At 48.3% G+C, this 137,804-nt stretch overlaps 11 protein-coding genes and 2 long non-coding RNA genes across 13 annotated transcripts in view; 9 read left to right on the plus strand and 4 right to left on the minus strand.

The window, feature by feature from the left end:
• LOC115383764 (ATP-binding cassette sub-family B member 6, mitochondrial-like) overlaps positions 1-3,937 on the plus strand; it is a 6,387-nt gene extending 2,450 nt beyond the window's left edge. The window contains exons 6-20 of the mRNA XM_030085938.1: positions 1-42; positions 130-251; positions 333-442; positions 530-595; positions 672-797; positions 893-969; positions 1,053-1,116; positions 1,222-1,307; positions 1,399-1,456; positions 1,630-1,734; positions 1,818-1,992; positions 2,095-2,207; positions 2,292-2,386; positions 2,466-2,534; positions 2,621-3,937. The exon at positions 1-42 is cut by the window's left edge and continues 151 nt beyond it. Coding sequence (XP_029941798.1) covers positions 1-42; positions 130-251; positions 333-442; positions 530-595; positions 672-797; positions 893-969; positions 1,053-1,116; positions 1,222-1,307; positions 1,399-1,456; positions 1,630-1,734; positions 1,818-1,992; positions 2,095-2,207; positions 2,292-2,386; positions 2,466-2,534; positions 2,621-2,771 — 1,459 coding nt within the window. The 3' untranslated portion in view covers positions 2,772-3,937. The remainder of the gene's footprint in view (positions 43-129; positions 252-332; positions 443-529; positions 596-671; positions 798-892; positions 970-1,052; positions 1,117-1,221; positions 1,308-1,398; positions 1,457-1,629; positions 1,735-1,817; positions 1,993-2,094; positions 2,208-2,291; positions 2,387-2,465; positions 2,535-2,620) is intronic.
• A 379-nt stretch (positions 3,938-4,316) lies between these two features.
• On the plus strand, positions 4,317-7,497 carry LOC115383771 (protein CNPPD1-like). The gene is made up of 8 exons (XM_030085949.1): positions 4,317-4,494; positions 4,816-4,918; positions 5,194-5,275; positions 5,352-5,472; positions 5,562-5,690; positions 5,761-5,822; positions 5,911-6,028; positions 6,111-7,497. Exons 1-8 carry the CDS (start codon positions 4,432-4,434, stop codon positions 6,681-6,683), a joined length of 1,251 nt encoding a protein of 416 aa, XP_029941809.1. The 5' UTR covers positions 4,317-4,431; the 3' UTR covers positions 6,684-7,497.
• Positions 7,498-11,657: 4,160 nt separating this feature from the next.
• Positions 11,658-16,236, plus strand: LOC115383768 (reticulophagy regulator 2-like). Its single transcript, XM_030085946.1, is given in 10 exon segments — positions 11,658-11,975; positions 12,374-12,398; positions 12,400-12,478; positions 13,082-13,112; positions 13,204-13,336; positions 13,422-13,506; positions 13,590-13,727; positions 13,806-13,894; positions 13,986-14,121; positions 14,222-16,236. Coding segments are annotated over 10 exon segments (1,752 nt in total). The 5' UTR covers positions 11,658-11,721; the 3' UTR covers positions 15,004-16,236.
• A 175-nt stretch (positions 16,237-16,411) lies between these two features.
• On the minus strand, positions 16,412-18,633 carry LOC115383650 (putative malate dehydrogenase 1B). Its single transcript, XM_030085781.1, has 10 exons — positions 18,612-18,633; positions 18,425-18,537; positions 18,206-18,340; positions 17,995-18,137; positions 17,755-17,923; positions 17,348-17,690; positions 17,119-17,260; positions 16,772-16,947; positions 16,557-16,696; positions 16,412-16,459 (listed from the first exon to the last, which is right to left on the minus strand). Exons 1-10 carry the CDS (start codon positions 18,631-18,633, stop codon positions 16,430-16,432), a joined length of 1,413 nt encoding a protein of 470 aa, XP_029941641.1. The 3' UTR covers positions 16,412-16,429.
• A 246-nt stretch (positions 18,634-18,879) lies between these two features.
• Positions 18,880-23,715, plus strand: LOC115383767 (FAST kinase domain-containing protein 2, mitochondrial-like). Its single transcript, XM_030085945.1, has 12 exons — positions 18,880-19,089; positions 19,258-19,903; positions 19,980-20,083; positions 20,162-20,270; positions 20,444-20,567; positions 20,675-20,814; positions 20,900-21,072; positions 21,325-21,485; positions 21,578-21,814; positions 21,898-21,982; positions 23,252-23,366; positions 23,475-23,715. Exons 2-12 carry the CDS (start codon positions 19,286-19,288, stop codon positions 23,592-23,594), a joined length of 1,986 nt encoding a protein of 661 aa, XP_029941805.1. The 5' UTR covers positions 18,880-19,089; positions 19,258-19,285; the 3' UTR covers positions 23,595-23,715.
• Positions 23,716-24,246: 531 nt separating this feature from the next.
• On the minus strand, positions 24,247-25,822 carry LOC115383772 (uncharacterized). The gene is made up of 4 exons (XM_030085950.1): positions 25,615-25,822; positions 24,751-25,077; positions 24,528-24,673; positions 24,247-24,448 (listed from the first exon to the last, which is right to left on the minus strand). Exons 1-4 carry the CDS (start codon positions 25,736-25,738, stop codon positions 24,335-24,337), a joined length of 711 nt encoding a protein of 236 aa, XP_029941810.1. The 5' UTR covers positions 25,739-25,822; the 3' UTR covers positions 24,247-24,334.
• Positions 25,823-28,340: 2,518 nt separating this feature from the next.
• On the plus strand, positions 28,341-55,421 carry LOC115383762 (ras-associated and pleckstrin homology domains-containing protein 1-like). The gene is given in 19 exon segments (XM_030085934.1): positions 28,341-28,569; positions 37,568-37,652; positions 45,332-45,451; positions 45,532-45,637; positions 45,730-45,921; positions 46,009-46,442; positions 46,914-47,000; positions 47,319-47,393; positions 48,971-49,048; positions 50,020-50,179; positions 50,346-50,467; positions 50,701-50,766; positions 50,842-50,985; positions 51,321-51,431; positions 51,519-51,617; positions 51,696-51,816; positions 51,904-52,040; positions 52,116-52,438; positions 52,440-55,421. Coding segments are annotated over 17 exon segments (4,524 nt in total). The 5' UTR covers positions 28,341-28,569; positions 37,568-37,652; the 3' UTR covers positions 54,589-55,421.
• A 1,173-nt stretch (positions 55,422-56,594) lies between these two features.
• On the minus strand, positions 56,595-57,409 carry LOC115383651 (secreted phosphoprotein 24-like). The gene is made up of 4 exons (XM_030085783.1): positions 57,340-57,409; positions 57,136-57,263; positions 56,929-57,051; positions 56,595-56,720 (listed from the first exon to the last, which is right to left on the minus strand). The coding sequence occupies exons 1-4, from the start codon at positions 57,407-57,409 to the stop codon at positions 56,595-56,597; spliced, it is 447 nt and encodes a 148-aa protein (XP_029941643.1).
• Positions 57,410-57,757: 348 nt separating this feature from the next.
• On the minus strand, positions 57,758-62,173 carry LOC115384221 (GDP-Man:Man(3)GlcNAc(2)-PP-Dol alpha-1,2-mannosyltransferase-like). Its single transcript, XM_030086538.1, has 5 exons — positions 62,110-62,173; positions 59,570-59,791; positions 59,132-59,503; positions 58,493-59,058; positions 57,758-58,425 (listed from the first exon to the last, which is right to left on the minus strand). The coding sequence occupies exons 1-5, from the start codon at positions 62,154-62,156 to the stop codon at positions 58,142-58,144; spliced, it is 1,491 nt and encodes a 496-aa protein (XP_029942398.1). The 5' UTR covers positions 62,157-62,173; the 3' UTR covers positions 57,758-58,141.
• Positions 62,174-62,381: 208 nt separating this feature from the next.
• LOC115384089 (carboxypeptidase B2-like) lies at positions 62,382-64,540 on the plus strand. The gene is made up of 11 exons (XM_030086386.1): positions 62,382-62,458; positions 62,601-62,676; positions 62,750-62,874; positions 62,957-63,065; positions 63,140-63,241; positions 63,324-63,428; positions 63,512-63,622; positions 63,700-63,790; positions 63,862-64,064; positions 64,150-64,234; positions 64,311-64,540. Exons 1-11 carry the CDS (start codon positions 62,382-62,384, stop codon positions 64,523-64,525), a joined length of 1,299 nt encoding a protein of 432 aa, XP_029942246.1. The 3' UTR covers positions 64,526-64,540.
• A 6,676-nt stretch (positions 64,541-71,216) lies between these two features.
• On the plus strand, positions 71,217-71,943 carry LOC115384213 (uncharacterized). The gene is made up of 3 exons (XR_003930861.1): positions 71,217-71,320; positions 71,448-71,519; positions 71,919-71,943. It is a non-coding gene; the product is annotated as an uncharacterized LOC115384213 (long non-coding RNA).
• An 8,098-nt stretch (positions 71,944-80,041) lies between these two features.
• Positions 80,042-80,769, plus strand: LOC115384212 (uncharacterized). The gene is made up of 3 exons (XR_003930860.1): positions 80,042-80,145; positions 80,273-80,344; positions 80,745-80,769. It is a non-coding gene; the product is annotated as an uncharacterized LOC115384212 (long non-coding RNA).
• Positions 80,770-93,523: 12,754 nt separating this feature from the next.
• Positions 93,524-102,531, plus strand: LOC115383652 (scavenger receptor cysteine-rich type 1 protein M130-like). The gene is made up of 5 exons (XM_030085784.1): positions 93,524-93,553; positions 94,477-94,582; positions 96,635-96,952; positions 97,037-97,321; positions 102,255-102,531. The coding sequence occupies exons 1-5, from the start codon at positions 93,524-93,526 to the stop codon at positions 102,362-102,364; spliced, it is 849 nt and encodes a 282-aa protein (XP_029941644.1). The 3' UTR covers positions 102,365-102,531.
• Positions 102,532-137,804: the final 35,273 nt, after the last annotated feature.

A 137,804-nucleotide genomic window follows, 5' to 3' on the forward strand; every position in this document is an offset into this window, starting at 1 on the left:
GAGCATCGACCGCGGCACCTCGTCCATCAACAGCCTGCTCAGGTCAGACCGGCCGGCCGGCCGGCGCCGCGGCTCCGGGACGTTGTGGGCCGACCGGGACTCATGCCTCTCCGTCTCCGTGTTCCACAGCTACATCGTGTTCAGCATCTTTCCCACCATCGCCGACATCGTCATTTCCATCATCTACTTCATCACCTACTTCAACGCCTGGTTCGGCCTGATCGTCTTCGTCTGCATGACGCTCTACCTCAGTAAGACGAGCCTCGGACGCCGCCGCCGGGATGTAGCTTCAGCCTCATCGGAGCGTCCAACGTCTCCTTTTTCCTCCTCAGCTCTGACGATCATCATCACCGAGTGGAGGACGAAGTACCGGCGAGACATGAACCTGCAGGACAACAACGCCAAGTCCAAGGCCGTGGACTCTCTGCTGAACTTCGAGACGGTGCCAGAAAGACTCCTCTGCTTCACTGAGTGTCAGAGCTAATCCGAAACGCTGAGGTTCTCCTCTAAACGTGACGTCTTTCGACAGGTCAAATACTACAACGCGGAGAGCTACGAGGTGGGCCGATTCGAGGGCGCCATCCTGAAGTACCAGGTGAGGCAGTCGGCGGCTCGCTGTAAACACGGCCGCTTCTGAAACCGGCTCACGCTTCGCTTGTCTGGTTTTCCAGGCCTCGGAGTGGAAGACCCAGGCGTCGCTGGCGTTCCTCAACCAAACGCAGAACCTCATCATCGGCTCGGGGCTGCTGGCCGGCTCCCTGCTCTGCGCCTACTTCGTCACTGAGGGAAAGTTTCAGGTGATCACACACACACTTCACCTCTGTTTGTTCTTTGAGACGTATCATTCGAATCCACCTCAGTCTTAACAGAGATGTCAACATTTGGCTCCCAGGTTGGAGATTTTGTCCTTTTCGGGACCTACATCATTCAGCTGTACACTCCGCTCAACTGGTTTGGAACCTACTACAGGTGAGGATGGAGGGAAGCGCCGCGGTGTTGGGCGGAGGCCTGAACTCGAGGCTGACGCTCGCGTTGATTTGTTTCCCCGGCAGAATGATCCAGAACTCCTTCATTGACATGGAGAGCATGTTCCAGCTCTTTGAAGAGGAGGAGGAGGTGAATCTCAGGCTGATGTGTGTTTGGAGCCTTAATAGCTCCACCGCACTGTTATTTTTTTATTTTTTTTTTTTTTATTAATTCGTGTGCCTTCTCTGGACGCAGGTGAAAGACGCAGTGAACGCCGGAAACCTCCTCTATCAGCTGGGAAAGATCGAGTTCGAGAACGTCTACTTCAGCTACGTCGACGGGTCGGTTCACCGTTCGCTTTCTCCTCCAGAAACACGAGCCGAGCTAAAGATTCACGCCGCGGCCTGAAATAACTTCCTTCCTGTCTCGCAGCAAAGAGATCCTGAAGGACGTGTCCTTCACCGTCCTCCCCGGACAGACTGTCGCCCTGGTGAGACTCGCTTCCACTTTATAGCTGTGTTTTCTTTTTGTTTTGTTTTTTTGTTTTTTTTTTAACTTTTAGTCTTCATTTTGAGCTAAAACAGCAGGAAGGTGCAGCACAAGAAGATGAAAACAGAAACTTCTATCATCGTTCATCGTCCGCCGCTTGCTCGTTCTCCGCAGGTCGGCCAGTCGGGGTCCGGTAAAAGCACCATCATCCGCCTGCTCTTCCGCTTCTACGACGTCCAGGGCGGATGCATCCGCATCGACGGCCAGGACATATCCAAGGTCCGCGCTTCGCCTCGGATGACGCTGTGTGAGACGGCGGCAGTTCGTCTGGACTGAGTGTGTGTGTGTGTGTGTGTCCCCAGGTGAAGCAGGTGTCGCTGCGGGCGCACATCGGCGTGGTGCCGCAGGACACCGTGCTCTTCAACGACACCATCCGGGACAACATCCGCTACGGGCGCATCTCCGCCAGCGACCGGGAGGTGGAGGAGGCGGCCGTCGCCGCCGACATCCACGACAAGATCACGACCTTCCCCGAAGGTGAAGCGGGCCGTTTTCTGTCAGCTGGCCTTCAGTTTGAACAGTTGGTTTGAATTGGTGTGTGTGTGTGTGTGTGTGTGTGTGCGTGTGTGTGTGTGGCAGGCTACGACACGCAGGTGGGGGAACGGGGCCTGAAGCTGAGCGGCGGAGAGAAGCAGCGGGTGGCCATCGCCAGGACCATCCTCAAAGCGCCGCAGATCATCCTGCTGGACGAGGTGAGGCGAGCGCCGCGCCGCGCTGCGCTGCAGGGAGGCTGCCTTGGTTTTTTTTTTTTTTTTCCTAACGCGGTTCGTGTTCAGGCCACCTCGGCGCTGGACACCCAGACGGAGAGGAACATCCAGGCGTCGCTGGCCAAAGTCTGCACCAATCGCACCACCGTGGTCGTCGCCCACAGGTAAGGTTTCCCTCTTTCTTTTTCTCTGTTTTTTCGCCCCTCGTCTGTATGAAGAAGTGGCGTCTCTCCTCTCTGGAAGGTTGTCCACCATCATCGGAGCCGACCAGATTCTGGTGGTGAGCGACGGGCGCATCGCCGAGCGAGGACGGTAAATACCGGCGACTGACGTGTTCGTCCGATTTCCCGAGTCCTGAAGTAACGAGGCGTTTTATCTCTCTCCCCCCCCCTCGGAAGGCACGAGGAGCTGCTGCTCAAAGGAGGCCTCTACGCTGACATGTGGCTGAAGCAGCAGCAGGTGCAGGACTCGGACTCGTCCTCGGACACCGAAACCAAAGATCGCAAATCGGAGAAGCTGCAGCCGCCGGCCACCTCAGCGGGGCACTGAACTCTGAACTTGTAAAAAGTTTGTAGATTTAATGTGCAATAACAGACGGAGGAGCCTTACTGAAGCCGAGGAGGTGTCAACACTATAATCACAGATCTATGAACATCCTGGAGGCAAAAACATCCGATTTGATGATGGAAACGGATTCATTTAAAGCACTGTTGCCTCAAATTTGATGTTATTTATGTCCATTTTTCTCATATTTATGGTTTGTGTCTTTTTTTTTTTTTTTTCAACCTTGAGAAACGAGCCAATGGAGTTTGTGGGGTTTTTTTTTTGTTTTGTTTTTTTTAGCTGAATTTTGCATCATGTTTTTAGTACAATGTGAGTTTTTAATAAAGCGATGTGCGCTCTGGCGTTAAAGGGACGATTCACACCGTTTAATGAAACCGGTCTAAATAATCCTGCATCATTCAACAAAACCTGGAAACGAAGCCAAACCGTCCAGTCTGAATGTATTTCAGTGGGAGTACGCCATCAGACGTGCTTCAGCCCCACTGACTTGGAAATATGTCATTATTTGGTGTTTTCTACCTATCTACTGACCGACCTACATATCAGCCTGTAAATACTCCGTTTAGTCACAATAAAGGTTTATGAGTGAAATCATTAATTTTCCTCAGTTTTATTTTAATGTTTTTATCAATAGATTGAGAAAATCCCCAAAATTCTTTCTGGTCTTCTGTGTGTTTTATTGAGCTTCTTTATGTGTCATACAAACATTTGAGACTGTTCAGCTACTATCAAGCCGTTGAGGGATATTTCTACACTTAAAGGCTTTACATGAATACAAACTGACATATTTTAGAAAGATCTCTAGATTTTGGGTCATACACTGTTACATTATTTTAGTATTTATTTCAGTGGACTTTCATCGGTGTAGTGGAAAACCTTAGCAGTCTTTGTGGTAAACGCCGCAACAGGGAGTCAAAAATAGCTTTTTGACGTATCTGTAAAATATATTTTGCTGAAACTTCTTTAAGAAAGACGATGTGAAATGAAGCTCTATATATGTTTTATTGATATTGAATTTTTTTTTTTGACCTTTTGTCAGGAGGATGTGTTGTTTGAAATAATAAATATATAGAAAAAGTAATTCTGAATCCTTTATTACTGATGTCCGACTAAAGAATATTCAGTGGGGGGAAAAAAGCCATGTTAAATTCCTTTTCACGACAAATTCAAACATTTTCTGTATTGAAACAGAATAAATCTGTTCTTTGCTGAGTGTATTTAGGTCAAATAAAAGCCGTAAAACATGAGATTTCTCTTTGTTTATTTGATAATTTTTTTTTTACCTTATTTCTTTCTTGTACTGGTGTTGTGTGCACTGTCCTCACTGCGCCCCCTGCTGGCCGGCTGTATTACTGTCCTCACTGCGCCCCCTGCTGGCCGGATGTATTACTGTCCTCACTGCGCCCCCTGCTGGCTGGCTGTATTACTGTCCTCACTGCGCCCCCTGCTGGCCGGCTGTATTACTGTCCTCACTGCGCCCCCTGCTGGCCGGCTGCAGCTCGACTCGGAGGGAACTCGGTGTCCCCGCACACAGGCAGCGGCAGACAGGGCGTCAACGCGCACACACACAGGCGGGCAGTCTGGGCCAAACAGTCGTCTTATTCCACCATTAACCACCAGACCTGATGTTCGATCTATAGTCGGAATGGATTTCAAGGCTTTATTTGACGAGAAGACGCTTCAGTTTTCCGACTTCCAGGAGTTCACGGTATGTTTCCGAGATAACAACAAACTAGAGGCTAGGCTAGTTAGCTTAGCTTCACGTACCTAAGGTCAACTGCGTAACCTCGAAACTAGATGTTTTGTATAAAGGGTTGTTTTGAATGTAAAATTGTGAAAAAAATGGTATGTTATATGATTGATTTTGTGAGATACTTTTGTTTTAAAACTGAAGGCCTCGAGCTAGCTTACTTAGCATCACAGCTATGAGGTTTAACTCGTAACGTAACAGCCGGAAAGCTTTAAAAATGAAAGAAAACCCACACATTTTATCATATGTGTACTAATTTAACCCGGCTTGTTTCCACAGTTTCTTCCTGGACACCAGAAGCTGACAGAACGAGTGAGAAAGAGACTGTATTATGGCCTGGATAAAGACGTGTCTCTGGACGCCCTCTCCTGCCCTGTAACAGGTGAGAGCAGCGTGACAAACAGCAAGGATTGGAAAGTTATTCATCATTCTGGAAACGCAGCTTTTCATTTGAAGAGTGAGAAATAAAGAAGCTCAGTGTGGTCCAGTGTTTTTGGTCTTTAGAGCAGGATTGTTCACTGTTTTGAAAGTCGAGAGAAGGACGATCTGCCTCAGATATGGGTCCTTCTTTTAGGACAAATTTATCACTGTGTCTACAGAACATTTCCAAAATAATCACATAAAATGACAATTGCAATCGCTTCTATTGAATTCCAGATATAGCGGTCGAGATCTTCCAGAAGTCTGCGCCCAGCCCCATAAGAAAGCTCCAGAAGAAATATGCCGCTCATGTTGCCAGGTCTGTGCCGAGACGGAGACGCACATGCTGAACTTTGTACTGCGGAGTCGTGACATGTGAATGTCTTCTGCCTCAGGGAGTCCTGCATCTCTCCGTGCGCCATGATGCTGGCTCTCGTTTACATCGAAAGGCTCCGACACAGAAACCCTGAATACCTCCAGAAGATCTCCTCCTCCGACCTCTTCCTGATCTCCATGGTTTGTGTTCGGTCTTAAGTGACTCAAATGAGTCTGTGGGATCAGCAGCAGGAGTCCTTTAATTCCAAACTTGCTGCTTTTCTCTTCAGATGGTTGCCAGCAAGTACTTGTACGACGAAGGAGAAGAGGAAGAGGTGTTCAACGACGAGTGGGGAACAGCTGGCAAGCTGGATGTCCATACTGTCAACACCCTGGAGATGAACTTCCTGAATGCCATTGTGAGTAGCGGTGCTGTGTGTGTGTGTGATCCACGCTGTGCGTTTGCTTGAAGTTGGCTTCACGTTGCAGGAGTGGAGCCTCTTCACGGAGCCAAGCGACTTCTTCGACATACTGAAGCAGCTGGAATCCAGGTGTGTGAGTCCGGACGGCCTCCGTTGCGTTGCGCTCACGCCGAGCCGTGTTTTGCCCGCCGTGACTGAACGCTCTTGTGTTCCGCAGCATCGCGGAGCGACAGGGAATGAAGCGCGGCTGGTTCACCTACACGGACCTGTGCGTGCTCCTGGAGCAGTCTGCATGGACTCAAGCCCTCACGGCCATCTATCAGCACTTTACCAAGGTGTCGTTTCAGCCTGTTTTCTTTCTTTTTCATCGTGCCGCCCTGTGATGAGGTGCGATCCTGACTCCTCCCCCTCCTCCAGGTATCCTGCATGCTCGGCCTGGTCTACCTCACCAGTGTCGCTGGCCTGATCGCCTCCAGCGCCGTGGTGCACCAGCTCAGCCTCTCCAGGAGCGGACACTCCCTGCTCACCCGCGACCCCCCCCTGGCCCCCCTGCACACCCCCGCCGTGCACGAGGACGCCGCGGCCCACCGCCTCCCCTGTTGCGTCCTGGCCAACAAGAGCGTGAACCGTCAGACTGAATCCGGCCGGCGGCGCGGGCCGAGCCCCCCGCCGGCCCCCGCCCACTCGTCGGTGCTGTGTCTGTGGGGGTCCCTGCTGGCCTCCGTGGGCCACATCCACCCCGAAACGCAACCCTGGTCCGCCGCCTCCTTCATCTGCCCCGGCTGCCTCGCCGCGCTGCCGTCGCTGCAGTGCCAGCTTCGAAACGCCTCGGCGCTCCCCGTCCACGGCCCGCCGGATCACCCCCCGCCGTCCGGGTGGTCCGCTCAGCTCCTCCCGGCGGCGGAGCCCGGTCTGAAGCGGGCGCTGCCCTGCCAGCTGGAGTCCCTGCTGCCCGTGGACAAACTCCAGGCTCTGCTCGTGCCCGGCTAGCGGCGGCCGGGCACCCCGCAAATGGAACCAGCATCATTTCTTCTACGTTTGTGTCCCAGACCTAAAGATTCGGGAGGAGGGCGCCCGGGAGAGACGCCGTCGTGTGCTATTATTCCCCCGCAGCGATAATCGCCAGCGGTTCGCAGATCATCTAGTGTATTGTTTGCTTTGCAGCAGCCTCCGTTCGGGGCTGCTGGGTGTGGAGAGTGGAGGTGAACAGTGGTTTGTCGACGCCGTCGTCTTGTTGGCAGGTTAATGAAGGTGTTTTTAAGGTCACTTCAAGCTTTATGGAAGCTTCACACAGTGTTTTTTTTTTTTTTTTTGCTCCGAAGGGATTGAATCTCACGCATATTTGCTTTTTTCAGCTTTCGTCTGTCTCGCTTAAAAGGTTTACATCAGACGTTGTTCACAAGCACGTTACAAGCACTGAATCTGAACGAAGTCTGCATCAACAAGGACAGCAAAGCAGGTAGCTTGATAGGAAGCAGTGTCGTCATATCCGAACTCCTCATCAGATCATCTGAAAGCCACTTTACTTCAACAGGGTGTTCGCCAAAAAAAGGTTAGTTTTTAATGTTGTGAAGGACAGTTCTGGGGTTTCATGCATTTCTGATCGGTTTTGTATTTAGCGTTAACAGCGAACTTGAGGGAAAAACTCAAAGAAGTTATTTTTCTGTACACCGTTACACGTGGATAGTTACTTTCTAATTGACGGATTGCTACGAGCGTTTGGATTTGATACACTTTTCAGCCCCGCGTCCGTTCATTTGGGACATGATGTACAATGCAAATATTGTAAAAAAAAAAAAAAAAACTATATGGGGGGAAAACCTGGGATTAATAAACACCTTTCTTTGAGAGGTCTGAGTGTTTTCATTCATCCTGAGAGTTCCAGTCATTCTTAATGCCAAGCAGCCTTGCAGCCTGATGATACCGCCGCCGTGCTTTACAGTGGGTTGGCGGCAGCTCTCGTTTGTTCCACCGTGTACGGACACATTGTTCCAGCTCGCCGTGAGGCCCTTCAAGGTCCTGCTTGCTGTCTGCAGCCCTCACACACTTCCTCTGTCTGCGTTTGGTGACGATGAAGCCGGATGGAAACGTCACAAACTACTGAAACTGCCTTTGAGATGCGTTTCACGCGAACAGGTTTAGACGATAAGCGTCTGACAGAAGAACAAAGACGTCTGCTTCTGGCAGAGCTGCGAGCGGCGTCCCTCCCGTTGGACCTCCGCCAGCTCCTTTGACCCCTCCCCTCCTTGGCCTGACACATACCGCTCCAGAGCTCCTAATATAGACCCGACCGCTTTGTGGAAAAGGGTAACAAACCCCGGCCGCCGTCACCAGCAGCAGTTTGCTGCTTTGAAAAACAACTTTTTCATGGAACACACACCAGGATCATGGAGCCTCCTTCACAGGTGAGAGACGGCATGGAGCGAGGCGGGGAAGGGCTGGAGGACTTCAAACTGTCACGTGGAGAATGTTGTGTTTCAGGTGTCATTCCGAAGAAAGAAGTCAGAACTGCAGGAACAAGGTGCAGTTATTCAGATGTGGATATGTGTTTGTGTGTGTGTGTGTGTGTGTGTGTGTGTGTGGGTTTGAGATCCAACCTGCCTTGCTTGTCGCTGTGCTGTGCACGCATGCATATAATGTCCGTGTCTAAATCTAACCCCCTGCTGTAACCAGCTGCTGCCATTCCTCCCGCAGAGGCTGATGCCACCGTCTACATGAATTTCATGAAAAGCCACCGCTGCTACGACGCCATTCCAACCAGCTGTAAGCTGGTCATCTTCGACACCACGCTGCAGGTGATCCCGCGGGGCACGCCCTTTGTTTCTCTGTGTTAAAGCTTCAGTTACAGTGGATTTATCTGACGCCCCACAGGTGAAAAAGGCCTTTTTTGCACTGGTGGCAAACGGCTTGAGGGCCGCGCCTCTGTGGGACAGCAAGCTGCAGAGATTTGTGGGTAAGTTGAGGAATCGGTTGCACCATCTGTAAAGGTTTTGAACGTTGTTGAGCTGAAACAATCCCTCCTGTTCTGTCACAGGGATGCTGACGATTACAGATTTCATTAACATCCTCCACTGCTACTACAAGTCTCCCATGGTGAGTGTGAGCGCGCACCGAAAGCAGTTTGGTGGGTGGTTTTGTGTTGATTGCCTGACGTTGCTTTGGAAGGTGCAGATGTACGAGCTGGAGAGTCACAAGATCGAGACATGGAGAGGTGAATCAGTTCAAAGTAAATAACCAGCGGCACCATCTCTGTGCGCACGTCCGGGCGAATTTCCATTCGAGCTCCCGTCTCTCCTTCTGTCCAGATATCTACTTGCAGTATTCCAGTCACTTCCTCATCAGCATCTCTCCGGAGGCCAGGTGAGCACATGTCCTGTTCCTCCCTGCTTTCAGCCCCGTTGTGTGTTCTGATCAGCTCCCTTCTCCCGCCAGCCTCTTCGATGCCATCTATTCCTTACTCAGACACAAAATCCACCGGCTGCCCGTCATCGATCCGGAGTCGGGGAACGTCCTGCACATCCTGACACACAAAAGAATCCTCAAGTTCCTCCACATATTTGTGAGCGCGCTGCCCTCCGGTGTCGCCCATGTCTTCGTCCAGTGAGGTTCGTGATCTGCTGCTTGCGTCTTCTCAGGGGAAGAAGATCCGCCAGCCTGCGTTCGTCCGGAGGCAGATCCAGGAGCTGGGGATCGGCACCTTCAGGGACATCGCCACCGTGCAGCAGACGGCGTCAGTCTATGACGCTCTCTCCATATTTGTGGAGCGGCGGGTGTCTGCGCTGCCGGTGGTGGACCAACAAGGTAGACTTCTTTAAGAAAAATATATAAAACACTAGTATTGGTTTACTTCCATCGCTGCATCCAGTGGTTTGTTTTCCAGGCAAAGTGGTGGCTCTTTATTCAAGATTTGACGTCATTGTAAGTAGAAAAAAAATCCGATCTGGCGTCCTATTCCGTTGCCAGCGAAGGTAAGACATTGAAATACACACCCAGGGCTGTTTGTTTTCGTCTTCAGAATCTGGCGGCCCAGAAGACTTACAACAACCTGGACATGACGATGCAGGAGGCGCTCCGCAGGCGCTCCTGCTACGTGGAGGGAGTGATCAAGTGTTATCCCGATGAAACTCTGGAGACTATTATCGACCGCATAGTGCAAGCTGAGGTACGCCACCGTTTCCCTTCACGTCATGGAACCACAGAACAATACTGTCCGGGCTCATCCCGTGTTCCTCCTGGTTGCAGGTCCACCGGCTGGTCCTGGTGGACCGAGCAGACGTGGTGAAGGGAATCATCTCTCTGTCTGACCTGCTGCAGGCCATGGTGTTAACCCCAGCAGGTATTGACGCCCTTTTGTCCTAGTGCCAGGGGACAGAGGCTCCCCCACCTCTCCTTTCCCAGGCCTGTAGGTCTGAGTCCCGGCAGTGGACCCAGGCAGGTAGGCCCTGGAGCCTCTCGCTTCCTCCTGATCACCCTCCACCCTCCCTCTCGTCTGGCTCCTCTGCCTCCCACATGCTTTGTGTTTCTCAGCACTGAACGAGAGCTTTCATTCACTCAAATCCAGCTGTCTGAATCCCACAGAGGTTTTTATTTGTGTCTTTCAGAAATTGACTCTGGACCGAAATGAGGAAGAGTGCTTTCCTGACAGTGCTGCTGTTTACATTAAAATACCTTCTGTGATCTAACCAGTGACTTTATCTGACTTGATTCTGCAGTGTTTTCTATCTGATCAAATTGATCAACGTGTGTTTACTCATTCTATTTCTGTATTACCCACATGGGTTTTGTTGTATTGGTTTATTTATTGGAGTTTGTGTACTTTTTTCAGCTTTTTTTTTATGTTTTAATCACTTTGGGTTTGGCAGCATCCCACTTGCATTCTTTAATTTTTGTGTGAATGTGTGTGGTTACTTGTGCACAAACACAATTGTTTGGATTATGGCAGGAAACACATGGAATGCAAACATGTAAACGATACAACTTAAGTCACGAAAGTGTTGAATACAGACATAGGAAACCGTGTCTTTTTCACAGCAATGTGTCTTTTTTTTTTTGTAAATATTTAGTGACATGAAAAAGTAGTCTTGACATGGTGATGTTTATTGATATAATCAGACAAGACACACTGTATTTTGTATGATGTATGAAATGAATAAAGTTACATATTTGTGTTCTTAGTAAGATTTATACACGCCAGTGTTAGCAATAAAATGCACTTAGTGTCTCGCCACCATATTGGATGGGTCTCAGCCAGGACTTTTCCTGTTACTATGTAAGGCACTGCATTGTAAATATTATACTCTTCTTTTCTTTTTTTATCCACTCCAATTTCAAGAAAGTCAAAAATTCCTCTCCAAAGAACTATTGTGGTTTATGCAGTCATTACAGGATGAAAATCAACATTTGTATGCACCCTGTATCAGAAACACATATCTGAAGTTTGTAATAAATATAAACGGTGTGAAAATTGTTCGAAAATTGAGTGTGCTGTGATCATTTCAAATGTGTAAACAACTGTTTGAACGCACGAGAACCGAAGCGGAGACCCATTCAAGATGGCGACCGGGCTGGTCCGTCAGATCCGCTCATACAGTAGCGTGTACGTCTCTGTGCGTCTATGATTCTATTGATATACGTCTATGGTCCAGTCCCCGGTAAACAAGGAAACACGTGACTACATTTTTCTCCTGTGACGTCATCCGATTCCTCCGCCCATCTGCGCGTCCATTTACCGGAAGTTGTCCAGAATAAAGGCAGGATCTGATGCAATTTATCAAAATAATATATTTTATTAACTACGCGAATTTGGACTTATGGGTATGTTTAAATAGTTTTCAAATCAAAATGTAATCTTGTGCAATTTCATCCTCGAAATAGATAAATAAGCGCCGTGTCGATATCTTGAAGAGGTGGTGGGTTTTATTTTGAAGGCACTAAGCGGAAGTAGCTTTCCTTCATGTGAGCGGAACCTGACGGTGGTCTCTCCATAAGCCCCGTGATCTCCGAAACAACATAACAAAGTGGAGGAAACATGGCGAGCGGAGAGGAGGCCAGAAGACGCCCCTCGGTGAGCTCGTCCTCGGTCGGCGTGGAGGACCTGTTCCCCGCGGGGGCTTCGGAGCAGAGCTGCGGGGACGGGAACCCGGAGCTGGTCCGCCTGCGGGAGCGGCTCCAGGCTTGGCTGTCGCAGTATGAGAGCCCGCTGCTGTGGCTGCAGAGGCTGCTGGTGTGGGAGAGGCCGCTGCACAGCATCTCCGTGGCCCTCACGCTCAACACTCTGTTCTGGTGAGCGGCTTGCTCTGATCCTGCTGCCCCGGGAGCGTTAGCTCGCGAGCTAATGTCAGCCGGGACTTCCACCAGTGGATGTCGGGATAAGTTAGCTAATCCCACGTCGGGTAGCCTCGTGCTAACGTAGCTTGCAGATCACTGTCAGTGATTTCCTGCGCGGCGGTCGTGGCTCCATCGGATCTGTTGGGAAATGTATTGTTGCGTGAGTGAAGTGATTTAGCGTTGTTGCACCTGTTTGGGGAGGTGAACTGACAAACAGTAACACCATGCTGCTGGCTCAGGCCTTGTCTGGCAGCTGTCAGTGACGGAGTGCTGCTCTCTCTCTCTCTCTCTCTCTCGCGCGCGCCTCGTCTGTAGTAAAATGAGCCAGTCTGATGTTGTGTTTCCGTCCTCAGGCTCCTGTCCTCCACCTCCCTCAGGACCTCTGTTCCTGCTGAGCGTGTCCCTGCTGGGGCTCATGCTGCTGGAGAGGTGGAAGCCCACCCTGCCCATTATTACTGGTGAGCTCAGGCCTGTAAACACTCATGCAGTTTTTACACTTCCAGTGTGCTCCAGGAATAAATGCTGCTTTTGCTTTCGGAGGACCTTTCTGTGTCAGGATTTGCATGTTCTCCCTGTGCGCATATGGCATCTCTGTCCCGTGTACCCTGCCTTCGCCGAGAGTCAGCTGGGATCGGCTCGAGCATCATACACCCTGACGGGTGCCCTGAGGCCCACGTGGACTCAAAACATACATGAGAGGCAATAGCAGCTCAAACATGCCATTCACGCTTTGTTTTTCCTGTGGCCTGCAGGCTATTTGCTTTTACTTACTGAAACCTCAGTAGCATTCAGCTGTCATGTCACCTTGCTGTTTCAACAAAAACATCATAATGCATGAGGGGTTGTTCAAGAAAAACCAGCTGGTTAGTTTCCCCCAGTGAGTTTCACTCTGCTCAGGATCAACACAGTCTAACGTTAAGATCTGCCTGCGTCCTAAAATCCCTTTTCTGAGATGTTTGTGATCTTTTTTTTTTTTGTCAGTTCAGAAAATTTAAAAGAAATCCTGACATCTTCAGTGTTTCCTGATCTGTGCTTAATTCTGTCATTTTTCGTTCCCGCAGTTCAACACGCGGAAGCTCGTCCTGCTCAGAGGTGTGTGAGGCGTCCGAAAACCTTCTCTGCCGGGATCTCATTTAAAATAAGAAGCGCTGCTAAAATCAGCTCGTGTCTTTTTCACCCGCAGCGAAGCGATGAGCGCCGAGCAGCAGCGGCTGCTGAGCGTCCCCGAGCTCAGCCACCACCTGGCCGAGAGCTACCTGACCTGCTGCCTGTACCTGCAGGAGATGCTGCAGTACAAGCGGCAGAACCACGGGAAGGTGCGTCGCCGCAACACCCGCAGGGCGGCGCCGCTCTCTCAACAGCCGCCGTGCGCTCACGCTCCTCTGTTTTTTTTCCCCCCAGTTCTGTGCGATGATGTGCAGCGGCTGCTTGGTGCTGGCTGTGGTCGGACATTACGTACCGGGGATTATGATCTCCTACATTATAGGCGAGTCTCCCGCCCTCCGCTGTCACTCGCGTCCCTGCATTGTGGCCCTGCTGACAGCCTGTGCTCTGCCCAAACCCGTTCAGTGCTGAGCGTGCTGCTGTGGCCGCTGGTGGTGTACCACGAGCTGATCCAGAGGATGTACACCGGCCTGGAGCCCATCCTGATGAAGCTGGACTACAGCATGAAGGGCGAGACCGAGCACCGCAAGCACGACAAGAGGAGTGAGTCTCCCCAGCACGCTGAAGAGCTCATTGTCAGACTACTATGAGGCTAGACATTCAGAGTGTGTGTTTTGACAGAGGTGAAGAAGGAGGTGGAGGAAGGGGACGAGCCGCGGGCTGAAACGGAGAGCGAGAGCGAGGAGGAGCTGTCCTGCTTTGCTCCCACGGTACGGACACACACACACTCACACACACACACACACATACAACATGCGGGGGTCTGAGGTGTTGACTCGAAGCGCTCCCCCTTCTGGCCAGGTGGACGTGAAGACGACGGCGCTGGCGATGGCCATCACGGACTCGGAGCTGTCGGACGAGGAGGCGTCCATCCTGGAGAGCGGCGGGTTCTCGGTGTCCAGAGCGACCACGCCCCAGCTCACCGACGTCTCCGAAGGTCAGCCGCTCTACTCACGTTCGCTCTTTGATTGTCATTGTAGATTCTGTGGAGCAGAAGTGTGGCATTGAGGGTGTTTTGTGGACTGTATTGAATCCAGGTGTGGTTTGTGCTCCAGACTTGGACCAGCAGAGTCTGCACAGCGAGCCGGAGGACGCCTTCCTGCGGGACCTCCCGGAGTTCCCCTCCGTGGAGGAGTTTCCGTCCATCGAGCAGAGTCTGCTTCACTTCCCTCTGCGCGGCCCGAGCCAGGCGGACGGCGGTCAGGCGGCGGCGGCGGCGGCGGCGGCGGAGCCTCCGAGCCCCGTCACCCTCCTCATCCAGCACCTGGCCTCCCCGCTCCACTTCGTCAACACGCACTTTAACGGACACGGACGGCCGCCCGGGGGCGAGCAGGGCGCGCCGCCGCCCGCCCCGGGCCTCGCGGCGGAGCCGGAGGGGCGGGAGACGGAAGCGGCGGTTACCCAGGGTGCACAGCGGTCTCTGGAGGCTCTGAGCGAGGAGATCGTGAGCACCGCCATCTCCACCGTGGTGCAGAACACTCTGTCGGCCCTGCTGCGCTCCAGCGAGGCCAGCGAGGAGCCGTCCCTGGCCGAGTTCCTCCCCACCGACATCCCGCCCGGCGCCCTGGACGCCACTTCCTCCGCCGCCGCCGACACCACAGCCACCAGGATAGACCCGCTCGGTCCCGACGACGACGGCGCCGGCGAGGACTGCCCCGACGACACGCTAGTCCCCACCGAGGATGAGGACTTCGAGCTTTTGGACCAAAGTGAACTGGAGCAGGCGGACGAGGGGCTGGACCTCGGCTCTGACGGACAGGCGGTGGGCGGAGCCTCCGGCACGCCGCCGCCGCCTCATCTGCATCAACCTCAGTCATAGCTGCCCCCCCCCCCACTCCCCCCTTTAACCCCGCCCACCCCCGCCCCCGACATGCAAGCGTTTTGATTTGTGAGTCAGAGTGGCGTAACAAATACCCATACATCCTGCAACGCACCGCACATCTACCAGAGGTCAGAGGTCACTGCTGCTGGTCACGGGCTGTGCAGCAGATCGTTCGTACACACCGTACACACGTCCAAATGTTTTTTTTTTTTTTTTCCCTCATCCGTTCGTCGGTAAACCCGTCGATTCCCCTCTGAGGTTTGATATTCAGCCGCTCGTTGCCCGAAGGCAGAATCACCGGCGTGACTGGGAATCGTACTTCACACCATCCGTACGGAAGAGAAGCTCCTGCACCGTCTGCGACACACACACACACACACTCGTTCGGTTTGTACACCGCCGCCTCGGGGCGTGTATGTGTGTTTCCCCATGACGAGTCCATGCATGCCGTGCGTCACGCATGTATTCCCCATGATCGGCGTGTGTGTGTGTGTGTGTGTGTGTGTGTGTGTGTGTGACAGGCCAGTTTTAGAGTGTAACAGGGACTGGAGCAGCTCTGTCCTTCTGAATCATCCGTCCTGATGGAGGATTTGGTTTTCAAGTTTCAAAAAAAAGCAAACAGACAAACCGTTGGTCAGCTGGACCGCTCGGCATCCAGATCTCAGGTTCGGGTGGCACAAAGTGAACCTGCCGTGGCAGAACTCGCCCGTTCTCTGACCCTGTCGTAGTGCACTGTATTTGTACTAACCTCTTTATTTTCTTTCAGTCAGCGCCTCCTTGTGTATAGTGTAGAAAAGCTTCAAAAAAAGAAGAAAGTGTATATTCTGCATGTATAAAAAGCACTCTGTTCAAGTTCTCCTTGTCAGCCGACAACGTTCTGCACAATGTGTGAGGGGGGAAAGAAATCCTTTGAATGTTTCAGGTTAAATGAGCCCATTGATATTTATATTGCATTACCTGTGAGGAGAGTCAAACTTTTGATGCGTCCTTATTTTTACGGAAATGGGCGACGAGTTCTGACATCGGATCTGAAGAAGGAAATTAACAGACTAGTTTGTCTATGGTTAGTTGTGTGTTTCTGCTTCTTAAACTATAAATATATATATAAATACGAAAAAAGGCCCTTACTGAACTGTACAATTTAAAAAAAAAAAAAAAGGAATATATTTTCTAATTTCTCCTTTTTCCATAAAGTGCTCAGTTTGATCTTTTACGTCTTTAAAAAAAAATAAATAAATAAAAAAAGTAACCAAGTTTCCCGAAGCAGACGAGTGTCGTGAAACTGGTCCGATAGACGTGCAACGACTCCACATGTGAGCGCAAGAGAATAAAAGAACAAACTGAAACGAACTTTGGTCGTGCAGATTGGTCAGGATTATTCCCCAACATGTTAACTGTAAAGTCCTTTATTTATTTGCAGATGTCAGTCGTTTCCCTCTGCGAGCTTCTTTTCCTGGAAAGAGAACAAAAAACGCTCACGTCCTCGTTTGCTGTAAATACAGAATTATTTCGCGGCTCTTTTCGCGTCGTGGCGTCTGCGTCTGCGTCACCTGCAGCAGTTCGTCGAGGGAAAGCTGGATTCTCTCCTTCAGCTTGTCTCCGACGCTCGGCTCGGACAGCAGGGAGCATTTCCCCTCCCTGAAGGCGGCGGGCACCGAGAGGACGACGCCCTCCGGGACGCCGTAGTGACCTGCAGGCAGACGCGTTTCCTCACTGCGGCGTGGGAGCGCTCCCGCGCCGCAGGAGTCTGCGGTCACGTCCCGACCTGTGCACGGCACGCCCACGGACAGGACTTCCTGCGTGTCCCCGGCGCCGCTCCAGGCCCTCAGGACGGCGAGGAGGCCGTTGGCCGCCGCCATGCCGGCCGCCCGGCCCGTCTTCAAAGTCACGGCTCCTCGCCGGCGTCCTGCCAAGGACTGGAGATCAGTTTCCAACCACTTCCTGGAAAGCAGAAAGGGGCTCATTCCCGTCAGACGCATTGTGAAATGAACATTTGCACAGTCGAGTGTTGTAATCTGACGGTCGGCTGGCGTCGGATCTTATCGTGTTTGTTTACCGTTCCTACCAAACAACCAGCTGCAAGTCTGAGCAAGAGGTGTGAGTGAAGCTCGCCTGTCATGGAGGACCTTCAGGACTGGCTGCCAGAAGAACGGCGGCCCTTTCACTGCCCCGTCGTAGTTGAAAACCTTCGCCATCTGCACGTCGATGTAGAAGATGCCGCTGATGTTTCCCCACACGATCACATCTGTAACATCTGGAGACGAAGAGGACAGAAGCGGTGACGGCTCCAGTGGTGCTGAGCTACAGTTTCAGTACAGGTCTGAGGATTCCCGGCAGATACCTGACGCCCTCACGTTCAGCTGCTTCGCAATGATGGCCTTCGCTTCGTTCTCCAGCTGCGTCGCCATGGCGATAAATTGCCGGCTCTCAATTGAACAGGCAGAGTCCACCAGCAGCGAGCATCTCAGGTTCACGAAGGAATCGCCAGACACCATCACCTTCACCTCCCTCCTCGCTCTGGAGTCGATCAGTCGTCCGTACTCTCTGTACCGCTCGGAGATCTTCTTCACGCTGGTCCTTCTGTCCTCCTCAGGGTCGCTCTCCCCATCCGCCGGCCCGTCGTCCAGCAGGAGGACGACGTCTGCGTGCCTGAATGCTTGCTCCACGTTTGTGTGAACGGTCACCTGTGGAGAAACTTTTGTTCACTTCCTTTTTTCTTCAGCTTCAACAACATAAAGTTCAGGATACCTGATGGAGAATACTGAGGGCCAGGTCCTGGGTCTCCATCCTCAGGTCTTGCAAACCCTCCTCAGTCCCGTCGAGGTCCAGCAGATGGAGGCTGATCAGAGAAACTCCGGGGAACACCTCGGCAGAGAGCAGCTTGGGGATCAGAACGTGGCAGACTGGGCTGAGAGCACTGGGAAGATGACAGATTACTGAGCAGGTTGTTTAATTTGAGGCGATTAAAGGTCTGAGAGATGGACGCACCCGCTGATCCATATGTGAAAGGGTTGAATGAGACTGACGCGCCGCTGCTCTTCTGCGGTCTGCTTCAGTTTGGCCTGCAGGTTTTCTGCAGCAACGCTCAGCATCAGGTCTGTGGGCATGTCTGACGTGATCCCGTAGTATTCCTGCGCATCAGGCGATGACACTTTCAATCTGGATGGGTCTTTGATCTCATGAATATGAGTTTGTTTACCTGGCAGTGCTCCAGGAAGTCACTGAAGCCCCCCAGGAGCATCCCTTTGCCACCTTGGACCACCAGTTCCCTCCAAACCAGAGGGGAGTGCTCGTGTTTCCAGCCATTTCTTTGACACGTGACCTCCAGCCATTCCTAACAGAAGCATGGAGGCGGTCAGACGAAGGTAACAAAGTAGTCATTGTTAATAAATAACTAACTAAATAAATAAAGCGTTACCTTCCAGTCCTCTGGCAGGACTGAGATCTTGTGGACTCTGAAGTCTGGTAGACATCTCTGCAGAGCGTCTGCTAAAAGTTCCGCTTTGGCAAAGTAGGGACAGTCCGATTTACCTGCAGAGGCGACACGAATCAGAATCATTCTGAAAAATACATTTTAGAAATTAATAAATAACGATGAATTTTACCAGCGAGCACAAACTTTGCCATTTTAGAGAGAAAGCGTCGGTTGCCAGGAGACCAGAGGAGCAACGTCTAAATGAGTCCGTGTACTGCAGATACCTGGAAGCGCAATAGAATGTGGTATCTTGGCTGAATATACGACCCTAAATATAACTTATTAAACTTTATTACTGTTATAACACTTACAGTTCAAATGTAATATTTTCAGGATTAAACATAATCTCTAGATTTGTGACAATTCCTGGTTTCCGTGTTGACAGTCGGACACATTACAGCAGCGCACACGGAACGCACGGCGTGTGGGGAAGCGAACATTTTTTATTTTATTTGTCCTTTTTTGAGACTTATCTTTGCTGTTAATGAATCGTAGACTCTGCTTTTACCCGGACAATGTGTCAGTTAGCGTTATGCGACCGCAATGAATCTTTAAAATGTTTAGTAACCCCGAGCTAACGACAACTCTCCTGTGTTTTTAGCTTGAAGGTTAGTTGACCTTGTTAAATTTAACTGACCAGACGTATTTACGTTTTATCTAAGAATAGGTCCAAGCGTTAAAACGAGTTGGGATATGTGGCTATTACCTGCAGGTGGAATATTACATAAGTAACGTAGACGTTTTCTTGTCTTGCTGTTTGCTTTCTGTTGGGATAGTCTTCTTTACACCGCCTGTCAAAGGAGCATGTCTGTGTGGACAGTGGAGGAGCTGATCAGAAGGAGTCTGCGCCTCTGCAGGCCTGTATACCAGCAGCACGGCTTTCTGGTGGCCTCATCAGCTTCATCCTCACCAGGTCAGAAGCTCACACGCATCCAGAGGCAGAGCCAGAGCCAGAGGCAGCCACCCTGGTGTCCTGTCGGTTCAGTGAGGTTCTACTCGCAGGAGAGGGACATCAGTGATGAGGCGGAAGAGAAGGACCTGTCCCTGCCTCATGAGATGCAGGTGGAGAATGCTGCCGCAGAGCAGAGACAGTGGAGCTCTCCCTTCCTGAAGCACCTGGAGCGCTGCGGCTCCCCGTCGGACGTCCTGGACCTCACCCGTCTGTACGCGCCGACGATCAGACAGGTCAGCAGCAGCCTGGTCCGCATGTGGGCCGTCACCAAAAAGATGTCCGAGGACCAGCGGCGGTACGAGCTCCAGCTCATGTTTGAGCACCCTGCTCTGGACGAGCTTCTGCAGAAGGCCATGAGGACCATCAGTCTGATGCGCCACGAGGACATGGTGTACACCCTCCTCAGTATGGTGAACCTGGGCGTGCCTCAGAGGAGCCGGGTGATCCAGACGTCTCTGCGAACCCTGCAGGTCAGCTCACACATTCCCACACATTCTTGTTCTTTTTGTTTTGTTGACACTGACTCGTTTTCTTGTTCTCTCACAGGAGAAATTGAACGATCTCGATGAGAAGTGTCTGTCCATCTTGGCCAGCTGCCTGGAGCATATGGACGACTGTCCCAACGTTGTCGCACTGAAAGCTGGCCTGAGGTGAGGCTCGTCAGATGGTAGGGTTACATTTTTGGAATTATGGGGATGACCGTGGCGTTTGCTGTCGCTGCGTTCCAGTCTCGTGGTGGAGGAGCGTCTGTCGGGGATCAAGAACGTGGTCACTCTGCAGACCATGATGCGCCTGCTGGGAAAAGACGCCCCAAAGGAGCTGAAATGGAAACTCGAGGTTTGATCACAACTCTTGGTTTTGACTATATCTTGCTTCCACTGATTCAGAGCCACTCTTGTTTATGCCAGTGCTCTCTCCAGTGTGTGATCACTTGAAATTAGTCTGAGCAATGGTTAAAAAAAGCTTTTTAAATTTTCATTCTATACTGTCTCCATGCGCTCCGTTTCCAGAAAAAGGCCTTGTCGATGGCAGACCAGTTCAGCGTTCCCAATGCTCAGTGGATGATCTCCACTATGGTCACTATGGGCTTCTATTCCAAGCCTTTGTTGGAAGTGTGCAGCAGGAAGATCACAGGTGAAATACGTTTGAAGAAGCTGAAGTGTGAACCTGCTCCGTGTTCAGCGTCCTTTTCTCTTCATGACAAGAAGAAAGTACCTTTCATATCGTCTGTGCTCTGATAGAAAACCTGCACGGCATCCCCTTCAACCGGTTGTTGAAGCTGCTGCACTCCTGCAAGGAGCTGCTCTACAGAGACTTCTATCTGCTCACCGCCATCTCGGACTACATCGCCTCCACGGTGGACATCTGGACCAACAAACAGGTACTGAGACGCATGACTGCGCGCTCCGCCCTCGATACCCTGAACGATGATTTCCTATTTGACCTTTTTCCTCCTTTCCGTGCAGCTGCTGCTCCTCCTGTCTGTGTTTGAGAGCCTGGCCTTCTGTCCCGCCGCCGTCATGGAGGCTTACGCAGAGAAAGTGATCGCCGACCCCGACATGCTGACGCTGAAGGACCTCCTGTGCGTCCTGAAGGTGTACTCCTCTCTGAACTACGACCTGCAGCACCAGCGACGGCCGTGAGTGTCTGACGCGTCTTATTTCTGTTTTACATCTGGTCGTATTACTTCAAAGAGGCTCAGTCTTTACGCACACGCAGACACACAGTCGGTGCAGTTCTAACAGAACGTGGAAATTTAAAGAATGCAGAAAATGGATTTCCCAGACCGGGCGCGTAGCGCCAAACATCTTTTCTCCACGCTCGGCCCGTCAGAAAGGATTCCATTGTAGCAGAGCTCCATGGCTGTTTGGGTGTGATGTTCCTGCTGCAGGTTTCTGGACAGCCTGGGCCGCGCTCTGGACTCCTACCTGCCCAAGATGACGGCGTTTGCGCTGCTGAAGGCGGTGTACTGCCTCTGCCTGCTGGGCCACTTCCCCCCCGCGGCGCTGGAGAGGCTCCAGCAGAGCGGCACGCCGCCGCAGCAGCTGGCAGGTGACGCCCCGACCCCGCCCCCGCCCCCGCCCCCGCCCCCGCCTCGCTCCTCCGTTCTCACCCCGGTCTGACCTCCTCTGACCTCTCCCCAGACTCCAAGTCGCTGAAGAACAGGGAGAGAATGTTTCACACGGTGGAGCTGTGTCTCCGCCTCGACCGCCCTCCTCTCCCTCCCTCTCTCACTTTCCCCACGTCGGTCACGGAGGGCCCCGCGCCTTCCCAGTCGTCCATGAACCCGTGGCTCCTGGAGGGCCTGCGGAGCCTGCTGGAGGACCAGGAGCACGTGACGCTGCAGGAAATGGTGACGGAGGAGGACTTTTACCTCATCGGTAAAGACGAAGCTGGGGTGTGTGAATCGCCGCGCGGTCTGGATTATTCATAAATTCCTGTTTTGTGAATTTGGACTCTTAAGACGCCGTCATCACCAAGCGCGAGTCGAGCCGGCGGCCCGAGAGCGACGCGGGAGAGCGCGGCCCGCCAGCAGAGCGCAGTCGAAGGTAAGAGCTGAGCGTGGCGCCGTGGTTAACCTCACCAGCTGTCTTCTGGGAGGATGCTCTGCTGCTCGCCTCCTCCGGCGCTGCCGGGCAGTGACGCCGCTGATCCGCTCTGCACCGTCGGCATCTCGAGAGTTTATGCCGGGTAATGACGTCGAACCGCAACGCGGCGAGTCACGTTTTTGTTTTGATTTCGCTCTGTGACATTTTCTGCGAGTTTGCAAAAATAATATTGATGATTTCAGTGGAAAAAAAAATGTGTCCAGCTTCAATGAAACTGCTATAAAAACTCCACAATTTCATGTTTTTCCTTTTTTTTTTCTGCAAAAACCTAAAAAAACCCCCCAAATATTCACTAATTATTCAGAGAAGGGCCCTTTAAACAGCTGTTTTCCAACATTTAATTGATTACAAATGTTCGTTGGCAAAGACTTTATTGGTTTTTTTTTTGCAGCATCAGTTTTAAAATTTCTTTTAAGAGATTAAGGAGAAAAAATATCCTTAAAAAAACACTGCTATAAAACAGGACAAAATAAATAAATGAAAAGAAGATCTGAGATTATTGTTATTTCTTTTCGCATTAATTCCTGTCAAAGCCATGAAATATTTAATTATGGTCAAGATTTAACCCTTTCGATTGCCAATTTGATTCATTCTTCTTTTACAAATAAACATAAAACACAGACTGAGAGGATAGGAGATCCTTTTTTTAAATTCTTTATGTGCGCTCACAGCCAAAATTATGAAAAGTTTGCCAAAATAAATGATGACGTCCACATTAAATAAAGTTTTAAGTCAGTTTGAGCACTGTTTTTTTTTAATTTTAAGTCTATTTTTGCTGTGCTGTTTATTTTGATGACGCATTTAATAGAAAAAAACGGACAAAATAACATCAAAATCACACAAATCCTAAATTCAAGGTGATTTGTGTAATGTTGGTTTGCTTGGGTCGTTTAAATGTTATTTAATGGATGTTTGAAATGATTATCAAATCAAAAATCAGACTTTCTTTCATGCCGTTGCAAATCCAACCCAGCGTCTGTGATGTTTTGATGTGAGCTGCGAGAAGATCTGCAGCTACCTGTGAGTCAGAGGAAGTTGGAAACATTTCTTCGTTTCTTGTGAAAATAAGCCCACATCTTCTCATTTTTCAGGTTGTAGATGATTGCCGACTTGCAGCTTGCTCACCGAGCGGAACATCCACCCTCGGACTGCGTCTCACTTCACGTCTTCTTCGTTTTCTCAGAATTATTTTGTGTTTTTGTGTCTTAGAATCGCCGTGGTTCACGCTGCCCCGTCCAAGTTTTGCTTCGGCACGCTGAACCCGCGCGGCCCCCTGGCCCTGAAGGCCCGGCACCTGAGGATCCTGGGATACGAGCCCGTGCTGGTGGGAGTCAGACTCCGTCGGCCTTTTAATCGTTGAAACATTTTTAGCTTCTCGCGCTGATTGGAACGGAGAGAAAAGTGAAATAAAAGCCACGTTCTGTCTGTCCAGGTGTCGGAGCTGGAGCTGCAGTCGGTTTCGGAGGAGCAGAGGACCGAGTTCCTCAGGACGCGGATTTTCCCGGAACTCGTGTCAGAAAGCCGAGCTGAGGCCGGGCTGAGGGCGTCCTGAAGGCCGTGAACCAACGCCATGCAAAATGAAGAGATGAAGAGACACCGAGCAACGCAGCGACTTCAAATCTCAGATGAAATGGATTCAGAGACTTTATTCAACATCCGAAACATTAAAGCGATTTCCGACTGAGTAGCACTGTTTTAGTTCTGTTTTCCTTCTATGTTCATCTCTGCAAATCATCTTGTGTAGAAGAGCGAGCCGCTGAGCGAGCGGCGCCGAGAGCTGCAGCTTTTGCAGAAACTGCAAGGTGTGCAAGGAAAAGGTGGAGGCTGTTTGAAGCCGCTTCGTCTGCAGAAGGGATGAGAAAACCGGGAGGCAGACAGGAAACGGCGCGCACTGTTCTGGTTTGAAGTGGTTGGTGGTTAATGTCAGCGCAGGCGCCGAGACATCGCACTCTTCTGCGCAGTGAGTGGCGGCATCAGCCGCTGGGACAGTGCTCAGAGTGTGGCCACTGTAAACGACAGAATATCCCACTGATTCACCAGCAGCGCGACGCCTCGAGGTGCGGTTGAGTCCCCTCGCGGAGACACCCCCGACTGTTTCAACCACAAGATCAGGGGTTCCCGTGTGTGTGTGTGTTTGTGTGTGTGTGTAGCAGGCAGAAACGTGTGAGATGTCATTGAGAGCGGAAACAAGCAAAACCACCAAGTGACTGTAGATTTTTATTTTTTTTACATCCATTTGGTTTACACAAAAACAGGCCTGTGGAGGAAAAACTGCTACTGTGGCTGCTGCGCTCAGAAGTATCTGGGGATGGGGTTCTGGATTCCTCTCTTCTTCTTGGGGGCTCGCTGGACTCGCGGTTTGGCGTTCATGTAGTCGTTCTGTAACTCCGTCCTCCTCAGCTTGGTCTGGGAGAAACGGATGGACGTTAGCGGACGGATTTGAGGACCGAGGGAGCTCGAGCTCAGGCTTTCAGGAGCTTCTTACCCAGCAGACGGACGCCAGCACGGTGACCGCCAGGCCGTAGACGCTCAGGGACACCACCACCAGGATCCAGATCCACAGCCACGTCCCGCTTCTCCTCTCTTGTCCGTCTCCTGTAGATCCGTCCTGGTTGCTTCCGCATTGATGTCCTGGAAGAGGCCGCGACAGGAAGGTGAACACACACACACACATCTTAGATGTGCTGTAACCAGATGTGATGGTTTACCTTCCACCAGCAGCGGCACCACGGCGTCGCTCAGGCTCTTCTTGAGGGGAGGGGGTGAAATGACGGCGGCCTCGCAGCTGTACCTCACCGGGGTTTTGGACACGGTGACGTTGAAGCCGGCGAACCGGCCCTCCCTGCTCTTGTGCGGCTTGACGTCGGGGCTGCACTGGGCCGAGCAGTCCTGCTCGCCGGGCTGAACCTGGCAGGTGCAGTTACAGATCCTCTCGTCGCCCCGGAGCAGGTTGAACCTCAGGGTCTTCCCGGTCACGCTGGGACACAGGATGAGCGCCGTGCCGCTGCAGCCCGCCTGCGAGGCCGTCTGCACATCTGCAGGAAACCATCATCCTCCTCCTTGAAAATGTACACTTTTTATACTTTAAATGTGTCTTGCAAGCACTAAGATGAAGAAAAGCGTTTGGTGCGCAGCAGCTCAGTTCATTTGCATTGAGTTATCACTCCACAGCAGCTCCACCCACACAAGGAATCTATCTGATATCAAGGCCGTCTGAGCGCTTTTCAACCGCCCTTTCATTTCACAGGAAAAACAGAAATGTGCCATGTGAGCGGCACACGTGAGTCCGCCGCCGGCCTTCAGGCCACGCTGCTCAGGAGCTTCTGAATCTTTGTGTTTCTGCTGTGGAGCGGTTGCACTTCATCGTTTTCTATACTCCCCTCAGATCAACACACACAGAAGTTATCTGGCAACAGCCCGCCAAACCCAGGAGGTCCTGCTGTGCAGCACAGTTCATGATGGCACCGATCTGAAGAGAACTCCAGGATGTGGACTTAAGTCTGACGACTGAAAGAGGCGCTCTCCTCTGGAGAGCTGCTGGCAGTGTGGTGAAGATGAGGTCTGCAGCTTACCTTGGAGGGCCCCGATGCTGGGAGACGGAGCGGCGCGAGACGGCCTGCAGCCCAGGACGACCAGCAGCAGCCAGCAGAGCCTCATGACCCCGAGTGTGAACCCAAGCCAAAGCTCGCTCTGCATGTCACCTCCACTCGCCGAGCCTCACGCTTATTAAGAAAGAAAACATCCTGTGGCAGGGAGACGCCTCCCCTGCTCGGGTTTCCACCCACCGCTGCTGTTTGGCACGTCTCTGCCACTGCCTGTCTCTGTCTCTGTCTCTGCCTCTGTCTCTGCCTCTGCGTCACGTTGTTTAAATTTGTTACATCATTTCTCTTCAACATTTTCCAGTGTGCATAAATGTGAGTGTGTGCTGAGGTGAGTCACGCCGGCCAGGGAGTTTCCTCTCCTCGGTGACTTTCACACCATGTTCTCTGAAGAAGTTGTTTTTATCTGCTTGCGTGAGGAATTGGAGCAGCTGTGACAGCTGGAGTGTAGAATCACTGCGCCGTCCAGCATTTCTTCCTCTGCACAGCAACTGTCATCAAGCATGCATCGCATTCTTCCCACGGTCTCCTTTGTTGCAGGTGCAGCTTTAAATTGTAGGACAGTGGGACGATCTGTTACAGAAATGAATCACACATTTTGACGAAAAATTGTGAAATACAGAGGAGTTTGGTCAATTTTTTCCCCCAAATTTAATGAAGATATATGTTAATACATTCCCCTGCAAGAGGAAAGGTTGGGAAAGACAAGGCTTAAGATCAAAAGATGAGTGTGAGGCAAGCGTTAAAGATTTCAGCTTTTATTTTCTGGTATTTACATCTAGATGTGTTAAGCAACTCATATTCATATTCTTACTCATATTTTAAATTGTATTTTTCAATTTTTTGTGACAGAAACTGCACCTTGTAGCGTCGCTGTGCAGTGCAGTGCTGCCACGGTGACAGTACAAGTTTAACTAACTCGCAAATGACGAATGCAACACTTCGGTGATGACCACAGGTTGCAGGCTTGAGGCAGTTGTTGCAGACACGATGCAAATACCAGGAAATGAAATCTGACATTCGTCTCCATCTTGAACCAAAATGTGTTTAGTGATGAACAAAAACTAAGAAATTGGCCTTGTTCCAGCAGTTCTGGAGGAGACCGTCTATGTTACAAATTAAAACCAGTCTCTGCGTTATAATTCTCAGGCAGTTCAGTGGCTGTCCTGTAAAGGGTTAACAGAAAAAGCGAAACCTGGTTTGGAAAAACTGTTGAAAATCTGTGCATCATGCATTTTCTGTTCTGTTGCACTCTGTCAATCATTAAACACCGCGCATTCAGACAGTGTTTCTTTAAAGGTGCATTATTACCCATATTTCTAGTTTTTTATCTGCTTTTTTTAAAATGATTTGAGTGATTTCTGATTCTGATTTCTGGTGCAGAGGCCAGCCGGTCGTTCACCTTGTGTCCTGAGGACAGACTCACTGAGGCAGCAGCTTTCATTCATGGCAGCTTTTCATCCACTAGATGGCAGCAAAGCATTAAACCTTTGACCAGCCTGTCTCCACAATGTTGAGCCTGAAAGGCCATAAAAGAGGTGAAAATGTTGCGTTTGTGCGACAACACATGGTGATAAATTCATGGGATTTGGAAGCAGGGATTATGCTTTTTGTTGAAAAAGGCTGTCTGTAAATCTAACAGGGAAATGAATGGAGGAGGGGCTGATGGGTGAGTGATGCCTTGTGTCCATATGGATGACAATAATCTCCTAATCTGGAACGTGCCCCATTTGTCTGCAGGCCGTTTTAGGTGAGCAGCGACAAGAGTCAAACATAACACCTCTATTTTTTTTTAATTGTTATAGTTACTATTATCATTATCATCATCATTTTATTTTATACATATACAAGTTTAACTGTAGCTCAAGTTGAAAAACTTCCTCAAAAAATGTGATCATATTTAACCTCCAGTGCGTAAAAGAAATTAAGAAGGATTAGGCAAGGATTAAAATACATGAGTTATTATTGTTATTGGTAAGAGTAGTAGTAATAAAGATAGAAGTAGTGGTAGTGACAAAGCGATGCAATATGAGTGTGATATTCAGGACAATTTGGCAAAGCAATTGTGAAACAAAATAATAACAATCCAAAATTGTTGTCTGGATAAAATATTAGTCAGGAATAAATATTTTCACAAAGAAAAAGAGTTTAGAGTGGGGGAGATATGATTAAAAGGGCAGTATTAACTGGAAAGTGTTTGATGCTTTTGGTTCACGTGCTTCTCGTTACAGTGGAAATAATAGATCCTTAATTAGCGGATATATTGGGTTCAGGTTACTGTTAATTTACACGAAAATAACATCGAATTAAACTTAAAATGGCTCTTGATATACTGTTGAAGCATAAACCTGCGTGACTGACAGCACTGCGTGCTAATTTGGCGAAATGCGCAGCGCGATTAACGGATCTTTCATTTGCGCACTTGACGGTGGATGTTGATGCTGCTTTCACGGCCCGTCGGACACTTTCTCGACGTGTTTGTCTGTCGCTTTCAGACGAGCCGCTGTGTGTCTCTACGTGTTTGACAGTGACTTTACATCCCGTCCAGGCCGCGCAGAGCCGGTCAAAGTGCGCAGCTCGTCTCTTTCTGTCGTCACTTGGGGGCTCGGTCCCCGGCGCACGGCGCCGTTTCCGGGGGTCCGTGAAGGCGGCGCTGGATCCTGGGCTGGACAGGAAGCGGCGGAGCCTCGCAGCGTGTCTCCCCGCAGCTCCGGCCAGAAGAATGGGACAGGGATCCGGACTATGGACGCTATGAGCACGGCGAGCAGCGCGTGGGGACATGAGGACACGGAACCGCTAGATTCCTCTTTATAAAACACAATCATCACTATTATCACGAGTTTTCCTTCTTTCTTCATCCCCCCTCCGGGCGCAGGGGTATTTATTGGAGAGCAGAGGAGAGGAGCCTCTTTGTCATCCCATTTTCCTGTAAGTGGATTTTCATACGCCGATCTTCTGTGTTTAAATCTTTTGTCATCTCCTTTTTCTCTCCTATTCATAAAAAAAGAAAAAAAAATCCTGTTCCTAGAGGGAGATGCGAGCCTGAAACCGCCTCTCTTGTTTGTGTTGTCAGTCCTCTCGTGCGCCCTTTGCGCTGCGTCCTCGGGAAAGGCTCATCCAAAAAAACAAAAAACAAAAACGGGATTTATGTGTGACCGTGGGCTTGTGCGGGCTGTTCAGCGTTACGTTTGTTTCCCGTGGGGTGTGTGTGTGGAGTGTGTTGCCCCCCTCTCGCCCCCCTGTGCGGCCATTGAGCAGTCCCTTTTCTTGGGGGGGAGAAAGGGTGTGCGCGTTACGGGGCCGGCTGGGAAAAGAGCCGCAGCTCTCCACCGTGCGGACTAATTGACTGTAAGTCTATTGTTTGTGGATTTTCATTTATTTTTTTAATTCATCCCTTTATTTTCCTCGCCCTGTGGATCTGTCGTGTTTGTAATTTTCTGCATCCAGCGGAACAGAGATGTGGAGCCAGTCTCCACCCTGTTCAGCAGGGGGAGGCGATCCGCTCCCGGTAATGGCCGATGATGGTATTGTCGCACTTCTGTTTATACCCTGCTCTTTAAATCCCGTGTTTTATGTGATTAACGAGCTGTGAGGGGGTGTCGGATCACACGCGTCCTCTCTGCACCTCCTGATCGGCGTTTTCATTCCCTCTTTGTCGGCTGCGGATTGGACCTCGTCCATCCTCCCTGACCACCGGCTGTCCCCTCAATGCAAAGACTGACGGTGCAGGATGTGACACCTTACTTCAGTGTGACTCACGTGATAAGCAGAATTCGTGTTTTATCTCCAGAAGTGTTCAAGTTTGTTCTTGCAGATGAAGTTGACGCCACAGGACGGTGTGTTGAGTCACTCCAGTGAGCAACAGGATACAGGCCCCGTTCACACCGCGTTTCCAAGTGGAAAAGGGAAAACCTTTGTTTCGTTTCTGAAAACAAATTGTTGGAGATGTCCTAAAACGCAGCTTTTCTGGAATGCTGCCATTGTGCAGGTGCACCACGGAGGGAGAATGGAGATGTTAAATTGAAGAGGCCCGAGGGCCGAGCCTTGAGGAACCCCGCACAGGAGGTTTCATCCTCCCCCGCTTTGAAAGCCAGACGTATTCGAACTTGAGCTGGTGGACATCCAACCTGACACCGTCCTTTCTAGAGAGTTAATTTTTCCCTCCAGCAAAGCCACCCTAAAACATGATGCCTCCTCCGCCGTGCTTCACCATGTCACCGATGTTTGTTTCTGGCAAACTCTGTTTACGTATGAACTGTTTGTTCCTCAGCCTTAGCTTCATCCGGCTCCAGAGGAGCTTTCAGAATGTGTTTTGGAGTTTGTTTTGGGTTAATTTCAGGCATGCAGTGATGTTTTGAAGAGACGTTAACTCTTTTGTTGCTCATTTAGCGTCCTCTTCAAGTCAGTTCCAAATGATCTCCAAGTCTGAACGGTTTGGAACGGCTTTTGGAAATTACTTTTTTGGTTAATATGGTTTTATCGTTCATATCTCATGATTTGAACTTATATTCCATGGGACTAAGTCGACTTTTATGAATTTTTGGTCGCATTCTGAACATTTAATAGGTCTTTTCTGTGGAGATCGTCTTGTGTTGAGCAAGTTGTGCTTCAGATCTTATGACCTGAAAATGAGGAAGCTTCAAAAGGTTGGGGTGTTTTCTTTTTGCCTGCCTTTAGAAGTTAACACTGGAAAGATAATGGCTCTGCTTTGACCGTGGGGTTCAAAGGTCATTCCCAGGCGAGCTGCTCGCCATGCCTCCGTCTGCTCGGCCGCCATATGGGCTCAAGTTCTCACCCATTGAGCATTTTCAGCGGTGTTTGCCCTCCTGAGGCCAGGTGAGGACATTTCTTGCCGGATCTGTTGAATTCAGGGGCAGACGCAAAAAAACAAACATTTTCTCCGCCTCCCAAAGGGAAAAAAAAAAAAAAAAAAAAACGCCACAAAACAGCCACTTGGCCCTGCCTTTATTCCCTCTCAGTGGCTTTATAATAGACCGTCTGTGTCCTTAAGGCACGCTTGATTTGCATCAACAAAGCACTAGTCCAACAAAGCACATGGCTCCGTGCAGCTACAATACCAGCCGTTGGTTTACAGTGGAGAGTAAACACCAGCCTTCTGCTCGCTCCTCGTCACACAGATGTCCCAGAAAACTTGCAGCTGGATTCATATTTCACTCGCTTTCTGAAGGATTGGAAAACATCTGGAAGAGGGAAAACAAAAGTGTCTGTGAAGAAATTAATGAGTTTCAGGACATCAGTGGGATTGCTGTCATTGCAGCGACATTGTGCAAGAAGTCCATGTTTGAATGGTATTTGCATCAGATTTACAGCCACTGAGAAGAGGAATTTTGATGAAAAACACATCGGGAGACGAGAGGGAGCTCCGTGTTATCGTATTATACAAGACATTTCCTCGGCAGATTTAACAGTCCCAAAGTTACAGGCAGCATTCAGCCATAAAACGCTCAGTCATGGCTTGGATTTCTAGCCGAGGAGGTAAAACATGTGTTTGAGAGTAGCGTGTCATCTCTCCGCTCCTGTTTTAAGAGCATATGTAAGAGATTTTTTTTTTTTTTTCACCGTCAGTTTTCTTTTCTTTGGGGCCATTGAAAAGCGAGCCCAGGGCGAGAGGGAAGGCGATACGTTTTTGGAAGAAACATCAGCTCCTCTCCGTATGGAACCAGAAACATGGTTTTCTCATCGGTCCATGCTGAGGAAGAAAAGTAAAAAAACATGTTTTGCCTCCCACCGTCCGTCCCTCTGCTGCCTTTCATCCTTTTCTCTGCCTGATTTCCCTGAGATGCAGCTGATTAGATGGAAAAAAAAGCAGTTGTCAAAGAAATTTGAGGCTTGAGGAGTGATCCCCGGAGACGGTGTGTTTTGAAGATGATGGATTCCGGAGCTATTCTTAGTTTGCGTACCGGTCCGTCCGTCCGTCAGCTCTTTATTGGCGCTCTCGTGCGAGTTGTGAGGGCCTCGTCTCCGACTCCCACCCGAGGCTTCCCTTCCACAAAAGCAGCGAAGACGAGCCCGTGGTCGGGCGGGCGGGTGTAGGTTTACCCAGGTTGTGTTACAGCCGGGGGGGTGGGTGGGTGGGTGGGTTTGAGGACGGCGCTTCAAACGCACCCTGATGGAGACCCGGAGGGGAGAGGCTAACCTGATCTTTCCGTCGCGATCAGAGGAAAGTTCACCGGCTCCTCGATGCCGAGCAAGACGTCCCGTGACCCGGCGAGCCGGTGAAAACGTGGGAGTTGTTGCGCGGGCGTGTCCCCCTCCTCGTCGGGGGGACACGTGATCCCGGCCTCTATGGGGCCTTGTTCTGGTAACATTTTGCTGACCTTTGATGGCAGCTGCTTCTGCCATTTGCAAACAAAGACAAATGGCTAACCAGGCAGCCTGTAGCCTGGAAAACCCTCGCTCTTTCACCGCTCTTCCGTTTGGCCTTTTCATATATACTTATAGAGCCTTATGTCACTGCTCTCAATAGCTGGAAGTCGGCTCTTCTACCCTTTTTTTGTTCAAGATTGATTCCTGAGTTTGATTGTCCGCTCTCGCTGCGCCGCGGCGAGTCCAGGCTGTTTTCCTCGGTAGCTTCCCTGCTATGTGCTGACGGTGCAACTCCCCTGCAGCCTCGCCGCTCTGCTACGTACCGACGCCGCCGTCTCCACGGCTGCCCCTCCGCTCTGCCGTGCATTGACCTGTCGCCAGAAAGCTGAAAGCAGCAGCAGCAAGCTTCCAGCATCCATCGTTATTCTCTGTCTTCATCTCTGTTCGCCTCTTCCCTGGCCTGTTTTCTAACATTCCATCTAATCTGCCATGATACACGTTCAGCCTCTCGTACGTTTCTGCCGTTAATTGTCCTTTTCTGTCGTCACCTACCCGACTGTACGGTTTGTTTAAGCAGCTTAACCCGGCTGTTAATCACCGAGGCTCCGACAATGGCAGGTGGCTGATTGTCCCTGTCGGCCCGGACGCCCCCTTCCTCCTCCTGTGCGCTGCTGCAGATGGCCCGTTTTCATTCGGCACGTGACAGGAAATAGAGGGGGGCTCTTTTGATCGTCACTCTCCACATAGTTAATCACGCGTCGACACCTGAGACGGCCCCGGCCCGCGGGCCCGGCTTTGTATCTGCGTTTTCACAAAGTTGGATGGTCGCCTCGTACGCGATCCGGGCGAAAAGGGAACCTCATCCCAGTGGGAATCATTCCCTGAGATTCCAGCGGGTGCGTCAGGTATCGGAGAGGTGATTTATGGTGTCCCGTTGCTTTTTGTTGGAGTCCAGGGGGGAAGTCACGGGACGGCCGATGGATGGGGACGGCTCGTCTGTGTCGCTCTTTGACTCGGGACGACTCAGAATGCTCCCGGCAGAAAGGAGTGTTTCAGAGAGAGGAGCAAGAAGAGCACAAAGTGCCCACTCAGGAGAAACACACACACACACACACACACACACACACACACTCATGCACTCTGGCTGCTGGATAGAAAATATATTATTGACTGGAGGTGATGTACGATCCGTCTGTGGTAAGAATTACGCGTGGACGGGGGGAAAGTGGATTTATTCCTTTTCCCCGGGTCGCTTTCACGCGCAATGTTTTACTTTAAATGAAATGGCCGGCCGGTCGGCTGATGTTTGCTTTGCAGCTTTACCCGCTCCGGTCTGACCGGAGTTCACTCTGTTCCCATGAAACCATAGCAGGCGTGTGCGTGCGCTCCACATGTGTTTGTTTGCCTTCCGCGGGCCTACGATAACGCGCCGCGACGAGTTTTCTTTATGGAGAAATGAGAGCGTCCCCCCCCTCGCCCTGCTGTGACAGGCCTCCGTTTGGAGCAGCTTGTACAGTTGGCCTCTCACCTTTGACCTCCGGGCTACACATTCCACTGAAATCCACCAAGGGTCCGGCCTTATTCGCCGCTTGGAGAGCAGCGTTACGACACAATCTGAGCAAATACAGCGTCTCCTCCGGGAGGGGGGGGGGCCGGGATCAGATTGTGTTCGGGGTGTATTGTTGGAAACACGGTGAAAATGAACCGGCCTTAAAATGTTGACTTTAGGCAACCGGAGGAACTTCAGGCGTTCACGTGGCGCTCTCAGAATAGTCTGATCAACTTATTTTTTCACGTTCTTTGAGTGTGCATATCTATAAAATGATCTGTGTGTTGAAAAATGCAGCAAAACCAGTTCGTTTTATAGTTTCTAAGTTAAACCGCGTGACATAAAACTGAAGAAATGAGTGAAACTGTTGTTCTATTGGATGTCAGTTGTATTTAGAGTTTCTCTGACACACACACACACACACACACACACACACACACACACACGCACTCTGGAGGTGAAACAGGTGTGCCGGTGCATTATTGAAGTGTTTCCACTATTTCAAGCGGTTCTGCATGGAGCTGAAGCCACACTACACTACACCCAGTTTTCCCATTAAATATGCACTGCAGCCTACTTCCACCCCCCCCCCCCCCCCCCCCCCCCCCCCATCAAATCTCTCATCATGGAAGTTACTGTGAGAAAGCAGTCGATGCCGCGGCGTGCGGGGAGCATGGACTGATTAGGTGGAGGCTCATGGGGGAGCGGAGAGGTTTTCGTATCGCGTCATCTGGAAACACTGAGGTCATTCTCGGTGTTCCCCCCCCCCCCCCCCCCCCCCGCCGCCAGAGTCTGGAAGCTCCTCTTTTTCACAACACTTGGCTGCGGCCGCTGCGTTTACTGTACAGTACAGAGCCGCGCTGGCAGGCTGCTCCACTTTTCCCCTTTTTGTACGCCGGGGTCCATGTAGGACGGCGGCGCTGCAGTGACCTACAACTGGAAGAGGATCCAGGGAAAACAGCCCAGCTCAAACTGGATTGACACATTTTTTTTTTCTCTTTTTTTTTGCCGGCGAATCCCTTGACAGTTACTCAAACCTGCAAGCTTAATCTCACAGAATAGCGCACTGCGTGTGTGTGTGTGTGTGTGTGTGTGTGCGCGCGGGCGCTTGTGTATCACTGCCTCTTTCCAAATCTCATTGACTAATACCCTGGCGGCGGCGCGCAGGCCTCGGTTCAGCCAGTCCCGGGGTGAAGTTAGTGGCTGAGTAGCTTGCTAATCTGCCTCTGCTCCGCTGATCTTCACTCTCTAGTGGTTTCTGATTATTTTTCACCCACGTGCCACGCTGGCCGCCCTCCGCTCGGGGAGCGAATGGCGATCTGCCCCTCGGTTCTGGCGCTGCGGCGGCCGTTTGGGTTCCCGTCATGTTTGGTTTGTCAGCCTGACCTCTGTGACCCCGCGCTGCTGCTGGCGATCCCTCGGAGAGATTATCAGGACGGATCCGTGTAAATGAGAAGCGAGATTTCTGTCTTTAATCTGCGATCAAGCCTTGCTAATGACGGGCTCTGACGGTCGCTGGCGAATGATTATTTTTTACACAGAGACCAAAACCTCATCATGTCGCTCTGCGTGTGTGTGTGTGTGTGTTGCATTACCAATAAACCCCAGCAGCAGGACCTCCATCGGACCCCGCCGGCCATCGTGGGAACATTCCTGACGCAGCGTTATTCCGTAATTCCCACCATGTGTGGCTTTCGCAGCGTGGGGGGGGGGGGGGCTCAGCTCCTGGTAATTGCAGCCAGGCCTCGCCGTGCGAAGGGGAGGAGCTGGAGGAGTTTGTGAAAGTCGAGGCTGGACGATGAGAACAACGTTTTCCTCCAGATCGGTGTAAAACACACACATTTTTAGATATGCCAATCAATCATTATCGCTGACTCAGCAGTTTTTCTGATATTTGCTCGTCTCTGAACGGATGACTTGCATTTCTTGTTCAAACCGAGACTGAGTGGATCGTGGATGTGAAAATGGCGCTGCCGGTGCCTCTGAGTGTTTTTATTGACCTGCTGCAGAGGTCAGGCGGCCCGCCGTGCCGCGGTAAATGCCGCCACATCCCGGAGTTGCGCTGGATTTGATACCAAAGCGATACTCCGATCGATAGCGGCGCCACTTCCCTTTTGCTGCGAGCCATCAATCAGGCGACTAATGGTTTTACCTCCGTGCCCTTACAAGAATGCTGGGGGTCACCGCCGGGTCTTATCTTGTTCTGCGAGCAGATTAAAGTGGCGCCGGGCGATGCTGATCGATGGGTCTCTCTGGATTGTGTGCTTCTCTGGGTTCTTCCTGTTGTTGTCGTCGTCGTCGTCGTCACTGTCGGCGTTCAATCATCCCATCGCATTTCAACAAGATAATTCATTTTGCAGCGGAACATTTGAACTCCAGTACGACTCACATGACCTGCAGAGAGCAAACGTGCACAGGGAGAACATGTGCGACGGGTCCCGCCTTCTTGTTTTAACTGTGGGGACGTCCCGGTGCGTCTGATTGGTGCTTTATTGAGCTGAAATTGCTCATTGTGAAACTCTTACTGTACACACACACACACACACACACACACACACACACACATATATATATATATATATATATATATATATATATATATATATATATATATATATATATATATACGCACACACACAGTGGCAGTGTGTGCTTCCCCTTCCAACAGTCCTGCCTTTATTTCCTTTCCTGACATCATCCTCGCTCGGTGCCCTGCCCTCCTTCCCGCTTCCTGCCCCGACGGGAAAACGGCCTCCCCATGGGGGGGGGGGTGAGGGAGGGGTGGAGGGGAGGGGGGGGGGGGCTGTTAATGGGGGGAAGTGTGGGTGGACAAGGACACACCTGTGTCCACCCACACTGGACCGTGTGTCTGGAAGTGGGGCACTGATTAAAATAAGCTGTCAACACACACACACACACACACGGGGGTGATGTGTGTGTGTGTGTGTGTGTGTGTGTGTGTGTTTTATAGTGTGCAGGGAGAAGGCAGAGCTTGGAGAGGAGGTATTGTTTCCCGAGTGTGTTGTTGTGCAACAAGCTGATGCTGCAAGGAAGGCAGTTCAGAGTGTGAGTATCTATTGGAATAAAGTGAGAAATACCTCAAACACCCCCCCCCCCCCCCCATCCTGGCTCCTGGGAGTGTGTGAGTGTGTGCATGTGTCGCAGGCCCGGCTCTGTGTTTTTTTGTTTTTTTTTTTGTCGGGCAGCAGCTGCCCCGCTGAGGCAACTGTGCTGCAGCCACACCTGTTCACTGGCCTTGTGCTGACGGACTGATCCCTCTCGGTAACCGTGTGCAACACACACACACACGCAAGCATGACGTGCATAAACACACACACACACTTTTACACTCTCTCCTTGTTACATGAAGCCTGTTTGCTGTGAAAACACCCCCCCCCCTTTTTTTTTTTTTTTAAAGAGCGCGGCCACATGCTGAGCAGCAGTCGGCGTGTCGAAGCAGGAACAGCTGAGACCGGCGCCATCAGCTGCTCACATCTCGCAGAAAGTCCGTCCAGTCGCGCCTGAATCACGCTTTCCTCCTCAGACTGTGATTCAGCTCGTAACAAAAAAAACAAAAAAAAAAAAAAAAAAAAAAAAAAAAATCATGAGTCAGCGGAGTTGTAAGCAAACGAGCTGGTGACTCGCCGAGATGTTTGCAGCAGGTCAGCGTTACTGAGACCTGGCGAGGAGCGGTGAGTCACGGCGGCTTTTCCCCGGGTTTAGGCTTCTGCCGTGACTCACGTGAAACGACCGGCCTGCGGCGGCCGACCCGCTCATTAAGCCGCGAGCGAGCGCAGCCCGAGCGCTCTGAATGGCGGCGGGAGCCGCGCCTGATTGCTTTCGGAGCTTTGCGATAAGTGTCTTCCTGACTGTCTGTGCTTGGTGAAGTCTTCCCGCTCCAGCGCCCTCCAGTTAATCCTCCGCCTGCGCTCCACCAGCCGCCCGGCTTCACACTGACAGCTCAGCCATTAATGCTTCATCAGGTGACCGAATTACGGATTATAATTAAACGCTGATGGGTTTTTTTTTTCCTCCTCTCTCTTTGTTCAGGGGATCAAGGCCCGGTGACGGGAGTCAAGTGCCGCTTTCGTCCGACCTTTAACCTCAGTGGGAAGAAGGGAAAACCACTTCAGAGGTGAGAGTGAGTAAACGGTGCCGTTGCTGCTTTCCGTGGGTAATAAACCGCCAAGCAGACCGAAAATTGGGGAAAAAAAAAGTGCCTCGACGCTGCTGCCCGAGCCTCGCAGGACAAGATCTATTTCAGGTGGTCTGGAGCGCTAGTTTTACGGCCGCTGACATGCGTGTCTGAGGCAGCATGTGTTCGAACCATCACGTCCGTCATCTCGCCGCCTCACGAGTGGAATCCGCACCGTTTGTGTGTTTTGTTGTCTGGGAAAAAATAGAAGAAAAGAGGTAAAAATCCAGTGGAAGGAGTGCAGCGAGGGAGGCTGTGAATCGAAGCCAGGCAGGCCTCTGCGGAGCCCGTCGGAGCAGAGTCTTCCTCGCCGAAGGAGATAATTCCCGACTTAAGTGGAGCCATGTGAGGGCGAACCGTGGTCTGTCGCCGGAGATGCTCCTCACACTGAGCCTTTCTTCTCTCGCCGTCACAGCGGCCTCAGAAGTCTCCGCTCTTTATTGATAAGAAGAACGGCGTCTTTTTACCCCCCAGACGGACGAAACCCGCCGACATAACGACGAGTGCAGAACTTGTTTCGACGCAGTCGACAACAAGACCGAGTCTTGTGCGGATCAGACGATCGATCGCCTGCAGTCCGTTCCCAGGAAGTTATGAAGCGGCTCTCTTGCCGGTTCAGAAACACAAACCTAATAGGAGCTTTTTAAAAATGAAAAACTGAGAGAGAAATGTGAATAAAATCAAGTCCGGACTCACTGGAGTTATTTCCTCTCTGACGAAATGGCTTGTGGTTGATTAAAAACAAAAAAACGTGTTTTGATACTTGTGTGTGTCAGCTGTGTTTATGGGGGTTGTAATGTGTGTGTGTGTGTGTGTGTGTGTGTGTGTGGGGAGGAGTGACGCCACCCAGTAGTGCTCACTCTCAGCTGTCGGCATCATTCAACATGTCCAGCACACACACAAACACACGCACACACACACACGGCCGCTGTTAACCGACCGTTCGGTTGTCATGGCAACAGCGTCATCCATGCATTGGGCCGTCTTATAACAGTCTGTCCTTCAGATGATGTCCTCTGGAGGTCGGAATGATCTCTTGGGAGTGTGTGTGTGTGTGTGTGTGTGTGTGTGTGTGTGTGTGTGCTGTTGGCACACAGCAGGAATGCTGGAGGTGGCGTGGCAGGAAACAGGCTGGCACATTTTTTCGGGGCCTGTCTGATGAAGCACACAAACACGCCGCAGCTGCGGGGATGACGGCGGAGGAGGAGGAGGAGGAGGAGGAGGAGGAGGAGATGGGGAGCGCAGTGAGCAAACAGAGTTCGGCTTCCTCAGCTGCCGGTGGCGTGCGCTCGTGTACGTGTGTGTGTGTGTCGCCGCCGCTTATTGCCGCGCCGGCCCAGCCGCCCTCCGTCCACAGGTGGCGGACGTAAACCTCCCGCTCTGCTCCAAGCATGACTTCATCTGCAAAGTGGGTCTTTTGATTTGCTGAAATGTGCACAAGCAGGAGTGATTTGCAGCTCTTAAAAAGTTCACTCCCCTCGGACACATGAAAAAAGCCACGAGTGTGCACTCTGGAGGGGCTGTAAAGACGTTTGCACGGTGGATTTTATGCGAAGGAGCGATTCCTCGGCATGTGCAGACCTACTGCTGCTCTCTAACTCATGGGCATGTGTCCGTCTGATCAGAAGGGAGATAAACTAAATGATTATCCCTGCATTGTTTAATCCATCAATCCTTTTAGTGCCACTTATGCAAGCCCTGCCACATCGATTTAATGAATCTCATCCCCGGGAGTTACTGTTATTCCAGCAGGGGAAACGCAGCAACTGTTTTACGTCCTCGTTTCTCGGACGTGAGCCCTGCGGGAGCCCACCGTTTGTTGGGATGTTGATGAATTTGCCACCCATTTGTCTGAATGCATCACACCGTTTTCACATTCCTATCTGCTGAGGCAAAAAAAAAAAAAAAAAAAAAAAAAACCCAAGAAATCCAGGCCGCATTGCTATGCAGCAAACTTCATTTCCTCCCAAAGCAAACACTGGAGGGGTGGATCGGCGGCGGTCTCGCTCGGCGGCGTTGCAGCTCTTTCTGTTCTTTAGATTTTGGCAGATCAGTGGGCCTCTCATCTTTTTTTATAGCGGCTTTTAATGTGTGGCTGCTTCTTCCCGGCGCTGGCTTTCAGCCGCTGCAGCGCTGCATCATGCTTGGAAGTGTGTGTGTGTGTGTGTGTGTGAGCGAGCCCCCTGCGGCAGACGACCTGATCCCCTGCATGCAGGTGTGTGTAACGTGAGCTCTTGAGGTTTTGGACAAGGCGATCGATTTCACAGGGGGCAGCAGTCGCACGTGAGGCCGCCGCCGCCGCCGTCGCGCGTTTCGGAGTTCTCGCCGAAGCCTCGCTGGCTGGCGGACGCACGCCGGAAACGCGTCGAGGCGGAGAGATGTCCGTGAGCACGCGGGTTGCCATGGTAACAGCCGTTCTGCGAGATGCGGGGCGGCTGAAGTTTCGGCTCCCTCTCTGACGCCGGCGAGCGGCCGAGTCCTCGCAGCCTCGCCGCCCACCGCCGTGACCGAGCGTTTTCACACTCGCTCTCTCGTCCTGCTGACTCCCTCTCCATCTGTCCGCCGCCTCCACCCCCCCCCCCCCTCTCTGCCCCTCCCTCCTAATTGGCTGTATCAGCTGGAGCGTCTCACTGTGTCACGCTGCGCTCGACTGATCCCGAGTGTGTGTGTGTGTGTGTGTGTGTCCTCTGCTCGCAGGCTGTTGCTTGTGCCTGACTAATGATACTGGAGCTGTTGTTTTGGCCATCACACCCCCCCCCTCCCCTCCCCCCCCCTCCTCCCCCCCTTTCTTTCTTTATTTGCAGCCTAATAGCTGGCTCCAGTCCTTCATTATTCCACCCATCCATCACCCACTTCCTCTCTCCCTCCTCACTGTAAAGTCCCGCCCACAACTCCCACCTTTCCTCACACACACTCACACATCCTAGAGATAAATGACGTGTTGATTGTACCTATTTGTTAACCGTTTCGACTAAATGAAGTTAAAATTGTCTCATAAAAACGGTTTATTTCTGGGTGTGCTTCACGTGCTTGATTGCGTCCTCATGACACGCCGGCTTCTCTTTCCCGTTTGAAAGCTACTTAAATTACAGTGTGACAAATCTGTAATCTGACCGCGATTTGTTTTTTTTTTGTTTTTTGTTTGTTTCTTCGTTTTTTTCCTGGAGCTTCACAGAAAATGTGAGCAACAATGCATCAAGTGTGTGATCTAGTCGGTGTGTGATCGCTGTGAAGGGCCGGGAAGTAATAAAATAAAGAGCAGTAACGCGAGACGGCGGCGGAAATGAGCAAACAGCCACCGTCTAGCGCCTAGAAATTATTACTTGTGCACGTTTTAAACAAAGATTGTGTGTGTTTGATGTGAGAGGCAGTGAAATTAAGAATTTGAGAAGCTTTGTTCGCAAGATTACAAGAACCGGAGTACAATGCAGGATGTCGTGATGACAGGCTGGGCTTATTGGAGTGTGTTTTATGGCTGGAGTGTGACAGTCAGACACGTGTGTGTGTGTGTGTGTGTGTGTGTGTGTGTAAGAGGTGAATCACAGTCTTGAAGGAGCACAGTGTGCAGCAGAGAGGAGGACAGATTAATGCATTCAAGGATGAAAACCTTCCCGACTTGAAGGGCGAAATAAAGATATGCAGGAAAAAAAAAATCATTTATTACAACTCGTATTTATGCAGGTGCTGTTCGAGGTTGATTTGTCGTGAGTTATCGCCGCTGTGAACGAGGAAGTGGGTCACGAGGGGCCTGCCGTGGCGGCTTTTGCGTGTTTCTATATTTGCATCGCTCCCGTCCGGCGGCGCTGCACGTTTTCAAAGATGTTTCTGCAGCGACCAGATCTGATTGAAGCTCATCATCATCGTCATCGTCATCCTCGTGTGAAGCTAAACGCCGTCTCTCTGTTGGGGCTTTGTCTGCGTCTTCCCCCGGAGACTCCCGTCAGTTTGGCGAGTCCCGCTAAACTTCCAAGAATTCCCCCTCGCTGTCGTTTACAGCACAATGGCGGTGTGTTCGTGCCTCTCAAGAGTTCACCGAGTTTCTCTTTCCCCCTGTTTTCTGAAGGGAGGATGGTTTTCCTAACCTTTGCGGTATTTTTTTCGAGTGCTCACCAGCCCGACGCGCTCAGTGGTTACATTTATAAACGGTTTAAAAATAGTGTGTGTGTGTGTGCGCGGCAGAAGTGGATGGAAACATCCGCTCAGGAGTTGTGTTTTTGGCAGCGCGGGTCGCGGCCCACGTCCCGGTCCCTCCTGCTTCCTGGCTGGCAGGACGGTGAAAGGCTTTACTTTGTGTCTCAAGCGTCACGAGACGTTCGTCATCCGAATGTCGGATGGCGACGTTGGGAGGTGGAGCCGTGGAGCGCTTCAGCGAGTCACCTTCCACGTTATCTGCTCAGGGCTTGTAAAAAGCTGTTTTTCCTTCTCCCTGATGGAGTTTAATTCAAACCAAATGAGCCGCAGCCGATCTCGTAATCTGACCACGAAGACCGGATCTAACCCCTGATGCCTTATCCGTCACTCCCACATACTCTCGGAAATGTTTTTTGTTCCTTGTTTCTTTATTTTTGCGTAGTTAAATTGTTGATTCGGCCTATCAGACACACTCCACGCGTGCGGAGCGAGGATCGGAGCGTCGAAAACGCGACTCCTCGGAGCGGCCGTGTTTTCGTGTCACGTCTGGTGTGAAAATAGCCCCCCGGCCGCATCCGTCGCTCAAAGTCACCAGAGCTAAAATGCGACGAGAAGTCGGCAAGTTCACGTTCCTGGCCCGCAGTGTCGGGGTCCTGCTCATTAACCTACTTTCTGTGGCTTTGCGGCGGGGATGGCAGTCGGCCTCGCGCGCCTCTCCTCCTCCTCCGCCCCGCTGGCCGACCGAGGACGCTGTTCGCCCAGATGTGGAGACGACCACGACCCGGCAGCTTATCTTCATCCTGCTCCTGTTTTTCCCAATCCTCTTGACGCTCTCTGATCTGGATGAATTTGTCTAAAGATAGTCACACCCTCCTCCTCCTCCTCCTCCTCCTCATCTTCCTCCTCCTACCTCTTCATCCTCCTCAGTACCGGATATGCTTCCTCTAAGAATCACAGATCTGCTTTCCCAGAACACTCTCCACACCCGCGTGCTTTTTTGCATGAGCTGCGGCATCATAAAACGACGACTCGAGACACCACCGAGCCGACCTTTGACCTTTCATCTTTCACCCCGGGCCCTCCGAGCCGTCACTGGAGACAGATGAATGCCGGTCATGCTCAGACAAGAGCGCTGGCCGCGCCGCATGGGGAAGAGGGAAAGGCGGCACGGCTCCACACACACACACACACACACACCCCGGGTCATGCTCCATGAGCTTAAAAGCCGGGCCTCAGGTGGTAATTCACTTAAACCTGCAGCGGCGCTCACGCTGATTCCATTAGGACGACGACTCTCATCCTGCTCGTCGTGTTTTGGGGGCATTTTGCTCCATTTCTCTGTTTTCTGCTTAGTGAATCTACCTGCGAGTGTGTGTTAGTGTTAGTGTGTGTGTGTGTGTGTGTGTGTGTGTGTGTCGAAGCACCCAGGCTGACTCATTTCCTTCCGTTTGCGTATTTACATATGGAAACAGCTCAGCGAGGGACGGCAAACAGTAGTTTTTCTTCTTCTCTCTGCTGTGAACTGATGTTTTTCTGGCTAAGTCGGCTATTTCTGTACGTTTGAACCCACAGATGCGTGTGTGTGCGTGTGTGTGTGTGTGTGTGTGTGTGTGTGTGTGTGTGTGACCCCAAGCGGAGCCACATCGGAGGGCAGATAAAAGGCTTTTTTTCCAGCAGTGGGATCAAACCTTGTAATTTCTCCTGAAGCAATCTGTCGTCCTCCTGTCATTTTTCATTTTGACCGCACGGCGACCCGAAAGACGGTAAAGCGTGGGGATCCGTTCGGACTCCTCCTGCGACCCCCTCCCACCCCTCTTTTAAGACAGCTGGAGTTTCCTGCCAAGAAACAGGCCCATGGGGGAAATCAGGAATCCTGCGCATCCCGGCTATTTCCTGTTCCGACTCCCACACGTGTTCTCCGATGCAGCTTCAACACTCACGCGTATTTGTATTTATTTGGTGGATTTGTTTTTGTGCTTTGACTCCATCGAGTCGGTCTGCTACGACGAGGTTTTCAGAGCAGCGAGCGTGTCCCCCCGTCTTGATTTCGCCGTTTCTGTTTCGTGGCCCGCTTCTGTCACATTCCTCCAGCCGGACGTGTGACGCTCGGGCGTTCGCGTCGCCCCTCCGGTCCTCCGCTCAGCTCGTGCGCGTCGAGTCCCACATGGACATTTTTTTGCAGATGAAAAGAACGGGGGGTGGGGGGGGGGGGTCACTGGAGGGGTTAATCCCGGTGCCGGTACCGTCCCCGCCGGCGACTGACACCACAGAGCGTGGATAACAGGAAGGAGTGACACCCTCTGAAAACATCAATGGGATTACTCAGGAGCATTCCATGTGGCTGGACCCTGTTGTGGGGGGGGGGGGGGGGGGGGGCGCTGGACTGTACCAACGTCAAAATGAGTGTACTGATTAGAACACAGCAGGAGGTTTGATGTTTCTCTGAATGTGTGGGTAACGTGGTAAAATCCAGTCCTCACAGGCGTGCCTCCTGCAGCCGCTCTCTCGTCCTTCCACTTGACAAATGCATCAGCAGATTAGATAACATTGTTGCCGGCCGCACACTGACATGTGTGAGGATCCACCCTCCTCCTCCTCCTCCTCCTCTCAGGTTTGTGAAGATCAGATGGTCTGAACTGCACCAGTGTGTCAGGAATGATAAGGGACGGACGTCAGCACGCGTCAAGGCTGCAAAACATCCAAAAGAGGCTTTTTTTTTGTGTATCCTGCTTGAAGGTTTATCTGCTGTGTTTTGTCTCTGGTTTTTCTGCATTGTAGCGACTGGAAAGTGTCCTTGTGTAGGAAAGTCTCTGCTTCCTGCTCAGGAGGAATACGAATATTTAAAAAAAAAAAATCACGATTCTACATTAAGATATTTTTCTGCAACTTGATCATGCCAAAGTTTTAGATTTTAGCAGCATCGAGGGTGAAAGAAGCCGTATCTGAACACGTCAGGCACCCAGGCTGAAGTATCTCTCTGTGTCCACTAGAGGGAGCTGTTTTACTACGATACCAGCTGAGCATCAGGCATGGTGGGAAATATGACCATGAGGTCCCCACGCCGCTGGTTTAATGACCTCCCCCCACGTCCTGACGCCAGAGGACGGAGGGTTTCGCGCTGATATGTTTGTGTACTTGAGGAAGACGCTCCGCTCTTCCTCCTCCTCCTCCTCCTCCTCCTCCTCCTCCGTCAGCGCCCCCCCCCTTTTCGGGGGTCTCGGGCTGGGAGTGAAGCTGCTGGGCGTGTCGGTGCCAAACAGCGGCACACTCCAGACACTACAGGGCATTTCAGCGATCGCACGGCGCAGGGGCGCCCGCTAGGGGTCCGGGGAGCGGTTGTCATGGTAACAGGCAGTGAGGTTGGCGTGAGCTGAGCTCGAGGTTTTTTTTTTTTTTTTTTTCTTTTTACTGCTATGTGGGTGTGACCTGATATACTGTGTGTATTTACGTACATCGCTGTGTGCGGGGGGGGGTTCCTCTCCCGGCAGATGGAGCAGGTGTCCGACGACGAGCTGGACCACGGCGCCGAGGAGGACAGCGACAAGGAGGACCAGGACCTGGACAAGATGTTCGGAGCCTGGCTGGGAGAGCTGGATAAGCTCACTCAGGTCAGGGCGGTTGGGTTATGCGCGTGCTGGCGTGTGCGTCCGGCCGGTGGTGAGACGCTCCGGCTCTGTGTGTGTTTCAGAGTCTGGACGACGGCCGGCCGCAGAAGGTGCTGCAGAAGCCGCCTCTCAGGCAGGAGACCAACATGGCCAACTTCTCCTACCGCTTCTCCATGTATAACATCAACGGTGAGAGCTGGCTCATCTCCCCCCCCCCCCCCACCTCCTCGCCCCTCCCCCTCTGGTCTCATCACACCCCGTGTTGGTTGCTCCCCCCGCAGAGGCGCTGAACCAGGGCGACACGGTGGACCTGGACGCCCTGATGGCCGACCTGTGCTCCATCGAGCAGGAGCTCAGCACCATCTCCAGACCCAACTCCGCCGCCCGCGGCCAGAGCAAGGGCCAGCAGAGGGGGGGCCCCGGGGGGCGCAGCGCCAGCGCCAAGCACTCGGGCGGCGGCGGGAGCAGCGGAGGTAGCCCTCCTCCACAGCAGCAGCGTCCGTTTCGTGCTTTAGTTTGGTGTTTTAATGTGACCCGTTTGCCCCCCCCCCCCCCCACAGGGAGCACCAGCAGCAGCACCCGGGCCTCGCCGGCCAACACGGTCCGGGGCGGCAGCCTCAACGCCCGCCCCGCGGCGTCCAACATCTCCCTGGACGACATCACGTCGCAGCTGGAGAAGGCGTCCCTCAGCATGGACGAGGCGGCGCGCCAGACCTCCTCCTCCTCCTCCTCCTCCTCTTCATCCTCTGTCTCCTCCGCCACGCTCCGCCGGCCCTCGTCCGGGTCGTCGGGCGGCGGCGGCGGGCAGCACCGCAGGACGGGCTCCGTGGGCGCCGTCGGCGAGCAGGAGGCGGCGTCGCAGCGCTCCAGCGTGAACTCGGCGTGCGCCTCCGCCTCCAGCATGGACTCCCTGGACACCGACAAAGTGACGGCAGGAGACGTGGAGGGGCGGAGCAGTCCCGGCTCTCAGGGCCAGAACCAGACCAGCACAGAGGTACGAGTAACTCTGACACACACCCGCCGCTAACCTCCAGCAGTCCTGAGTGAGTGTGTGTGTGTGTGTGTGTTAAATCAACCTTGAGGTCAAGGTCACCTGCTGAATGTGAAGAATCCAGAAAGTCTGAAGCTGACCCCAATCCAGCCTCTGCACGCTTAATGCACACAGCATGTTATTCTCCTGGATGCAGAGCACGTGCACGTGCACGCCGCAGCTTGATCAGTGTGTTGAGTGGTGTCCTTGAGTACGCTGTAATCTGGAGTGTGACTTGGATTACAACGTAAGCGCCTCGGAGTCAAATATCCGCCGGGATATTTTGCTGGAAAACGTCTTGCATGTCTTCACTGCATGTTTTCATGTTGTGTTTGCGTTTTGTCCCCCCCCCCCCCCCCCCCACCCCCCTCCTGATTTATCTGTGCCTGCTATCCGCACACAAACACGGCCTGCCCGCTTCCACGTTTTTCCCAGCATGTCACGCTGCGGCGGCCCCACGGTAAGGCGGCCCGGCGGCAGCTTGACTTCGCCTCGCCGGACGGCGAAGTGGACCGAGCCACCGTAAGTGCACGAGCGCGAGCCTGCATGTCCGACTTGCACAGAGTCCGACCCAGAGTCACTGAAAACACTGTTTGAAGCTGCAGAAAGTGGTGCTGTTCGTGTGTGTGTGTGAGCGTGAGCGAGGTGTGTGAGACGAGAGTCATGTTTCCTCTGTTCATACTTCTCACTGCTTCGCCCACAGCTGGAGCTAACAGCCTCTCTCGCTTCCACGCCAGCAAAGCGATCGAATCAGTAAAACCCTCCCAGAGTCACTGACCTCTCTCGGTTTTTGTCTTTCTGTGCTCCCCTGTTGTTTCTCCTCTCCTCCTCACCCCAAAGCACTCCTATCTGGACCGAGAAACCTCGCTCATTCTGAAAAGCATAGCTGGAAAGCCTTCTCACCTCCTGACCAAGGTGATTTCTCCAAACACTTGCTTTTCTGTTCTTCCTTTCTTCTCTTCTGCTCTGCATGTTTGTTTGTTTTTTGTTTTGTTTTTGAAAAATCCATGTTGAACATGCAAGGCCTGACTGCCACTCGTGCACACTTTAGCTGAATTAAAAAAAAAAAAAAAAAAAAAAAAAGCGGCATGGATTTTTCATTATCGATTAACTTGCACACATATTGACTCCACGAGCTTTTTTTTTTTTTTTTATGAGTCTGTTTTTTTCCTCTTTTTCATTTTCTCTGCTGTTTCCTGTCTCCATTAAGAAAAGAAGGAGTTGTTCATGAAATGCTTCTATCAGGATGGAATCAGTCACACACTCAACACCTACAAGCAATTAAAAGTTCCCCAAAAGCCTTAAAGCCCCCCCCCCCCCCGTCCTCGCTCTGGGCTGACTAAAAGCCTGCTGGCCGGCGGAGACGTGGGGTTTGCTGCGTTAATGCGAATGCCCACTTGAGTCGGTCATGTGGAAGAAGTAGTCTGGGTCAAGGAGGGGGGGCGGGTCGGGGGGGGGGGGGGCGTGAAGCTCTTGAGATAAGAGGCTCGGGGTGCGTTTGTAAATACCCCATTCACCCTTTTTTCCTTCCTCAGATATTCACCACTTCAGCCTCTCTCACCCAGATTCCTCTCTCTGTCCTTGTCAGTGCAGTTTAGCTTCCAGCGCTCGAGTCAGTCATGGTCTCCCTCCTGGTCCTGATTGGCCAAAAAGTCGGGGGGGGGGGGGGGCCTCGCTGGTTGGCCGACACCCCCCATTCTACTATGTTTGAGGGGGATTATGCTCCATCGATTGGGCACGCTCCCAAACCTCTGCATGTGGTTTCTGAAGAGAGGAGGTGATGGAGGAGGAGAGGGGGGAGGGGCGTCGTCCTCCCCCTCCGTCTCGCTCGGAGTTGTAGTCGAGCGGCGCTCGTCTCGGGTGCACATGTGTGCAGCGTCCCTGCGAGCCGGACCGGCGGGCCCAGCGGCGGCAGGAGTCCAGGCTGAGGGACCGAGGAGGAGCTGCTCCGGACCGTGACGGTTCCTGACGTGGTTTCGCGTCATCGGGACGGTTTCCGCTCTGAATCGGATCCTTCCGTCTGGAGGTGGAAGCGTTTGGAGCCGCAGCTCCTCGCCCTTTGGGGATCTTCTACTATTGTCTCCCCGCCGCTCTGTAGCAACATCAAAGAGACCTGCTGCAGCTCCGGCGTGAAGCCGTAAACCCGGCGCCATGTTCCAGGCACCGCAGTCCGATCATCTGCGATTCGTTCCGGCTTTCGATTGATTCCGTATTTGCACACGGGCGATCGATCCGATCGCTTCCTGCAACCTGTAGCATGGAGGTGATGGCGTCCTGTTGGAGGGGCCAGGTGAGCCGCCCGGAGCGCGACGCCCGGACGCCTCGGTGCCGTGACCGGTTTGGACAGCGGCTCGTGATTTAATGAAGTTGTGTGTGTGTGTGTGTGTGTGTGAGATGTCTCCTTCCTGCCGGGGCGGAGAGGGGAAGGCGACGAGGCAAGGCTGTGCAATGGGAAGGCGAGAGTGTGAACTGTGCTTTCTGTGTCCGTCCAGGAGGAGCAGGCGGCCAAGCTGAAGGCCGAGAAGATCCGAGTCGCCCTGGAGAAAATCAAAGAGGCGCAGGTGAAAAAGGTAGCGTCACCTTTTGTCTCCTTCTTTTAGCAGAAACGTTTTACTCACTGACTCAGTTTCTCTGTTTAAAAAAAAAAAAAAGAAAAAATCCTTCTGACCTGAATGGTAATTGCTGTCTTGTCACATTCGCTGCGTGCTGCATTTCTTTGTGAACTTCATTCACAGCGAGGCGGCGAAGCGCACGGAAAATAGGTCATTGCGGTGTTTGATTATGTGTATCTGCCGGGGAGGGAGCGGGGAATCAGGCGGGCCGCGCGAGCCCCGAGACAATGCAGACGTGTTATTTAACCCCGAGCCGCTGAAGAAATGCTGATTTTTAAGCCGTGACGCGTGTTCATCCTTCGGGGAGAGTGTGTGTGTGTGTGTGTGTGTGTGCGTGTGTGTGTGAGGCCGTTTTTTAACTCCACCAGTGAATGAAGTGTGTCCGGATGGGTGCAGAATGGTGTCCTTTTTTTTTAACGTGTAATGAATAGTGGAAGCCCGGCAGTGTCTCGGCAAACGGCGGCAGGAGTCGACTCTGCCGGGGAGACGGAAAAATGACGGGATAATGGGCGCTTGGTACGGCGGGGGCTCGGGGAACGCCGGGGGGGGTCGGCACAGGAGACTGCTGGGATGAGGCTCGTCTGCATTTCACAACCAGCCACTCACATGTCACAAAGCTGGGATTTCTTCATATCCGTATATTTTCGGGGGGTCTTTCCTGTGAGAATGTAGGTCAGATCCCCCCCACCTCCCCCACCCCACTGCTCCCCCCGGGTTGTCATTGGTTTACATTTGGGTTCAGTCATCTGCAGCTTTCACACCGGTTGGATGTGAGGAGGAAACAAACAGGGGTCAAGAAAATGAGGGCAGGTCTTCCCGCGGCGGGTTCGTTTATGATGAACACGTGTTTCATGAATGAACGCGGTGAATCTCAGTAAATAAAACACAGTAAAAAAAGCAGTTGTAATGAAGGGACAACTCTTCCCCAGCTGGTCATCAGGGTCCACATGTCGGACGAGAGCTCCAAGACGATGATGGTGGACGAGCGGCAGACGGTCAGGCAGGTGCTGGACAGCCTGCTGGACAAATCGCACTGCGGCTACAGCCCCGACTGGTCCCTGGTGGAAACCATCACCGAGCTGCAGATGGGTGAGAGTCCGCGCTATCTGTAGGTGCACGGTTAAAAAGATCCTGCTCCACCCAAATAACGGAAATCCCCAGAGGGCAGATGTGAAGCAAACACTGAAACACAGCCAAAAAAAAAAGAAAAAAAGGAAAAGTGCCTCTCTTGCATCTTCATCTTCTCTCTTCTCAGAGCGAATCTTTGAGGATCACGAGAACCTGGTGGAGAACCTTCTGAACTGGACGCGGGACAGCCACAACAAGCTCATGTTCATCGAGCGCATCGAGAAATACGCTCTCTTCAAAAACCCTCAGGTGACCGCCCGTCCCGCTGAAACGCACACTCCGGCGCTCGGTGTGTGAACGCTGGATGCACAGACGTCATTGTTTATGCGCGCTGAGAGCCGGAGTGTGTTTGTGTAGGAGACCTAGAAGTAGGTCAGACCTCCACAGCGAGTAAAAAGTGAATAATTTATTTAACATAAGACGAGGTGAGCTGTGGAGTTTACCCCCCCCCCCCCTTTTCTGCTCTCCTCGATCACTTCCAGAACTATTTGTTGGGGCGGAAGGAGACGTCTGAGATGGCCGACAGGAATAAAGAGGCTTTATTGGAGGTAGGAGTCGGTCTTTCCTGTCGTTTTTACTCGTTGGCAGAAGTTATTTATGAATGGATTTCTGTGTTTTCGCAGGAGTGCTTCTGCGGCGGCTCGGTGTCCGTTCCTGAGATCGAGGGCGTCCTGTGGCTCAAAGAGGACGGGAAGAAGTCCTGGAAGAAGCGCTACTTTCTCCTCAGGGCCTCGGGGATCTACTACGTCCCCAAAGGCAAAGCCAAGGTCAGTCCGGCTCGAGGTGGGAGTCGAGCAGATCCACAGCGAGGAGGGAGAAAAAAGAGGCCGAGATCATGAGAAACGCATCCAAACGGTCTGAGCCGTGGTATTTCCTGTTATGAGGCCCGACGGCTTTGAACAACAGAAACACATGCTGTCATATTTATCTACTTATTTATTTCTCAAGCTCGATTTCCTGTGCTCATGCTCTATTTTTAGTTCCGTCAGGAGAGAATCTGATTGTTTGCAGTCTCCGCAACACTTTTTGTCACCTGATTCAAATTTTGCAGCCTTGTTGGAGTCGGTGGTCAAGGTCAGCGTTTTCCTCTGCGTCTCCGCAGGCGTCCAGAGATCTGGTGTGCTTCCTGCAGCTGGACCACGTCAACGTGTACTACGGCCAGGACTACCGCAGCAAGTACAAGGCTCCCACCGACTACTGCCTGGCGCTCAAGGTGAAGTCCCGTCGCCGGGAGTCAACTCGCACGGGTCCACGGTGTTTTTTCTGAACGGGACGCCTGTCTCTGCACAATTCCTTGCAGCACCCACAAATCCAGAAGAAGTCTCAGTACATTAAGTACCTGTGCTGCGACGACGTGAGGACGCTGCACCAGTGGGTGAACGGCATCCGGATCGCCAAGGTGGGCTTCAGCCCAGACAGGTTCCAGTTGTTGTTGTTGTGATGAAGTTGTGTTGAAAGTTGTGCTTTTCGTGCGCAGTACGGGAAGCAGCTGTACATGAACTACCAGGAGGCCATGAAGAGGACGGAGGCGGCCTACGACTGGTCGTCGCTCTCCACCTCCAGCATCCGCTCCGGCTCCAGCTCCGCCAGCATCCCCGGTGAGTCGCCTCACCGGCGCCGAGAGCTTCTCGAGGGAGCGTGACTCGTTGTGTTTGAGGCCGGAGTTTCCTTCTGTTTCCCCTCAGAGTCTCAGTCGAACCACTCGGGCCAGTCGGACAGCGGCGTGGACAGCGGCTCCTCTCACGGCCGCTCCCAGAGCGTGGTCAGCTCCATTTTCTCCGAGGCCTGGAAGAGAGGCACGCAGATCGAGGAGAACACCAAGGTACGGGTCAAAGGTCAATCTGTTTATCTCACTTGATCATCCTCTCGAGCTGAACCCGGTCTGTTTGCCCGGCAGATGAGGATGGAGGCTTCTCGAGGCGCCACGCTGCCACACCCCTCCCACAGCCACCGCCACCACAGCCAGCACTCCCTGGACCACCCGGCCCTGACCCCGCCCCCGCTGGCGCCGCCGGCGCAGCCGCAGCACCAGCAGCAACCCCCACCGCCCCAGTCTCCCCAGCAGCCTCCGTCGCCCCCCCAGGCGCCCCCGGGACCGCCGCCGCCCCCGCAGTCTCCACAGAAGCAGCCGCCGCCGCCGCCCATCAGCAGTTACAACCACGCCCCGCCGCAGCCCCAGCAGCAGCCGCCGGCGCCGCCGTCCCCCCCTCCGCCGCCGCCGCCCCCCGCCTCCCCCTCCGCCGCCGCCGCCCCCGCCCTCGGTCCAGACGGTGTCGTACCACTCCCCGGCCCCCACCATGTACAAGTACAGCACCATCACGCGGCTGCAGGGCGCCAACCACCACAAGCTGCCCGGCCACGTCAAGGCCTTCGGCCAGCCGGTGCTCCCCGTGACCCCGGCCCCGCCCCCCGCGCAGGTCGCCAAGCCCAACGTCAATCACATTGCGGCAAGGACTAACGTCCCGCCCCCGCCTCCGCCGCCCCCGCCGCCCTGCATGCCCGCCCCCGGGTCCGCCATGGCGGTGCTCCGGCTGGGCCCGCCGAGCCCCGCCGCCCCGCCCGCCTTCATCCCCCCGCCGCCGGCTCCTCCGCCCGCCCCGCTGACCAACGGAGTTACGTATCCCCCTCCTCCTCCTCCGCCGCCGCCCCCTCCACCCCCCTGCGCCCCGGCCGCCGTCACTCAGCCGGTCTTCCAGAACGGGCTGAAGCGGGCGTTGAAGGAGCGCTTCCCCAGCCCGCCGCGGGACCTCCTGTCTCCCAACGGGGGGCTCGAGGATTCCCCGCCGCCCGCCCCGGCTCCGACGCCCCCCCCGCCTCCTCCTCCGCCCCCGCCGCCGCCGCCTCCCCCCCCCCAGCAGTTCCCCATCCCCTCCCAGTTCCCGCCGCCTCCCGCGCCCCCGCCGGCCCCGCCGAAGACCTTCACCCCGGGCTTCCTCCCTCACGCCGCGCCCAAGCCCATGTCGCCGGTCTCGCCGTTCCCCCCCGCCCCGCCGCCTGCCGCCATGTGTGGGCCCACGCCGCCTCCCCCGCCGCCTCCCCCTCCGCCCGCGCCGCTGAAGAAGCAGTTCAGCCTCCAGGCGGGCCACGCCTCCGGTCACCCCCCTCCCACGCTGCCCAAGCAGCACAGCCTGTCCAAACCCGCCGGAGCCCCGCCCACCATGTCTCTGGTGAAGCAGCTCGCCAGCCAGTTTCCGGGGGCGGCGCCGTGCCAAATACCCAATCACGCGGAGAGCCCCAAAGCCCCCCTCTCGCCTCCGGCGGTTAAAACCAAACCAAAATGGCAGCCCGGCGGGGGCCAGCAGCTGCAGTCCCCGGAGTTCCCTCCTCCTCCGCCGGACAGCAGCAGCAGCGGCTTCCCAGCACCCCCCCCTCCTCCGCCGCCTCCCCCGGCACCCGTCACAGGCCCCACGCCCCCCCCTCCCCCCCTGCCTCCTGGAAACCTGGGCTCCCCCATGAGGAGGTCGCCGCCCTTCGCCGGCGGCGCCGCCGGGCTGAAGCGAGCGCCTCCGGCGCCGCAGAGGAACTCCAGCGTGAAGGGCGACTCGTCCGCCTTCTACGAGGAGTCCCGGAGGAACCTGCTCAGTAAGTTCGCCCCCCAGAGCCACGGCCCCTCGTCCTCGCCGTGTCCCGCCTCCTCCTCGTCCGGATCTCCTTCCAAGGACCCCTCCGGCGGCCCCCGCGCCCCCCCTAAACCAGGAAAGCTGAACCTGTCCCACCTGCCGCCGGCGCTCCAGGCCAAAGTGAGCCAGGCCAAGCAGTCCGGCGGGGACTTCCCCTCCCCGCCCCCCGACTGCGCCTACTTCCCCCCCCCTCCGCCGGCCTCCGAGCTCTTCCCTCCTCCGCCTCCTCCGGGTAACGACGCCCACAGCGCCGGGCCCCCCCGGGTGGCGGTGGTGAACCCCCAGCCCCAGGCCCCGCCCCCCCCGCCGCCCGTCTCCCTGGTCAGCAACGCCACGTGGGGGAAGAGCTCTCTGAAAAAGACTCCCCCGCCCACGCTGGGGCGGCGCAGCAACGCCGCCCCCGAGCCGCCTCCGCTCTCCCCCCCGCCGCCCACCTCCCCCAAGGGAAGCTCGGGCCAGCCCAACTTCCTGGAGGACCTGAACCGGACACTGAAGCGAAAGTCGGTGGGTCGCCAGGGTTCGGTGAACTCGGCCGGCCTGCCGGGGCGGTGCGACCCCGCCGGGACCATGGACGACATGGCGCTGCCCCCGCCGCCCCCCGAGCTGCTCCTGGACCAGGGGAAGCAGAGCAACGGCGGGAACGGCGGCTACATGTCCGGGAACATCTCAGGCTATGCAACGCTGCGGCGAGGGCCCCCGCCCGCCCCGCCCAAGAGGGGCGACACCACCAAGCTCACTGGAGAGTGTTGAACGGACTCGGCGACTTCCCGGACTCCTGTTTGACAGCGAGAGCGAGACGACTGTATATAACCAACAAGCCAAACCAGACCCGGGTCAGGTATTGCTTTTTTTTTTTTTTTTTTTTTTTAACGTTCGTGTTTCCGGATGTGCGGCGGCGGCGGCGGTGCAAGTTCACGCCGGAGCGGGTCAGTTTGAGGTCACGGGAAGTGAGTCCGAATCATCTGTGACTGTCTAAACTCTCCGGCGCGCTCCGCACCGGCCGCCCGAAGCGAACTGGACCCGGGTCTGAGCCGGATTATGTACCCGCCTTTCTTCTTTTTTTTTTTTTTTTTTTTTCTTTTGTGCCACGTTACTGGAGATGAGAACGAAAGGGAAGCCCCCCCCGCTCCGGTACCGCGCGGACGGCACGTGGCGGCGGCGAGCTGTTAAATCACGAAGCTGCTCTGGTTGCGTGTGCATGTGTGAGAGAGCGAGCGAGCGAGCGAGCGAGAAGCGCATGCGTGCATCGTGTGCGTGCATGCTGTGTATGGTCACATGGTGGTGAGGTAGTTTAGGGGAAGCCCTTTTATAAGAAATGTATTTAATGACTGACAAATGGAAGGATTTTTTTTTATAAGTGTCTTCAACGGCTGGTCGACGACGACGACGACTCGGAGAGGAGCGGAACAACGCGAGAGGGACGCGATGGAATGTATAGCGAAACAGAACTGAAGTCAACGAATCCAAATACTCAAACCTGTCTATTTCAAGCATTTCTTGACACTTTCAGCTTTGTGGCAAATGCAAATCAGAAGGAAGCCTTATTCCCAAAGTCTTGCGCAGAGGTCAAAACAGAGGAGACATCTTCCCGAGGCTCAGCAGAGTCTGGACTGTGCAACTGGAAAAAAAAAAAAAAAAAAAAAGATCCCCTTGTTATTTTTTTTGTTTTTAATGTTAATTTAATGCAAATCATGTAACGGACTTAAGTATAAAATGGAGCGGAAGCCTCTGGTTTTGTGTCCTCGTGGACGGTGTGAGTTCCCCTGTGTGTCGGCTTGGTTTTGGACCTGATCCTTCAGTTTGTGTCTGTACAGCCGCCCGTCTGATCGGAGAGGAGAGAGTCTCGAGACGTGTGGAGTCCACACCTTCCCCATCCCGCCACCCGTTAAAAAAAAAAAAAGAAAGACGCATCGGTGCGGTCAGTGTACAGCGTGTGAAACATGTGGCTGAATGTTGACCTTTCTGTTCTCCTTGGTGCCATTGCTGCCTCCGCTCACAGGGGCCAAAGTTGCGTCTACGCTCTGTCGAGAAGGGTTTTCCGGCGGTGGCGCCTTCAAGGAAGTCATTCTCAACATTTCACCGGACTGGCCTCCGAGTCGACTGTTACATCCCCCCCCCCCCCCCCCCCCCCCCCCCCCCCCCCTTTCTCATTCCTGAATGTCATCATCCAGATCGGGGCCACGTTCGCTGCGGTTACAGTTTGTAAGTTATTGATGTGCTGATGTAAACCCGTGGGGCCAAATGAAGTGCGGAACAGTGGTTTGCGGATAGAGTCGATGTGTCCTCTTGCATTTAAACTGAAAAAAATCACAATATAAATGTTCAAACCGGATGAGAAGCTGTGTCAGACTCCTCATTTGTCTCCCTCTAGTGGCCATGCGGTGTAAACTCTTCAATCTGTTCACGGTCAGTAACGACAGACAGAAAAAATGAGGCGTGGAAAGTTTTAATTGAAGAGAAGTTAGGGCAGGTGGTTGCTGAACGTGTCTCCTCGGGGCTGGACGTCCTCCAGGGGGGGCTGGGGGGCGCTGGGGAGGGTTTGGGGTGGGGGAGCTGTTGCTGTGAACAGAGTGAAGAGGGTTTTTATGGTATGAACGCCTGAACCTCGTCTCATTCCATGTGGAAATGTGTTTACCTCTGTTTATCAATGGGACGACGAAGTGGCTCCGCCCCCTGGAGAACACCTGTAAAGGTCGGTTTGTTCCAGACAGATATCAGGAACGATGCAGACGTCAATAATAATGTCTGGTCTGTGTTCAAACAGTCCCCACCTCCTCGCTGGACTCCGAGCTGCTGGAGCTGCTGTCTCGGCCACACCTGAGGGAGACCACCTGGGCCGAGGGCGCCGTCACCCGGACCCGGGCGGAGCAGGAGAAGGAGGGCTGAGGGTCAGGGGGAGGGACGGGATTCGGTTTGGTCATTTTTTACCGCCGCTATTCATTTGAGGATTGTTTTTCATTTTTTTCAAGTTAGATATAGAAACTGGAGTCAGGGTTTCATCCTCAGCTTTTAGTGGTTGCTTTTGTTGATTCAGAAATGCCATGAAGATATTCTGATTTCCATTTTTTTCCCTCTTTAAAAACATCTCACCACGAAGAAGCCGGGCCTGAAAGCACACGCCTGAGGGTCGTTTCCCGAGCCTGTCGCGCACTCCGTCTCCTTGATGGTGAATTTCATCAGCAGGTCGACGGTGTTCAGGCCCACGGGAATCACCTGCACACACACACACACACGTGCACACGTCTAACGTCGGGGACACCAAGCAGCTGCTGTGTCATCGCGTGCGAGCAGACTGACCTTTGACACGGACGCCCGGGTCGCCCTGTAGAGGCGGCTGGCGGCGTACACGGAGTTGACCTCCGCCAGAGCCGCCCCCAGGCCGCGGCTCGCCGCCGACTGCAGCTCGGCGTTGTGCACGGGGATCCCTGCAGGGTCACACGGAGGTCGGAGTTCAGCGGCAGGCGCTTCCCGTCGGAGCTGTGAGGGTGGAGGAGCACTCACCTGTGCACCCCGGAAGGTGCAGCGCGGCCAGAAGGAGGAAGACGCAGGACTTCATCATCTCCACCTGCATCGGGCTGAAATGCCCGGGCCTCCATCGCCCCCCGCCTACATATAATCTGCATGTGTCCTGATAAAAGGCCGCGCCCCGCCTCCTGCCCTCCGTCACCCCGCCAATCAGCTGTTTGTCCACTTTCCCTCATGTAACCTTTGTCCGGCACTATTGATCGCACATTTAACGGGCGGAACATATCGTAACCCCGTCTGCTGATAAAGTCTGACGGCTTCACACAAATCCACGTAATCCAAAAACATCTTATTGTGGGATGTACGGTATGCCTTTTTTTTTTTTTTTTTTTTAATTCAATCAAATTTCAAGCTTGTAGCTGAAGGTTTTCTGCGTTTTAACAGGTTGAAAGGTCGACAAACGCACAGATCACATCAGGAATGTTTTATTCGGTTTCACAAGATTGTCTGATAAACCACAACAGGAATGGAAAAAAACATCACATACAATCATCCTGCGAAATGAAAATAGCTCACAGTCTGGACCTTTGAAACATTCGACATCGTGTAAACAGTGCACTGAACTCATTCACAGTATTTCTTTGCACATCAACGGAATCTCTTCTGCTTCAGGGAAAATCAGTTAGATGAAGAAACGTCCTAAAACTGTGACGCTAAAATAGTTTTTAAGGTTCTTTCAAATGTCTGTGGGAAAGACTGAAGTCCCTGAAAACATGACTGTCTGTTCCTGTGCATCAGCAGAGTTCCCAGCATCCCCCGGACTCAGTCCCGCCTCGTCTCACCGCCGCAGCGTTCCCATCAGCGGCTCCATGGCAGCCAGGAAGCAGGCTTCGAACTCCTGGTCGGAGAAGCGAGCCACCGACTGCCGGGCGTTGCGTCTGATGTTCAGCCGGCCGGCGGGCGGCAGGGCGAGGATCCTCTCGATGGCGTCCGCGTAGCCGTCCTCGTCGTCCGCCAGGAAGCCGGTCTGGCCGCCCTCGAACGGGACGACGATGTCCAGCTGGGGGCCGCCGGACTTGTGGGCCAGGATGACCTTCCCGGCCGCCATGCACTCCACCACTCCTACAAAAACGAGCGCAAGGTTGAAGTCCCAGCATCCTCCAGGTCGAACGAGAGTCGGACGTCTCACCGATTCCGAAGTGCTCGTTCCGCATGGTGTGCAGCCCGATGGTCGCCTCCTCCATCTCTCTCTTCAGCTCCTCGAACGGCACGTTCAGCTTGAACTCCACCCTGTCGGCGACGCCCAGCTCCTGGCAGAGGCCCCTCAGCAGGCGCACCCGGTCCTCGTCCTCCTGGTTCCTGCAGCCGCCCACCAGGACCAGCTTCACCGCCTCCCTGCCGCTCAGTCCCTCCCTCCTGCGGTCCAGGACCTTCTTGAAGACCCGGATCTGCAGCCGGTGGTCCTTCTCGGGCCGGAACTGCCCGACGGAGACGACGGAGTGGCACTTCCTGTCGCCGTCCTCCTCCAGCGGGACGTCCAGGAAGGCGCGGACGTCGCAGGGCGGGTAGACCACGCTGGTGCGGCCGGGGCAGCGCCACAGGGACAGGATGTGGTCCAGGGTCCAGGACGAGTTGACCATGACGAGGTGGCTGCAGGAGCCGGCCATGCCGTACAGCAGGGCGAACAGGCAGTAGTACAGCAGCTTGACGGCGCTCAGGAACAGACTGTTGGAGACGAAGTCCGGGTTGTTGAACCTGGAACGGGAGCACGGCGGCGGTGAGCGGTTACACGCCGATCGCGGCGGGAGGTTCCTCGCGGGGGCGTTACCTGGGGTTCCGCTCCCTCACGACGGCCAGCATGTCAGTGCTGATGGTGGGGTAGTGGACGTAGCTCGCCACGCTGCACCCCCCCAGGTAGCGGAACAGAGGCAGGGTGAAGGCGTAGCCCATGGAGTCGACGTAAACGTCCGGCACGAACGACGTCAGCGCCTCCCACCCCAGGAAGATGGAGCCCACGCTCTGCCCCAGCAGGGTGAAGTGGGGGAACAGGCTGGGCTCCACCAGCAGGCGGTGCTTCAGGAACACGAACTGCACCGGGCGCGGGAGGACGATGTTGAAGCGCTGCTGCGCCCCCGCCAGGATCTGCTGACCCGTGACCCCCTGGTCGCCCGTGTACACCACGAAGTTCACGTCGGGGTACCTGCGGGGCGAGAATTCCCTTCAGCGGAGGCCGGCGGAGCCTCGCGGCTCTCACCGGGCCATTTACCTGTTCTGCAGCGCCCTGACGGCGCACCACAGCACCCTCTCCCCGCCGCCGCCGGCGTGGCAGTACGGGTGGAAGAAGGCCACGGCGGGCCGGCCGTCTCGCGCCCGCAGGGCCTTCCGGAAGCTCTGCAGCACGAGGCGCACCGCCAGCAGCAGCAGCAGCAGCAGGGCGACCAGCAGCGAGCAGAGCAGCAGCAGCGGCAGCAGCAGCCTCCACAGCAGCCTGCAGGGCGGAGAGAGGGTTATTCTGATCAGCTGATCCATCATGTGACCCTTCACACTGAAGCTCCTGCTTCTTCATGTTTGATTACTGCATTTGGATCAATATAATCCATCATGGTCACTTTATCACACACTAAAACAGACTGTACAGATTTGTGTGTATGTATATATATCAATGGGGGAAATAAGTATTGAACGCATTAACTGTTTTGTCATTACATTTATTTCCAAAGATGCAATTCATGTGACATTTCTTCCAGACACTGGTATTAACTCAAATAATCCACACATGAAAAGAAATCACAACATTCAAATCCATAAATAGTGATTATGTGGAATTAAGTGCAATAACACAGGAAAAAAGTATTGAACACACCATGGGAAAGCTGTATAGTTTGTCAAGGAAAGGCACCATACCATCTCACACCTGAAAGTAATTAGTCTTTGTACTTCCTATAAGTGCAAACCAACATCAGCTGGGTTAGTGCTAATTGATGGCCCTATAAACAGGTTGTTTTTTCACCAAGTAGTCAAACAAGACACATCTCATGATGGGTAAAAGCAAGGAGCTCTCTCAAGACCTTCGCAGCCTGATTGTTGCTCAGCATCAGAATGGAACTGGTTACAGACTTATCTCAAAGAATCTGAGTATTCCAGTAAGCACCGTTGGGGCCATTATCCGCAAGTGGAAGAAGCATCACCTTATCATCAACAGGCCGCGCACAGGAGCTCCTCGCAAGATTTCTGACCAGGGAGTCAGAAAGATGGTCAGAAGAGTTCTCAAAGAGCCAAGGACCACCCGGAAAGCACTCCAGCAAGACATGGAGGCAGCAGGTACAAGTGTTACAGAGAAAACGATAGGCAATGCACTCCACCGCCATGGCCTCTATGGACGCTCAGCCCGCAAGACTCCGTTCCTCAAAAAAAGGCATGTTGAAGCTCGTCTAAAGTTTGCTAAACAGCATCTGGATAAGCCTGTGGAATACTGGGAGAATGTTGTCTGGTCAGATGAGACCAAAATTGAACTTTTTGGCTGTCATACTACACACCATGTTTGGAGGAGAAATGGCACTGCACATCACCCAAATAACACTATACCAACAGTGAAGTTTGGTGGTGGAAACATCATGGCATGGGGTTGTTTCTCATCTCATGGTACTGGCAGACTTCATATAATTGAAGGAGCAATGAATGGAAACATCTATCGGCAAATTCTTGAGGTGAACCTCCTGCCATCCACCAGGATGATGAAGATGAGACGGGGCTGGACCTTTCAACAGGACAACGATCCGAAGCACACGGCAAAGTTGACTCTCGAATGGTTTAAAAAAAAGAAAATCAATGTGTTAGAATGGCCCAGTCAATCACCTGACTTAAATCCGATCGAACATTTGTGGAAAGAACTAAAGATAAGGGTTCACCAGAGGGCACCAAAGAATATTCAGGATTTGAAGACAATCTGTGCGGAGGAATGGGCAAAAATCACACCTGAGCAGTGTGGGCGATTAGTTCATACATACAACAAGCGTCTGGAAGCAGTCATTGCAAACAAAGGCTTCTCCACAAAGTATTAAAGGAGTCTCAGATAGTGTGTTCAATACTTTTTTCCTGTGTTATTGCACTTAATTCCACATAATCACTATTTATGGATTTGAATGTTGTGATTTCTTTTCATGTGTGGATTATTTGAGTTGATACCAGTGTCTGGAAGAAATGTCACATGAATTGCATCTTTGGAAATAAATGTAATGACAAAACAGTTAATGCATTCAATACTTATTTCCCCCATTGTTTGTATGTATGTATATATATATATATATATATATATATATATAATGTTAGGTTTTAGATTTATGTTATATTTAAGTTAGGTCTCTATTATTCTATTATCCTATTATTGTTCTTATTAAAATTTGCACTATTTCTTATTCTTTATTTGCATTCCTTTTCTCCATGGTGAGATAAATAAATGTTCTGTATTCTATCCTAATAAAAATGGAACTGAAACATGCACTTGTTTTATTTTTTAATCAGCTATTGGTGATTTTTATAACGTGTGTTTGAGACGTTTGCTGCGGTTTTGCCGGTGGCTGAAGGGAACACACACAGCCTGATCGATCCGGGACAGTTTACACAGAAATCTACCTGCAAACAGCTACAGCTGATAAAAACTGGTCTTTATTGGTCTGAATCGATCATTTCTCTTCATCTATTTGTGGATTAAAGTCATCTGTTCGGCTGCAGGAGCGGGCCTGCTCCTCTTCATCAACAGGACGAAATGATTTAAATGATTATAAAGTCCAGAAAGACGAGTCTTACCTCGTTATTTCACAGAGACACATCACCAGCGGATCATGCCCCGACATCTTGGAAAACAAACATGACCTTTGACCCCCTCTCTCTCTCCCTGGTTCCACCCACGTCTCGCCCCCTGCAGGCCAGGAGGCTTCACTACAACCAAGCTTTTTTTTTTTTTTTTTTTTTTTTTTTTTTTACCCTGAAGTAAAGTTCAACCTGTGGATAAACACAGTTTGGATCAATAATCCTCCCTTCAGCCGCAGTTTGAGCAAAACTCCGTCGTTCCCGAAATCATGACGACTCTTTTTGTTTTATCACTTCTAATTCATCTGGATTTGCTCCTGCAGACGGGACGCTGCACTGAAACGCAGTGAGTATCTGTGAGAAAGTGAGGGTTGACCCCGGATTCTGTGTGAAAAGCTGCAGTTCGCTGATTCCCGCCGAGGAACGGAGAAAGGGCCCGCTGTCAGAAATGTCTTTCTGGAAATAAACAGGTTTTTCTCTTCACGCAGAGATCAGATTCTCTCCATCACCCCGAAAACACAAGAACAGGTGTACATCGTGAGGAACATATCCACCCAGTTTGAGGTAGATCCTGCCCAGCCTTCGTGGTCGTTGTGTTTTCGTCTCCTGAGTCATCGTGTGGGATATTTCCCCCCAGACAGGGTTGTGGCAGCCCGTTTCACCCCACTACATCCAGGAGGACAGCCAAGTCCACCTGTTTGTGCCTGCGAACAGCTCCGGAACGGTGAAAACTCTGCTGCAGAGGAGCGGCGTCACGCACGAGTAGGCCGCCGCCGCCGCCACCGATGGTCTAACCTCTCAGGCCTCAGCTGCAGGGACGTCGATTACCCTGTGTTTGTTTCAGGATTTTACTGGAAAACGCCAACGAGCTGATCGAGATGCAGACGAGGAACGACAGCACCGACCCGCGGAGCAGCGCCACGTTCTACGAGCGGTATCACACTCTGGAGGACGTGCGTGCTTCTGACCGTCGGTTCAGCTCTGACTGGACGCGGGGCTTCATGTGTGTCGCGTGTCTTCGATGCAGATCTACTCCTGGATAAACCGGACGGCGAACGACAACCCGAACACCGTCAAAGTCATTCTGATTGGCTCTTCGTACGAGAAGCGACCCCTCTATGCCCTGAAGGTGAATCCAGCCCACTTCTTTCTGCAGACTTCACCCAGTTTTTGGTTGAATCAGATTAACTTCTGACTTTTTTTCCCCTCAGTTGTCCATGAATAATATTCCGGGGAAGAAAGCCATGTGGCTGGACTGCGGGATCCACGCCAGAGAGTGGATCTCTCCGGCGTTCTGCTTATGGTTTGTGCACTACGTAAGTAAATGTGGACTTTGGAAAGAGCTTGTTTTGAATCGCCGGTTGAAACTGAAGTGACTTCCTCGCCCCTTCTCTGCCAGTCTTTATCATTTTACCGGATAAATGCAGACATCACTCACATCCTGGACAGCATGGACGTCTACGTCCTGCCTGTCCTCAACCCTGATGGATACCGGTACACCTGGACGACAGTAAGAGCTCAGGAAGCCAGACGTCCACTGAGTGAAGGGGGGTGGGCGTCGTCTGGACTTGACTGTTTCTGTCCCAGAACAGGATGTGGAGGAAGAACCGCTCCGTCAGTCCGGCCAGCAGCTGCATCGGAGTCGACCTCAACAGGAACTTTGACGCCAACTGGTGCAGTAAGTCTTCCTCTTCAGAAACTCGAAGCACGAAATGGCGTCGACGGACGGGCTGCTCCTGTCTGTTCCAGCTGAGGGGGCTTCGCCTGACCCCTGCACCGAGATCTACTGCGGCGCCTTCCCCGAGTCGGAGCCGGAGGCGCAGGCCGTGGCGGACTTCCTGCGCAGCCACAAGGACTCGGTGCAGCTCTACCTCACCATCCACTCCTACTCCCAGTTGCTGCTCTTCCCTTTTTCCTACAAGCTGGAGGAAACGGAAAATCACAGAGACCTGGTTGGTTGTTCGATGTCACCGCCGGTGATCCCACCAATGTTGAATTTCTCCTGAAACGTCTGTTGAATTCTCTCTCATCGTGAAGCTTGAGATGACCCAAGAAGCCGCCCAGAAAATCAGAAGGTATTACAGGAACGTCTACAGATACGGCGCCGGAGCAAAGACGATCTGTGAGTGTGGTGTTTTAAATAAAGAAAGCCTCAATTTGTCTTCATTCAAGCGCTCATGATGAGATGTGCTCCTCAGATCTGGCCCCCGGGGGGTCTGACGACTGGGCCTACAACCTCGGCATCAAGTACTCCTTCACGTTTGAGCTGCAGGATCGAGGGCGGTACGGGTTCCTGCTGCCTCCGTCTCACATATCCGGCGCCTGCAACGAAGCTCTGCTGGCCACAAAGATCATCGCCTTGAAGGTTTTAGAGAAAACTCAGGCTCCAGCAAAGTCCTTTCAGACTGTTTAGGGCTTCACCAGATGTGCGCCTGAAGCTTTTTACAATCAGTTTTTAGTCTCAGCTCATAATAATGTCTAATTCTATAACGTCTTCTCTGTATTTAAACTACCTTTTGGCCTCTCAACCCCAACAGCCCCAAATGCAAAGGGTTGAATTTAGGTGGAAGATGAAAATAAGCATTTTTCTAAAGGGGCATTCTGTGAAATTCAAGTGTGAGTGGCATGTTTGAGTAACTCCAGACAACACTTTATGTTGCAAACTTGTACTTTTGCAGCATGAATCAGAAGATGGTGTGATGGGTGATCTGAAAACGAACATGGTGGATTACAGTTCAGGGATCAGTCTGTCTGTCCACAACACCAAAGCACAAGCATGATGACTGTCTTAAATTTTTTAACTTTAAAGATATGTATTCTGTGTATTTTTAAATGTCATGATGAATTAAGGGAAATCAAGAAACAAATCGATTGAAAATCAGACGTCCTGCAGTAATGTTTTAGTTTGCTTTGTGTAGACGGTCCACCAAAGATAAAAAAACAAAAACAAAAACAAAAAAACCTTTTTGACCATTTATCAAAGATTGATGAAACTTTCCACCATTTACTGTCCTTTAACTGCTGCGGTGTGTCATAAAATATTGATAATTACAATTCAAAGTCAGGAGTGCAGAGTATAATCACCATTTGAGTTTCTGTTTGTCGCTGAAGACAGAATAGATAATATCTAACGGTAAGAAACGTGAAGAGTACAAAAATATGCCTAGTACTGAAGTCCCAGCAATTTTAAAAAGTCATGTAATTTTTACAATGTATTTCATCAGAGGATGACATTAGATTTATTCAACACGAGGAAAAACTTTTGACCGAAAATGACAAAAATTAAACAAAACAGAACTCAACTGATTTGATCCAGATTCACAACAGGCGTTTTGCTTCCCTCTTGTGGTCAAACCTGGTCATTACATATTTACTTCAATGTTTTTATGTGATTTCAATAAAATAACTCTCTTATATTCTAATATAGGGCATTAAAACGTCATTCTATTGACTGAAATAAAAAAGGTGTTGTTTAATGTGATTGTGAAGTGATTGTTGTTACTGTTCTTCAAGTGAGTGGCAAGCTAGTCATAGATATTAAATTTTTACAGTATAGCAGTCTGAGTGTGAGGCTGAGTCACAGATGTTCTGTAAATGAAATGTGCAAGAGCCATTTTTGGGTTATGTGTTTTATGTTTTATTTCTTTTTATCTGTTGTACTGTGAGCTTCCCACCACTGGGGGCGCCCTTCAAGTCTTCAACTTCATCTGCAAGGCGTCGAGGCATTCTCTGGAGGAACAAGCAGAGCAAATATGGAGGATGCAGGAACGACTGGATATGGAAACACGACTATCAGCATCTGCTGCAACGCTGGCAGTGTTTCAGCACACTGCAGCTCGGCAAGCAAACACAGGAAATGTTCAGATGGAATGGCGTCCTGTCTGAAGCCCCATCCTCATTCAACGCTTCCCGTCCCGCAGTCAAAGCTAGAAGCCGGTCTCAAGCAGCAAGCTTCTGTCAACGCACACATATGAGTCTCAGTGCTGGAGCAACACCTCCTCAAGGCAATGAAGCTCATTTCATGAATCAAGCGAACACATTGGGATCTTCATTTCCTGCTGCCTCTCTTGCTCTGGTAAAAAAAACCGTCGGACCACCCAGGTGCATGCTGGTCCTATGCCTGCAACTTTCCCAAATAAACTCCAGGTGCCCGTGGCAAAAATTAAATCTACAAAAATAAGCCCAACAGCAAATAATGTTATTTAACCAAACAAACATGCAAAATAAATAATAAATCAGACTAAATAAACTTTATATGCAATAATACTAATGAAAACAAATTAAGAAATATTGAGAAAATATGCAAAGACGAATAAATAGCTCCAACACACAGCTGCAGTATTTCGATGAACTCAATCTGCCTGCCAACATGAAAACAATCACACAAAAGCTCCGAGAAAAATGGAGGGCGAGAGCATGTGACATTTTTGAAATCCATGGTCGCCGGGCTGGCTTCAAGGAAATTGTCAACCTCACTGAGAACCAGGTCAAGATCGTTCCAACTTTTGATGGTATTCAAGACACTCCTGTCGGTGCAAAAGGAGGCAACAAGGCACAGTTACAGCAAAGACCACAACGGAAAAGGAACGGTTTTGCAACAGCTGACTTCTTGTCAAATGAGCCGGCTGTGAGTGTAAATAAAAGAAGCATCCAGACGCAGACACGAAGCCAATATGTGCCTCCTACAACCCCAAACATCTCCTGAATGTACTGTTCATGTGGACACACACTGGGTCAGTGTTCATGGTTGACAAAGATGTCTCATCATGAAAAGTTGGACTTTCTTAAGGACTGTAGTCAACCAATATCTTGCAAAGTATGCAACCAAGCCCACCCCAGCATCCTTCATATTGAGAAAAGGGAAACAAGTAAAGAGGAGCAGTCAGAGAGTGGCGCAGCTGTCTCCACATCTGGTCATACTGGGGTCGGGGGCAGCAACGGCATCCATTCAATCCTGGCAGTCAGTGTGAAGCGTGCAAAGGGAAACAAGGTGATTCAAACGTACGTATTTCTGGATCCAGGAAGCACGGATACGTTTTGCTCAGAGTCTATATGAGCAACTCAACATTAAAGGAAAAAGAATGATGTAACCCATGTCGCCTGACTGCCCATGAACGCACCACGCACTGATTGGCCCAGGCCACTAGAGGGCACTAAACAAATATGGCCGAGCCGAGCCCACTTCCGGTTTCTCCGGCTGTGACTGTGTTCTTGCGGCGAACCCTCTCTGCCGTGAGAAATTGCCCTCGCTGCGGCAAAACAGAACTAAATGCGCTGAAATCAGAAATCATACCTGCAAATGAGACACGATCCACTCCTGCCTCAAATCCACTTCATTCTGTGCCTTACAAACTACAACATCCGACGGTCAGGTTTTTTTCCCCTCCTACCAAAAGAACACTGAAAAAGATTCCTCCTTTGGGAGGTGGCGAGCTGCCCGAGCCTGGTGGGACTTTTTTTTTTTTCCCCATTCGCCTGGATTATAAAAACTGAACTGAACCTTGCGAACAAACTCAGGATCGTATGAACTGAACTAAACTTTCCAAACCAACCAAAGATTCTATGGACACCTGAACTGTGCCTAAGGTTGAAGGGTTTTTTTTTCCCTCCCTTTGGGGTTTTTTTTCCCCCATCTGTGAATTTTCTGTTGTGTTGGGCCCTTTGTTGTTTATTATTGTTTATGTCTGTCATTGTCAATACATTTTCCAAACTCAATTCCTGTTTCCACTGGTTTTCATTCACATACCGAGCTCCCATAGCGAACCTGGTTTCTTTTGTTAAGTCAGATACACCCCTCCATCGCAATAACTCAGCCCTAACGTTTATTTGCTTTAATTCCCTTGTTACACCCCCTGATAAGCGTTACAATGATCATTCATCTTCGTACTGTGGGCCATAATGCCAAGAAGACTAATTTCTGCCCATGTTTCTGCCTTGTTTGTCTACATAGTGAGTGATGACTTTGTTCCGTCTGTCATTCTTCTGTAGTTTCAATCGCTGTTGAGCTTTTTCTTGAAAAGTTTGAGTGGATGTTGAATTCAGCCTCACAACACACAGACCGGGTCCGGGCTCCTCTTGTGCCTCCATGACAGTTTCCTGTTGTGGTGGACAGCCGGACGGCGCTCTGGTCGTCATGGTGAATATGTGATCGATCGTGAGGGTCTATTTAAGAAAACGTTTCATGAATGACATGCAGATGTATTGTAAATCTAAAGTTTTTTTTCCGTCAGGATGTCAGGATATCACATTAGTCCTCGGGTCCCGGGCGTCGTGGTGAATCGCGAGAGCAGAACAGGAAGGATTTACTTCCTTGATGACGTGGCGTCAAACTGCGAGGGCTCACAGGTGAGCTGTCCGTCACAGGAAGTGGCGCTATCGGTCAAAATCTACACATTAATGGCTCGAATGCAGCTTTGAGAAGCAGGACAATGTTCTATTTTGAACAGCCCTTCACACACAGGATGTGACATCAGTCAGATCAACTCCTGCATCAGTCCCTGAGACTTTCTGAGACTGGAATGGAACCTGATGTTGATCTCCACACCATTCAGAAACAGGCCCACAGCTCACATTGATATGGTAAGCCTGCTGGTTGTCTGACCTCTATGTTGTTCATGAGTGGGGGAAGGAAGGAGCGTGAGGTTCACAGGCAGATCGGTGCAGCGTCTGCAGTGATGCAGGCGCTGTATCCAGTTTGTCTTGGTGAAGACGGAGCTGAGTTCCGGACATGTCCCACTGGGAGGAAGCTTTGAGCCCGAGACTCTGGATCGCGGGGCCAGGTATCAGGTCAGTAGGTCACTGAGCTCATGTGGCCGTTCACTTTTTGAGGAGCAGATCCTTCACCCTCAGAATGAAAGTGGCAGAGGACCTTTGAGTCCAGGTTGTACTGTTTACAGAAAGTGAATGACTATTATTCGGGGTGGCACTAACTTCTCTTTTGTCCTTGAATAAACAGGGGGTCAATCTGTACATCCATAACCTGGATGCTGACATGGATGAGGAACGTCTATGCAGAGCTTTCAGCCCCTTTGGACGAATCATCAGTGTCAAGGTGAGCAGTCAAGTAGCAGTGAATTACAAAGTTTAATGGATTTGTAAGTCCTGATGGTAATTCCTGTCATATGTCAATAAGTCTTGTGTAAACTAAGGTGACAGGCATTTTGAATAAGTCGGAACTCTGAGAAAGATGATGTTTAAATGAATTTTTTCAGACCTGAACTGAATGAGTTTAAACTGTGTCTCTTCCACAGGTGATGAGGGAAGGGGAACGCTGCAAAGGGTTTGGATTTGTGTGCTTTTCGTCCCCCGAGGAGGCCACCAAGGCCACGAAGGAGATGAACGGCCGCGTGTTGGGCACCCAGCCGCTCTACGTGGTGCTGGCCTGGGCTCGTCCTGGTGTCCGTCTTCAGCAGGGGCCCTGCATGCGACCCCGACCTGAGGCCTACATGCGACCCTGGCGGGAGCCACAGGTACACCCCCAGCAGCAGCCTCGCCCACTCCCCCAGTGTGAGGTCCACCCATACCCCCAGATTGAAGACCACCCACACCCCCAGAATGAGGACCACCCACACCCCCAGTGTGAGGTCCTCCCACACCCCCAGAATGAGGACCACCGACACCCGCATTGTGAGGTCCTCCCACACCCCCAGTGTGAGGACCACCCACACCCCCAGAATGAGGACCACCCACACCCCCAGTGTGAGGTCCTCCCACACCCCCAGAATGAGGACCACCCACACCCCCAGCAGCAGCCTCACCCACACCAACAACGGGGCCCCCATGCACGTGCCCTACATGAATCCCACCTGCATCCGCAACATGAGCCCTACGTGCGCCCTCGGCGGGAGCGTAATGCACGTTTCCGACGTGGGCCCCCAGCAGGAGGCACACTTACACCCCCAGTGGGAGCCGCGGGCACGCCCCCATTGTGGGCACCACATCGGGCCCCATTATGAGCCCTGTGGGCAGCCCCAGCATGATCCTCAGGTGCGCCCCCGGTAAGGGCCCTTCATACGGCCCCGGAAAGGACCCTATATGTGAAGGGTGTGTGAATAGTTTTATGATAAGATGTAGACAGGGAAAAAAAGACAACAAAAAGAAAAAGAGAAGCATTGAAAAAGCAAAACTGCCGACAAAAATAACTGTCATTATGAACATAGGGACGGAAGGAAAGAAAGAAAAAAGAAATTCAGCACTGAAGAAGCAAAACCTCTGGTAACATTGATAAAATCATTGATATCTTAATTACAAACACAGAGCGAAGGAAAGAAACAAGAAAAATGATTATCACTGTGAACCCAGAGGGAAGGAAGAAAAGCAAGAAAAAAGAAATTAAGCACTGAAAACTCAAAACCTCTGAAAACATTGGTGAAATGAATGATATCTTCATTACAAACAGAGGGAAGGAAAAAAAGAAGCATTGAAAAGGAAAATGGAAAAAAATGACTATCTCTCTTAAAAACTTTAAAGAAAATAAAAACATTTAAAGCATCAAACAAATGTTGAAGAATCTGTCTTTGATAGATGTAGTTTACATGATGGAATAGGAGGAAAACAAACTTTAGTCTGACTACTTCAGTACTTTTGCATCATTCCTGATTGGAACTTTAATATTTGGCTCATTTAAAATCAACCTACATCTGACACATGAAGCAGTGATTGAATTATGGACATGTAACCCAGGTTACCAGGCCTCATGAACAGTCCAGCTCACCAATTGATTTATTAGATCAATAAATTAATAAATTCATATTTTTCTTCATGTGACAAATAAGTTACAGTCCTGAATAAATAGTGAATAAATAGGATTTATGGTTAAAAATCATAAATATGTTAAAAGATTAAAAAGATCAACACAGAGAAGTTTATTTGTTTAAAAAAGAGTATTTTATTTCATTTCAAGTGTGGCAAAAGATGTGTGTAAAAGATTCGGGTGACATGAGGAGATGATGTAATGGTGTAACCAATCAGACGACAGCAGGGCGTACGTGCCTGAGAGCTTCCGGTTTTTCTTTCTCTCTGTCTGCCGCATCGTGTTAGAGGCAGCGCTTGTTAGCTTCTGCTGCAGACTACGCCGGTTTTTTTTTGTCTAAAAGAGCCAGATTTTCCAAGTCTAAGCCACTTTTATGGTTGGAGCAAAGAGTGGAGCCCTTCTCTTTTCATGGTAGATGAGCGGACCGTGTGTTTAACAACGGAAACGGAGGAGAACGTGAGTAGCATTTGGCGTTAGCATTCGGCGCTAGCATGCGGCGCTAGCTCCAGTCATTAGCCACATCCCAGGCTAAGCTGTAAAGGTTACACATTACTGAATCCTCATGTCACTTGTTTCTTAAAAGCGTGGATCCTGGACTGATGAGAGCCCTGTATTGTGCCTTGTGCCTGGAGTGTGTGTGAACTGTGAGCCTCTGGTGAGTAAATTTTGTTGAAGTTAGTCTTATGAATGGAGTGAAATGTGCTGTTTCTGTAAATGTTAATATGGATCAATGAGTTACTTCAATGAATGTGGTGGTTAAAATGTTTTATATGACAGTGTTTGTTTACAGTTGCCCTCATTCTGTGTTGTTTTTTTTGAGTGGCAGTAGGAAAAGATAAAAGAGGGAAATGAAATGTTCAACTATTTTGCTTCATGTTTAAACTCAGAAATGTATTCAGTTCATTGAATTTACAGTAAAAGGAGTGGTTAAATTAATTATAAGAAGCTGTGTTAAAAGTATTTGCATAAGAATGTGTGTTTGTATCTGTTTAAAATTTGAAAGTATATTTTGTTTATGAGAACAACACATTGACCCTGTTCTTGGCCTTTACAGGCCGGGTCTTTTTCTTTTCCTCGTCTTTTTTTTTTATTTTATCCCCTTTCTTTGTTATGGACTCCTGTGCTGACCTTGAAGAAATCTTCTACTGGGGACTCATCTTGTGTCTGTAAGGTAACACGGGACCTCAGTGGTTGTGGCGGGCCAACCCAAGGAAAGAACCAGAGACTCTGATTTTGATAGAAACTGATTTATTTGCGGATCGTGGGTCATATTTCATGTTTGAAGAGCTGAAAAGCAGAAAGAATTGTTTTGTTATAATTTATTTTTCTCAACCATTCTTGTTCAATACAATTCATTTAAATACTTATCTTTGATGTGCGTGAAGTTCTTTATTCCGTCACTCATTGCAGTTTGTCAAGCCTCCCTTTCTCCTGTAGCGACCTAGAACCTTCTGATACTGGTCCAAGAGGGAATTGATACACTGATGAAAAATATCTGTATCTCCCAGTTTCTCCACTAACAGTTAGAGCTGAGGCAGGTTACAGAAACTTGGCGAGCCAGCCAGGAGAAAGTGGAGTGTTATTGAGTGACACGAATAAAGAGTAAAATGGATATTGTGAAAAATGAAAAGATAAATGTTCCTAACTCAGTTATTGTTTCTGGATTAACTCAAACTGAAATTGATGAGGAGCTTGAGAGTCACGTAAAACGTTACGGCTCCATTAACAGAGTACTAGTTATTGATGATCCAGAATCAGAGTATCATCTCTGCTCCATTGTGGAATTTGCAAATACCTCTGCAATGCAAACATTTAGACCTCTACTACCAAAAGATTATCCCAGCTCGGCAAATGCAAATGTTACCTTTAAAGTGCGCGCCTTAGATAGTGTTTACACTAGCACTGCTAGCAGCAGCGCCACCAAGGGGTATCTTGAGGAACTGCAAGCCATTGCAAACAAGTGTGGAAAGTCATTTGAAAGTGTACTCCAAGCAGAACTGATGAAGATAAGTGCAGGAAAAGGCGTGATTCTCCCTGCTGACACTGCTTCAACCGATGACTCTGAAATGAACACCTCTGATGCACCTGGTGAAGAGATTGTGAGTGTTAAAGTGTCACCACAGGTCGTACAGCAGCCTTCTCTCCTACTTGGCTCTGTCTCACCTGAGATTGTCAGGAGCTTACCAACTGTGTTCCCGCCGTCTCCTCCACCCAGGCGTGGTCAGTGTGGTTTGAAAGGTGATGTTCAAGCAGCATCAACACCAGCTTTCCAAAGACTCGAGGCCGCTGCTCAGAGCCCACAGGTAACATCCTTACCTACCAGTGTGAATGGTCAGTCGCATCCTGCTGTGTTGACAGCCGCTCCATCACCAAGCATGGTTGCTCAACATCCAGCGTCTCTGTCAATCGAAACCAATAGTAATGATGACAATGCTACAGTCACGTGTTCACTACTTACCATGAATGATGTCAATCCTCCTGCTGTACAACGGGTCGTTGTTGAACATGTCATGCGAGCTAATGAAGCTGTGTCTCCCATGCACTCTTCAGTCCGCCTCAGACCTTTCTCTGGGAAGTCTCCCCGTCCAAGCAGTGAACTTGATTATGATACCTGGAGGGCAAATGTTGACTTGTTCTTAACAGATCCTTCTATGTCTGACCTGCACAGAACCCGCAAGATCTTAGACAGTCTGTTGCCTCCAGCTACTGACGTCATCAAGCATGTCAGCCCTCAAGCCTCGCCATCGATGTATCTTCAGCTGCTCGATTCAGTCTATGGCTCTGTGGAGGATGGAGATGAGCTGTTAGCAAAGTTCATGGGGACACTGCAGAACAATGAGGAGAAGCCATCTGACTACTTGAACCGCTTGCAAGTTGCTCTGAGTGCCGCAGTCAGACGTGGTGGCATTGCAGAGTGTGAACAAAACCGCTACCTCCTGAAGCAGTTCTGTCGAGGCTGCTGGAATGATGGATTGATCGCTGATCTCCAGCTGGAGCGGAAAACAAATGCACCACCTTCCTTCGCTGAACTAGTGCTCCTCGTCAGGACAGAAGAAGACAAACAGGCAGGTAAACGCGATCGCATGAAGAAACACCTTGGGCTGCACAAACCAGGTCCTGCTGTCCCAAAGTTCAGAGCTGCGGCACAGCAGTTAGCAGTATGCAGTTGTGCCACACCTGAGAGAGACGCGACTGATGCTGAAGTCTTAAAGAAACAGCTTAACGAGATACAAGCGCAGGTCGCTGCCATGCAGACTACAACTCCACGAAAAACCAAAGTCAACTGTCCTGAGACAACTGAAATCAACACATTGAAAAGGCAGATCGCTGACATTCAAGCCCAAGTAGCTGATATGAAGAAAGCACCTCATGGAACTAAAAATGAGCACCAAGAAGCAACAGAGATTAAAGCATTGAAACATCAGCTTTCTCTTCTTCAAGCACAGGCGACTCCAGCTCAAGTCCAGAGCCAGCAGATACTGTCGCCTGCATTCTCAAGAGACTCCATCACAGTTCGACACCAGTCACCTAACAAGAGAGTGAACACACAGCCCAGTTCAGGGTTGACGGCAAACAGTAGACCTCGTCCATGGTACTGCTTCCGCTGCGGTGAAGACGCTCACCTGGCTATCAATTGTGAGAGTGAACCAAATCCTCTTCTGGTTGAGGAAAAGAGACACCTGCTGAAAGAGAGACAAAGACAATGGGATCAGCAAAATTTCAGCACTGGCATGCAGCAGTTAAACTACTAGAAGCCCCTGTTGCAGGGCAAACAGGGACTGAAAGGTCAACTAAACGCCCTAGAAAAACAAGGCGAGTGGCTAGCAAGTGTGGTAATACTAACACCTCCTCCACCATACTACCGCCTAAACTGGTTGGAACAAAATGCACTGCTGAAGTGATCATTGAAGGCCATAAAACCAACTGTCTGCTAGATACGGGGTCTCAGGTGACCACCATCCCATTGTCATTTTTCCAGACCCACCTGTCCCATCATTCCTTGAAATCCTTAGATGATCTTCTGGATGTGGAGCTGCAAGTAGAGGGAGCCAATGGGGAGGCTGTGCCTTACCTTGGGTACGTCGAACTCAACCTGATGTTTCCAGAGGAGTTTTTGGGCAAGGAGACTGAAGTCCCTACATTGGTGTTGGTTGTCCCTGACGTGAGCGGTGTGCCTCAAATCCTCATTGGCACCAACTCATTAGACGTCCTCTACTCCAACTATGTTGAAGAACACGATCGTCGCCCTCAGTCATCCATTTCTGGCTACAAAGTGGTTTTGAAAATCCTTGAAGTACGGAAAAAGCAGGCAAGTATTGGAGCTCTGGGGCTGATCAAAGCACGAAACAACACCCAAGTGGTACCAGCAGGCAGCACGGTCGCTGTGGAAGGGCAGGTTCACATGAGTGAAGCTCACAAGGATAAATGGGTTGTTGTGGAGCCCGCGTCTGTGTCATCTCTTGCTGGCGGACTGCTGGTGGCTAGCTCCCTGTGCACTTTACCTGCCAAGCGCCCGTGCTCAATGTCAATCCTGCTGAAGAATGAGACCCAACACGACATCACCATCCCTCCAAGGATCGTGTTGGCTGAGATTCATGCTGTTCAACAGGTGATCGGGAAGGAGCCATCCGCCGATTCAACCGCTCCTGAAACCAAGAAGATGGAGTTCGATTTTGGAGAGTCCCCTTTGCCACCAGAGTGGAAAGAGCGAATCACCAGGCTGCTCAATAGCATGCCTGAAGTCTTCTCTCAGCACGACATGGACTTTGGTCATACCAGCAAGGTGAAGCATCACATCAACTTGAGTGACAACACCCCCTTCAAACACCGACCCAGACCTATCCATCCACATGATGTCGATGCAGTCAAGAAACATCTTCAAGAGTTGCTAGATTCTGGCGTCATACGTGAGTCTGAGTCCCCTTTTGCATCTCCCATAGTTGTTGTGCGAAAGAAAGATGGTTCTGTGAGGTTGTGCATCGACTTCCGGAAACTCAACTCCCAGACCATAAGAGACGCATACGCTCTACCAAACCTGGAGGAAGTATTCTCTCTTTTGACTGGCTCAAAATGGTTCTCAGTCCTTGATTTAAAATCGGGCTATTACCAAGTCGAAATGGAAGAAGCTGATAAACAGAAGACTGCATTCGTGTGCCCATTGGGCTTCTGGGAATTTAATAGAATGCCCCAGGGGGTTACTAATGCGCCAAGTACTTTTCAGAGATTGATGGAGAGATGTGTGGGCGATCTCAACCGCAAGGAGGCGCTGGTTTTCATCGACGATGTCATAGTCTTCTCTGATACCCTGGAGCAACATGAGTCAAGATTACTGCAGGTCCTCACCCGACTTAAAGAGTACGGGCTGAAGTTGTCATCTGAAAAATGTAAGTTTTTCCAAACCTCAGTTAAGTATCTTGGCCATATTGTGTCCGAGCATGGAGTCAAGACAGACCCACAGAAGATTGAGGCCTTAAAGACCTGGCCAGTACCAGAGAATCTCAAACAGCTGCGTTCCTTCCTGGGTTTCTCGGGGTATTACCGACGGTTTGTGAGGGACTACTCAAAGATCATCAAACCCCTAAATGACCTCACAGCTGGGTATCCACCTCTCAGGAAACAGAGTCAAGAAAAAGGGAAAACTCACCTGTACTTCCATCCAAAAGAGTCCTTTGGGAAGAGGTGGACTCCAGAATGCCAGAAAGCATTCGAAGAGATCATTGACAAGCTCACCACCGCACCTGTCTTGGGATTTGCAAACCCCAGCCTTCCGTACCTCCTTCACACTGACGCAAGCACGACAGGGCTCGGTGCGGCCTTGTACCAAGAACAAGATGGACAGATGAGGGCTATAGCTTTCGCGAGCAGAGGACTGACCAAGAGTGAAGCAAAATACCCTGCTCATAAATTAGAATTCCTCGCGCTAAAGTGGGCTGTCACAGCTAAGTTCAGTGATTACTTGTATGGTACCGACTTCACTGTTGTTACTGACAGTAACCCTTTAACTTACATCCTAACTTCCGCGAAGTTGGATGCCACGAGCTACAGGTGGTTGTCAGCACTATCGACATACAACTTCAAGCTCCAGTACAGAGCAGGAACCCAGAATCAGGACGCAGACGGACTCTCTCGTCGACCACATGGAGAGCTACTGGATGATGCTGTGTCGAGGAAAGAGCGTGAGAGGATTAAGCAGTTCACCCTGTGTTACCTGAAGGAGCAGGAGACTTCAGATGTAGTCCTTCCAGATGCGGTGAAAGCCATATGTGAGAAGCATGATGTTGAGTGGTCTCACAAAAACTCCACATGCCCATCAGTCACACTTGTTGAATCCCTCGCCATCCATTCCGATGCTCTGCCCAGTGGTTTCCAGGAAGAAGAGGATCATGGACTCCCCGTCATTGGCCATTGGACTGAAGAGGAGATAGGAGCAAAGCAGCGAGCAGATCCTGATCTCAGAGTGATCATTGAGGCCAAAGAGTCGGGAGACATGCCTTCACCTACCTTGAGACACGAACTTCCCGATCTTGTTTTGTGGCTTCGAGAATGGAAGCGTCTAGAGCTGAAAGGTGGAGTATTGTACAGAGCACGGCAAGAACATGGACGAGTCACACACCAGCTGGTTCTACCAACCGAACTCAGGGCCACAGCACTGAAAGGCCTACATGATGACCTAGGTCATCTAGGCATAGAGCGGACCCTCGACCTCGTGAGGTCACGCTTCTATTGGCCTAGAATGTCTGCCTGTGTAGAGCAGAAGATCAAGATGTGTGAGCGCTGCGTGCGCCGGAAGACTCCAGCTGAAAGGGCAGCTCCTCTGTGTAACATCAAGGCCAGCAGGCCCTTGGAGCTGGTCTGCATGGACTTCCTGTCGGTGGAGCCTGACCGGAGCAACACTAAGGATATATTGGTTCTGACGGACCATTTCACCAAATATGCAGTAGCGATACCAACACGCAACCAGAAAGCCTCAACGGTGGCTAAATGCTTGTGGGAAAATTTCCTTGTGCATTACGGGTTTCCAGAAAAGCTTCTGAGCGACCAGGGTCCAGATTTCGAATCTCGTACCATCAAAGAACTGTGTTCCATTGCTGGCATCCAAAAGGTTAGGACTACTCCTTACCACCCCAGAGGGAATCCAGTGGAGCGATTCAATAGGACCCTCCTTCAGATGTTGGGCACTCTCGAAAACAAGGACAAGTCTCACTGGAAAGAATTTGTCAAGCCTCTGGTTCACGCGTATAACTGCACACGGAATGACGTGACCGGATTCAGCCCATATGAACTAATGTTCGGCAGACAACCACGGCTTCCAGTTGATTTGGCATTCGGTCTACCCTCCAGCTGTGAACCTAAGTCACACTCCCAGTATGTGCATGATTTAAAGGGCCGCCTAGAGGAGAGCTATCGAGTTGCCACGGAAAACGCCTCAAAGACAGCTGAGCGCAACAAACAACGGTTTGACAGGAGAGTCGTTGAGTCCACTCTGGAGACAGGAGATCGTGTCCTTGTGAGGAGTGTTCGGCTTAGAGGTAAGCACAAGTTGGCCGACAAATGGGAACCAGACGTGCACGTGGTGGTCAAGCGTGCTGGCAGCCTTCCGGTGTATATTGTCAAGCCCGAGGGAAAGGATGGACCGCTTCGCACCTTACACCGTGACCTTTTGCTGCCGTGTGGATTCTTATCTGTTGCTGAGCCTGAGCAAACTCCGAAACAGACCATCAGCAGACCCAGAACAAGGAGACAGTCAAGAATGGAAGTCACAGCTGAATCTGAGGTGGAAGATGACAATTCAGAGTCAGAAGACATTGACTATCACTACTACTTACCTGGAGAGACACTGGATACTGACTTAATTGAAACACGAGTTTTGACCCGGCCAGAGACGATACCTGCAAGAGGAAGACACCTTGGAGAGACAAAACAACCAATCCAGACTCCAGTTGGCAGACTTCCTGCTGCTGTCAACCTGGAAGGAGAAAAAGAGACATTGAGCTTGGAGAAACAGGACAGAGGGACGAGATGTGCACCTGAAAGAGAAACTGTACAGTGGATACCTGGGGAGATCATTTCATCTAAATCAGAGGAGCCTCCAGCTCCCGGGGATGCAGATGGGCTGAGCTCTGCCAGACCAAACGGTTCTGGGTGGAAAAGAAGCTCAGCAGTTGTGGATCCGGAAGCTGAGGTCATCTCAGGGCACAGAGAAGTTAATGACCCCAAAGTGAGAAGATCTCTGTTTGGGAAAGCTCAGGATACCCACCCTGATGTTTCAAGGGAAGAGGATGAGACCTTACCTGTCCAACCGAGCATGTTGGAGTCTACTTCAGAACCAAACATCATGGATGAAAGTCTTCCTGTTTTCTCAGACCTGTCATTCAGTGACAGCAGCGAGGTGGAAGGATGTTCTGTCCACAAACCTTGTGAAGACGTGTCACTGGACAGAACCAACGAAGGAACATCAGTTGGGATGCCTGGGAGGAGAGCTTCTCCAGTCATCATCGGAGAGAGTGAGAGTGACGGTATTCCCAGACGATCCCAAAGGCACAGAGAACCGCCTGAACGACTGCAGTATGCTCAGTTGGGAAATCCCTTGCTGTCTATAGTCCAATCACTCTTCCAAGGCCTCAACCTTGCCTTTGCCGATGCCCTCCAGAACCCTGGCTATGCAGATACTCCCCAAAGAACCCCAAGGCAACTTCATAGTCATATGGGTGTAATGGGACATACACACCTTTAGGAGGGGAGGGTGTAACCCAGGTTACCAGGCCTCATGAACAGTCCAGCTCACCAATTGATTTATTAGATCAATAAATTAATAAATTCATATTTTTCTTCATGTGACAAATAAGTTACAGTCCTGAATAAATAGTGAATAAATAGGATTTATGGTTAAAAATCATAAATATGTTAAAAGATTAAAAAGATCAACACAGAGAAGTTTATTTGTTTAAAAAAGAGTATTTTATTTCATTTCAAGTGTGGCAAAAGATGTGTGTAAAAGATTCGGGTGACATGAGGAGATGATGTAATGGTGTAACCAATCAGACGACAGCAGGGCGTACGTGCCTGAGAGCTTCCGGTTTTTCTTTCTCTCTGTCTGCCGCATCGTGTTAGAGGCAGCGCTTGTTAGCTTCTGCTGCAGACTACGCCGGTTTTTTTTTTGTCTAAAAGAGCCAGATTTTCCAAGTCTAAGCCACTTTTATGGTTGGAGCAAAGAGTGGAGCCCTTCTCTTTTCATGGTAGATGAGCGGACCGTGTGTTTAACAACGGAAACGGAGGAGAACGTGAGTAGCATTTGGCGTTAGCATTCGGCGCTAGCATGCGGCGCTAGCTCCAGTCATTAGCCACATCCCAGGCTAAGCTGTAAAGGTTACACATTACTGAATCCTCATGTCACTTGTTTCTTAAAAGCGTGGATCCTGGACTGATGAGAGCCCTGTATTGTGCCTTGTGCCTGGAGTGTGTGTGAACTGTGAGCCTCTGGTGAGTAAATTTTGTTGAAGTTAGTCTTATGAATGGAGTGAAATGTGCTGTTTCTGTAAATGTTAATATGGATCAATGAGTTACTTCAATGAATGTGGTGGTTAAAATGTTTTATATGACAGTGTTTGTTTACAGTTGCCCTCATTCTGTGTTGTTTTTTTTGAGTGGCAGTAGGAAAAGATAAAAGAGGGAAATGAAATGTTCAACTATTTTGCTTCATGTTTAAACTCAGAAATGTATTCAGTTCATTGAATTTACAGTAAAAGGAGTGGTTAAATTAATTATAAGAAGCTGTGTTAAAAAGTATTTGCATAAGAATGTGTGTTTGTATCTGTTTAAAATTTGAAAGTATATTTTGTTTATGAGAACAACACATTGACCCTGTTCTTGGCCTTTACAGGCCGGGTCTTTTTCTTTTCCTCGTCTTTTTTTTTTATTTTATCCCCTTTCTTTGTTATGGACTCCTGTGCTGACCTTGAAGAAATCTTCTACTGGGGACTCATCTTGTGTCTGTAAGGTAACACGGGACCTCAGTGGTTGTGGCGGGCCAACCCAAGGAAAGAACCAGAGACTCTGATTTTGATAGAAACTGATTTATTTGCGGATCGTGGGTCATATTTCATGTTTGAAGAGCTGAAAAGCAGAAAGAATTGTTTTGTTATAATTTATTTTTCTCAACCATTCTTGTTCAATACAATTCATTTAAATACTTATCTTTGATGTGCGTGAAGTTCTTTATTCCGTCACTCATTGCAGTTTGTCAAGCCTCCCTTTCTCCTGTAGCGACCTAGAACCTTCTGATACTGGTCCAAGAGGGAATTGATACACTGATGAAAAATATCTGTATCTCCCAGTTTCTCCACTAACAGTTAGAGCTGAGGCAGGTTACAGACAACAGTGTTTTCATGTGTCAGAACATTCATGCAGACATCAATTGTTCTACCATCTTCTACACTCGTTACCAATTCACCATTATCCACAAAAGAAACAAAACTCATAGTCATTATTAAACACAATAATCGTAATGATCCATTCCTGATGTCTGTTTTTAAACTGAATTATGTTTGATATTTGTTTGATCTCCACACATAATTTATTCTGTTCTGACTCATCTGTAGTGATGTCCATGGTCTATCTTAATGTTTCTGTCGTTGCAAATATTAAAAACTGAGAGGCATCAGATATCAATTCCTAACAGTCCACTCACTGTGATATTGTCAGTGACATTCGCTCAGACTGAAGTTAAACATGGAGTTCAACAGCAACCTTTTTTTGTTACCTCCAGAGTAAACTGTTGTAATTCCCTGTGATCAGGGTGTCCAAACAACTGCCTGAAAAGTCTTCAGTCAATTCAGATTGTGCACGTTTACATGGCCCATAAAATCCCCTATCATCAAATTGTCAGGTGAAGCGGATTGTAAATGTGTCGTATAAACACCTGAGTGAGTCCGGTGAAGCGGACTGGCGATGGTGGCAAAGTCTTTCACGAAGCGTCAGTAATGCGACGCCAGCCGCAGGAAGCTTCATAGTTCGCTGACATTCGTCGGCCTCCGCCAGCGCCGGGCGGCATCCACCTTGTCGGGGTTGGCAGCCATGCCCTGAGCGCTGACAACGTGCCCCAGGATCTCTGTCTCTCGGCTCAGCAGATGGCACTTCCCCGGGTGCAGTCTCAGCCCCGCCCGGCAGATGTGCTTGAAGGCCTCTTTTAGGTTGGCGAGGGCCCCGTTGAAGCTGTCAGCGTGCACCAGCAGGTTTTCGAGGTACATCACGCAGCACTGCCGGTGAACGGCGGCCAGCACTCTATCTATGAGCCGCTCAAACGGCGCTGGTGCGTTGCAGAGCCCGAATGGCATGACCCGGAACTGCCACAGCCCGTGGTCGAACGTGAATGCAGTCTTGGGCCTTGCTTCCGGGGCTAGCTCCACTTGCCAGTAGCCACTGCGCAGATCGAGGGAACTGAACCAGCTGGAGCCGGAGATGTAGTCAAAGGCGTCATCGATGTGGGGCAGCGGGTACGAGTCTTTGTCACGCTGTTCAGACACCGGTAGTCCACACAGAACCGCCATCCACCGCCTTTTTTCTTTACCAACATGACTGGCGCGGCCCAGGGGCTGTCGGAGGGCTTGATTATTCCAGCATCCAGCATCTCGCTTGTCATTTGGCATGGATTTGGTGGGATGCTGCCTCTGGTCTGCAGACGTTATTGAGGACAGCTTCTGCTCTTTAGAGTGGGCGGAGCTCTACTCTCGCTCTGTAAAGGTAATTGGTGCCTGCTCTTTAGAATGGGCGAAGTTGTCGTCTCGCCCAGCGGCAGCAGCTAAGGATTGTGTCTGCTTTTTAGTAGCGGAATGCCGGTCTCCCTCCACGGCAGCGGAGTTATCTCTCTGCCCTCTCATGCTGTGCTTTTCTTGGCCTGGCTGAAGCTGGAAGATGTGGGACCCCAGGATGAGGTTACCTCTCTCGACGTTGATCCACACTCTCCAGCGGCTCAGCAGGTCCAAGCCGATGATGCAGGGGGCCTGGATATTAGCGAGCTAGAATTCGTGTTTCACCTCACGGTCACCGGCGTGGACGGTCAGCTGCTTCTTCCCATCCATACCGATCTTTTCGCCGGAGACAGTCATCAGCTTAATGTCGGTGGCGGCCCAGTCTGCGGAGGGCCGGCCTGTCGTGCCGGGGAGGAGGCCGGGGCACGCCAACGAGATGGTAGACCCAGTGTCTACCAGGGCGTAGCAGTGTTGGTTATCGATGTGGCAGGACAGGTACAGCTCCATGGCATGGCTGCACTGTCCCACCAGCGTGCACTGTCCTTGGCGAGGGAGTCGAGTTTGGAGCGACGGTTCCCTCACAGCGCCGCCCCTTTCTCGTTTCCCGGAGCTTGGTCTCTCAGAGCAAGCGCCGGGCAGTTTTGTGCGACGTGGCCAGGCTCATGGCACCTGTAGCATCGGTCGAGGGAGCGGCTTGAGCGGCGGCGCGGCGGACTGAGCGGCTTGGTCTGCCGCTCCTCTTCTCAATCGGGCCTGCACTCAGCCATCCTGACGTGCGGCTTGAGAGCAGGGGTCTTGGGGGAGCTCGCTGGCCAGAACGTGAGCGTGCGTTTCGCTCTCTCGGCTTCTCGCAGTGCTTCGCTGAGTGTCTGTGGCGAAGCGAGGCAGACATGTTGCCGGAGTCTCTCTGGCGTAAGACCCCACATAAAGGCGTGGAGGGCCAGCTCTGCTTGAATAGCTGCTTCGAAGTGGGGGTAACCCTGCTGTGTGTGTAGCTGCACATCAGCGGCGAAGGTCCCCAGCCTTCTTCCTTCTCAGTGGCGGTGACCCATCAGCTGCTCTTGGTTTTCATCAGCGGATAGTTTCTCGCCGAATCTTCTTCCCAGGGCAACGGTTAGGGCCCGTAGATCTTGCCGCTGTGCCGGGTTGAGATCCAGCAGCACCCGAGCCGCCTTCTAAGGCAAGGACGAAGTTCGTCGCTGTTTCTGTCGTGTTCCAGTCGTTCTGTTGTGCCGCTGGGTCTGTCTGAGCTAAGTTCGGGGCGAGCTCCCTCTCTCCATCATACTTCGGCAGCTTGACAGGTGTTCCTTGCTTGGCGGCTGCTTCAGGATTGATTTTAAAGGTCTCTTATTGGTTTTAGAATGTCTTAACGGACCGCAGAGACTGTTGGTATATATTAAGGGAGGTTAAAAACACACCTTTTTAATCAGGCTTTTAATTGACCCTGTATAGTCCTCTTATTTCCATCATAATCGATGTAATTTTATTCTATTTTATTGTGTACTTCTAACTGACTTTTTTACTTTATAATCTTATCTTTTTATCTTATCCTCTTAAGCTTTTAGTTATTTTACTCCAGTGTTTCCTGAGGGGGGCCTTCACACTGGCAGTTGGTTCCGGTCCTCTGCGGGGGTTACTGTGCTCGGGTCCTCTGGTCCCGTCTGGCATTGGGGTCTCCACACCTCGGTGTGCAGGTTCCCTTGGTCTGGCGGGGTTGGGGGTTGGGCGCTGGAGCCCCTTTGACTTCTCTTGGTGTGGGTGACTCCACTGATGGTGTTTCCCATGACGCTCGGTGCCATGTCTCCTCTGCTGTGTGAACATCAAGAATGAAGAAATACAAATGTGTTGAGGTGTTGTGAATATCAGTTTTCAGCCTGCAGAAGATACATTGAGTCAAATCAGACTGCTTTAATCTGAGAATATATCTCCAATTCTGTCATGGAAACACAACCACATCCTGACACATGACAGCTTCCTCCTATCAGATCTAATCAAACAAGTCCGTGTCTCACGAAATCACTTCTTGCTCAACATGGTTACAAAAGATTTGCAACCTGGACAAATATCCAGAGACAGAGCCGATCAGACACTCAGAGAGACGTGGTCGACCTGAACATGGAGCTGAAGCTGCTGCTGCTGCTGCTGCTGTGGAGCTCAGGTAGGACTCTGCTGCTCACTGCTGCTTCTCTCTCTGCTGGGAATTCTCCTCCATCTGGGAGTTTCAGTGCTCCACCAACTAGAAGGAAGACATTAGTGTGGTCCTGAAAGCTGCTTCATGGATCCTCCTGATGACTGCTTTCTGGAGTGAGGACAACGATCACAGTGAGGATTTGGAGCTGTTGCTCCAAACTTCCAGGCAGTCATTCCAGTACCACAGTATCAGGGAACAAGATCTCATCTGGAGAGTTTTGCTGTTTAGGAAGGATTCTGCTTTGCTGAGGACTGAAAGACTTTTGGATGTTTTGGATTCAGCATGTTTGATGTGAGGTTTCCAGCAGCAGATCTTCTTGTTGATTTTCACCCTCAGAAACCTGATTTCTGGAACTCTGTCTGCTTCCACACCTTCTGTCAGAACTTTAGAGTCTCTATATTCCCCTCATGACTTCCAAACAACAGAATTTACTGAGAGTTTGTTTGAATCAAAGCTCTTCTTGAATGTGTTCAGTTCTGAGTTGATTTCCTCTGAGAGCTGCTCTAACCTGTTGCTCAGCAGTCAGTTCAGCCTCCTCAACATTCAGTCATTTGTTCTCATCACAGCAGCAGGTTCTCTTCCTTCTAACAAGTGTCCACTGCTTGTGGACAGTCCTCAGCTGCTGTCCTCCAGCTCTGTGCTGTTTGATAACATGAAGGTTTGCTCATGTCCCGTCAGTCCAGATGAACTCTGCTTCTCTTCTTGTTGGAGCTTTGAGCCAGGAGAGCGTGGCAGAGTTCTCCTTGTATTTTGTGAACTGAAGAGCTCCGGTTCCACACGCTGTGGCTGGACTGCCATGTTGACTGCAGGCAGCTTGAAGCAGGCATGCGCACTTCTGTGGTGAAGCCCAGGGCAGTATGGGTAATGGAGTCTGCAGGGTGATGGATTGAACGTGCGCTGGGCCCTGTGAAGGCTGATGTGCTCTGATAAGCAGCAGGAAAACTTGCTTTTGAGGAATGAACTCTCCATTTTGAGCAAGTGATGTGTTTTTGCAGGTTTTCTACTCGGTTTAACTTTTCTACTCATTGTTTGGAAAAATGCATTCACTGCTATGGAAAAGCAAAACGTGATGTGAGGATTGAAGCAAAGCTGCCATGTCTGGAATAAAGAGTTTTGTGAAAAGTGTGGGAGTAAAGAAACGGGCCTGTAATTCTTGATCTGGTGTCTCCAGTTCTGTCCAGTGGAATGACTCCAGCCGTTTTCATCTCTTTTGGGAATTTAGCAGTTTGCAGAGACAGACAGCTGATCGTCATGTCGATACCATTCCAGTCCTGAGAAAAACCCCAAACCAGCACAAAACTAACCTGCTGTGACTCCAAAACCTGCCTGAGAGCTGAACCACGTCATGATTTTCAGACGTATTCCCAGATTTAGTTTCCCTGGTCCCGTATACACAACAACGTTTCAAGAGGAAACAAATTGTTCTGGAGTTTATGTTTTGGAAAAGTTTTGCATTCATGAATAAAACATTAGTGTAGTTGTGTTTTGGGGTTTCTGTTTCCATGACAACGATGCTCAGAGTCTCTGAAAACACCAGGGGGGTATTGCACAAAACCAGGATAAGGGATTAAGCCGGCAAACTGTGGTGATCCTGTGGTTATCCTGGATTAAGTTAGCCTCAAGTCGATTGCACAAAGCTGGCCAAGTTTATCCCGGACAAGTCAACATGGTGATTTATTCTCTGCAGCTAGCTGCTCCACACCAGGCTAACTACCAGGATAAGGTTAAACTGCTGCCAACAATGTGAAAAATGGGCGTGGTTTACAGCATTTCCTTGATTTTTCCACACATGGCATCGTTCAATCGTCCTGCAGCCAAATCTTACTACAGTAGTCGTTGCATCTGCAGGGTCTGGTTGACTTTAGTATTACTTTGTTGCACATATTATATGAAGACCAACATGACTTTCAACACAGACATTTCAGAATCCTTTATTTATTAAAACAAGTCCTACAATGAAAGGTTCACAATTATTGTAAAGACAATGGAAAAAAAAACCTTAATGAAATTGGTACTAAACCACATTGATGTAAAAAATAAAGAATAAGAAATAAAATACAACAACCCTGAAGCTACACAATGAGTACAATGAGAAACACAGGAAAACTAAATGTATCACACCACTGAAATGGACTACAATATAACAGACAGCATCATTTTGTCTTAACTGTCTCCTGAAAATAGTAAAATCGTCCTATTTCAGGACTCCACCTTTAGGAGTGAAAGGGTCCCACATCATTCTGACTCCACTCTTTTAACGGCTAAAATCATCCCGAACTTCGTTCCCAGAAGACAACAAATTTATCACTTCATTTGATAATTGCTCTTTGGGCTACACTTCAGTAACTGACCATACTGCAGAATATTTTTATGTTTGGTTTTCACCTGAACCTGCTGCAGGTTCTTTTCTGGCCGGACAGGTTTGTTCTTCATGACAGATGAGGGATGAAACAGAACACAGCATGAGAGCAATTGATTCAATAGAGAACACGGACACAGAGTTTAAATTTTCTTTGAGCTTAATTATACTTCACACAACCCGATCATGCACTTCTCTGGGCCACATTAAAGAAAAACATCAGTATTTTTTAGTGGACTTGAAAAGTCATCAGCTCCGCATCCTTGAACTGTAACGACAGTGTCTTTGGAGGAGTTTATTAAATGTACATGTTGGCGCTACTTACGCATTGAGCCAGTCATTATTAACTGCCAGGCTGTTTCACCCTCCTTTTTTACAGCACTCCTGTTGCTTTTCTTGTGTTTTATATGTTTTACTTCTTCATATAGTTGAAGAAGCATTGCCTGCTCATCAGGGTGCGAACTACGGTTGGTGGTGGTGGTGGTGGTGGGGGGGGGTGGGGTTGTCTCAGCCCCCCCCTTTGAGACATAAGGCCCCCAGAAAACATGATTTGTGATTTTTTTTAAAAATTTTTTTTTTGGGGGGGCGCTAAAGATTGGCATAATGCTGTTTCCCCCGTGTATTTCCTGTATTTTATTATTATTATTATTATTATTATTATTATTATTGTTATTATTATTATTATTATTATTATTATTATTATTATTATTATTATTATTGTCATTATTGTATGATCATAATCATGGATCATATGCAGAAATAGCCCATTTTTACTGGATGATTTGTGCATCACTATTTCACTATAATAAACCTGCCGGCCTGCATGCAGTACTTGTCCTCACCATTGAAGCGTGGGGGCGCTATGCCTTAAACGTCACTTAAACGTACAGGCTTGTAATAAATGGATGTGGTTTGTGTAATGTCCTCGCTCTGGGGCACCCCCCCATATAAGTGAGCCCCCCCGACAGCCGCGGTACAGTCCGTACACTGCTGCTCATCCCGGTTAAGTAAGATGCTCGTCCTTGTTCCATTTTCAGTCTGTGATTCTGTGATCGATGTCGTGGTCTTCTGAAGAACGCCGTGAAGGCGCACTAATCCTGATGCTCCACACCTGGCTTGAGTAAGCCGCGTATTTTTATCCTGGCTCGGCAAGCGTGCAACCGATTAATCCGAGAAAACACCGCCTAGGCTTACTTAAGCTGCACATTTTCATTTATCCTGGATGTATTTATTCTACTTTTGTGCAAGAGCCCCCAGTTTTTGGAAATGGCTTCCAGGGTGGAAGTTGTTGAAAACACTGGGCTCAGTCTCCTGGCAGAAGACAGCAAAGGAGACTTTGTGGAAACGCTCGGGGCGTCTCCTGGTCAACTGGGGAAACTCTGCTGCTGCACATGCAGGGCCGGTCCGTACTACAGGCGAAACAATACACTGCCTGGGGCCCCCTGCTCAACAACTCTCGGCACGGGCCGCTCGTGTCGGGCTCGCCCAGAGCGCCGGAGACAGGTCTTCTGCTCATGCTCACTGGACAGACGACAACAACAAACAAACACAACAATGACGAGTTTCCTCTTGAAAAGTGGTGAAAACGGAGCCTCGGTATTAATTCCAAACTGAAATGTGGAGTTTTCTGTCCCACACTTTAAGACTTCAGGTCAGACTCAGTTTGTTAGATTTGCTTTTAGAAAGAATCTAATTCTCGACCTTTGACCTCTGTTGGCCCAGTCTGGATGCTCTTGACCTGAGCTGGACTCTTCATACTTTCAGCTCATCTTCAGATCAAACATATTTCACTGGAATGTCGACTCTGAACTCAAGCTGCATGATGAGAAGTGAGAATCACTGAAACCTGATGAGTCCTGAACTCTGTCTCTGTCTCCCCTCAGGAGTCCATCTGGAAGACAGAAACCGTCCAGCTGGTAAAGACAGTCCTCAGAGATGAAGACAGAAAGAGAATCTTTGTCCTTGCTGACTTTGTGCTCTTTGCTCAGAGGCTGATGGTGAGTTCAGGTTGGTGGGAGGAAGCTCTGGCTGTTCAGGTGGACTGGAGCTGAAACATCTCGGAGAATGGAGACCAGTGGACGACGTCTTCTGGAACCTGAAGTTATCAACTGCAGTCTGTGAACGTCTGGACTGTGGCTCTGCTGTTTCCTTCAATACAACTGAGTCCTCATTCAGATCTGTGTGGAGGGTTGATTATGAATGTCCCCAGCCTATTTCAGATTTAAAGAATTGCATCGAGTCCTCTTATTTCTCCTCTTCCATTAATCTCAGGTGCTCAGGTAAGACCAGTGAGGTTTCATTAACTGCATGTTCTCCACATGGTGAGTTCAGACAGAAAGATTCTAACATGACATCAGGATGGAGCAGTCAGTCAAGATTCAAGGTTTTTATTTTCCATCTGTTCACATAAACCAGCAGCTCAGACACACAGGCTGTCATGTTTCTGTGGAGTCAAGTTAAAAAAAACAGATTCATTTTTCAAAAGTAGAATTAAATAAAGATTCAGCAGAATGATAGTGTGTGTGTGTATGTGTGTGTGTGTGTGTGTGTGTGTACTTGTACAGCTATATGTTGTGAGGACCGTTTGTGAGGACAATGGGTTTTTAACCTTACAAGTGAGGACAATTTTTGGAAAGTGACTCCATTTTTGCCGGTCCTCACTATTCGACAGACCTGTTTTGGCCTTTTTGAGGGTTAAGACTTGATTTTTGGTTTAGGGTTACAATTAGGTTTAGGTTAGGTTTAGGGTATAGGTTAGGGTTAGGCATTCATTTTTGATGGTTAGGGTTAGGGTAAGGGGCTAGGAAATGCATTATGTCAGTGAATGTCCTCACAACATATAACTGTACAAACATGTGTGAGTGTGTGTGAGTGTATGTGTGTGTGTGTGTGTGTGTGTGTGTGTGTGTGTGTGTGTGTGTGTGTGTGTGTGTGTGTTCTCGTATTTCTATCCTTGTTGGGGCCAAATGTCCCCACAAGGATAGCAAAACGTGAAACGACGTGCCTTGTGGGGACCTTTTTCCGGTCCTAAGTAGGAGAAACAGTGTTTTCTTGACCATGTTGTTGTTACTGAAAAAAGTAAAAGTGCAAAAACATTTCTTTAGGGTTAGGCTTTGTTGTGGTGTGGGTTAGGGTTAGGGTAAGGGTCAGGGTTAGGGGCTAGACATGAATGGGAGTCAATGGACGGTCCCCACAAGGATAGAAATACAAGACTGAGCGTGTGTGTGTGTGTGTGTGTGTGTGTGTGTGTGTGTGTGTGTGTGTGTGTGTGTGTGTGTGTGTGTGTGTGATGTGTGTGATGTTTCCATCTCAGTTGTGTTCAGTTTCACTGTCAGGAAAAACTGTTGTGAAAACATGTTTTGTGTTCTAATCCTGTCTTCTGTCCTGTGTTTGAGAGTGTAGCTACAGTGTTTCTGGTTGTAGGTACAGTGTTTTCTGAGGCTGCAGCTGCAGTATGTGTGTGTGAGACTGCAGCTGCAGTGACCTCCTGTCCTGTGTTCAGACTCGGTGCGACTGCTGAATGGATCCAGTCGTTGTTCAGGCAGACTGCAGGTGAAGACTAACCCGTCTGACCAGACCTGGTCCTCAGTGTGTGAAGCAGACCTGGACCTGCAGGATGCACAGGTGGTGTGTCGGGAGCTGGGCTGTGGGGCTCCTTCAGTCCTGCAGGGGGCGCTCTATGGAGACGTGCAGACTCCCAGGTGGAGCCCAGAGTTCCAGTGTGGAGGCCATGAGTCTGCTCTGCTGGACTGTAGAAGCTCAGGCTCAGCTAGAAGCAGCTGCTCACCTGGTAAAGCTGCTGGACTCACCTGCTCAGGTAGAAGAGGAGCTGCAGCTTCCACTCCTCTTCTCTTCACACTCACTCCATCCTCTCTCTCTTCTCTCTCTGCTCTGGGTTCAGGGGATGAGTTCAGGTTGGTGGGAGGAGCCAGTCGCTGTGCAGGAAGTCTGGAGCTGAAAGTTCTTGGTGAACAGAGACCTGTGGTGGACAATGGCTTCACCATGAAGACAGCAGCTCTCATCTGTGAACATCTGAGCTGTGGCTCTGTTGTTTCTGTACAAGCAACTTATGTGTCAGATCAGTCTATGTGGAGAATCGACTCACAACGTCTTCAATCTGGATCTGATCTGTGGAACTGTGTTAAATCATGGAGCTCCTCTGTCACCCTGAAACTCACCTGCTCAGGTATGTTTTGCTGACTTTAAAAAATGAATGTTTCCTTCCTGGTTTAACAGCAGATTAATTTCCTGCTGCTTCTCTGCTGCTTCAGTTTGTTCCTCAAACCAGAGATCAGCTGATTGGTCTCCAACAAAATCATGTTGTCAGAAAAAAACCTCAAATCCACAAAGATCTGAGGATGAAAATCCCTCAACTGCTGGAGCTGAGCTGAGTTTCTACTGTTTGCTCTGAGTTTCTATCATTTTGTCTTGAGTTTCTTCTCTTTCCTCTGTGTGTTGACTGTTTCCTTTGAGCTTCTACTATTTCTTTGAGGTTATATTGTTTCTGGTGAGGTTTTACTGATTTGTCTGAGTTTCTATTGTTTCCTCTGGGCCTCTGCTGTTTTGTATGAGGTTCGACTGTTTCCTCTGAGGTTCTGTTGTTTCTTCAGAGGTTCGTTTGTTTCCTATGAGGTTCTATTGACTTTTCTGAACTTCCACTATTTCTTTTGAGGTTCTACTGTTTCCTCTGAAGTTCTATTGATTTCTATGAGCTTCTATTCCCCCCCCCCCCCCCCCCCCCCCCGAGGTTTTCCTGATTCATCTGAGGTTCTATTGTTTCCCCTGGTTTACATTCTGTTCTATGTTCAGCAGGGTTTGGAGGGTTATGTTAAAAATGTAATCTGGTGCAGTTACAAGTTACCTGTCTAAAAATGTAGTCAGTAACTTCCTCGAACTACTGAAATAGTGAAGATAGAGTTATGTGGCAGAGTAGTTTACATTAGTTTTAGACCAGCAAACAGAAATAAAGACAAGGACAAACACAGTGTGTCATCCACTCAGTGTTCTGACAACTCTCACTCTCCACAAACACTAAATACTCTCAGTAATGTGATTACCTGCTGAGCTCTGTGCTCAGCCTCAGTTGCTCCCCGGCAGCGGTTGTTGCTGTGGTCAGTGTGGACAAGCATCCAGGAAGCAGTCCCTGAAGGAGGAGCTGTGCTCCATGCAGGTGAACTGTACAGGAGCTGGATCAGCTGGAAGCAGCTGCTCTTCATACATTCACTGCTGGGCTGCTTTGGTTTCCTGCGCCCCCTGGTGGCCACAAGGAAGAACAGTCAGTTCAAATGCAGTCCGGACCAAGAGTCCACTCTTCATCAGTGTTGAGCAGGTTACTTTTTTTTCTTTAATATTTTGAACAATCAAGCACCACATCCTAATCAAACAGTGTGTACATTGTACAACAACACCCCACCCAAACAACAACCAGCACATTTTCAACTTGTACACAGAGCACAGCACAGTCCTGCATTGTGAAGTCGGATATCAAATGGGCAAGTTACTTTTAAAAAGTCAGTCGTTATAGTTACTAGTTACTCATTACAAAGTAACTGAGTTATAATATTTTAAAGGTGCTGTAGACAGGATTTTGCTAGTCAATGCTAATTTTTCTGTGTTTTCTTTGGATTAAATGTTAGAGTATCCATTGATAATCCTTTAGGAGTGTAGCATAATTGCACTACCACGAGGGCGCAGCGTTTCCATCTGTCTCTGTTCTGAGCTGAAAAGGAATCTCGACTGCTCCAGGTATCTTTGACCAATCAGAAGAGCCCCTGAGGCTCTCTCCTAATTGGTCGAGGGGGCACCATTTTAAAGCTCTGTTTCTCGTGAACGCACACGAGGAAGTCCATGCCCACAAATTTACCTGCTTCATCGGGCATAACATCATCAAAACTCCCCGGAGGACACTGTCTGTTTCTACTGTAGTTCTTAAAAAAAGGCTTTGACCCCAGGCCCGCCGTGAAAAGGTCACAGGTGAATCAACCCGCCGGCGCAGGCGGCCGTGACACTGCCGGCCCCGACTACGGGTTTCAAATCGCCATTGTGGATGGGTCAAATCGCCATCTTGCGAAGGTAATCCTCCCTATGGCACAAATTCTTTAAAAAGAGGCTTTGACCCCAGGCCCGCCGTGAAAAGGTCACAGGTGAATCAACCCGCCGGCACAGGCGGCAGCGACACTGCCGGCCCCGCTCGGCACCCTGAGGTGGGCACGACTCCGGGTTTCAAATCGCCATCTTGGATGGGTCAAATCGCCATCTTGCGAAGGTAATCCTGCCTACAGCACCTTTAAAAATAACTAATTACTTGGTAAAGTAACGATTGCATTACTTTAATAAACAAATGTGTTTAAATGTGTCAAAGAATGTGGATCCCCTCTTACTGGAACTTCAAGGTGCATGTTCAGTTATTTATGAGAAAACTAAGTATATGATTAATGAAATAAATAAACACTTAACTGAAAAAGATACAAACAGGAAATGCTACATTAATCTGGTGTTGTGCTGAACTGTCAGACTTTTTTGCCAAATGATCTTAGAGTTTTGGAAAGGTCATTTCTGTTTGAAGAAATGAACCAAACCAGTGGAGACAAAAATAAGTTATTGTCATCACTGCTTGCTATATAGCTATGGTGTCTTCTCTTTATATATCTATGAGCTCTACTCTTCATATATCTATGGTAGTGTCATGGTTTGTGCTGTAAAGTCTGGACAGCTCATATGTCTGGAATCTTCAATCTGATTTTCAAGTTTAATCCCACTAAGTAATCCATGTTTTTATCAGATATACCTGTAATGAGATTACAAATGTTTTATGTACGGTAAAGGATTACAGTTACACTTCTTTTGTATCGTATTAACGTAACTGTGTCACATGTACTGCGTTCCTCCCCAACCCTGGTGTTCAGACTGGGTGCGGCTGCTGAATGGATCCAGTCGTTGTTCAGGCAGACTGCAGGTGAAGACTAACTCGTCTGACCAGACCTGGTCCTCAGTGTGTGAAGCAGACCTGGACCTGCAGGATGCACAGGTGGTGTGTCGGGAGCTGGGCTGTGGAGCTCCTTCAGTCCTGCAGGGGGCGCTCTATGGAGACGTGCAGACTCCCAGGTGGAGCCCAGAGTTCCAGTGTGGAGGCCATGAGTCTGCTCTGCTGGACTGTAGAAGCTCAGGCTCAGCTAGAAGCAGCTGCTCACCTGGCAAAGCTGCTGGACTCACCTGCTCAGGTAGAAGAGGAGCTGCAGCTTCCACTCCTCTTCTCTTCACACTCACTCCATCCTCTCACTCTTCTCTCTCTGCTCTGGGTTCAGGGGTCGATGAGTTCAGGTTGGTGGGAGGAGCCAGTCGCTGTGCAGGAAGTCTGGAGCTGAAAGTTCTTGGTGAACAGAGACCTGTGAGGAACGGTGGCTTCACCCTGAAGACAGCAGCTCTCATCTGTGAACATCTGAACTGTGGCTCTGTTGTTTCTGTACAAGAAACTGATGTGTCACGTCAGTCTATGTGGAGAATCGACTCAGAATGTGTTCAATCTGGATCTGATCTGTGGAACTGTGTGTCATCATCATGGAGCTTCTCTGACACCCTGAAACTCACCTGCTTAGGTATGTTTTTCTGACTTTAAAAAATGAATGTTTCCTTCCTGGTTTAACAGCAGATTAATTTCCTGCTGCTTCTCTGCTGCTTCAGTTTGTTCCTCAAACCAGAGATCAGCTGATTGGTCTCCAACAAAATCATGTTGTCAGAAAAAAACCTCAAATCCACAAAGATCTGAGGATGAAAATCCCTCAACTGCTGGAGCTGAGCTGAGTTTCTACTGTTTGCTCTAAGGTTCTATCATTTTGTCTTGAGTTTCTTCTCTTTCCTCTGTGTGTTGACTGTTTCCTTTGAGCTTCTACTATTTCTTTGAGGTTATATTTCTTGTGAAGTTTTACTGATTCGTCTGAGGTTCTATTGTTTCCTCTGGGCTCCTGCTGTTTTGTATGAGGTTCGACTGTTTCCTCTGAGGTTCTATTGATTTCTCTGAGCTTCTGTTTTTTCCCTGAGGTTTTCCTGATTCATCTGAGGTTCTGTTGTTTCCCCTGGTTGACGTTCTGTTATGGGTTCAGCAGGGTTTGGACGGTTATGTTACAAATGTAATCCGGTATAGTTACAAGTTACCTGTCAAAAAATGTAGTCAGTAACTTCCTTGAACTACTGAAATAGTGAAGACAGAGTCATGTATCAGAGCAGTTTACATTAGTTTTAGACCAGTAAACAGAAATAAAGACGAGGACAAACACAGTGTGTCATCCACTCAGTGTTCTGACAACTGTCACTCTCCACAAACACTAAATACTCTGAGTAATGTGATTACCTGCTGAGCTCTGTTCTCAGCCTCAGCTGCTCCCAGCAGCGGTTGTTGCTATGGTCAGTGTGGACAAGCGTCCAGGAAGCAGTCCCTGAAGGAGGAGCTGTGCTCCATGCAGGTGAACTGTACAGGAGCTGGATCAGCTGGAAGCAGCTGCTCTGCATACATTCACTGCTGGGCTGCTTTGGTTTCCTGCGCCCCCTGGTGGCCACAAGGAAGAACAGTCAGGTCACATGCAGTCCGGACCAAGAGTCCACTCTTCATCAGTGTTGGGCAAGTTGTTTTGTTTTTTTTTTTTGTTTTTTTGAACAATCAAGCACCACATTCTAATAAAATAGTGTGTACATTGTACAACAACACCCCACCAAAACAACAACCAACACATTTTCAACTTGTACACAGAGCACAGTCCTGCATTGTGAAGTCGGATATCAAATGGGCAAGTTACTTTTAAAAAGTCAGTCGTTATAGTTACTAGTTACTCATTACAAAGTAACTGAGTTATAATATTTTATAAATTACTAATTACTTGGTAAAGTAACGATTGCATTACTTTAGAAAACAAATGAGTTTAAATGTGTCAAAGAATGTGGATCACCTCTGACTGGAACTTTAAGGTGCTTGTTCAGTTATTTATTGCAAAACTAAGTATATGATTATTGCAATAAAGTAACACTTGACCAAAAAAGATACAAACAGGAAATGCTACATTAATCTGGTTTTGTGCAGAACTGTCAGACTTTTTTGCCAAATGATCTTCGAGTTTTGAAAAGGTCATTTCTGTTTGAAGAAATGAACCAAACCAGTGGAGACAAAATAACAGTTATTGTCATCACTGCTCGGTATATATCCATAGTGTCTTCTATTTATACTGTATATCTATGAGCTCTACTCTTCATATATCTATGGTAGTGTCATGGTTTGTGTTGTAAAGTCTGGACAGCTCATATGTCTGGAATCTTCAATCTGATTTCAAATGTAATCCCACTCAGTAATCCATGTTTTTATCAGATATACCTGTAATGAGATTACAAATGTTTTATGTACGGTAAAGGATTACAGTTACATTTCTTTTGTATCGTATTAATGTAACTGTGTCACATGTACTGCGTTCCTCCCCAACCCTGGTGTTCAGACTCGGTGCGGCTGATGAATGGATCCAGTCGTTGTTCAGGCAGACTGCAGGTGAAGACTAACCCGTCTGACCAGGCCTGGTCCTCAGTGTGTGAAGCAGACCTAGACCTGCAGGATGCACAGGTGGTGTGTCGGGAGCTGGGCTGTGGGGCTCCTTCAGTCCTGCAGGAGGTGCTCTATGGAGACGTGCAGACTCCCAGGTGGAGCCCAGAGTTCCAGTGTGGAGGCCATGAGTCTGCTCTGCTGGACTGTAGAAGCTCAGGCTCAGCTAGAAGCAGCTGCTCACCTGGTAAAGCTGCTGGACTCACCTGCTCAGGTAGAAGAGGAGCTGCAGCTTCCACTCCTCTTCTCTTCACACTCACTCCATCCTCTCTCTCTTCTCTCTCTGCTCTGAGTTCAGGTGATGAGTTCAAGTTGGTGGGAGGAGCCCGTCGCTGTGCAGGAAGTCTGGAGCTGAAAGTTCTTGGTGAACAGAGACCTCTGGGGGACGGTGACTTCACCATGAAGACAGCAGCTCTTATCTGTGAACATCTGCACTGTGGCTCTGTTGTTTCTGTACAACCAACTGCTGTGTCAGTTCAATCTATGTGGAGAATCGACTCAGACTGTGTTCAATCTGGATCTGATCTTTGGAGCTGTGTTAAATCATGGAGCTCCTCTCTCACCCTGAAACTCACCTGCTCAGGTTTGTTTTGCTGACTTTAAAAAAATGAATGTTTCCTTTCTGGTTTAACAGCAGATTAATTTCCTGTTGCTTTTCTGCTGCTTCAGTTTGTTACTCAAACCAGAGATCAGCTGATTGGTCTCCAACAAAATCATGTTGTCAGAAAAAAACCTCAAATCCACAAAGATCTGAGGATGAAAATCCCTCAACTGCTGGAGCTGATCTGAGTTTCTCCTGTTTCCTCCGAGTTTCTATCATTTTGTCTTGAGTTTCTTCTCTTTCCTCTGTGTGTTGACTGTTTCCTTCGAGCTTCTACTATTTCTTTGAGTTCTTTTGTTTCTTGTGAGGTTTTACTGATTCATCTGAGGTTCTATTGATTCCTCTGGACTCCTGCTGTTTTGTATGAGGCTCTACTGTTTCCTCTGAGGTTCTATTGATTTCTCTGAGCTTCTATTTTCCCCCTGAGGTTTTCCTGATTCATCTGAGGTTCTGTTGTTTCCCCTGGTTGACGTTCTGTTATGTGTTCAGCAGGGTTTGGAGGGTTATGTTAAAAATGTAATCTGCTGCAGTTACAAGTTACCTGTCAAAAAATGTAGTCAGTAACTTCCTCGAACTACTGAAATAGTGAAGACAGAGTCATGTATCAGAGTAGTTTACATTAGTTTTAGACCAGTAAACAGAAATAAAGACAAGGACAAACACAGTGTGTCATCCACTCAGTGTTCTGACAACTGTCACTCTCCACAAACACTAAATACTCTGAGTAATGTGATTACCTGCTGAACTCTGTGCTCAGCCTCAGTTGCTCCCAGCAGCGGTTGTTGCTGTGGTCAGTGTGGAAAAGCGTCCAGGAAGCAGTCCCTGAAGGAGGAGCTGTGCTCCATGCAGATGAACTGTACAGGAGCTGGATCAGCTGGAAGCAGCTGCTCTTCATACTCGGGATGCACATGGTTAACCGTTTAACACTTGGAATACTAGGATTTTCTGGCCTCCCTGGGAAACCCAGAGAGGCCAAAGTGGTCCAGTGCTTTTGAATACACAAGTCGTTCTCCTACAGCCAGCCACCTTTCATTTGTAAATGCAGCCGATACCTTCCAGCTAGTTGGTTCATGCATACCTTTGAGGGGGAGGAGGAGGCTTGAAAACAGCCAGGGACTACTTTGAGATTTCCTCCTGAGTTTGGCAGAGAAGATTCTTCCCAAACACAATGAACTTTTTTAACCATCACAAATTGTGATGTAACTCCCAGGGTTTGACTGGGACCCAGTTGAGACTGACAGGTTTCCCACAATCTCCAATGTTTGGAGTGTCTTTGTTGCAAACTGCATTTGTTCCTACAGTCCAGGCAGGCACATCACCACAGACAAACAGCTGCTCCCAACAAAGTGTCACTGCTGTTTCTTGCAATACATTGCAACAAAACCAGACCAGGTTGGGATAAAGTTCTGGGTGGCATGTGACCTGAAGACTAAATATGTGTGCAGCATGATCCCCTATGTTGGGAAAGACCCCAGCCATGCCAAGGGAGTGAGAGTGGGAGAAGATGTGGCGATGAAGGTGATGGAGCCGTTTCTGGACAAAGGCAGAGCGGTAACAACAGATACATTTCTTCACGTCTCTGGCACTCGACAAACAACTCCTCCGACGGAAGACCACCATCCTTGGCACAATGAATAAGATTCGTCGGGAGCTGCCCTGATCAGCCAAGCAGACTGAATTCTGTGCATCATCAATAAATCACAGGAAGAAATGAAAAACATAAACTGCGTCAACCTCTTCGGTTTTACATTAGATGCTGATTCAGTGTTATATTTTCTACAAGCACAAACAGCCCCTTGCAAAAGTATATTTCCCCCTTGAATTTTTTGACCTTTTGTTAAATTTCATACTGCAAACTTAAATACATAAAATTGGCAAATCGGCCAGGAAGACTCTTTCCAAAAAGACTGATTTTTTTGTAATCCCAAGTTTTCTTTTTTTTTTTTCCTACCTATGAAACTCTTCCCCTTTTCCCCTGATTTTCAGCGCACAACTTAGCGGCCACTCACTGGCCTGCTTTTCTTTTGTAAACGCAGCTGATACCTGCCGGGTTGTTGGCTCATGCATACCTATTGGGGGGGGGGGGGGGAGAGCGAGGAAGGAAGATTCTTTCTCCAAACAATGGATTTGTTTTGTGTGGTGGGGGTTTGGGGGCCAGAGTGTGAGGGGGAGGAAGGCACTTCAGTGCAGGAGGCAGCCTTGTGAAAAGGCCACCTCAAACCTCCCCTCAACAGAAGGACTGATTTTGTGGCACAGAGAAGAGTGTAGTTTTGCGTTTGTTTCTCTTACAGATCACTGGGACCATTGCAGATCAGCGACATCTGTTCTAAGACTGGATTGCACTCAGAGTCTGTTTAGTCATTAGCTCAGTAGCTCAGTTGGTAGAGCGGGTCGTCTTATAACCGGAAGGTTGGCGGTTCGATCCCCGCTCCTTGGCCTTGGCTAGGTGGGCAAGACACCCACCTTGCCTAGTATGAAAGTTGTGAGAGTGAATGGTTGGTGGTGGTTGGAGGGGCCGATGGCGCAGATTGGCAGCCTCCCTTCCGTCAGTCTGCCCCAGGGCAGCTGTGGCTACAATAGTAGCTTACCACCACCGAGTATAGTGTGAAAGGGTGATGTGATATTGCAGTGTGAAGCGCTCTGTCATGCAGGGTAAAAAGCGCTATACAAGTGTAGTCCATTTGCCATTTACCATTTACCATCAAATCTGATTTGTCTCTGTAGATCACATTTTAACAGCTACTGACAGTAGAGGTCTGAACTTCCATTGAGTTTAAAAGCCTTTGAATGATCAGGGCTCTCTGTGGCTGTAGCTCTAGCTCTGTCACGTCACGTGATGCACTTTGGACCAATCAGGTTCCTTCTTTCTCTAAACAAGCTCCACTGGACTATGGAGGAGGAAAAACCAGCTGAAAGGGTGAATTATAGTAACGGAAACACAGAATTTCATTGTCAGTAATGGTAACGGTGCAACGCTGGGAAAAGTCAGGAGTGAGATTACTTGTGACTAAAACTAGTAATGAGGTTTATTTTAATGCGGCTCCTCCCATCACTGCTCTTCATATCTCTATGGTAGTGTCATGGTTTGTGCTGTAAAGTCTGGACAGCTCATATGTCTGGAATATTCAATCTGATTTTAAAATGTAATCCCACTCAGTAATCCATGATTTTATCAGATATACCTGTAATGAGATTACAAAGTTTTATGAACAGTAAAGGATTACAGTTACATTTCTTTTGTATCCTATTAATGTAACTGTGTCACATGTACTCCGTTCCTCCCCAACCCTGGTGTTTAGACTCGGTGCGGCTGATGAATGGATCCAGTCGTTGTTCAGGCAGACTGCAGGTGAAGACTAACCCGTCTGACCAGACCTGGTCCTCAGTGTGTGAAGCAGACCTGGACCTGCAGGATGCACAGGTGGTGTGTCGGGAGCTGGACTGTGGGGCTCCTTCAGTCCTGCAGGGGGCGCTCTATGGAGACGTGCAGACTCCCAGGTGGAGCCCAGAGTTCCAGTGTGGAGGCCATGAGTCTGCTCTGCTGGACTGTAGAAGCTCAGGCTCAGCTAGAAGCAGCTGCTCACCTGGTAAAGCTGCTGGACTCACCTGCTCAGGTAGAAGAGGAGCTGCAGCTTCCACTCCTCTTCTCTTCACTCTCACTCCATCCTCTCACTCTTCTCTTCGTTCAGGGTTTCCTGAAGTCAGGCTGGTGGGAGAAAACAGTCGCTGTGCAGGTTCTCTGCAGATCAAAAGGTCTGGAGTTTGGAGACCAACAGATATTGATGAGTGGTCTTTGAAGAAAGCAGCTGTTTTTTGTTCACATCTTCACTGCGGCTCTGCCGTGTCTGCAGATGAGACACGTTCAGTCAACTCCACACTGACAGTGATGATTAGCGACGACTGCTTTCAGTCTGGATCTGATCTCATGAAATGTTCATTTTTCGATGAAGATAATATCAGCAGTAATCTCACCTGCTCAGGTAAGTTCATCAGTGGGGTGTTCCTCACTCACCACAGTCAGAGTTGAAGCTCTGTGTGCGTGTGTGTGTGTGTGTTTGTGTGTGTGTGTGTGTGTGTGTGTGTGTGTGTGTGTGTGTGTGTGTGTGTGTGTGTGTGCGTGCTTGTCAGACCTGCTGCTCCATCCAGTCATCTCCGTGTCCTCCTCCTCCTCCATCCTCGGGGTCTCTGAGGCCCAGCAGCAGGGGCTCCAGGTGATCTGGGGCTCCACCTTCACCATCAGCTGCTCCATCCAGCCACAGTACCCAGGAGGCTCCTTCCAGCTCACCTTCACCTCCTCCAACACCTCCTACAACTCCACCCAGCCGGCTGTCAATCACTCTGCACACTTCCTGTTTCCTGCCGCAGAGCCCGCCCACTGGGGAAACTACAGCTGTGTTTATCACCTCCATGTTTTTGGACACAACTTCTGGTCAGACAGCCACCTGCTGTCTCTGTCTGTGTCCGGTAAGAAGAAGCTGATTCCTCCTTTACTCCACCCTTCCAGAGAACATGTGTGGGTTTTCCCCCTTTTAGAGGTTCAGCAGGCAGGTCCCACTGGGAGGAGGCCCCGAGGGGGGTCCAGGACTCTCTGCTTTGGTCTGGGAGAGACTTGGAGTCCAGCCAGAAGAGCTGGAGGAAGATGGAAGGGACAGACATGTCTGGAGGGGTTTGGTCTCTGTAGCGCCACCCAGACCTGATCCAGACCAAGAGGGAGCCCAGATGGAGGACTCTGATGGTCTCACTCCCAGCAGTCCTCAGACAGACGCTGATTGTTCTCTGTGTGTTCAGATCCAACAGCTGTGATCGTCAGATGGGTGGTGGTGCCGCTGTCTCTGCTGCTGCTGCAGGGGGCGCTGTGGCTGTACTGTAAGGTACTGTTCACCTCTCTCCTGATGCTCTGGAGCTCTGGGTGGAGCCAGACTCTCCTCACTCCTGTGTGTCGTCATGTCTCTGCAGGCCAGCAGGGGGCAGACCGGCAGACCGGCAGACCGGGCGGACGCTGAGCGGAGTGCAGTGGAGGGATGAAGTCGGTCCTCTGAACCTTCCTGCTGTGAAGACCAGATGGTTTTTATGAGCTTCTTACAGCAATGATGAATCTCATCACGTTCCCACAGACAGTGGAACAAGGTTCCTTTTCGTTTTGTGGACCATGGTGAAAAAAAGAGCCTTGTTTTGCCGTATACTGGACCACGGTGGATGTCCTTTTTTAATCTCCTTTTTACCCTTTTTACTCCTTTTTCATTGATGTTTTTAAGTCATATCATGGATGCTCAGTTCATCATATATTATCATCTGCTCCGCTCAGGCTGACTGTGTTTAACTGAGGAGATATTTTTGTGATTGTAATCCAATTTATTAGCTTGTTCTGCACCAAGGTGAGGCAGGATGTGGTTTGCAGCAGGTGTTGAACCGTATGGAACCGGACCAGTTTGTATTTCATCCTGAGTGGTTCCATCTGGCCTGAAGAACTCGTGTGGATCTCACTGCCTGCATGTTTTGTTTTTCTTCTCTCTTCATTCTCTTTTTGTTGAGAACTGAGGCTGTGGTTGGTTTCCTTGGTAACAAAACAGCATCAGAGGACATGTCCATGGGACCGGAGCCTATAAGTAGACCCTGTTTTCCAGTGGGTGGCGCTCTCGCTTTCCCTTTCCCTTCTTCTGTTTCTGAATGATCAGAGAAAAGATCGAACCCTGACCTGAAATCTGGATAGAGTTGACCTCTAAGGTTGATGGCACCAAATTTAGACGAGAAACAGATTATTATGAGCGGCAAAATCTAAAAACCGCTCACATAAAGTGACCATATTAAAATAATACGTGTCTGAAATTTGAGACATTTAAGAACCAACACAAAATCAGTTCTTTGATTTCTTCATTTTTTGGTGTTTTACTTTTTTTTTGCCAGTTTTGAATTATAACCTGTAATCCTTTGAGTGAATAAAAATCCTGTGAAAATTTCAAATCTCCGGTGGAGTGGCGTTATTTCTCTGAGTGAGACCGAAGAAGGAACTTGGAATCAGGTTTCTTCTTCAGAAGTGAGACATTTCTTGGCCCCTGAGAGGGAAGCCTCCAGTACAACCCACACTACGGCACACCACTGATCCCACAGAGTGACCACGTGTTGAACTCCAGTCCTGGGGCCCAGCATCCTGCAGGTTTCAGGTCTCCCCAGTTGTAACGCAGCTGACTGCAGTGAAGGGCTCATGATTTGTCCTTTTTCCAACCTAGAGGAGAAACATCTAAAACATGCAGGATGCCGGCCCTTCAGGGATTCAGTTTGACACCCTGGCTGATCTCACCTTCATGACCACATGATATTTTATGTCAGAGAAACCCAGTGGTGGGCCGTCAGGGCCTGCAAAGCCTTCTCTGCTGGCCTAAAAATTATCTGAATTACAGACTGATGTAAATTATATTTTGTCCACAAATAATTAATAAATGATTCCAAACGGTATGTTCCAGTTCCTTTCATAGTTTTCTGTGGTTGCGCTGCTTCCAGACATGTTTTTTTCATATTAAATCATTTAACCAATCAGATTTCAGGCATCATCTGTTGCTAGGGTCAAAGAAATCTGCCCGAGGCCTTCGCTATCCGTTCCTGATTGCGCAGTGAAGTAAAGTGAAGCGTCAAACAGACAGTTGCTTCAACCAATCAGACAGTTGCTTCAACCAATCAAATTTCGAGTTGGCGACTCAGCGCCTTCTAGCTTCAAACAACAGCATATCCAGGCCCTCTGATTTACAATCACCAAGAGATACAGTAGGGGGCGGTATGCACCTAAGTTGTTGGTCGCCTACCTCAATTATTCCAAAGAAGAAGAAGAAGAAGACCTGAAGAGAAACTAGAAAAAAATTGCAGTTCCTGAAGAAACTGCAAGTGTGAATGCTGAGCTGAAAATTGTAAACTGTAATGCAAAAGAAGTTCAAGAAGAAAGGTTGAAAAGGAAGTTGAACAAGTTTTGAAAATAATTGAAAAAAGTTGAAAAAGTTTGAAGAGACTGCAAAGAGTTGAAAGCGGTTGAAAAGGGTTGAAAAAGTTTGAAAACACTGCAAAAAGTTGAAAAAAGTTTGAAAAGTTTGAAAACACTGCAAAAAGTTGCAAAAAGTTGAACAAGGTTGAAAAGGTTAAAAAAAAACTTGAAAAAGTTGAAAAAAGTTGAAAAAAATTGAAAAAGATTAAAAAAGCGGAAAAAGTTGAGAAAGTTTGATTAAGTTGCAAAAAGGTGAAAAAACGTGAAAAAGTTTGAAAAACTTAAAAAAAAGTCATAAAAATCTGAAAATTTTTAAAAAAGGTTAATAGTTGACAAAGCAAAAGAGAGCAGTAAACAGCAGTGGAGTCAGTGTCAGAGTAACAGAGGATCAATAGAGCTCCAGTCTTAATGGAAAAATCCAGACTAATCAAGCAGCAGCAGCACAACAGGTGTGTCTGTTGCTATGGAGACCAGCTGCACAGCAGCCATGACAGTGAATCAGCACTTTTTAATGGAGTGCGCATGGTTGAAGAAATGTCGTTTCTCGGGGACCGAAAGGCGAAATTGAAAAAGATTTTCACACAGTCAGATTCAGAAGTCTTTCATGAATGTAATGGTGCAGGAATCATGTCTGTAGGGTCATCCATTCAGCCACGGCAATTGTGCGAACACGAGTGAAGTTTTGGATTCAGGCGTCTCGAAAATGCATTGGAGCGGATGGGAGAAAATTCTGCACTCTCCTCAAACAAATGCCTCTGGAGAGAGAACCGTTTGAGATAGAGACAAAGTGACTCAATTGTACGGGTCACAAGAAAAATTCCTTCGTTTTGAGGGGTTATTGTGCAGATTGAGCCAGAAATGTGGCCGTACGGACGAGAAAAGATTTTTTTTTTGGGTTAAAATTCAGAGCCTCCCACACTCTAACTGCCACTCTCCCACTCTAGCTTCTCCAATACACACCCATTATAAACTCCAAAAATGGCTGAAATTCTCTCCATACTTGAAGGGTCACAGCTGAATTTTGGTGAAAGATTTTGCGATGATATTACATAGCTAAATAGAGGACAAAAATGCCTACGTTTTAAAGCTAAAATGACTTGTCTACGTGAAAGTATGACAAAGTTGTAAGGTTTCAAATTTGAAGGAGTTGAAAGGTCAGTTGAAGGGTTTTCCCATTGACTTCAATGTTAAAAATAATTTTAAAAAGTTGAAATATTTCAAAAAGTTGAACAAAGTTGAAAAAGTTTAAAAAGGTTGAAGAAAGAGTTTAAAAAGTTGAATATTTTAAAAATTGAATGGTTAAAATCGGTTAAGATTTGAGGAAGTTATAAGGTTCCAAAGTTTGAAAAAATCTCCATCCGTTAACATGGGGAAAAAAGTTACACAAAAGTTGAAATATTTCAAAAAGTTTAAAAGATATTAAAAAGCTAGAACATAGCAGGAATGTCCTTAAAAAGCTGCACATTTTGATATCTGAATGGTTCAAATCGTACAAAATTTGTAGGAGGAGAAGCGTGCCAAAAAACGGCGGAAGAAGTCAGAAGAGGAATGTAATCGTGTGAATGCCACACAATAAAACTTAGGCCAGAAATACCACAGGGCGAGCTGGACTTTCAGCCCTGGCTTTATGGAACTGAAACGCACGGATAATCTATATGACAGAGCAACTGAACTCTTTTTGAGGAAGGAAAGGAGGATGTATTTTGTTTTCAAATAATCGGGATTTTGGTGAGTAAAATGTTCCGCTTTTCCTAAATAATATTGCTGTTTTATTAAGTTGTTGATGCTCATTGTATGTGCACATGTGTAGCAGGAGAATTGTGCACTTCAGCAAAGGCATTTATTCTGGCTGCACAAGTATCTATCTGCTGTGCAACAACTCTTTATGTGCATATCTGCACAATAAGATTTTTTTTTTGTAGACAAAATAGTTATTGGGAGGTGGATTGGTTCAGGCGGATCTGTTCTGAAGGCCTCAATGAGAAATGCACGGTCCGCCACTGGAGAAACCTCACTGTAATTTCCAGTGTGTGTAGAGAGAACTGAATTAGCCAAGCTTTAGTCCAGCTGAAGTTATTTCAGCAGAGATTCACTGCAGATGAAAACTGCCCCTTGTTTGTTTTTCCTTTAGCATCAACACAACTTAGAAAGTCTTTAGTATCACCTGTTAGGACGAGGGAAACATGGATTTTTACAAGGCTTTTGCCTTTGTGACTGCCTCACTCAGTTTAATCTGTTCTGTACAACCTTTGGCTAAATGACCTTTTTTCCTCCATTGAAGGAAAACCAGCTGAAGTGAGGAGAGAGAGAGGGGCAGGGCTCCTATCCAACCCAGGAGCTTCTCTTCCCCTCTGACCCAGCAGGAAGAGACAATTTGTTTGTTATTTTATCTCCATGGAAGTGCAAATTAGATTTATTTAACATGAGTAAAATCAGGCTTTGGCCGAAAAAAAACAAACAAACAAACAAAAAACAATGACAAACAAACAAAAAATACCCAGAACGAAACTAATAAATTAATTTGATCCAGATTCAGAACAAGTGCTTTGCTGCCCTCCTGTGGTCAAATCTGATAATTACATTTATGCTGTGAAGTAAGATTTACTTCAATCTCGTCTGTTTTTATTTTTTTCCTTCCCTGTGGTTCCACTAAACTCAGGCTCTCATATTCTAATCATGAAAATGTGATTTTATTGTAAGACTGAAAATCGGCAGAGTGTTTTTGAAAATGAATGAAACTTAATTTCAAGCAATATAGACGGGAAATAGTAGAGGAAAACATCCCAAATGTGACTGTTGTTACTGTTCTTCAAATGAGTGGCATATTAGTAATAGATTTTTGATTTTTACAGTATAAGCGTGTGAAGCTAATTCACAGCTTTTTTTTTTTTTTTTTTTTTTTTGAAAATGAACTTTTTGAAAAATACAATGTGCAGAAGTGGAGACACCGCTGGCTCACCATGGCTGTTTGTCTTCAGATGGACTTATATGGAGTCAAAGCTCATTTATCCAACACAAAAAACTACTGTAGACAAAAGTTAATTTAACAGAACTCAGCAGTTGCTGTCTGAGCAATAACTGTATATTTTTTATTGTAAAGGGGGAAAAACCAGTAGAGGCTCGTTACTTTGTCATAAATTAATTTACTCCAATGCTCTTTTGAAGTCTTTAAATGTCGGCTTTAAATTCCTCGCCGTCTGAGAAATTTTACTTTGAAGGAACAAAAAAGGAAATGTTGAAGAAGTCCTTCTGCTCTTCAACACGATGAAGAGTGTTTCATGTCTCAAACATCAGCAGAAGAGGAAGACATGAGATGAAGCTCTGCATCTGAAGGTTTCACAGAAAGTGACACCTTCCAGTTCTCGTGGGAGATTATCGCGAGAGCTCCTTCTCTTCCGTGTGATGAGACTGGCATGTGTAAACAAACCCACGTGGATTGGCATCTCCCAGCGACTCTGTTCAACTGAGAAAATCAAACTTATGTTCCAGAAGGAGGCTTTTCTTGCTGCCACAGCGATAACGGATGTCAGCGTGTTCTCAGGTAGGAACCTTCTTTCACTGGCACAGCAACACAGCCGGACACTTTTCGTGCTGCACCGCGGTAAACTTTAGAAAACACTAAACAGACAGTAAATAAAGACAAGCGAGAAAAGCAGAGTTCCTACACACTGATTAATTTTAATATGTGTAACGAAGGTTGTTTCACTATGTATGTTGGGTCAGCTAATTTTGCTGCAGGTCAGAAGATCCTTTTGTGACTGCAGCAGTGAAAGAGGCTGGAGTTTGCTTCCAATTCAGCGTTTGATGGAAAAGCTCATTAATTGATTGAAAGTTTCTTTTGAGCTTTGATAAATGATGAAACATTCATCACAATTCTTCGACGGACCATCCTCATGAAGCAGACTGTTAAGTTAATCCAGGAAATGTGATTTTAATACATCTATTTCGAGGTTTCAATGGTTGCAGTAGTTCCTACTTTTGACCGCCAGAGGGCAGACTTCCATCTCTCTTCTCATGACTGACTTCTCTTCGATTCTCTTTTCCCGCCGCCCAACAACCTTTTTTGACACCAAGTTTCCCTCCTTTAAACACCAGCAGCTTCACACTGAGTCCATTTCTACAGGAGGCCTGTGAATGTCTGCAGGTGTGTGTGAGTCATGAAGTCTCCGCCCCGCCCGCTCCTGCGGGAACAGAGAGGAAAACAAACGCCCCTGAAACACCAGTTGACGTTGACAAGGAGGGAATCAGTTTATTGATTATTGATAAAGATAATTAGCTGGAACTATTGATAGTTTGACAACAGCAATACTCCTGGTCTGACCTTCTTGACCATATTGTGGCAGAATTATTTCATTGAAAAGACAAAATGTTTATTTGAAATCTTATTTCATGCTGTCAGGAGGCGTTTTAACAAGTTTGTTTTTTCTTCACAAATGCCCTCCATTTATTTCCTTTTTGAGATGTTTCAACTTGCTTCACTGTTGGATGTGTTCCTGATCCCAGGCCTGATAATATAGAAAAAAACATTCTAGTTTTATTTCTGGAGACAGTGATCATTCTCAGACAGGTTTGGGGATTGTTCTTGTTTTTTTATGCCCTATAAAAATATCTGAATAATTTTTCCTTCACTGAAGCCAAGAGGAGCACAGAAATATCATGACTTTTTTCTCAAATGTTTAATTATTCTCCATTTTAACCATTTTTTCTGGTCTTCTTCAATTTTTCACGAATAATTTTGAGACATTTTCTTCAGAATATTTTTGCAATTCTCTGTAAATTAAATTTTAAAGAATGAATCAAAACTTCATGGAGTTTCAGTTAAAAGCAGTCTGATTTATGCTGGAGGTTCATCAAACTATGGAGGACCGAAACGGACACAATTAAGAATAAATACAGAAATATGAAAATGGGCCAATATATACATTTATTATTCATTTATTTTGTGATTTTTATGAATTTATTTCCTCATCAATTTTGATGAATGTATTATTTGTATGTTGTTTTACTTTCACATTCTCTTTTCTCCAAATTATTTGTGTCTATTTTATTTTCATCAGACATTTTATTTATTCATTCATACTTTTTTATTAACTGTCACATTTATATATTTTTTTTCCGTAATTCCATAATTTTTGGATTGTCTTTTTTTTTTAAAAATGTAAAATATTTTCATTGTTTTCAATTGAGGGTCTATGTAAATTTTTTATAAAAAAAAAATCAGCCTACAAAATTGTCTTATAAATGAAAATAAACATAAAATTCAGACATAATCTGTGAATCACCTTAAAAGACAGGTATACCTGTGTAAAAATGACAGAAGTAGAAAGTAGTAATAATAATATGTAAATGAGGGGGCGGGGCTACAAGGCGTGCCTTGGGGTCAACTCATGGCTTAATGGCCAATCAACTTTAACATGGTCCACATCCACGGATGTAGAGTAGAGTAGAGTAGGGAGGTGGAAACAGGCCAGTCGTCTCTCATTCCAGCCTCTGCTGCTTCCCCTCCTCATGTCTGATCGCTGTTCTCCACCCTGATGTGCTTCACCTGTGTCTCGTTGGTCATGGGGGTCACCTGGTGGTCTGGGCTCATGGGGGTCACCTGGTGGTCTGGGCTCATGGGGGTCACCTGGAGCTCGGGGCTCATCGGGGCTTCGGTCTGTCTTCAGGTTGGGGCGTCGTCTTGTCTTCCTGCTCTGAGTCGATGCTGTTCCCGTTCAGTCGGTCAGCAGAGAGAGCTGCATGCTGAGCTCCTGCCAGGCGGTCTGGAGGATCTTCTTTCCTGTTTCTCTGCCCTCTGCTGAAGCAGCTTCTGGTTTCTGGATCTGGCTCCTGAGTCCATGCTGGACTCCTCCTTTTGTTTTGGAGACTTTGGGTTGTTGTTTCTCCTCATGGACAAAAAAAAGAACTTTACACACAACTCTGGGAGTGACTGGCATCTTGGGTCGTCCTCCATGTGCCTTCCCCCCTGAAATGGAACATTTTGTTGTCATTTGCATCAGTTTGTTGGACTTGTATATTATTGTTGTAGTTTTAACTCTTTATTTGTCCAGGCTGAGAAACTTTTGTAACCATGTTGAGCAAGAAGTGATTTCCTAAGAAACAGACTTGTATAATCAGATCTGATAGGAGGCTGCTGTCACATGTCACGATGTGTTCGTGTTTTCATGACAGAATTAGAGATCTCCTCTCAGATTAAAGCAGTCGGATTTATCTCTGTGTATCATCTGCAGGCTGAAAACTGATGTTCAAACACCTCAACACGTTTGTGTTTCTTTATTCTTTATGTTCTCAAACAGGATTTCAATCAGTAAATTCCAATCAGGCCGGATCATTCAGTAATATTTATTCCCTTTATGCAGCTGGAAGATCCTAAAGCTCCCAGCTTCATGCAGAAACACTGCAGGATGGATTTAGTCCTGATCTCTGATGATCAGCGTCAGCAAAGGCCCGACTGATGGATGTGAGAGAACCACATGGTGTGTGATGTTCCTGTGGAGTGAGGAGTGATCAGAGTGATTGATCCTGTGGAGTGAGGAGTGATCAGAGAGATCCTCTCAGCAGCTCTCAGAAGGAGAGATGCTCCGTCATGAACATGTTCAGTCTTTGTTTCCAGAACTCCTGCAGTGTGTGGAGCTCTGGAGGAGCCAGTCTGTCCACTCCCTCAGCAGCCTGGTATTCTCTCCCTGATTGGCTGGACGGCTCCGACTCACCAAGGTGTTGCTGGAGCTGCTTTTAAAGTCAGTTCATCCTCAGTCGCTGCATCACTGCTGGATGTGTTTCCTCCATTCAGACCCCGACCCCCAACACTTCACTGACATATATCGTGAAGATATTCAGTGGTTTAAATGGGCCGGGACGCGCCTGTACAGAGTTCCGAGGCTTCTAACATCAAATGAGTGTCCTGGCCGCACTGTGTGGTCTTGTCCATCAACCGGGACGCGGGACGGACGGAACCTCAGAGGAGAACCAGCAGCAAACTAATGCAGAGCAGAGAGAACTGGAGGTATTGCCGAAGTCTTTCTTCCGTTTCACACTGACAATGTGAGACTCTCAAGAAAGGTGTTCCTCAGAAGGAGGCTTCCTGTTCTCTGGACATGTTCCTGCCAGAAGCCAAAGAAGATTCAAACCCAGAGGAGGGAACAGCAGCTGAAAGAACCAGCGTTCAGCACACGGTGCAGCATGCAGTGGTGGCTGGAGAAGAGAGGGGGCCGGGGGCAAAGGGGGCCCTCCTCCCCCGGCACCAGGAAGTAGAAAAAATTCTCAACAAACCAACAATGTATTTGCTTCATTTTCTATAAATAATCTGCCAAACAGTGTGTGGCAGTTTTTAGTACTGATTCCACCAATTGCTGATTAATATAAATTAAATTGAACCAACCACCGGTTTGCTGGCTGCAGCTTGAGGCTCCTGTTTGATTCTCCATCACTATGTGGGGAATGAACGTTCATCACAGCAAAGCTTTAGAATGTTATAAGATGAGCGGCAGCATGGAAATGTTTTTTTTTAATGTTATTTTGGACTCGACACATGAAGAATGCGTTGGTGTCCCACATCGTCCCACACAGCCACAGTCTTGGTCTCACATCTGGGGAGTCAGGATCTGGTCAGCCGAACTTTAACCCTTCAAATCGCTGTTCCCGCCACTTATCAGCCTTCACAGTGCCGAGCACACGTTAACCACTTCATCCTGCAGAGACTTGATTACCCATACTGCTCTGAGCTTTAGGAGAGAAGTGTGCATGAGCTGTTGACAGATTCTCTGTCTGACTCCATCCAGCTGCCCTGGAACTCACATACAACATCTTTTGCTGCATCCGTGCTCTGCTGGCTGCTGGAGAGGGAAAGCTCAACAAACGTGACAAACCAGGAGGGAAAAAATGAGTTTGTAGAGGCAGGTTTGTTTCTGCATGAGCCATGCGTGCACTTTGTGATTGATTGATTTTTTATTTATTTAGGCTATTTATATTTTGACTCATGCAAAAAGAGAGTCCTGGCACACTGAGAACTGAGACAAATCAATGGTGTTTCCCATGATGCTCAGTGCCATGCCATGTCTCCTCTTTTTTGTGAAACAAACTGGGAGTGTGTGTGTCTCTGTGTGTGTGTTTGTGTGCATACGACCGTTATTGACGGTGTGTTTCCTTTTTTTTTATGACAGATTTGACTGTTTAGCACTTTGCGCTGTTTTTTATGAATATGAAAAGTGCTTTACAAATAAAGTTTGATTGATTGATTGATTGAATGAGACTGCTTTAATCTGAGAGGAGATCTCTAATTCTGTCATGGAAACACAACCACATCCTGACGTGTGACAGCAGCCTCCTATCAGATCTGATCATACAAGTCCGTTTCTCAGGAAATCCCTTCTTGCTCAACATGGTTACAAAAGTTTCTCAACCTGGAGACATATCCAGAGACAGAGCCGATCAGACTCAGAGAGACGTGGTCTGGCTGGACATGGAGCTGAAGCTGCTGCTGCTGCTGCTGCTGTGGAGCTCAGGTAGGACTCTGCTGCTCACTGCTGCTTCTCTCTCTGCTGGGAATTCTCCTCCATCGGGGAGTTTCAGTGCTCCACCAACTAGAAGGAAGACATTAGTGTGGTCCTGAAAGCTGCTTCATGGATCCTCCTGACGGCTCTTTTCTGCAGTGAGGATTTGGAGCTGCTGCTCCAAACCTCCAGGCAGTGGTTCCAGTACGACAGTATCAGGGAACAAGATCTCATCTGGAGAGCTTTGCTGTTCAGGAAGGATTCTGCTTTGCTGAGGACTGAAGACTTGTGGATGTTTTGGATTCAGAATGTTTGATGTGAGGTTTCCAGCAGATCTTCTTGTTGGTTTTCACCCTCAGAAACTTGATTTCTGGAACTCTGTCTACTTCTACACCTTCTGTCAGAACTTTAGAGTCTCTATATTCCCCTCATGACTTCCAAACAACAGAATTTACTGAGCGTTTGTTTGAATCAAAGCTCTTCTTGAATGTGTTCAGTTCTGAGTTGATTTCCTCTGAGAGCTGCTCTAAATTCTCCCTGGACGGAAACTATCTGTGTCATCAGAAAACTAGATAAACTGCAGTATTTTACAGGTTTTCCCTCCTTCATGACAGTTTTTCTCAGTGGCTTTGGAGCATTTCTCTCAGGACTGTTTCCTGTTGCTCAGCAGTCAGTTCAGCCTCCTCAACATTCAGTCATTTGTTCTCATCACAGCAGCAGTTTCTCTTCCTTCTAACAAGTGTCCACTGCTTGTGGACAGTCCTCAGCTGCTGTCCTCCAGCTCTGTGCTGTTTGATAACATGAAGGTTTGCTCATGTCCCCTCAGTCCAGATGAACTCTGCTTCTCTTCTTGTTGGAGCTTTGAGCCAGGAGAGCGTGGCAGAGTTCTCCTTGTATTTTCTGAACTGAAGAGCTCCGGTTCCACACGCTGTGGCTGGACTGCCATGTTGACTGCAGGCAGCTTGAAGCAGGCATGCGCACTTCTGTGGTGAAGCCCAGGGCAGTATGGGTAATGGAGTCTGTGCAGGATGAAGGAGTGAACGTGCGCTGGGCCCTGTGAAGGCTGATGTGCTCTGATAAGCAGCAGGAAAACTTGCTTTTGAGGAATGAAATCTCCATTTTGAGCAAGTGACGCGTTTTTGCAGGTTTTCTACTCGGTTTTACTTTTTCTACTCATTGTTTTGAGAAATGCATCCACTGTTGTGCAAAAGCAAAACGTGATGTGAGGAATGAGCCAAAGCCATGTCTGGAATAAAGAGTTTTGGTCACAATACTGACCCCTGGTGGACACCATAAGCAATGTCCAACCATAAAGACTGAAAATTTCCCGTTTTGACAAACTGTTGTCTGATGCTTCAGTAACTTTTCCTCCAGTGTGAAGCCACGCCCCTGACAGCAGAACTCCAGTTTATTGATGAATATCTCATGATTTGTTGAGTCCAATGCTTTTTCAGATGAGTGAACTCTGAAACTGCTTCATTCTTTGTGTGTGGAGCTGCTGGTTCTCTCCATGAACTCTGTTAATGCAGTGATGTGGATCTCTGTGATCTGGATCCATGGTGACTTTCACACAGCAGCTTGTGTTTGTCAGTAGATTCATCCAGTGAAAACTTTTTCTGTGATTCTGGAAAACTGTGCGAGTAAAGAAACGGACCTGTAATTATTGATCTAGTGTCTCCAGTTCTGTCCAGTGGAATGACTCCAGCCGTTTTCATCTCTTTTGGGGATTTGCCAGTTTGCAGAGACAGACAGCTGATCGTCATGTCAATACCGTCCCAGTCCTGAGAAAATCCCCAAACCAGCACAAAACGAACCTGCTGCGACTCCAAAACCTGCCTGAGAGCTGAAACAGGTCATGGTTTTCAGACGTATTCCCAGATTTAGTTTCTCCGGTCCCGTTTACACAACAACGTTTCAAGAGGAAACAAATCGTTCTGGAGCTTTAGTTTTGGAAAAGTTTTGCCTTCATGAAGAAAACACCACTTTAGTTGTGTTTTTGGGGTTTCTGTTTCCATGACAATGATGCTCGGAGTCTCTGAAAACAGCAGTTTTTGGAAATGGCTTGCAGGGTGGAAGTTGTTGAAAACACTGGGCTCTGTCTCCTGGTAGAGGACAGGAAAGGAGACAGTGTCTCCTGGTGGACTGGGGAAACTCTGCTGCTGCACATGCACAGCACGACCGGGTCGACAGAGCTTCTGCTCATGCTCAGGAGATGGACGACAAAAACACCCTGAACTCTGTCTCTGTCTCCCCTCAGGAGTCCATCTGGAAGACAGAAACCGTCCAGCTGGTAAAGACAGTCCTCAGAGATGTAAACAGAAAGAGAGTCTTTGTTCTTGCTGACTTTGTACTCTTTGCTCAGAGGCTGATGGTGAGTTCAGGTTGGTGGGAGGAAGCTCTGGCTGTTCAGGTGGACTGGAGCTGAAACTCCTCGGAGAATGGAGACCAGTGGACGACGTCTACTGGAACCTGAAGTTCTCAACTGCAGTCTGTGAACGTCTGGACTGCAGCTCTGCTGTTTCCTTCAATACAAAGTCTGAGTCCTCAGGAAGATCTGTGTGGAGGGTCGACCCTCGATGTTCCCAGTCTCTGTCAGATTTGAAGAATTGCTTCTGGTCCTCTGATTCTCCCTCTTCCATTAATCTCAGGTGCTCAGGTAAGACCAGTGAGGTTTCATTAACTGCATGTTCTCCACATGGTGAGTTCAGACAGAAAGCTTCTAACATGACATCAAGATGGATCAGTCAGTAAAGATTCAAGGTTTTTATTTTCCATCTGTTCACATAAACCAGCAGTTCAGACACACAGGCTGTCATGTTTCTGTGGAGTCAAGTTGAAAAAACAGATTCATTTATCAAAAAGAGAATTAAATAAAGACTCAGCAGGAGTGAAATAAAGAATAGATACAAAACAACAAGAGGACCAGATGCAGGAATGAAAGTGTGTGTGTGTGTGTGTGTGTGTGTGTGTGTGTGTGTGTGTGTGTGTGTGTGTGTGTGTGTGTGTTCTCGTATTTCTATCCTTGTTGGGGCCAAATGTCCCCACAAGGATAGCAAAACGTGGAACGACAGGGTTAGGGGCTAGACATGAATGGGAGTCAATGGACGGTCCCCACAAGGATAGAAATACAAGACTGAGCGTGTGTGTGTGTGTGTGTGTGTGTGTGTGCGTGTGTGTGTGTGTGTGTGTGTGTGATGTTTCCATCTCAGTTGTCTTCAGTTTCACTGTCAGGAAAAAAACTGTTGTGATGTTTTGTGTTCTGATCCTGTCTTCTGTCCTGTGAGAGTGTAGCTATAGTGTTTCTGGTTGTAGGAACAGTGTTTTCTGAGGCTGTCGCTGCAGTGTGTGTGAGTGAGGCTGTAGCTGCAGTGACCTCCTGTCCTATCTTCAGACCGGGTGCGGCTGCTGAATGGATCCAGTCGTTGTTCAGGCAGACTGCAGGTGAAGACTAACCCGTCTGACCAGACCTGGTCCTCAGTGTGTGAAGCAGACCTGGACCTGCAGGATGCACAGGTGGTGTGTCGGGAGCTGGGCTGTGGGGCTCCTTCAGTCCTGCAGGGGGCGCTCTATGGAGACGAGCAGACTCTCAGGTGGAGCCCAGAGTTCCAGTGTGGAGGCCATGAGTCTGCTCTGCTGGACTGTAGAAGCTCAGGCTCAGCTAGAAGCAGCTGCTCACCTGGTAAAGCTGCTGGACTCACCTGCTCAGGTAGAAGAGGAGCTGCAGCTTCCACTCCTCTTCTCTTCACACTCACTCCATCCTCTCACTCTTCTCTCTCTGCTCTGGGTTCAGGGGTCGATGAGGTCAGGTTGGTGGGAGGAGCCAGTCGCTGTGCAGGAAGTCTGGAGCTGAAATATCTTGGTGAACAGAGACGTGTGATGAACGATCTCTTCTTCACCCTGAAGACAGCAGCTCTCATCTGTGAACATCTGAACTGTGGCTCTGCTGTTTCTGTACAACCTACTGATGTGTCAAAAATATCTATGTGGAGAATCGACTCAGGATGTTTTCAATCTGGATCTGATCTGTGGAACTGTGTGTCGTCATCATCATGGAGCCTCCATCGCACCCTGAAACTCACTTGCTCAGGTATGTTTTTCTGACTTTAAAAAATGAATCTTTTCTTCTTAATTTAACAGCAGATTAATTTTCTGCTGCTTCTCTGCTGCTTCAGTTTGTTCCTCAAACCAGAGATCAGCTGATTGGTCTCCAACAAAATCATGTTGTCAGAAAAAACCTCAAATCCACAAAGATCATCTTCATCCCAGGAAAGACCGGTGGGGGGGGGGATGATCATGTTCATCTCCTTCTCAGGCTGGGACTCTACTAGTGCTCGTCATGACAAGGGGAAAAGAAAAAGAAAGACATTTCCTGTAGCTTGTGAGAAAGCAGAACACCTCACTGCTTTTTCAGATCTGGGTAGTAGTTTTAACCTGGACCAGTACGTCTTTGAAGCACTCTGCAGTAGTGTGCCACCTGTACGGCCAGTCCTCTGCTGAAGATGTGAGCGATGAAGATACAGAGCGTTCAGCATGGCAGCACCAGCTTTATCAGAACTGTCACTGCCTCCAGCAGCGATGCTCCACACCAACACTGCAGAAGGTCAAACTAAACTACCAAGCAGTAATGAGACCTTGTCCGACAGGTGGGCCACAAGGTGGCGCAGCGCTTGTGCCTCACAGCATGAAGGTCTTGGGTTCAAATACCGGCCGGGGCTTGGGGCCTTTCTGTGTGGAGTTTGCATGTTCTCCCTGTGTGTGCATGGGTTCTCTCCGGGTTCTCCGGCTTCCTCCCATGGTCCAAAAACATGCATGTCGACAGACTGGCGACCTGTCCAGGGTGACCCTGCCCTCACCTGTCCAGGGTGACCCCGCCCTCACCTGTCCAGGGTGACCCTGCCTTCGCCCACAGCAGCTGGGATGGGCTCCAGCCACCCGCCACCCCAAAAGGGAAGAAGCGGTAGATAATGAGTGAATGTCTGAACGGTGTGTCCCCCTCACCCATTGGCAGAGGACGGCACACTGAAGACTCAATTTCTATTTATTTAGAGACATTCTGACAAAAAAACATGTATGCGGAGAACTTTTAACCTGAAGTCTGTCAGGGTATATTCTAAACAAATTCCCTCACCTGCTTCCCTCACCTGCTGCTCTCTGTCTCTCTGATCACAAAGGGAGGGGCTGCTCTGCACACACAGGGGCATGGGGCGGGGAGAGGGAGGGAGAGAGAGAGAGAGAGACGGAGCAAGCAGCACAGCGGCAGCAGAGAGAGGGACGTGGAGACACGATTAGCATCTCTGTAAGTGTATTAAAACCTTCACAAGTTGAAAGTCAACATACATCACCTCCTTTGTGGAGGAAATAAGTTCCACCTGTTCAACAAGCATAAACATGCATCATATGTTAGGATAAACAGCGACGTTTCCACAGCCGAGTTTTACACAACCACACATGCTTGTTAAGCTAACAATTAGCAGCTCGTTGAAAACACGCTAAAAGAAAGTTTTCTCTGTGAAGTCAGTTCATCTTAGTTTGCCATGAATCCTTAAATTTGGCAATTTTAGCTGCTGTTTGAGACAAACCAGCCCCCCCGCCCCCCCACTCCTCTTCGATTTTTCCCACAGATATTATGGAGGTTATTCACCTTATTCAGGAAGTGCTGCTGGGCGGCGCCATTTTTGAGAGCAACTTCCGGTTGGCCGTCTTTGCGCTGCAACAACATTGAGTCCTCTCGCTACTTTCGCTACTTTTAATTGTTCTTTTTGGCGATTTTAACATGTTTGGCATCAATTGCGCTGTCCGTGGGAGCCACAACAACTGGGGAAAGATGAAGCTCTCTCTCTCTCGGTACTGTTTGGAGCACGGAAAGGCTAGATCTGAATGCTGCGGACCAGCTTTTAATCTCGACCTGTCGTGCCAAAAAGTGATTCCCTGCCATAAAGTGATTTCCGGTCTGCGGGCAGCTGAAAAGCGCAGCTTCTGTGGCTCTGCAGCAGTCTTAATTGGGCTCAAACAAGTTTGTTTCTGATCATCCAATGATGTTTATTTGTGTTTGTATTTGATAGCCTCCTGTACGTCCAGTTGCCTTATATCGCTGTTAAATACCGGTAAGCTAGTTGACGATTTTAACCTGGCTTGTTGTTATGCTAATTAAGATATGTCACGGAGGTGACACGTTTTCTTTTCTTTTTTTTTTTTTTTGCACCAAAATTGCTAGATTGCTCGACAGAATAATTTCATCCCAAGCAGTGCATTGTACGGTTTGAAAATTGAGAAAAGGGACATTACCATGTCAAAATCAGCTTATTTTGCTTGCCAAAAGCTGATTCATGCCTCCGGTATTGTATATGGATCGATATTTTGCCTCAAAATGATTTAATATAACACAGCAGAGTCACATTTACAACATTTGAGTAAAACCAATACTTTATACCACTTAAAAAATGAGTAAAGGGACATTACAATGTCAAAATCAGCTTATGCTTGCTAAAAGCAAGCATAAGGTGTGTGCGTGTGTTTGTGTGTGTGTGTGCGCGCGTGTGGTGTACACTTATTGATGGTGCAGCTTTTGTTTTTTTTTTTTTTTACTGTTAAGCACTTTGCGTTGCTTTTATTATCATGAAAAGTGCTATACAAATAAATAAAGTTTAAGTTTAAAGTTTAAAGTTTAAGTTTAAAAGCTGATTCCGCGGACTGGAGTCAGCCAAAACTTGATTTCTGCCAGAAAGTGATTTCCGTACGACGCACTGCTTGGGATGAAATTACTCTGTCGAGCAATCCAGCAGTTTTAGTGCAACAAAGAAAAAAAAAGAAAAGAAAAGAAAACGTGTCAGCTCCGTACACATCTTTATTAGCATAACAACAAGCCAGGTTAAAATCGTCAACTAGCTTACCGGTATTTAACAGCGATATAAGGCAACTGGACGTACAGGAGGCTATCAAACGCAAACACAAATAAACATCGGTGGATGATCAGAAACAAACTTGTTTGAGCCCAATTAAGACTGCTGCAGAGCCACAGAAGCTGCGCTTTTCAGCTGCCAGCAGACCGGAAATCACTTTATGGCAGGGAATCACTTTTTGGCACGACACCCGCCTCCTCTAAAGAAGAAGACCTTTGCTGCTGGCTCAAGCCACTCCATTTAAAAAAGCTACCAAAGCGTCCGGATGTGTTCTCCTGTCACTTTGTGGACCTGCATCCCTCACCACTTCATCCCTCTCCAGAGAAACAGCTGGGCTACAAGGCTGAGTTAAAGAAGCCACGACGGAAGCTGGAGAGACACGCAGGTAACTAATCATATGTTAAATAACAGCTGCTGCTGTTAGAGTTGGGATAATAAACACTGTAAATGATAGCATAATGGTTAGCCTTGGCTTGTGTAGATAATTGTCAAAAACATCAGGGCTCCTCATCGCTATGTAAACACCACAGACATTGAATAAAGTAAACACAGAGCGATTCTACCAAAGTTCTGTTTCCTCTAAAGACCTAGCTCTGCCATCAGTCAGGTAAAAAGATCCTCTCTGTTGTTTTGAAGCATTGTTCTGACTGCGGTTTGGTCAGAATCAGTTTTTTATTGCTCCAGGAATCAGCATCAGCTTGTGACAGGGTGAATAACACAGTAAACCACAGGAGCTGTTTCAGAAATGACAACAACCTCCGTTTGCATGTTGGATAACTAGACCGATCTATGTAAAAAAACAAAAAAAAACAAAAAAAAAAAAAAAAACAAAAACAAAAAACATCCAACAACAATGATAATAATTATAGTCAAATATATTAATATTTCCTCATTTCTTTCAAATTAAATGAAGTGGACTTCTGTTGGCTTTTAGTGAAAGTTATCTTACTAAAGTAAAAAGATAAAACTTGAACTGCAATTTTATTGTGACATAAAATTTCACTATTGTCCATCCCAAGAGTAACTGCATTACAGACATACTGTTTTGTGTGAGCATCCACACATCACTTTAGAAGATACACTCAACCTTTTAACACACCTTTTACATCTACATACGTTGTTTCCATCCCAGCAGGGAGGAAACACGTGATCATTGACAGAACGTTTGCAAAATATTTAAGTGGGAAAAAAATATATATTTCATATTATTTGGGGACTTGTCTGATACGATGTTTTTGTAACATCATACCTGAAATAAACCCGTCATTCTTTTTCCTCAGATGCCTCAACAAGTGCTGGGAGTGAAAGTCCTGCAGCCAGACGGCGAGCTCCAGGCTGAACCTGCTGCCTCCTGCCTTCCTCTGTCAGACCAGGACCGAGCTGGAAGTCCGGCTCTCTACCAACCGTTCCAGGGTCATCCAGCGACAGTGTTCAACACCATCCGAGCTGCATCCAACACTCTGATGCTCTGACCATCTCTCCCTCGTCTACACTGGTCTCCCTCTGGAGAAAGATTGTCATGTTTGAGCTGCAGCATTTTATTTTACTATCATGATGCTGCACCACCTGCTTCACTGTCTTCAGAGCGACTGTGGTTTGAATTCTGTGTTTGGATTGTCTGACAAACTGTCCACAACCTCTCGACCCAAAAAGGACAGTTTAGATTTCACTAGTTCACAAAGTAGTTCCTAGATTTCTCGATAGTCCAGTTGATGTGTTTTTAAATAAACTGTATTCTCTTTTGCAAACGTCTGTTTTTCAACAGTGGGACTTTGCAGGTTCTTCTCGTCCATACTTGAACTTTACACAGGCTTTTCTAATTGTCACAGAATCAAAAGTTAATCCAGAGTGTCTGTGATGATCCTGGAGCTGATCATTGCTTCAGTCTTTTTCTTTCTGCCTCTTTTTTGAGCCATTTGGATGGTAATCTTTGGTTTTCTTTCATTTTTTCTCTGGTTTTGCCCCCATTTTATATGACTGGAGTTTCTTTTAGCTGAGCAGTTCATCATTTTATGCACTTTTTGTGTTTTTCCTTCACAAATCTTCATTTGAATTTCATTCTGCTTAGAATGTTGGGCACTGCAATTTTTTTGCTCATATTTTCAGGATGATTGATAAAATTGTATATTACCTGATCAGTGATAGTACTCATGAACTGTCACATGCTTTTTTGTTTTCCTTCTACTTAAAGTAAAAAAAATAAACCAATACTTTAATCAGATATGCAAAAGTGGTATAATTCAGTTAAATGTTTCAGGCAGTAGTATGTAATACAAATGAATAAAATTTTTATGGAGTACCTACGAAAAATATGACACATTACAATTTTGAAGTAACTCGCCCAACACTGCAGCATAATAATTTGGCACACCAGATTTAGATTGTGGATTGTGTTCAGCCACACTGTCTTTATTTAGCAGTAACTCATCAACTCAAACACACTTTACAAGACATTCCATTTTACACTGTGTGGATTGTAAAATAAGGAAAATTAATTTCATTTGTCATGTTGAACTTTTGTTAAAATGTTTATTCTGTCATGCTGTATATGACCTTTGATATTTAAACTGCACCATGCACAATGCACTGTACAATGGACTGTTCAAGAATTGCCAATTCAGTAAAATCACTGCTTTCTGACTGTTTTGTGATCTTTCAATCATTCATTAAAACACTACATTATGACAGGAAACAATTGACAACAAGGAATAGAGCACATTTAAATCAATAGCTTAGCTTTAAATTTCAGAAAAAGAAGTAGACTCATAAAAAGGCCTTCATTTTAAGTACTATTTTTTTAAAAATCAAATTTCATTAAACTATAAACAATTTCAAGTCCAAGTACCTTCCATTTGTAAAAGGGACTGAAACAACTGATTAAATTAATCCAATCTATGGAAGTTTTTATTATCAACTGTGGAGAACACACTCACTCTTAATCATACCATCAGCTGAAACGGCTTATATCCAAAACTTTGGGAGGAGGAGCCATGAAACAAAATCATCTCTACCTGACAAAACAAAAAATGTATGTATATTCCCGTTCTTGATGTCACAAAATAGCGCCGACTGTACCGCTGTGCAAATACTGATAGGCTTCAGTGCTCTTGTAGCCTCACAGCTGAGCCAGCCCCGCCAAGAAACGACACGAAATAGTTGAAAATATCGCCATAAACATGACCTGTGGCCACTTTTCTCATGTCATCCCCCAACTTTGTAATAAGTCGCGGATGAGGCAGACTCGATCCATTTGTGATTTTTAAAGAGGTTTTCGTTTCTTCCTACATCATTTTCTCAGCTGTGAACAACGCCAGTAGCGTGTTACCAGAAGTGCTACTCAAAACAGGAAGTCCCGCCCCTTGGAAAATGGGCGGGGCTGAATAAGGTTAATAGTGACTTTGCCATTGGAATTTTTACTGTTCCTGCAGTGGGTTAGATAGGCTATATTTGGAAATGAATTCCAAATTTATTCTTTCAAAAAAAGATAGCCTAATTAAAAAAACAAACCATTCTTTAGTAGTGATAAAAAACACAACTGCTATATCAGAGTATATAAGATATAAGTTAAGGATAAAGGTTACAGCTTATGGGAGGATGAGAACATCACAGTTCAAATCCCTTAACTCGAGATGCCTTGTTTAACTAGTGTTATTATTATTTTTTTTATGGCATACAGTATCATCACTCACAAAATATGAAGTCACCCCCCCCCCCATATTAAAGTGTAACAAAATTATCCATGTCAATTTTAATAGATATTGAATACACATAAGTTTCAATTAAATATATTGATTTTTATGTTTTCTTTGCAATTTTATATATTTGGATAATGTTCAGCAGTGCTAATAAAGTCAGAGAGTGTTAATTTCCAACAGTGTTGAATTTTTTCAGGGGGGAGGGGTGTTGGGCTATCGGCCAATTAATCGGCTATCGGCTTTTCCCTGCTCCAAACTATCGTTATTATATCGGCCTTTAAAAATCCACTATTGGTCGACCTCCAGTTCACCTTATGGCCGACTTATAAAATGTAGTCAGTAACTTCCTCTAACTACTGAAACAGTGAAGACAAAGTTATGTGGCAGAGTAGTTTACATTAGTTTTAGACCAGTAAGCAGAAATAAAGACAAGGACAAACACAGTGTGTCATCCACTCAGTGTTCTGACAACTCTCACTCTCCACCAAACACTAAATACTCTCAGTAATGTGATTACGTGCTGAGCTCTGTGCTCAGCCTCAGTTGCTCCCAGCAGCGGTTGTTGCTGTGGTCAGTGTGGACAAGCGTCCAGGAAGCAGTCCCTGAAGGAGGAGCTGTGCTCCATACAGATGAACTGTACAGGAGCTGGATCAGCTGGAAGCAGCTGCTCTTCATACATTCACTGCTGGGCTGCTTTGGTTTCCTGCGCCCCCTGGTGGCCACAAGGAAGAACAGTCAGTTCAAATGCAGTCTGGACCAAGAGTCCACTCTTCATCAGTGTTGGGCGGGTTAGTTTTTTTTTCTTTAATATTTAGGACAATCAAGCACCACATCCTCATCAAACTGTGTACATTGTACAACAACACCCCACCAAAACAACAACCAGCACATTTTCAACTTGTACACAGAGCACAGCACAGTCCTGCATTGTAAAGTAGGATGTCAAATGGGCAAATTACTTTAAAAAAAGTCAGTAGTTATAGTTACTAGTTACTCATTACAAAGTAACTGAGTTCTTATATTTAAAAAATAACTACTTGGTAAAGCAACGATTGCATTACTCCAGAAAACAAATGAGTTGAAATGTGTCAAAGAATGTGGATCCCCTCTTAATGGAACTTTAAGGTGCATGTTCAGTGATTTATTACAAGACTAAATATATGATTAATGAAATAAATGAGCACTTGACAGAAAAAGATACAAACAAGAAACTCTCCATTGACCTGGTGTTGTGCTGAACTGTCAGACTGTTTTGCCAAATGACCTTAGAGGTTTGAAAAGGTCATTTCTGTTTGAAGAAATGAACCAAACCAGTGGAGACTAACAGTTAAGGCCCGTCCATGCTTCACATGTACGCGTTTCCGCGTCCGCTTTGGAAGGTCCGCGCACCACCGATGCGGACACGCTTTCTCCCATGCTACATTTTGAGCTCAGCTGTGCGCGTCTCATGCAGGCGCGGTGATCCACGCAGCCTCGACAAGCTTTTCCGGCTCTACAGACTGTTTATCTGCTCCTTATTACGGATTATTTAGAGAAAATTAAGCACATACATTGTCAGTACATTATCTTTAAGTATTAAAGTTTATTTAGCCCTTTTTTCTGTTTCTGAATCGCGGCGCGGCGCTGGAGCGATTAGTTACTTTTTCACTTCTGTCTGCAGACCTTCTCCTCCCTCCAGACAGTCTCTCTCTCTCTCCACGAGTTTTTCACTCTTTCGCTGTCTTTAAGTGGAGCCATCAGGCTGGAGCTCCGTCTACTTTCACGTTTACCGTCATGTTTTGTTTGCTATGGCGCTCTGGCGCAGGCGCACTCTTCCGCGACCTGCGCGCAATGCGCAACGCGGTCTCAAATTATGGCTGCTGCGCGGACGTCCGCGGATCGGTCCGCGCGGACCCTAGCGGACAGGAATTCATGATGATTTTTACGTCACGCGGACCAATGCGCAACGCGCACCCACGCAGACATGTGAAGCATGGACGGGCCTTTACTCTCATCACTGCTCGCTATATAGCTATAGTGTTTTCTCTTCATATACTGTATCTATGGTAGTGTCATGGTTTGTGCTGTAAAGTCTGGACAGCTCATATGTCTGGAATATTCACTCTGATTTTCAAATGCAATCCCACTCAGTAATCCATGTTTTTATCAGATGTACCTGTAATGAGATTACAAATGTTTTATGTACGGTAAAGGATTACAGTTCCACTTCTTTTGTATCCTATTAACGTAACTGTGTCACATGTACTCTGTTCCTCCTCAACCCTGGTGTTCAGACTCGGTGCGGCTGCTGAATGGATCCAGTCGTTGTTCAGGCAGACTGCAGGTGAAGACTAACCCGTCTGACCAGACCTGGTCCTCAGTGTGTGAAGCAGACCTGGACCTGCAGGATGCACAGGTGGTGTGTCGGGAGCTGGGCTGTGGGGCTCCTTCAGTCCTGCAGGGGGCGCTCTATGGAGATGTGCAGACTCCCAGGTGGAGCCCAGAGTTCCAGTGTGGAGGCCATGAGTCTGCTCTGCTGGACTGTAGAAGCTCAGGCTCAGCTAGAAGCAGCTGCTCACCTGGTAAAGCTGCTGGACTCACCTGCTCAGGTAGAAGAGGAGCTGTGGCTTCCACTCCTCTTCTCTTCACTCTCACTCCATCCTCTCACTCTTCTCTCTCTGCTCTGGGTTCAGGGGTCGATGAGTTCAGGTTGGTGGGAGGAGCCAGTCGCTGTGCAGGAAGTCTGGAGCTGAAATATCTTGGTGAACAGAAACCTGTGGTGGGCTATGACTTCATCCTGAAGAGAGCAGCTCTCTTCTGTGAACATCTGAACTGTGGCTCTGTTGTTTCTGTACAACCAACAACTGATGTGTCACGTCAATCTATGTGGAGAATCGACTCAGACTGTGTTCAATCTGGATCTGATCTGTGGAACTGTGTGGCCTCATGGATCTCCTCTCGAACCCTGAATCTCACCTGCTCAGGTATGTTTTTCTGACTTTAAAAAATGAATCTTTCCTTCCTGGCTTAACAGCAGATTAATTTCCTGCTGCTTCTCTGCTGCTTCAGTTTTTTCCTCAAACCAGAGATCAGCTGATTGGTATCCAACAAAATCATGTTGTCAGAAAAAAAACCTCAAATTCACAAAGATCTGAGGATGAAAATACCTCAACTGTTGGAGCTGAGCTGAGTTTCTACTGTTTGCTCTGAGGTTCCATCATGTTGTCTTGAGTTTCTACTCTTTCCTCTGTGTTCTAACTGTTTCCTTCAAGCTTCTACTGTTTCTTTGAGGTTATATTGTTTCTTCTGAGGCTTTACTGATTCTTCTGAGTCTCCATTGTTTCCTCTGGGCTTCTGCTGTTTCCTCTGAGCTTCTACTGATTTCTCAGAGCTTCTATTTTTCCCCTGAGCTTTTCCTGATTCATCTGAGGTTCTACTGTTTCCCCTGGTTGTCATTCTGTTATGTGTTCAGCAGGGTTTGGACCGTTATGTCACAAATGTAATCCGGTACAGTTGCAAGTTACCTGTATAAAATGTAGTCAGTAACTTCCTCTAACTACTGAAACAGTGAAGACAAAGTTATGTAGCAGAGTAGTTTACATTAGTTTTAGACCAGTAAGCAGAAATAAAGACAAGGACAAACAGTGTGCCATCCACTCAGTGTTCTGACAACTCTCACTCTCCACCAAACACAGAATACTCTGAGTAATGTGATTACCTGCTGAGCTCTGTGCTCAGCCTCAGTTGCTCCCAAGCAGCGGTTGTTGCTGTTGTCAGTGTGGACAGGCGTCCAGGAAGCAGTCCCTGAAGGAGGAGCTGTGCTCCATACAGGTGAACTGTACAGGAGCTGGATCAGCTGGAAGCAGCTGCTCTTCATACATTCACTGCTGGGCTGCTTTGGTCTCCTGCGCCCCCTGGTGGCCATGAGGAAGAACAGTTAGTTCAAATGCAGTCTGGACCAAGAGTCCACTCTTCATCTGTGTTGGGCGGGTTGCTTTTTAAAAGTAGTTAGTTATAGTTACTACTTACTCCTTCAAGAAAGTCACTAGTTTACAATATTTTTAATTACAAGGCAAAATCACTCTTGTGTTACTTTCGCAAGTTAAAATCGTTTAAATCCTTCAAAGAATCTGGATCCCTGTGAATGGAACTTTAAGATGCATGTTGAGTTATTTATTATAAAAACTCAACATCTGGTTCATGAAATAAATGGACACTTGACAGACTAAACTACAAACAGGAAGAACTCCATGAATCTAAATGATTCAAATGTTATTGTGTGATAATTTGAGACACCATCAAATCTGATTTGTCTCTGTAGATCACATTTCCACAGCTTCTGACATGGATATTTGTCAGTAGAGGTCTGAACTTCCATTGAGTTTAAAAGCCTTTGAATGATCAGGGCTCTCTGTGGCTGTATCTCTGTCACGTCACGTGACGCACTTTGGACCAATCAGGTTCCTTCTTTCTCTAAACAAACTCCACTGGACTGTGGAGGAGGAAAAACCAGCTGAAAGGGTGAATTGTAGGGATGAAACACAGAGTTTCATTGTCAGCAATGGCAACGGTGTAATGCTGGGAAAAGTCGGTAGTTAGATTACTTGTCACTAAAAATACTAACGAGTAGGGGTGTTGAAAAAAATCGATTCGGTGATATATCGCGATATGACGTCACGGGATTCTCGCATCTATTCAAAATACGTCCTGTAGTGGCGCTCTGTGACTTCAAAGTTCGTTGTACCACCTTTGCAGCTTGTCTAACAACCAGTATTTGAATCACTCGACTGAAACCAAGTCTTCTTTTAAGATGTTTTACTCGAAAACTTAAAGCATACAAAAAAAATAAGGCTCGTTACAGACGGTCAAAAAACTGTGTTGCTTCCATCAGTTACAGCTGCAATCTGAAGTGCATGCAGGCAGTATCAAATGACGTAATACGTAATGAAAGCCAAAATCACATTTCACAATAAATTTCTCTTTCTATATTAATTAAATTATGCATTCTTTGACGTATCACAATCATCATGAATTTCTTAAAAATGAAATGAAGCATTTTTTAAACATTTTAAATCTAAATTATTCTTTATATGAATTCCCCATGAACTGGCTCTTACATTACCCGGCCCCTAATTGGTGAGGCTGGAAAACTAAACAATTATAAACTAAAACATTAAAGAGCCAAAATCACTTAAATTAAAGAATGTCCATCAGTATCAATTTGTCCTTCTTCTTCAGTCTTCTGACGTAGCTTCTTGAAGCAGGCATAGCTTGTTTACAGGTCGTTCCAGCGTGCTGGTTTTGGTCTTCAGTTTCACTCTTCTCACTGATCCACTAGAGTCTGGTAGTGTTTCAACTATCTTCCCCATGACCCAGGAGTTGCGAGGGGAGGAACTGTCCACCAAGAGCACAGCATCGCCTGCCATGAAGTTTCTTCTAGGCTTCAGCCATTTCTGTCGCTCCTGAAGAAGTGGAAGATACTCGCGTGTCCAGCGAGTCCAGAATAAGTCTGCGAGATATTGGACTTGTTTCCATCTTCTTCTTGTGTAGGTGTCCTCTTTGCTGAAGATGCCTGGAGGCAGGTTTGGTTGAGCCTTCAGAAGCAGTAAATGATTCGGTGTTAAAGGCTCGATGTCATTGGCATCATCTGAAACGCTTGTAAGTGGCCTGCCATTGATTATACTTTCAACTTCACACATCATTGTATGGAGACAGTCGTCGTTCACTGATTGTTCTTTCAGTAGGGAATTGAGGATTCTTCGCGCAGTGCGAATTTGCCTTTCCCAAACCCCACCCTGATGGGAGGCAGCCGGGCTATTGAATATCCATCTTATTCCCTTTGGTTGCAGGGTTCTCTCAATTCTGCCATTATCCAACTCTTGGATGGCTTCTCTTAGTTCTCGTTCAGCCGCCACAAAATTTGTGCCATTGTCTGACCTGATGGTGGTAACTTGACCTCTCCTACAAATAAAACGACAAATAGCGTTGATGCAGGAGTCTGTGTCGAGGCTGTCAGCAACTTCAATGTGTACGGCGCGGAGAGTGAGACAAGTGAACATTACCCCATATCTCTTGACAGTACCCCGGCCCCGTTTGACCTCAAACGGGCCGAAGTAATCAACGCCGGTGTTCGTGAAAGGAGGTTGGTCAGGTTGGAGACGATCTTTTGGTAAGCTCGCCATCTTTTGCTCACCAACTTTGCCAGTCATCCTACGGCACACCGTGCATCGATTGATGAGTTTTCTGATTGCAGAATTGGCTTGTGGGATCCAATATTTCTGTCTCATTTTTGCCAACACATAATTACGTCCACAGTGGCCTGTTCTTTGATGTATGTCCCTCAAGATCAAAGTGGCAACTTTGCTGATTTTGGGAAGAATTGCTGGATGTTTGGCACTTTCTGGCATAGCAGACTTGTTAAGTCTTCCTCCTGCTCTTAAGATGTCATCTTGGAGAGTTGGATCAAGTTTATACAGCACACTTTTGCGACTGAGCTGACTTCCTTTTCTCAGAACGTTGATTTCCTCCTCAAAGTGCTGTCTTTGACTGAACTGTATGATTTGTGCTTCAGCAGCATCCAGATCATCCAAGGTGAGGGATTTCTTTCCGGTTTGAAATTTCTTCATATGTTGTTGCAACTTTTTTCTTTGCTTTTCAGGGTCATTTTCAGTTTGGCTGATTGCTCTTAATGATTCCTTGCGTTCTTCTTTACGTTTCTTCAGAGCATCCTTTACCTTTACAATCCAAGCCACTGATCGTTTCAATTTGTTCCAATCAGAGTGATAGGTCAGTAGCTGGTTCATTGGTGTCATACTTTCTTCAACTTTGACTGCGTGGACAGCGACTGTGGTCTTGACCTCTTGATCTTCTTCAAGACTTTCCTTCTTTCGCCCAGGCTGTTCCGGCCAGTCTTTCTCATTCAGGAGAAAATTCTTGTCCATTTATCCATGTTCCTCCTTCGATCAAACTCTTTGCCTTCAGGCCTCTGCTGGCTTGATCTGCAGGATTTTCAGTTGTTCTGACGTAGATCCATTGTAAGGGCTCGGTTGCTTCTCGGATCAAAGATATTCTGTTAGCAACAAAGGTTTTGAAACGTGCCGTTTCGCTGTCGATGTATCTGAGCACCGTAGTGCTGTCTGTCCAGAAGACAGATTGTTGCAGTGGAATTTGCAGTTCTTGGTGCAACATCTTGTCGACCTTCACTGCGACAACCGCCGCGGTCAACTCAAGCCTGGGGATCGTGACTCGCTTCAGTGGGGACACTCTTGATTTTCCCATGAGGAAAGCACAATGTTTCTCGCCATGCTCATTCTCCATCAGTATGTAAGACACAGTGCCGTAGGCATACTCTGAGGCATCCGAAAAATGATGTAACTGCGCTGCAGTAGTGCATCCAAAGTTAGTGGGTTTCAAAGATCTTTTCGCATGGAAGTTGGAAAGATGAGAAACTTCTTTGAGCCATCTGCTCCACTCTTCAGCATGCTTTCCATCAATGTTTTCATCCCAGCCAAGATGTTCTTGACAGAGATCTTTCAACAAAAGCTTAGCAGGCAAGATAACCGGTGCCAGAAAGCCCAGTGGATCGTAGATGGAGTTAACAATCGACAAGATGCCTCTTCTGGTCACTGGCTTGTTTTGCAGCTTGATTTTGTACGTGAAAGTATCCGATTCTGTGTCCCACTGCACCCCGAGTGTCCTTTCCACTGGTAAAGTGTCACGTCGCAAATCCAGGTCTCTAACTTCAGTGGCTCTGTATTCTCCAGGGATTGACGTTAACACCATTCTGCTGTTGCTCATCCACTTTTTTAAGGTAAACCCTCCACTGCTGCACAAAGCTTGAAGATCCTTAACCAGTTTCACTGCGTCATCATCTGTGGCTACACTTTTCAGGCAGTCATCTACGTAGAAATTGTGCAGTACTGTCTGAACCGCATCTGGGGGTGCAGTGTCTCTGTGATCCTCCGCAGTTCTTCTCAGTGCGTACGAGGCTACACTTGGAGAAGAAGTGGCTCCAAAAAGGTGCACTGTCATCCGGAATTCCTCCATGGGCTCATCCAATCTGCCATTAGGCCACCAAAGAAAACGGAGTAAGTCTGCATCATGTTCTGGCACATTAACCTGATAAAACATTGACTCAATGTCTGCCATTACTGCTACAGGCTCCTCTCGGAATCGGAGAAGGACACCAACTAATGTGTTGGTTAAATCAGGCCAGTGGAGCAACTCACTGTTCAGACACCGATCTTGATAGGTGGATGTGCAGTCAAATACCACCCGAAGCTTCTTTTTCTTTGGGTGGTAGACTCCATGGTGCGGTATATAGAACACCCTGTTGTCCTCTCGGGTCAGTTGATGTGTTGGAACCTGGACCGCGTAGCCCTTGGTGATGATTGCTTCCATGAAGTCCTTGTAATCTTTGAAGAATTCAGGATTCTTTTTGAATTTTCTGAGCAATGACGATATGCGTTGCTCTGCCACACAGCGATTGTTAGGCATTTGGAGTTTCTCATTCCTGAGTGGCAATCCAATGCAGTAATGCCCATTCTCAAAAACTGTTGTCTTTTCCACAGATTGCAAAAACTGTTTGTCTTCCTGAGACCGCTCTTCCTTGTCATCATAGTTGCGTTCCGGGAAATCAGTGTTGTACTGTTGGACCAACAGGTTCTCGATCTCCACCAATGAGATTCTGTTCACAGATTCATGAGGTGGCTCGTTCTCATTTTCATTTTTTCTTATAGGTCCATTCACAACCCAGCCAATGGCTGTTTTAACAGCATAAGGACAGCATCTTGATCGTTAATGATGCGCCAAGGCTCCATTGCTCTTGAACAGTTAGCGCCAATAAGTAGGCCTACATCAGCGTCTATCTCTGGCAAGCGTACTTCATGAAGGTAAGGCCACTGCTGGATATCTGACTGCTTGGGTATGTTTCCAGCATGAACAGGTATGCTGCTGTGTGTAAACACCTTGGGCAACTCAACATACATACTGTCCTCAAGCCCACACACTTCAAGCTCTGATAAAACAAAACTGTTCATGAGCTTCTGTTTGTTCGGTGCGTCTTGACCCATGATGCTGAGAAGTATCCTTGTTGGTTTCCCTTTCACATTCAATTTCCTTTGCAGGTCTTCCGCACAGAATGTTGCCGTGCTTCCCGGGTCCAGAAAGGCATATGTATCTACATGTCGATCACTATTCTTCGATTTGACCTTCACCGGTACTATTGACAGCACACATTCAGCTTCTCCGGCCCCCGTGAGGCCGCAAGACTCTTGTGAGATGGGAACCTTGGCAGCTAGCTCCTCTTTAGGACTAGAACCATCACTCTTTCCTTGTGAGATGGAACTCTCATCCTTCTGTTTGTGCAGAATGTCAGGGTGCTTAAATCCACATTCTTTGCACTCCACTTTTCGTTTACATGATTTGCTGAGATGGCCAGGAATCAAACATGCAAAACATAGACCCTTTGATTTCAGAAATTCCACTCGGTCTTGATGGGGCTGACCTTTGATCTTACTGCATGAGGCAAGAGCGTGACACTGCTGACAATACAAACACGGTTTATCAAAGGCGTTCGCCGCTTTACCACTGCTGACAGGTTTGACCTTGGCAGGCCTTTCTTGAGGCTCTTTGGCTTCGGGAACAACATTGGTTGCAAAACTGCTTCCACGAACCTCCTTCTTTACAGGCTGCTTTCCTTTTTGGTTCATCTTTATTGCTGTGGTTGAGCGGCCATCTGAGATATCACCAAAAAGTGGATCTATTGCGATCTTAGCTTGTCGGTCTATGAAGTTCACCAAATCAGTAAATCTGGCCCTGTGACCACGTCGTTCCTTGAGGTCGAAAGCTTCTGTTCGCCAGCGTTCTTTCATTTTGTAGGGCAGCTTGGATATCAGGGAGCGCAGATTGGTAGGATTATCCATCTCTTCTAAAAACTCAATGTCTTCCATAGAGTTACGACATCCTATCAGAAACATTGCAAAGGCGTTTAACGCTTTCCCATCATCTGCCTTCACTTGTGGCCAATTGAGTGCTTTCTCCATGTAGGCACTGGCAATTCGAAGCTCATCTCCATAATGCTTATGCAGAAGACGCTTCGCTTCTTTATAGCCCCTGCTTGGTGCCATATGAGCACAACTACGCACCAGTTGTTGGGGCTTTCCATCTGTAAATTGTTCCAAGAAATATAGTTTATCTTGGTCATTGTCTGTTTTCTGCTCTATGGCATGTTCAAATGCTCTCATGAAAGACTTGAACTGAAGCGCGTCACCTTTGTACACAGAAACGTCCTTTGTCGGTAGCTGTGAAAGCTGTTGTTGCTTTACGAGCAATTCAGTAATTTCGTTCTGCTTTTGCATTACTGACACAATGTCATCACCTGTTTGTGTTCTAGGACTTTGGTTCGAGACTAGCTGTGACTGTTGTGGTGATTGTGAACGCTGCACTTGTCTTGATGCTTGAACACTCGTAGCATGTTGCAGTGATGACATGCTAACTCTTTCTTTCTTTATGTTCCCACTTACTGATTTTCGCACTGACACATGACTACGTCTGCCATCTTCCAATGTTTCATACTCTTTAAGCACTTGAATTTTTGCTTGGCTTTCAGCTAATGCAGTCTCCAGTTCTAATTCTTCTTTTGCAGCTTTAATTCTAATTTCTTGCAATTCAAGCTCTTGTTTTTTCTTCAGCGCCGCCGCGCGTTTCAGTAGAGCTGCATGTTCTGCTTCTTGACGAGCTCGAGTGGTAGATACACTTGACGTGCTGGAGGTGTTACTGACATGAGAGTGAGCCTTTTCTCTATTGCTGTCCCCTATTTGTGAAGCACTGTCACTGGGCAAAACAGCATCTTGTTCATCTGTCACTTGTTCAGTAGGTTCCTTTAACTGCAATTTTTCTTTTTCTGTGGAATCATACACCTCTGCCAGCCATCTGTCAATTGTCTTCATGAAGCCTGTTATATGATCCATTTTAGGCTCATACCAATTTTTTTGGTCAAGAATTTTTTCCTCTTCAGACAAAAGACGGCAAACTTCACTATTGAGCCTATTGAATTCGCGTAGAGACTGTGCAAAATCACTCTCCATCTTAAGCTTCACAATTTCCACATTTTGAGCATCACACTTCAATGCCTCCATCACCTTAATGTGACTGCTTAGAGTTGCTAACATTCGTTTCCTCAACGATATGAAACGCTGGAATCTTTCCTCCACACCCTTCTGGGTTAACTTGCGTGATCTCCCCTGCTCCAATCCATCCCCTTCACACGTGTCATCTCCATCAGCCATCCTATTAATTGCAGAGTAATTGTGCAGTATGCGGGCACATAGTTTAAAGCACTTCCTTCAAAGTCGCCTTTCCTCTATAACTGCGTGCAAACAAACTGTCCAAAACCACAAAAAGCTCTGCATTGACCGAATCAAGTACAGATATGCACACGTGAATCCTCAGCAATTAACTGAATCCACAGAACTTTGCCGATAGTTTTTTTTTTTTTTTTTTTTTAAGCTCCATCATTCACCAGGGGGACGTCTTTTCTTCACAATATTTAAAGGTAAAGAAGGCTTTTCCGTTACCTTTTCCAGGGCAGTAATTCCAAAGAGTTATCCTTTCGATCCCATTTTCTCTCTGTGAGGCGCAAGCTTCTTCTTTTTCCTTTTTTTCCGCTGCTTAATCCAATCAATCCAGGCAGCAAGGCTCCATTAGCGAGTTTTTTTACTTAATGTAGTGGCGCTCTGTGACTTCAAAGTTCGTTGTACCACCTTTGCAGCTTGTCTAACAACCAGTATTTGAATCACTCGACTGAAACCAAGTCTTCTTTTAAGATGTTTTACTCGAAAACTTAAAGCATACAAAAAAAAATAAGGCTCGTCACAGACGGTCAAAAAACTGTGTTGCTTCCATCAGTTACAGCTGCAATCTGAAGTACATGCAGGCAGTATCAAATGACGTAATACGTAATGAAAGCCAAAATCACATTTCACAATAAATTTCTCTTTCTATATTAATTAAATTATGCATTCTTTGACATATCACAATCATCATGAATTTCTTAAAAATGAAATGAAGCATTTTTTAAACATTTTAAATCAAAATTATTCTTTATATGAATTCCCCATGAACTGGCTCTTACACGTCCATATCGATTTTTAATTATTTATTCACCCGGCAAATATCCATTGCGGCATCTTTTTGTGTGCTGCACTTTTACTCCTGGCCACTAGTTGGCAGCACACCACACCAAGAGCTTGCAGAGCCTCCAGTCCACCAGAGGAAGAACAGCATCTCACGAGAGCTATCCCGGGTGGTTTCTTTACACTACCGTCTCACGGTAATTGGATCACACAACAGTCTCCCTTGGCGGAGGAAGTGGGAGACGCTCCGAGGAATATTTATAAAGCTGGAATCTGGACGCACTTTGGCTTTTACAACAAGGACGGAGGGACAGATAAGAGCAACGCCATTTGTAAAATGTGCTTTGCAAAAGTCAAATATCACAGAAACACCACCAACCCACATGCATTTGAGCAGGATGTCCCCATGCAGGACACCCTGAGGGCCCTGGACAGCTGTGTGAGGGACAGGCTGCGTCCCCCCAGGAGTGAGAAGGAGCGTTGCCTCCTCAGCAGGTCCTTCCTCCCTGCTGCTATCAGACTCTACAGCCAGCACTGCACCAACCAGTCCAAACACACACCACACACTGTTCTAAATGACACTCCTGTGTATTTGTCTTTTCATGTCTCTCACGTTTTTCTTTAACATTGTACATATGTCTGTCCTATATGTATATTTAAATAATATGTAACTCATATCTGTTATTAATATTATAGTTTACATATGTGTTCTGTCTCAAATGTATATTTAATTTATATTTGATTTATATCTGTTAGTGTATATCTGTTATTTCTTTATATCTGTATGAAACTTATATTTAAACTATATTTAAATTATGTCATTTAGTTTATATCTGTTATTTAATTATATTTATCCTAAATTTATAGTTAATTTTTCTATGTATGGTTGGACCTTGTAAATTCTCATATTTCGCATTTCTTTTCTGTTTCTATTTCTTTTCTCTGTGCTGCTTAACATTGCAATTTCCCCCTGTGGGACAAATAAAGGAATATCAATTCAATTCAGTTCAAGGTTTTACAATGATTGCACTGTGTTTTCTCAAAACATGTTACATTATTGAAGGTATATGTAGCCTTTATTTTTATTTACTGTTTAAATGAAAAAGTAGCCTGCAACTTGTTTGCTGTTAAAGCTCGGGTTGGCGATCTTGGAAAACTAGCATGTAGCACGAATGTAGCATCTCTCCAAGGCTCCGCCCAGCTCCCACCCCATTGGAGGAGCTCTGTTGGGAGTGGAGACGCGGAGACGTTCCGCGCGCATTGCGCGCGACGCTTCCGCGTCCAGTGCGTTCTTAGTGTAACCTGACCTCAGCGCTTTGTTTCTTCGTTTTTCTTTATTTGCACTACGCCAACTTATGGCACACTCACCAGTAAGTAAAGCCCCAAACATTCTTCTCCGCCATGCTGCAACGACGCTCCGTCCTTTTCGCGCGCACTGAACCAGGGTCAGTGCACGCCATTGACATGTACGCGCAGGGGGCAGGCTGAACGGTGAAGGGATTTGATTGGTTTAAAAAAAGGTGTCCCGTCAAAACGATTGGTTGCTGTTTTTCCCGTTTTACTCCTGCTGTAGGTAGCGGATATTTTCCAAACTATTTTAAGAACACGCCATGAATTGCTTCCCATCGGGTCATAAAGATCATTTTAACCAGTATTTTAAAAAATGTATCTCATTCAAATCGCCAACCCCAGCTTTAAATATAGTTGCTTGAGTGCTTCTGTTGCATTTGGGATGAATAAAATGTGTTTCATACAAGTTTTTTTTTAATTTTTTTTAATTTTTTAATTCATTCATTTCAGGCGATTTACACAGCAAAACAAAAAAAATCCAATATAATAACATAAACATAGAATGCCTGAAAAAAGGGAGCAGGAGGAAGAGAACTTATTTAATCATACCCCCAAGCTCATCCATGGAACACTATGAGCACATCGTTATGCTGCAACACAAAATATAGTAGACAATAGACAATAACAATTAGACAATACCAGCAATGGTAATTGACAAAAACCAGCAATTGTGACAGACAGAATAGCAGAATGGACAAATACCAGGAATGATAACAGACTAATAGCAGAAATGGACAGATACTGGAATGGACAAATACCAGAATTGAGCAAGGTGAAGGACAGAATACAATTGAAGGGAATGGAACACTAATATAGATGATAAAGCAACATGAATAATGGACGACATGTAAAGCATTTTCTCATGAAGTACTACTAGTTTACAAATTAGTTGTTCCTAAAGTATTGCAATAATCGTCATGAACATTGGTATCGGGATATATCGGGATAT

The sequence above is a fragment of the Salarias fasciatus genome (genome assembly GCF_902148845.1).
Source record: "Salarias fasciatus chromosome 23 unlocalized genomic scaffold, fSalaFa1.1 super_scaffold_20, whole genome shotgun sequence".
Taxonomy (NCBI): Eukaryota; Metazoa; Chordata; class Actinopteri; order Blenniiformes; family Blenniidae; genus Salarias; species Salarias fasciatus.

Coding starts and splice junctions, on each gene's coding strand:
- LOC115383771 (XM_030085949.1), top strand. CDS start 4,432: ATGGATTTCAAGGCTTTATTTGACGAGAAGACGCTTCAGTTTTCCGAC. Junction 4,919..5,193: donor CCTCTCCTGCCCTGTAACAG/GTGAGAGCAGCG, acceptor ATTGAATTCCAG/ATATAGCGGTCGAGATCTTC. Junction 5,473..5,561: donor ACCTCTTCCTGATCTCCATG/GTTTGTGTTCGG, acceptor TTTTCTCTTCAG/ATGGTTGCCAGCAAGTACTT.
- LOC115384221 (XM_030086538.1), bottom strand. CDS start 62,156: ATGTCGGGGCATGATCCGCTGGTGATGTGTCTCTGTGAAATAACGAG. Junction 59,504..59,569: donor GTCAGGGCGCTGCAGAACAG/GTAAATGGCCCG, acceptor CTCGCCCCGCAG/GTACCCCGACGTGAACTTCG. Junction 59,059..59,131: donor GTGAGGGAGCGGAACCCCAG/GTAACGCCCCCG, acceptor CTCCCGTTCCAG/GTTCAACAACCCGGACTTCG.
- LOC115383767 (XM_030085945.1), top strand. CDS start 19,286: ATGTCTGTGTGGACAGTGGAGGAGCTGATCAGAAGGAGTCTGCGCCTC. Junction 20,084..20,161: donor GCACTGAAAGCTGGCCTGAG/GTGAGGCTCGTC, acceptor GCTGCGTTCCAG/TCTCGTGGTGGAGGAGCGTC. Junction 21,983..23,251: donor CCAGCAGAGCGCAGTCGAAG/GTAAGAGCTGAG, acceptor TTTGTGTCTTAG/AATCGCCGTGGTTCACGCTG.
- LOC115383652 (XM_030085784.1), top strand. CDS start 93,524: ATGTGGATCCCCTCTTACTGGAACTTCAAG. Junction 96,953..97,036: donor TGCTGGACTCACCTGCTCAG/GTAGAAGAGGAG, acceptor CTCTGAGTTCAG/GTGATGAGTTCAAGTTGGTG. Junction 97,322..102,254: donor CCTGAAACTCACCTGCTCAG/GTTTGTTTTGCT, acceptor CTCTGGGTGGAG/CCAGACTCTCCTCACTCCTG.
- LOC115384089 (XM_030086386.1), top strand. CDS start 62,382: ATGACGACTCTTTTTGTTTTATCACTTCTAATTCATCTGGATTTGCTC. Junction 63,791..63,861: donor CTTTGACGCCAACTGGTGCA/GTAAGTCTTCCT, acceptor TGTCTGTTCCAG/CTGAGGGGGCTTCGCCTGAC. Junction 64,065..64,149: donor CGGAAAATCACAGAGACCTG/GTTGGTTGTTCG, acceptor CTCATCGTGAAG/CTTGAGATGACCCAAGAAGC.
- LOC115383772 (XM_030085950.1), bottom strand. CDS start 25,738: ATGCAGAGCGAGCTTTGGCTTGGGTTCACACTCGGGGTCATGAGGCTC. Junction 25,078..25,614: donor CAGCATCGGGGCCCTCCAAG/GTAAGCTGCAGA, acceptor GGTTTCCTGCAG/ATGTGCAGACGGCCTCGCAG. Junction 24,674..24,750: donor GGTGCCGCTGCTGGTGGAAG/GTAAACCATCAC, acceptor GGCCTCTTCCAG/GACATCAATGCGGAAGCAAC.
- LOC115383651 (XM_030085783.1), bottom strand. CDS start 57,409: ATGCAGGTGGAGATGATGAAGTCCTGCGTCTTCCTCCTTCTGGCCGCG. Junction 57,264..57,339: donor GCACCTTCCGGGGTGCACAG/GTGAGTGCTCCT, acceptor GTGACCCTGCAG/GGATCCCCGTGCACAACGCC. Junction 57,052..57,135: donor CCCGGGCGTCCGTGTCAAAG/GTCAGTCTGCTC, acceptor GTGTGTGTGCAG/GTGATTCCCGTGGGCCTGAA.
- LOC115383650 (XM_030085781.1), bottom strand. CDS start 18,633: ATGGCAAAGTTTGTGCTCGCTG. Junction 18,341..18,424: donor TCCTGCCAGAGGACTGGAAG/GTAACGCTTTAT, acceptor TGCTTCTGTTAG/GAATGGCTGGAGGTCACGTG. Junction 17,924..17,994: donor TTTCACATATGGATCAGCGG/GTGCGTCCATCT, acceptor TCATCTTCCCAG/TGCTCTCAGCCCAGTCTGCC.